The 144,179-nt window shown below is 39.0% G+C and overlaps 5 protein-coding genes across 6 annotated transcripts; 1 reads left to right on the forward strand and 4 right to left on the reverse strand.

Annotated features, from left to right (window-relative positions):
• The first annotated feature begins 1,130 nt into the window (after positions 1-1,130).
• DAPP1 (dual adaptor of phosphotyrosine and 3-phosphoinositides 1) lies at positions 1,131-35,924 on the forward strand. Its single transcript, XM_032224347.1, is given in 13 exon segments — positions 1,131-1,405; positions 7,143-7,264; positions 19,028-19,150; positions 21,308-21,405; positions 21,408-21,439; positions 21,553-21,568; positions 26,923-27,053; positions 28,365-28,398; positions 28,401-28,411; positions 30,094-30,156; positions 31,354-31,439; positions 32,919-33,005; positions 35,115-35,924. Coding segments are annotated over 13 exon segments (906 nt in total). The 5' UTR covers positions 1,131-1,312; the 3' UTR covers positions 35,125-35,924.
• A 1,646-nt stretch (positions 35,925-37,570) lies between these two features.
• Positions 37,571-46,767, reverse strand: LAMTOR3 (late endosomal/lysosomal adaptor, MAPK and MTOR activator 3). Of its 2 annotated transcripts, none has more exons than XM_032224266.1 (7): positions 46,652-46,767; positions 44,429-44,468; positions 43,952-43,986; positions 41,737-41,795; positions 40,679-40,812; positions 39,659-39,722; positions 37,571-39,086 (listed from the first exon to the last, which is right to left on the reverse strand). In XM_032224266.1, exons 2-7 carry the CDS (start codon positions 44,435-44,437, stop codon positions 39,013-39,015), a joined length of 375 nt encoding a protein of 124 aa, XP_032080157.1. In that variant the 5' UTR covers positions 44,438-44,468; positions 46,652-46,767; the 3' UTR covers positions 37,571-39,012. The 2 variants fall into 2 exon arrangements, with proteins under 2 accessions (XP_032080157.1, XP_032080158.1); XM_032224267.1 differs by having other exon boundaries at positions 46,688-46,743.
• A 3,153-nt stretch (positions 46,768-49,920) lies between these two features.
• On the reverse strand, positions 49,921-72,302 carry DNAJB14 (DnaJ heat shock protein family (Hsp40) member B14). The gene is made up of 8 exons (XM_032223810.1): positions 71,835-72,302; positions 63,949-64,117; positions 60,836-60,981; positions 60,084-60,266; positions 59,404-59,498; positions 58,362-58,471; positions 57,059-57,231; positions 49,921-55,558 (listed from the first exon to the last, which is right to left on the reverse strand). The coding sequence occupies exons 1-8, from the start codon at positions 71,965-71,967 to the stop codon at positions 55,434-55,436; spliced, it is 1,134 nt and encodes a 377-aa protein (XP_032079701.1). The 5' UTR covers positions 71,968-72,302; the 3' UTR covers positions 49,921-55,433.
• A 696-nt stretch (positions 72,303-72,998) lies between these two features.
• LOC116513041 (histone H2A.Z) lies at positions 72,999-76,955 on the reverse strand. The gene is made up of 5 exons (XM_032223811.1): positions 76,775-76,955; positions 76,172-76,249; positions 75,707-75,820; positions 74,480-74,609; positions 72,999-74,380 (listed from the first exon to the last, which is right to left on the reverse strand). The coding sequence occupies exons 1-5, from the start codon at positions 76,775-76,777 to the stop codon at positions 74,319-74,321; spliced, it is 387 nt and encodes a 128-aa protein (XP_032079702.1). The 5' UTR covers positions 76,778-76,955; the 3' UTR covers positions 72,999-74,318.
• Positions 76,956-115,618: 38,663 nt separating this feature from the next.
• On the reverse strand, positions 115,619-121,165 carry DDIT4L (DNA damage inducible transcript 4 like). The gene is made up of 3 exons (XM_032224571.1): positions 120,736-121,165; positions 120,006-120,138; positions 115,619-118,570 (listed from the first exon to the last, which is right to left on the reverse strand). Exons 2-3 carry the CDS (start codon positions 120,094-120,096, stop codon positions 118,086-118,088), a joined length of 576 nt encoding a protein of 191 aa, XP_032080462.1. The 5' UTR covers positions 120,097-120,138; positions 120,736-121,165; the 3' UTR covers positions 115,619-118,085.
• Positions 121,166-144,179: the final 23,014 nt, after the last annotated feature.

Here is a 144,179-nt window from a genome sequence, read left to right on the forward strand (position 1 = left end):
CAATTCATTGATGATACAAGATTATAATATCCTCTGCAAATGTTGATAATGGGCAAAGAAAATAACCATTCTAACAGATAATTCTGTGGTTACATTGATGTATATTGTGATTGCTGGGTAGAGTATGAATCTGCAATCCCACACACCCTTTTGGGTATTGTTTGCACAATGTTCCTTTCATGAAAAGACACAAGACCTTTATCCCTTCAGTACTTGTGCCATGTTTCTTATTCATAGCTGGGAACTTTGCTTCCTACACAACACAAAATCAATAGACAAAAAGGGACTCAATTATTTTTTGTTTCTTCTTCAAAGACATGAATGATTTAGTATGAATGAGAATGTTTTCCTCTTTACTGTTGGAATTTGTCTGAAATCTTCACTTCCAGAAGAGAATATACGTAGAAGAGACTAAAAGACAATATATATATATAGTTCAGAACCGAACAGAACTGAACTGTGAAATCCTTGATGCTTTCTGAGCCTGGCTGTTTGTTTGAGATGTTTCATTAACCGAAGTTAGGCAATATCATTATTGTGAGAGAATGTGGAGTTTGCTCTCTGTTTATATCCTGTAACTTGCTCTGCTAGTTTTGGTGGGGTGTGGTTTTCTTCTTGATCGGGATATGGTTTTTTTGTTTAATTGTTTATTTGATGTTAGTCCCTGTTTTTCTGAATGTTGGCTTCTGGAGGGGATGTGTTCTGGTCTTGTTTGTTCTTAGGTTTTGTTGTCTCTTCTTAATGGTGTGTAAATATGGCTTATTTTCATATGTCTATGGATGACCCGGTTTGTAAAAATGATAAACTTCCAAGAATTCTGTATGGTTTTGGATTTAGCTTGATCTAGGATGCCCACATTTTCCCAGGTGAAACTGTAGTTGCATGTGTCCATGTGTGGTGAGATTAAGGATTTTTATTTCTTATGTCTTCACAGCTAGAACATTGTGACAGGAGACTAGTAGACAACATCCGATGACCATAACTAGCAGTCAGAAGACACTATGTCACCTATGTTGCTAGTTTATTGCCTGATTTAATCCTTAGTCACCATTCTGGTTGCAGCAAAGTCAGACCTCATATTTATTACATTTAGTATTTATACAGAACTTTACTTAAAACCTTTATTTTGTCTTCAGCCAGACAAGATGCTAAAGCTTACTATATTTAGTTTAAAAGATTCAGTGCGAATGGAAAAGAGAAGAAATGGGAAACAAAAAAATGCGCTGAACTTTACACAAACGGTTGGAAGGAGGAACCACATCAGTGATAGGTTCCGGTTTACTACCAGTTCACTGGGCGTGTGTGCAATTGAATGAAAATTACTCTGAAAAAAAGGAAAAAAGCTGAGGACCGGCAATTCAAGCTGCTGCCCCAGATCAGCTGGGCTTCAGAAGCTGGAATAAAGGTAAGTATAAGCCAGGGGCGGGCAGGTGGGCCCACCTTTAAAGAAAAAGAGAGAACCAGTTCGCACTACAGTTCAGGAAAGCTGGTCCAACCAGTAGGAACCCACCACCGTACTACATGGACTAATACATTAACAAAGCTGTGATTCCAGCTCCTTCTGCTGCACTCCGTTTGCACTAGCACTTGCCTGTAATTGTTTCAATAATTTAAATGTATGCCAATTAGTGTAAATTAAAGTGACAATAAAGTTATTCTAAGTCTAATTATGTAAAAAAAAACCACACACCTATCAGTACCCTTTCTTTATTGCTGGGTGAGAGTTTAAAGTAAATATAATAGTAAATGCATTCAAATTCACCTCAACCAACTTGAATTAGCTGAGAGGGGCTGATTATTGGTAGGATCAGAAGGGACTCCAAAAAAGCAATTAAGCTTTAAATAATATAGGGAAGCTAAAGATAATCCCTCTGCAGTTGGTAATATTTGCATTTCAAGGTAATCCAGTCACATTGTGGAAGATTCCTCTCAAGCAGATATGGTAGCAGAGGAGGCTTTTCAAAGAATTTCTGGAGATTGCAGTAAAAAAGAAAACATATCAACCATATTGGGTTGCAAATCTAGGGGCAATTAGACCACAGCAAAGAATTTAAAACAGCAGCACCAAAAAACTTTTGGTTGACAATTAATGGTCAACTGTATTTTGCAACCTGCATTTGTGCAAAAGACAAATTTCAGCAGAAGTGATATACTATACAAACACCACCTAGTGGAACTTTCTACTGCACTTAGACAATGATCTTCTTGGTAGATGCCATCCTCCCTGATCTAAACTAGTTGTCATACCCTTTCTTTTGAACTTGGTTCTACTAGTTTTCATCTGCATATGCAGCAGCTGAAGGTTGATGTAGAATATTGATGCTTATGATGAATTAATCACCTCTTTAAAACGCTCTAGCCATATAGCACATTCACTGACCTGTACCAACCACTGTACCAACCTTTCTTGAAAGAGGCAGCTGGGCTAGGACTTGCAATGGAGTTTTTTTTTAATCTCACAGAATGCAACATTCAAACCGGTAAAGTTGGCCTATGGTCTGATAGTCCATCTGTAGTATGCAGCATTGACTGCATACTACGACATAATGCCTCCAACGACCAACAAGATCGCACAGGTTGGGCCTCCTCCGGGTGCCGTCAACCGGACAATGCCGGCTGGCGACTCCCCGGGGGAGGGCCTTCTCTGATGCTGCGCCGGCCCTGTGGAACGATCTTGCTGCAGAGATCCGGACCTTTACCACTCTCCCGGCCTTCGTAAAGCGTCAAGACCTGGCTGTTCCGCCAGGCCTGGGGCTGTTGATTGATATCCAGCCCCGCTTAGATGGAATGGGTGCTGTGAATTTTAATACTGTATTTTTTATTTTTATTTCTATTTTTTAAATTTAAATGTTTCTTGTCTGTTGTGAGCCGCCCAGCGTCCCCTGGGAGTGGGCGGCATACAAATCTAATAAACCTGAAACTTGAACTTGCTCTCTATGACCTCAGAATGCACATAAAGAAATCACCTCTTTGAATTCTCCTCTGCAAAATGGATTCCTAGATCTTGTTTTGGCAAAGATGCAGAAGTGGTATGTCATGAGGATGTTTTTACATCTTCCACTTTAGTTTACAACTTTGGGATTATCTTGTAATCTGCCAGAGGAGTACAAATCAAGTTCTATCTTGTACAGCTGTAGAAATCACCAAGGGTCACCTTGATGCTGCCAGTAGCTAGGTATCATTTTTATTGACATTATTATTTCATGGAACGAAAGACCATGGCTGAAGTCAGGTAACTGCTGCTGCCCAAAAACACATCCTTGTTAAACTGAAGTACACTCCACCTTTACATGGCAGGATTACTTCAGATTGAATGTATTGATTAGCGATTAGGAGGTAGTAAAGGGACAATTGGCCCTTTCTTTTTGAGATACTTCTCCTAAGAGGACTATGTAGATGTTCTACAACAGCAGACAGGAGCTCAGCACAAAGTGCTCATAGATTACACCCTAGAGCACTACTATATGAGCATCCCAGCACAGTCATAGTGTTCTTGCCATACCTTTAGCAGACTTTGTCAAATAACCAACTTGTTGTGTGGCAACTATTTTTATATCTTGCTCTCGAAATAGTCTGTTTTCTCTACTTCTTCCTTCCGGCTAATCTACATCAATAGTTTTCTCTGCTGAATCGGTCATGCAGTAACTTCTGTTCTCCCCTGGTTATGGGGGTGGGAGGAGGAGAGCCATAACCAAAATCTCAGAAAAGAGCCTGATTTCCCTGAGGAAGTCACTACTGCTCTTGTGATGAGGCAGGAGAATGTAGAACATAGGGAAATAAAATCCATTCTGATACTGAGACACTCTAGCCTGGCTTTAACTGCTTTGCTATTCATCTATTTTTCACTACCTATTTTGAAGCAGGGAAAAAGCTGCAGTGGGAAGGGCACTGATGAAGTGTTTTAGACAAGTGGCAGGACTTAGAATTAGTAGGTAGGTAAGGAAGGTTTGTATGGTTGTTTATTTTTTATTTTGAGGAGCTATAAGGCTCTTCATGGCTAGGAAGCTGTGTATCTATGGGGCCACCATCTCAGCTGAATTCAACCTGGGCTGTTGGAACATATAGGGAGGGTCTCCTTGTTGACTCAACACTTGGGGAGCTGAAGTTATCATGCCTTTTTGCTGATGCTGTGAAATGGGCTCCTTACTGACCTCATAATGGATCCCTTCTTAGTAGAGTTTAAAAAGTCATTAAAAACAAAGCTGTTTCCAAAAGCTTTTCAGTAGCATGCCTTTCGCGATTCTTATTTTTTTCTCTCTCCCACCTCATGCTTTTGTTCTTGCTTTGCAGTTTGGATTTTATGTTTCTGTAATTCTTTTCTTTGTGTTTCTGTCATGACATGGTTGAATGTCCCTAAACTCAGGCAAGCTCAAAAAACATAAATCAAAATACTACTCAGCACAACTGTCTTTTGTCTTCCCCCTTGCAAGAAACCTTGATAGGGAAATTTTCCTTCATTATGTGCTGCCCTATTTTGTCACTGTGGTTGGGGGCTAATGTGGTTTTCAGGTCAAAGATGGACTATCTTGCTAATGAGGCTCTGTTGGTTATTGTGTAGACCAGGAGTGTCAAACTCAAGGTGCAGATTTGGACTGCGGGGTGCTTAAATGTGACCTGTGGGGCTGCCATGGAAACAGCAAAGGACCAACCTGTGGGGCCACTGCCAGTGAAAATGCAGCTCCATTTTCACTGGCAGAGCGCTGCAGGAGGCCGTTGCAGCTGAAAATGGAGCTGGAGACAATGGATCCCCCAGCCCACCTGGGCCACCACAGGTGCCCCTGACATGAGTTATTTTGAACTGGCCATGCCCACCCTGACTCGCCCCACCCGAGGTCAAACACAACCCTGATGTGGTTCTCAATGAAATTGAGTTTGACACCCCTAGTGTAGATCATTCTGAACACAGATCATTGGTGTCTCTCTAGCCTCTACAATTCCTTTCTAAGCTGAATATTATTGAATGGAAGATAGGAAAAACTCTATCATCTGTTCTGCTGGAAACAGCCTTTGGTAGTATGCAGGGAAACAATAAGTTAGAGGTAAGATAAGTAAGCTGAGGCTTTGATTACCAATAAAAAGTGATTCAATATGTACATATTGAAAGGCACTGGCCATATTTAGTACTTCCTCTTTGGAAATCACCTACTTATAAGAAGTACCACTTTCACATCCATCTTAAGAGCCAACTTAATGGTGCAAAGGCAATGAGTAAACAGACCTCTTACAACAGGGAAAGTATTCTGATGGTGATCTGACATTTGTTTCCTTTGAACAAAAAGATGTAAAGGAACAGACTAGAAGAGAAGGGCCCAACTATATAAACTATAATAGACTCTATATAATTAGATTATATGAGCAGGATGAATTCATTCATATAGGACTCAAACTGGGATTGTTTGCATTAATGATTCTGTGTAGTGTAATAGACAGTTTGATTAGTTAGTGTCTTGATGATTCTATACAATGGATTTTTTAAATATAGCACTGATTTTACAAGACTCCCTTTTTTCTTTCTTTCTGAGCAATAATCCTCAAAATAAACTGAGTTTGAAACAGAAGTCAGCCTCTTGCTGCTGATTTTATTACAGTATGATATTTGCACACCAAAAAGTATCAGGTTGTAAAGCCTTCCCACTTAAAGGATCTGCGGAGTAGCAAAACCACTACCTATGGTCTGTTGGTCTGTTGTTTTGCAGACACTTTGACTATGTGGGATACAATTCATTGTTTGTATTTGTGTGTGTATTGAATGTAGGAGAAAGATTCCCACTGTGTCTACAGATAAACCATCAAAAGGGTGTTAGCACAACAGGAGATTAAAAGTTGGGCTCAAAACCCAAAGGGAAGTCTAAGCAAGGATATAAAACCAGAGAACAATAAATCTAGTGGGAAACTGTACTTAGAAAGACATGGCGTGCTTAGAAAATGCCAGGTCAGGGCAGCTGGTCTGTCTCATAGGAAGCATTATGCTAGAGAAAGCGTTCTCAAAGAAACCAGAGGCCTACATGATTCCTATAATATTAAACAGAAAACATATGAAAAAAGTAAATGAATAGGAGCAAAGTCAACTCCCAATTAAAATCACTTTACTTGTCTAGACTGATTCTTTGTCCTGGTGTCTATTTTAGTTTGCTGTTTGAATGGGCAAAGTCAGCAGAATCTAGTGCCATCTCTGAACCCAGCTAATATAGCATGCAAGCAACAGCCAACAGCTCAATAACCCTGATACAGTCTGACTGGTTATTTTGGTCTTCCAGAAGGGGAGAATGGTGTGTGTGTGTGTGTGTGTGTGTGTGTGTGTGTGTGTGTGGTGTGTAGAGAAGCAAATCTAACAAAACTTGTAACTTCATTTTAAGTTCATTTTTTCATTGTTCATTTTCAAGTTTGTAAGGATTTTTCTCTGTCCTTATTGCAATTGTGCATGTAAGGTAGTTAGGAAGAGTAAAACAGGAAGAAAGTTTAAATTAAGCTTTCCCCACTTCCGAGGATGCCAGAAAAAAAAAAAGAAAAGGAAGAAATCTTTCTGTTGTTTTATATTCAGATAAAAGTCCAAAGTAAAAACTTTGGAAAGTAGGAAAAATGTGGGGTGAGAGAACATAAAATTTATGATACAGACTTGCTATTACTCTACAGTAAAAGTACATCCTGATTTTTAAAAAAAATCTGGAATTATATTGTATCTTTTATGAATAGTCAATTATTGTTTTTTAAATAATAAAATCATAAACATAGGAAAGCCCATTTTGGTGTCCATAAACAGGTAAATAGTAGTATACAGTAGATGCTTTCCTTTACAATGTGGGCCGCGTAACCTTCCCAACTAACACTCGGGCTACCCTGCCTGTTATTATAACAGCGGTATGTGATGCAGCATAGAAGAAAAGATGAAACAGCCCTAGCTGCATTCTCCAGGCAGCTTCCCCTTTTCCCTGCACTGAGCTGGAGAGGCCAGCGAGAGCACTTTGTCAAAGACAGGGAGGGACTCTGTTTTCACTTCCTCATTCACCCTGTTCAAGCTCCAGAGAGAATTGTTCGTCTTACAGTGTGTCTGTACTGTTTATCACAAACAGCAAGAAGCTGAACCTGAAACAAAAGGATGTTGATCTCTTTGCCATCACTCTTATCTTTCCTTCTGTGGCCAGTGGTACTTTGAAAAGGAGCTGCAACAACTGTGGTGGATGGGCATAGTGGAGATAGAAGACAGAAGGAGGATGAACCACCGACACGTTCATGACCAAGCAGAAGAGGAGCTCCAGAACTTAGAGTAAGAACAGAAGTTATAATTACAGTACTTTGTGGGTCCTTCCATTCTTGGGAGGGCTCTGGGTAACTTATGAAAGCTGGCTGACATTATCAGGTTGACCTTTCCCGATAATCCCTCCCCTATCTTCTTCCTTTAGTCTGAACTTTGATCCAACATCCAATGTTGGGGTCTTGAAAGATAGTCAAGAAAATCAGTTTTCTCCTTTTCTTCTTCTTTAAACAGGGCAGATACTTAGAATCATAGAATCAACTGGTTTCGATATTAGAAAAACAAGTTCTAATCCTTAAAGAATGCAGAAGGGAGGGAGAAAAATGCTTTAGGAAATGACAGCAATTGCTGTGAGCAAGAGAAAAGGTCTGCTAGAGGAACATTTATTTAATTGGAAAAGTGTTTTGTTGATGTCATAAAACAAGATGCAACTCTCAGTTACTGAAACAGTGGTGGGTCACTGATGAATCAAGTGAGTTTCGGGTTTTTTTTTTTTTAAAGACCTGAGGGCATCAGTGGGCAAGTTAAACCACATTTATGGTCTATGAAGTTAATCCTAATTCTCTTCCTATCTATAGGCCTCTCCCCTTACTTTTTCAGGGAGCTGGGTTTTTACTTTAACACTTGACAATTTCCAACAACGTGTATACTACAGATGTTATGTATTTTCTGACAAAGGCTGGAGGGGAAACAAGTTGCCAATTTTCTACAGTTGTGGATTATTGAAGTTATTTAAACTTCAAATAAGAGGCTTGATGGTCACAAAGGCTTGGGGTTGCTTACTATTGGTGTAATGGAATACCTATAATGCTATTCTGTTTTCAAAAAGGTGTTCAAGCTGCAGCTTAAGGGAGAGAAAGTACTTCATAATAGCAAGACATCATTACATCCGTAGTGATGCCATAGTATACCTAATAGGGGCCCCTATCATGCACGAACCCACTGATCTCAAGGTTCTGTTTTTTTTCCTGAGTAGTATGATATTGTCATGGTATTGTTGAAAGAATTGTGGTTTCTCCTAAATAAGGGAAACCTCATAAAGCCTCGCAGCAACTGAGTAATATCTGCAAACTGTTCTTGAAAGTTAAACTCATACACTTTGCCATTAATTTGCCCCATCTCCATTATCCAAACGATGGTTTAAAGATGCAGAATAGAGCAATCTTTTCTAGATTTCCATTTATACTGTGTAAGCTAGAACTGCAGCCATCAGTTCTCCAAAGCAGTGTGCATGCTTCTATGCACTCATGTGTCTGAGGTTTTGCCAAAGTGGATGCCTATAAGCAAACCTAGTACACATCTGCTATATAACCAGATAGACAATTAATAGAGTGGGTTCACATTATATCTTGAAAGTAATAAGGAGTGCTAACATTTATGGATAGTATGTTTGTTAGAACGAACCAAGCAAGCTTCTACAGAACTGTGGATGAAATGTGGAGATCTGTGATTTTTTTTCATTAGGAAAAAGCTAGGAAAGAAGGAGGAGGGAAAAAATGAGTGATCTGAGGATGAATTTATGAGGCCCGCATGAATAGGGATTTAATATGAAATAAAGGAAGAATTATGGTTTTAAGCTATTATGTTTTCATAACAATGAATAGGATTCAGATCATACTCAGAAATCTGGGCACAAGCAAGGATGAACATTTAAAATCCAGGTGAGTATAGAATAGTTCCCAACGTGAGGTAAATATTTGGGATCTTGGATAAACAAAAACAAAAGTAGAGGAAAACATATTTACAATCACAACTGGGACCAGAATTTACACTGCTAAGCAAGGCAGTTGTTAAGCGAGTCTTGCTCAATTTTATGACTTTTTTGCCATGGTTGTTCAGTGAATCTGGCTTCCTCCATTGAGTTTGCTTGTCAGAAGCTGGCTGGGAAGGTCACAAATGCTGATCACATGACCTGGAATGCTACAACCATCATAAATACATTCCAATTGCCCAAGCAGCTGATTTTGATCACATGCTCATGGGATGCTGTGACGGTTGTAAGTATGAGGACCAGTTATAAGTCACTCTTCAGTGCCGTTGTAAACTTAAGACACTCATTAAAAGAAGATTAAAAATCAAGGTGTACATGTAATTTTACTATTAGCAGAAATAGAAGTTAATCTAGATACTATACTAAGTAAAAGTCAAATTGTGTTGGGCTAATTATTCTTGCAACAGTAATCCTAGAAGAGTGAAGTTTCCTCTTCAGACGCTCATTTTATTCCAAGTAAACATATGTCACTTCTGAGCAGATAATCTGACTAATCAAGTAATTAAGTACTTTCAAATTGCACGTAACACAAGTAAACAGTTTTGTCATGTGGAAAAAGTCATGGTCAGGCAATCTCTTTATAATATAAGCAATTTACCTCTTGCAAGACTAAACATAAGTTTTCCTTGGAAAGCTAATGGTCAGAATGGTAGCTTTATAAACTGTGGAAATACAATAAAAGCTTCCTACTTAGAATAGACACCTTAACAGCAACTCTCTATGTAGGTGGAAATTTCTTCTTTAGAAACTTAGGCTAGGTTTAACCTTAAATTTATTTCTTATATATTTTCATGGTACAATAAGTGGTTATGAACTTAAAGTCAAAATCTATATTAAAATTCAGATAGACATAAGAGTCATTTTGTCCCTGTTTGCTATGACTATTAATATATACTTATCTTTTGGAATTGTTCCATTTGGAATGTGTATTTTTATTATCTAATATGGGCCTAAGTAGTCAGTAGAAAACAAGTTTGGCCATTTTTTTTCAGTGTTCTTTTGAAATGATCTTAAGACAGTAAGCCCTTCCAGATAAGGACTTTATGGCAAAAGACCATCTCTAGAATTTCCTTGTCTCATTGGGTTCACAGTGGTAAAATCATGTTTGAATTGTTGAAATTGTGTGAAGCTGTGCTGTTCATTTTTTCATTTCTAGGAACTGGGCTTCTGGGTTGTAGTGGCCCTTTCACGGATCTTTCTTAGAGGGATGGTAAATTGAACTTTTTTGAAGCTTCCTCTCATCGAACCCATTCAGACTATTTTTCTGCTTGCAATCAGAAACATGCTTAGAACAAAATGCTTAGAACAAAATGATAGATAAATGTGTGAGTGTGCCTGGCCCAAATCACCTAATCAGCTTTTGGGGGTCAAATGCCAGTCCAACATACAGATTCTTGTTTAACATTTCTATTCTTTATTATGTGCCTTTGCAGTCTCTATATATGTGAGTACACTGGATTGGATCTCAGGTCTTTGTTATACATGAAGTGTCTTGGCTCCACCCACCTGCCACTTGCACAAAAATAATTATTTGTTTGCTGGAGGTCATCTGCTTTTGTGGAAGACATTAGCAAATGGCTAATGACCTGGTGAGATGTTTGTAGAGACTAGCCAATCTGAATAGTTCTTGTTTCGTGATTGTCTCATTTAGCAACTTCCTTCACAGTTACAACAGTAATGAAAAAATAAGCTTGCAAACAATTCTTGCATTTCTGACCTTTGCAGGTTTATAAAGCTAAGCAAATCCGAGATAAGATCAGAAACATAGTCACAATTTCATTAGCAATTGTGGTAGCTAACAAGGGCTCTCTGTAGTAGGAATACAATGTAGACTGTGGTTATCCAAACATTTAAAGAGGTTCTTTGAATAGCATGTTAGCACATGCACGACAATGCTATGGAAAGCATTGAAGCAGTTAATAAGTCTGACGGCTCATCACAAGTTCTCTGAGAGCCTTCCCAGATTGTCTGCTGGTGCAACTGAGCATGCATAAAGAACATTCCTGGTGAAGCTGTTGGGGAGCTGCAGTGGCTGGATATGCAGACAATCTGGAAAGACTTGAAAGCAAGCATGGCCAGACTGGGAGAAGAATGCTCTTGAATGTTTTCCACAAAGCAGAATAAATTCCATCTTCTTGCTTTCAATAAATTAAGTGTAGAATAGCAGAGATGTCTTGAGAAAGGCCTGGCTATTTTGCCTACTTACTTTCAGAGAAGAAATGAGATGTCAAATGAGGAATTTTCTAAGAAATGTCAGTAACTTTCCAGTAAAGCAGCAGTGACAATCAATCTTTCAGTTGTAACCCATGGCATTGGCCTTTTGAGGGCAGCTTGCCTTGCATTAAATAAACATATATAATCTTGAACAATAAAATATACAATATTTAAAATATACCTCAATCAACAATACAAAGTAGATGCCTGGGTAATTCTAAAGTGACCAAGGTCCAGATATAATTTAATATTAATTATTTAATGCTTTGAAGAAGAAACCAATCCTTTGCTCTCAATGAAATATGAATATAAATTTACTAATAAACGAAAGTGAATTTATTAATATAAATATTAATATAAAATTAATTAATTAATTAAAACTGGGAAATCTTTATCCTTACTGCTTTTATATATTTATTATTAAAGATAATTTATGTTTCCAGTTTTTAAACTAATTGTTGCTCTATGAGAGCCCTTATCTTCTTATTCCACAGCAGCTGAGCTAAGTCCATGGCCAAGGATTTTATTAACTTTTTTTTTTTTTAAAGTCCAATCATAGAGAATCATTCTGTCTTCATTGATACTCTTCAAAAAAGACAAATTAGGGGGACAAGACTTACTTGATCTGAGAAAAACGTACATGATTCTACTGAGGAGCTAATGGAAGTGACACAGATTCTCTGAATGTTTATAAAGTGATACTGAATTGATTGTCTTCACCCCCTATTTGTCCTTATCATTCAACATATATTGCCTCTCTCTAAGTAAGCCATACACACAAAGGTGGGTTTCACATAAGTTTACCACCGGTTCGCCATGCACGCTCGCTTCGTGAGCCCGTGCACCTTCTGTGCATACGCTTTGCTCATGCATGCAGGTTACACACCTGCGTGCAACTTAGAAAACGTGGCTAAATAGGATGCATAGAGCTGGGGTGGGTGGGCAGGTGGGCAGCCCACCCACAGGTTGCCACTACTGGTTCACCTGAACCAGTCTGAACCATGTGAATACCACCTTTGTATACACACTATCAGCAGTTACTGCACATGCCCTCATATGTACTAAATATTTGGCTGAAGTGCCTTTACAACAAGTCTGTTTCCTACATCAAGGCCATTGTCTATTCAATTTTTTAAAAAAACCAGACACTATTTCATGGCTTGCATGACAAGAGTGATTGAAATCAACGTATTCTAGTTGTCTGGTTAAACCTATATATTCACAGCCTAAAAAGCTCATGAGCAAATCATATCTGTCAAATGCAAAACTTGTTAGAAGATTAATGGCTTTTCCAATGAAGGGGTTGTAGAGCTCCAACAGGCATGCAACTTTATTCTGCAAGGGAAGCGGAACCAATGCAGACATGAGGTGAAAATGCCAGCTCAGTGGGATAAAACATATATTTTTACATACTGCATTAATGTGAAGTGGCAGGGAGACAGGCGTTAACTAATCCTGCTGGCAACTAAAGCAATAGGCAAATGGGCTAGGGACACCACAAAGCACAATTTTCACAAGTTAGTTTCAAAGCACTTGGAAAGAAAGTAATATTAAGAATGAGTCATGGGACATCTTAGTAATAGATTCAAAGACAGCTGTAATTAAAATGTGCAACCATTCCTCTTACCATAATTGCCAACTTTGCTTTCTCTCTTCATGATATCTATTAAGCTACACATCAGCATTTAAAGAGTGGTTTGGCTCTCTTTTCTCTCATATACAGAGCCGAGGTGGCGCAGTGGTTAAATGCAGCACTGCAGGCTACTTCAGCTGACTGCAGTTCTGCAGTTCGGCTGTTCAAATCCCACTAGGCTCAGGGTTGACTCAGCCTTCCATCCTTCCGAGGTGGGTAAATGAGGACCCAGATTGTTGTTGGGGGCAATATGCTGACTCTGTAAACCGCTTAGAGAGGGCTGAAAGCCCTATGAAGCGGTATATAAGTCTAACTGCTATTGCTATATAGCTTCCCTATGGAGGACTGTATCAAGATTTAGGCCATATCAGCTTGACCATCCATTTTTTTTCTGCTTTAAGCCCTGAATCTTGTCACAGAAAGCCATTCATCTATCTATTATAGTGCTCATTCTATGCACCTCTATGGCCTTTCCAGTTAAAGGATATCTCTGCTTGAGGCTATGGAAAGTCGATGCCCCATCGAGAATAAAAATATTCAGATCAGTTGGGAAAAAAGTCTGATCTACTGAGGCAACAACCTGTTTGTGGAGCAATTCTCTTTTTCTATGAGAAATACTGGGAAATAACGCTTGGTCAGCCTAGCGTAGAGATGTAAAATTGAGTGCCCTCAGAGTACTGATATCACATTTAGGGTTGATAGTTTACAAATTCCCCAATGGCTTCATAGATGGTAAATAGAACCAAGGAGTTAGCAGGAATCTCTGACTGGAACCGGCCCCGGAGAAAGGAGAAGCAGTGTAATTCCGTGCCTCCCACTCCTAATCCCCTGAGCCAATCCAGAAAATACCATGAGCAATAGTGGTCACTGAGAGATCAAGGAATGCCAGGATGGAAGCATTACCTCGATCGCACGCCTGTCAAAAATCATCGCAAATGCAGTCATTGCTGTTCTAGTCATGGCAAGACCTAGATCCTGACCGGAAGTGGTCCAGATAATGTTTTTTTCCCCTCAGAACTCTCTGGAACTGTAAGCCAATCACCTTCTCAACTCTGTTTTCAGAATAGGAAGTTTGGAGACTAGATCTAATTTGTCAAGTTCTACTGGGCCCAATAATGGACGCACCTTGGTGGAAGTGAAAACCATCTATTTTGAAGTAAGAGGAATCATCCCCGCTCACAAGAAGCATTCTCCATTGCCTGCCACTTCCAGGGGAACTCTCAGTCAGGAGGGGGCAAAGATTAAACACAGGAGGCCAAAAACACGATTCCAAGGATGTCTACTTCATCAGGGCCAACAGGTTTCAACTTCTCTCATCTAACTGGGCAAGACTGTGCCTTAGGAAACTCCACAGGACCTGTACAGCTAGAGTCCAACTCTGAAGGACTCTAAACAACTTTATTCAACAAATTTCTAGAATAATACAACGCCGAACAAATGTTTCCTAGGAGGGACCAGTTTATCCTAAACAGAGTCACTGGTAGGCTCTTTGCAGACACAATATGGCCAGAAAAATGAAATGCTTTTCTCCTTCAAAATTACATAACATGTTTCCCGCCTTCTCGTATTCAAACCCTATTAAACAATAAATTCAGAAATAACAAGTCATTTTATCAATTTTTGGCAAAATAAAGGAGTTCCACTCTTTTATAAAGTAGTTATTTTTGGCTCCCTAATCCAAGTCAATTTAGACATGTATGCAAGCTCTTTAAGCAGTCCATTTCTCCATTGCTAGTACTGTACACTCTTTGTCTTTCTCCAGTGACATTTTAGCCATCTCTTAGGTGGGCCCCTGTTGGATCCACAAGAGTCCACATAGGCACAATCCTATCCAAGGCCAAAATCATCCACTCATTCCAAGTGGCATCCAATGTCACATAGGATCCTTTAGTTACTGGAGTGCAGGGACCATTCGAATAAATGGTGCCTCCCTGCAGGGAAGTGGATACAGAGAACTCAAGTATCAGCACAGAGTGATCTGGTTTATTTCTTGTGTTTCATTTGTGTATATAGTTTTTACCATTAGGTTGTAAACTGGCCAAGTTTCTTTTAGCCAGGTGAATATACCAATGTTTTAATAATAAAATAAAATAAAATATCTCCTCACTCCAGATCATGTGTCACTGCCCTTGAAATAAAGATCAGATGTAATAGCAGATCTAATCTACTGCAGTCTAATGTAGGTCATTAATTTATGCACATCTGTGTACAAGTGAAACTGAAAATAATGTATTTGCATTTTGCAAGTAACTTTGCCTCGGTTACTTTCCCGTCCTACTGTATCTAATCATGCAAGTCTCGAGACCATTGTATTTATATTCCCACTAAAGACATCATGAAATGAACCTTGAAGTCCCGTCTTTTCCACTATATTAGATCAAGCATGTTATAGCATCCATTCATCAGATATCTGCTCTTCAAATGTTTCTTGTTCTGGCATTTACTTAGTGAGCTTACTTGGAACAACAGGTGTTTTTAAAGATGACCCTTTGGTCTTTTTTATGCATGCTGGATAGACAGAGTTTGGAGCAGCTTCTAATTTTAGTATTATACACATGAGCCGTGGTAGCTTGGCTTCCATAGGGTACTTGGTATAGGTTATTAAGGCTTATTATTAATTTTATTTATTTGTATACTGCATTTATTATTTTTACAGTAATTCACAGTGGCGAAGATATGATCCAATATACCATCCTTCTCTTATTTACCTTACAGCAATCATCCTTTGTGGTGGGTTGGGCTGTGAGAGAGTGACTCAAAGTTGGCTTTTGTGGCTAAAGCAGGACTAGTAGTCGAGTTCAACTTGAAGGAGACTTTACCCTACTAACATTAATGTTCCAAACAGCTTACAATTCTCCCCTCCCTCCCTCCCTCCCTCCCTCTTTCTTTCCTTTCTTTCTTTCTTTCTTCTTTTCTTTCTTTCTTTCTTTCTTTTTTCTCTTTTTTGCATGGGGGATAGTGTTATGTTTAATGGCCCAGTCCAAGTATTCAATTCCGCAGGAGAGAGACCTGATAAAGAATGTCTGTGCTGTGAGAGGCTCACTTCGACAGATGACTTTTTCTGCATTGCTTCTAGACATTCCCTTGGCATCTTTCTTCCGGTGTTCTCAGAATTTAGGAAACTTTGTAGACAGTTTGGGCAACAGCTGAGATTCTAATGCATCACTTTACTACTTTCACGTACTGAACAACAAAAAGAGTGACACCCCTTCATTTCATATACTCATTTTTAACCATAACTTCTCACGCAAACTGCCTAACTGGATCAAACTGACATGTATGAAATATATATACAAGTTGGTCTGGGATTTCCAGCATTTGTAATAATACATCTGCGTATACGTAGATTGCTTCATGTCTCTAAAAGAGGAAGCAGACCAGCAAGCAGACTTCCTGAAGAGAGGCTTCAGGAAATAGAGATTTAGAAAGTTACCGTGATAGTTTCCAACACTTAAGAGAACTTGAATAGGCTGGCCTTATACTTGGCAGAATGAGATGGTACTAGGCCCAAGCCGAAAAGCTGACACGGTGAAATTCAATGAGTCTAATTCTTTATTGCTTTACATGGACAGAATCTTTCCCAGACTAAAGCTGTAATTGCTTGCTATAACCTAATAAACATATCCTGAGGGATTTCTAGGCTGAACCTCTTCCCATCCTACCCATCCAGTTTGATTTCTTTTTGAAATCTGCTGTTTCCTCTTCGGGAAACCATGGTGCACATTTTATCCAGTGGTGGGTTGCGGATCCCGTTCAACCAGTACGGTTGGAACGGGGCCGATGGGTGTCCACATGGACGCGCACAGCACGTGCATGCATCTTAGCGCCTCCATGAACCTCTGTGATGTGCCAGATGCTCAGTGGAGCAACTTATCAGTAAGGAGCTTGGGCGGGCAGGTGGGCCCTCTGGAGCACTGTACTGGAACAGTATCCAATGCTCTGGGCAGGCTCCGGTACGCCCGTACCGGGGCCATACCGCCTGCAACCCACCACTGATTTCATCTCATCTGTTCACACGAAGGAGCTGTGATGAAGAGAGATGGTTGCATTTTTCCTGGCAGGGAAGAGAGTGTAGAGTGGCCTTCTCCATCTCAGAGTATCTTGATTGGAGGCTGTGATTATCTGCTCCAGTTTAGATAGCAATATTCAGTATATTGGTCTGATCCTGCAAAATATCTTCAGCACTTTACTATGGGCAAGATAAACCACCTATCAACCACTTCTTGAAAGACTACTGGGAGTAAGAATAACTTCATGGATTGAGATAATGAAGCATAATGAAGAAGTAAGACCCTATTAGTATTGTAGAAAGTTAGTACCTACCCTTTTTCCAGAAGAATGAAATATTCTAGGAAATATTAAATATTATACCTCTCTGGATGAGAAAAGGAGAAACAATGTTCTTGGAAAGCAGCCCCATCTTTGTTAATAGCTCCAGAAAGAATGGACCATCTTACTACAAAACAAAAGGCCTTCAGCTCCAGAGTGATAGGATTAACCCTCACTCAAGATCCAAAACAGCCATTAAGCCATAATAGGAATTGGTCTTTCAGAACACATGATGCTTCTTCATTACATCACCCAGCACAGTTCAACCAAGTTTGACTCAGGAAACCTACAAGGTTAGCTATGATCCCTATAGCAGCCAATAGCAAAATGTTTGGTCATAAGAAATGAAATCCAAAGGCTTCTGAACAGTATGAGTCAGGGACCTATTTTTTCTGACTTCTGCAGTTCCAGAAGACATTTCAAAAAACACTTTCCCAGTCATAATATATGCTATAAAACTGTCTTTACCATTAAAAAAATACCTTGGTCTCCATATTATTTTATGATAACATGTACCCAAGTCATTGGTGGGAGGGAATTTACCATGGCTGGCCTTTTTGAAAGTGCTACTTTATAGCATGTGAGGATTATCCCTGGCCTTGCACTTCAGAAATACATTTTATTAATAGTCATTTTTTAAAAAAAATCACATGGTGCCCATTGTATTGTATACTTTGCATATTTGGCTGTTTCTATAATACAACTTCATAAATTTACAAGTTGGAATCAGTAACTTTCTCTGATGATATGACCGATTTGTCTCTAGAAATTGGCTCTGGTGCTCCACCAACCTTGTTAGCCACTTCAAACCAAAGTCTGGCAAAATAGACATCTTCAGTCTCCGACTACTTCATTAAATAATGAAAACAGCATTATACCACTGCACCATAAGCCCCAGCACTTTGGGATGTGGGATTGATGAACGAAGAAGCCAGGATTTTGCTTCATCAGACTGACCCGTTTGATCCCTTCTGCAGATCTGACATGGGTCATAATGGATAGGGATCCTCATGGATATTTGTCAGATATGCAGTGATGGGGAACCTTTTCGGCACTGAGTGCTGAAAAGGGAGTGTGCGTGCTCGTCGGGGGTGCAACCCAGAAGAGGAGCTGTCCAGGGGGTATGTGCGCACCGGGAAATGAATTTCTGGTTTCTGGTGTGCGCATGCGCACTGGTTAGATAGTCTTCCAGTTACTGGCACACATGTGCACGTGGCGATCAGCTGGCCGGCGCACATGTCCACACCGGAAAACAGAAGACCAGCTCTTCCAGTTTCTGCCACTGCCGCATGCACAAAGGCCCGCTGACTGTGGCGCGTGCTTGCCCACCAGAAACCCGGAAGAGGAACGGGTGACACCACGTATGCCAGGTGACATGGCTCCGTGTGCCACTTCGGGCATGCGTGCCATAGGTTTGCCATCACAGCTCTAAGATCTTTGTTTTGCAGTGTGCCTTACATCTATGAGATTTTCATGACATTTTTGCTCTGTCACTTTTCATGAGATTCTAGGGAATTTACTAGAAGGAATTTTAATTATAAAGAGCCAAGAGATAAGAAACAAATCTGTTGACAACTCATTTAGTAAACAGTAGCTATATCCAAATGTCAACATACCTGAGAAGAAATGATTCAAAATGTTCTGAGACTTCCCACCGTAATGAATTCATGAATAAAGGAGAATTGGAAATTCCTGTTATTACTGTTTAAGTCATGCTACCGAAATCTGTGTAATTCTAACTTCCTTGAACATGCCCAACTGCATGGGACTTCACACTTGTTGCAATTGGCATGGGTTTAATGCAATACAAACTTTGATGTCTCATTAGGTGGTATCATGACAATCTCACACGCCATGCAGCCGAGGCTCTTCTTCTTTCCAATGGCAGTGATGGAAGCTATCTCCTAAGAAAAAGCAATGGCAGGACTACTCTTTTTTCGCTTTCTGTAAGGTATAGTATTATGAATGTTTCTTACATTATTCTCATGTGAGCCTGCTCATATTTTGACTTCAGTATCTGCTTTCTTTCCCACAACTGTCATATATTTAGCGGCTGGTACAAGAAGCAAAGTAATATTATAGCATACCCAATCCTCTTAACTCTATCATTGATCAATTTTCACAAGTTAGTTAGGAAATGCAATTCATCTGAACACCAGTGAAATAGCTACAACTCAGGAACATTTAACTTTGACTGAAATACTTTTTAAAAAAAAATCAGAAGTAGAATAATTTAAATACCCATAATTAATCCGCCTACTGCCAATCACCTCCACTCGACCAATTAGATCCCACAGATTAGGCCTCCTCCGAGTTCCATCAGCCAGTCAATGTCGACTGGCAACCACGCGGAGGAGAGCCTTCTCTGTGGCAGCTCCGACCCTATGGAACGAACTCCCCATGGAGATTCGTACCCTCACCACCCTCCAGACCTTCCGCATAGCCCTTAAAACCTGGCTGTCCCGACAGGCCTGGGCTAAAGACCTTAACCCTGCCCGAATAGTATGAATGTTGTGCTTTAATGATGTATTGTCTTATATGTAACTTGGTTTGTCCTCCCCTCCCCCTGAACTGTGAGCCGCCCTGAGTCCCCCCAGGGAAAAGGGCAGCATACAAATAAAGTATCTCATCTCATCTCATCTCAATCAGTTAATGTGTTAAGCATAGTGCAGATGGTCCTAAATCATTGAATGACCATTTGAGTTACACTGGTACGGAAAAAGGTGACTTGCATTTGATGCCTGTAGTCACATGATCAATATCTGGGTGCTTGGCAAATGGCATGTATTTACAACTGTTGCAATATCCCAAAATGGAGTGGTGTAGGGTTTCCTGCCTAAGCAGGGGTTTGGATTAGAAGACCTCCAAGGTTCCTTCCAACTCTGTTATTCAGTTTTTTGTAAGATCATGTGATTGCCATTTGCAATTTCCCAGGGGGCTGCCAATAGGCAAATTCAATGAGGCAAGCTGGGGTTGTTTAACAAAGGTGGCAAAAAGGTTATAAAAATGGAGTTATTTAACAACCACATTGCTTGAGATGGACATTCCAGACAATATCTTATATAACGTTGTGCTGAAATAAAACCAGAAATTCATGAACTACAGACCACTTGTGCCCCCTGGGACATTATTTTTGTAGGTTACAGATACTTGCTTGGATTTCAGCTTACATGAAAAACTTATATTCAACTTACGTTACAAATAATGACTGTTTGCTTAGATTGGTTTTGTAAAATGCTGAAGTCTCAAATACATGCAAACTAGAATGATCTTTTATTTATTATAATTTTGAGAATTTCAGTCTGAAAGTCATGTTTTTGAAGTGATAATACAATAGTTTTAGTGATATTATATGCTTACTTTTCCTATTAATGGATAAGAGATAATCACATTTTGTCTAGCTGGTGATAGTCAGGTGATAGTCAGAGGTACTGAATAAATGGTGTGGCACATAGGCAAATCTCTGATTGCCTTAACTTCTTCTATTTGAAATGCTGAGAACAAGATCTGAAAATACGATTTTATTCCTGCTCTTTTCATTTGGGCTACTGAAAGAGAGCGTCACAGCCATCAAGTTAACGTTCTCATAAGATCTGAAGCTGAGGAACTGGAAGAGGAAAAAGCTGCCTTATCTCAAAATCATCAAGAGCTTCATATTGCTCCTATAAGACAGTTGAGCACAAGTAAATCAGTTCAGTTCACCAGTGCTGATTAAGTTATGGGTACATAGAAGCATGGAATTGCTTTCAGTCTGGTTCTGAACTCATATATGGAAGCCTCCCAACTTCCAAAGCTCCTGGTAAGCCTGGCCAAGTGTAGTTCAACAGACAGTACTTGGAAGGCACCAGGCTACATCAAAGGAAAATAATAAGTGGAGTAATATAAGATGAAAGTTAACTTTCTCACAATGAAGCTTATGATCTTTTCTAAAGGGTGGGTGGTAAGGAGTACCATAGACTTAGACCATTGGGAACGGAGGAAAATGTGGATGAGTTCTTTATGAAGATAAGGGAGTTTCTTGTTGCTAACTTTCTTATTTAATAGTCTTCTGGAACCAGTACAAACTGTTTGTACAGTTAACCACTTCCTTTTCTTTTCTTTTTTTCAGAGCAAAAGATTCTGTAAAGCATTTTCATGTGGAATATACAGGGAATTCATACAAGTTTGGCTTCAATGAATTTTCAGACTTGAAAGACCTGATCATGCATTTGCGAATCAGCCTTTAATAGTAGCGAGACAGGTAATCCAATTTTTCTTTTTCTCTTTCTTTTGAAATATTGTATTATGAAAATTTAATGTAAAGATTTTACATTGTAGCTTTACTTTAAACCAAAGCTCTTTTTATATCCTCAGATCAATCACCCCCTTTGTAAGTTTTATAGGTTTTTGCTGCCTCCAACAAGTTCTTCATATTTAAATTAATGTTTAATAATTACTCTTTGCAGATGTTCAGGTATTGCAATATTGGTTTGTTGGTCTATATTGCACACTAGAAAACATTTCCTAATAGGATAAATGTTATGTACATTGTGGATTCATGATGTGAGGAGAGTAGAGCACAAGTTGGCACAGAAATTGCAATGCATTTAATTCAATGCTTTACAGAAAAGCTTTTTGATTTTAACCTTGGGGTGATACTTTTGTTTTTATGAATGTACTAAAATAGAAGTGTGTTATGTTTTAAGTATAATTTTGTCCTTTATTGTTGATTGTCTAGTGGCAAAGAATAGTATTGCTAGTGGAAAGAAAGATATAAGTTAGTTTAATTAAGAATAGTTCTAATACAATAGTTGGAGAAGTGATCAATAATACAGTTAATTAAGTTATTTTTTCCTTCAGTATTTCTGCTCTCCTGCAGTTCAAGGGTTTTTTTTTCCTGCTGCCTTTTAATAAAAGATAAAAGTTGCAGACACTGGCTGTTTCATAACCAGTAATTTTCCTATTAATAATTGTATGCTTGTTAAAATTACTGGCACTCTTGGTTTTGATGGACTGATCCACAAAAGTCATTCCTTTGCTGTTCTTCTTTTGAAATCCCAAAGGGGCTTTTTCAAGAGGCAACTGGACTTTCTGGTTTTTCTTTGAAGATGTTTCCCAACTTTGGGACAACCATGACCGGGGTTGACTGAGAATCTCCATAGACTTCTTTTGAAATCTTTGGATCTGTTCTCATAAAGCTAATAAAACCATCTTGATCCAAACATTTCAGTTTGGTTTGGCTAACAATTTTGTATCTAATACATTTGGGATAAATGCTGATTTTATCCTTACTAGTTTTATTACAGAAGTAAATACTTGAATACATCATTCTGGGTGGTTTAAGAAAGCATTTGAAAAGATAGAGAGGCAAGGAGCACTGAAATATACATTTAGTTTAAGGCCAGAAATGGTTTAATCTTGTTCAAGTGTCAAGTCTATTTCCTGATATGTTAAAACTCATTGACTGGCCCCAACTGACAGTGCCTAGAAACCTGAGCTCTGTTGTTACAGTCCCTGCTATTTAACACAAGATATGCTTCAGATTTTTGATGAGCAACTACTACTGGAGCAGGTCCAGGTGAAGAAGCGGCTCCCATTATCAACTCATTATGTTTCAAGTAAGGTCAATGGGCTGAACTTTTAAGAATACTAAGTACCTGGCCATTCTAGAAAGGAAAGGATGATAAAAGGAGCAATAAGCAATTCAGAGGGGTTTTTTATTCTGTTCTGTTTTTCGGCAGTATCACTTCAGTGAGGTTTTGTATTAAGAGAACTCTCCCTTTGCACATGGGAGGTCCTACTGTACTTTTCTTCAAATCTTTCAGATGCTTTGCTTTTCTATACTCAGGATCAGGCACTGTGACACTGGGTTCCATTTAAACACATTTGAGGATTCTCTGATTTATAGGGCAGATGCAAATCAATGGGAATGCTTTAAGATGACAAACATCCTGATCATTCCAGTTGTTTTTCTTGTCTTCTCGTTTTTAAGTTTTGCTGACCTGGAGCACCATTTTGACAAAATAGAGTGTATCTCCTTAGATTGTTCTTTGCTGCCCTTCACTAAGAGGACGAAACAACAGTACAACTAAACATCCATTTCTTTATACTTCCAAAATGCAGGTAGTCCTCAATGTACGGCTACTATTGAGCCCAAAATTTATGTCATTAAGCAAATAGCAACCTATTTGTTAAGCAAGTCTTGCCCCATTTTAAGACCTTTCTTGCCACAGTTGTTAAGTGAATCACTGCAGTTGTTAGTTAGTAGCATGGTTGTAAGTGAATATGGCTTCTCTGTTGACTTTGCTTGTCAGAAGGTCGCAAAAAGTGATCACATGACCCGAGGACACTGGAAATAGATATGAGTCAGGTGTCAACCATTTGAATTTTGATTATGTGATCATGGGGATACTGCAATGGTCATAAGTATGAAAAATGCTCATAGGTCACTTTGTTCAGTTGCTGTTGAAACTTTGAATGGTCACTAAACAAACTGTTGTAAGTCAGTATACCTGTACATAGTTTCCAAACATAGAATCAATCAGACCAGGGGCGAAATCAGAGGCTTGATACAGGTACTAATAAAGGAGAGAAGCAACTCAGAACTAAGGAGATATTTCCTGATAGTTAAAACAATTAATCAGTGGAACCAGAAGTTGCCTCCAGAAATTGTAAATGCTCCAACACTGGAAGTTTTTAAGAAGAGATTGGATAGCCATTTATCTGAAATGGTATAGGGTTTCCTGCCTAAGCAGGGGGTTGGACTAGAAGACCTCCAAGGTCCCTTCCAACTCTGTTATTCTGTTCTGTTCTATTTGGAAGGTAGTCCTTGATTTATAATCATTCGTTTAATGAAGAAAGATACAACAGCACTCAAAAAAGTGACTTACAACTGTTCCTCACAGTTACAACCATCACAGCATCCTCGTGATCATGTGATCAAAATTTGGGTGTTTGGCAGCCAGCGTGTTTTTATGATGGTTGCATCATCGTAGAATTAGGTGATAGCCAATTGCAACTTTCTTGCTGGTTTCTGACAAGCAAGTCAATGGGGAAGCCAGATTCACTTAATGACCACATGAGTCACTTAACTGCAGTCATTCGCTTAACAACCAATGGTAAGAAAGGCTGTAAAATTGAGCATAACAACTGCCTTGCTTAGGAACAAAATTCTGGTTTTATTTAAGGTCATAACTTGAGGACTAGCTTTAGATATCAACTTTGTTAAACCTAGGCAGATTTAACTTCCATTCATGTTGGAGTGGGAAACCACTTGCTATCCTATGAATAGTGATGCAAATTGGCTAGTTAAAGTAATAACATCCCACCATTTGCTGATTATGGTATCATCCATTGAATTTATTTATTCATGAACCATAGAAACAGCCTCACTCTTTTAGAAAGGTCATCTACTCTAGTCCTAACTAACAGAAATTGTTTCTCATGGCTTGCATCTTAGATATAGTATATGTTATTGCCTAGGAATCTCCTTCTTATAGTTTACTGATCATTCAATTTAAATATTTCTAATGCACCTTGTACATTATTGTGGTTTTCCTTCACCACTGTCTATCCTGCCATCTGTTATATCTGTTAACAGCGAAGAAATTCACACTATATAATAGTGAATTTGATCTTCAGTGTTGAATGATAGACTTGGCCTATGCTTTTACAGGTCCCAAATCAGATTCTGCTGGCTCTGTGAAACTCCTTTCATGTTCTAAAATGGAAAGTGCCACCAGCTGGGAGATATGTGTTAGACCTCATAATACCTATAAACTTGTTCCCTTTCCATGTTATTTTTCTATAGGAAGCAATGCATAGAAAAGGAAAGTTAACACCAGAAAAATCAATTAGCAAAACAGCCGAAACTCACAGAGTAGGTTTAATAATGTTGCAGGATCTAATCTGTGTCAGTCACTCAGTTCCCTGAGGATGGGCTCTGGCACGAATCCAAAAGTTCCAAAGATAAAACTTCTGGTTCTGGTGACTAGCCCCAATGGGATCCCATATCAATAGATTATATTTCTCTTTCCATAGGCCAAAGAACAATCTGGAATGAAACTCTTTCATGGTTACAGATAATGGATAATTTTATTTGAAATATCTATCAATGATTTCATTTAATTTTGAGGATTCTATTATAACCCTAACCTTTATAATATGAAGCAATATTTAAAAGCACTTTAAAAGTAACTTTTTATTAAAAAATAAGCAAAAACGTGACAAGCCCTTAATTTCACAACACATGGACAGTCTCAACCATAATTTCAACTGAAAGATTGTAAGCATCCCAGACCAAAATAATCAAAAATGATAGAGAATCCCTGCATGCTGAGAGAAATCAGTCATCAATAGATACATACAGATAAACCAGATTTACACACCATTCAAGAGACAATAAAAAGGTTAAAAAGGAAACAAGAAGACCAGACACATCCTCACCCAGATAAGCAGGAAGTAAGACCAGACAATCAAGCAGAAAACAGTACCCTAATCAAGGAACTTCTAAGGTGAACCGCCCCTTCCCGCCCCTGCCAAACATTGGCATAGCAAACTACTGTGTAAAAACAGGCAGCAAAGTCCACACTCACTAGTACTGCGGATGTCAGGTAACAAAATGTCTGCAAGCAAAGAACCAAGCTTAGAGAGCGTCAAGGACTCTATAATAAGCAAGGTCTCCTTTGAGTCAAATCCAGCTAGTGATTTCATGGAGATGCCATGTAGTTTTCTTGGCAACAATCTAGAAATGGCTGGTCACTACCTTTTTCTGGGTTGCTTGTTCAATTCCTAACTAGCTGACAACTGTAAGATTGGTAGTCTCTGCGTCAACTGGTAACTTGTTTAGGTTTTAGGATAAGGTAAGATATCTATGTACTGCACCTTGTTGGAGCTTTATTAATTATTTAGCTGGGAAGAAGGTCCATGCCAAAATACATCAAAGTGCAGGGATACTTCCCTGTGGGTTGACATACTTTGCAAAATGTACTTTTTAGATTGGTGAGGACTAAGCTCAAAATAGGGCTAAGGTGAATCTGAAGGAGATCTCAGTAAGTTTTTGGTGAATCCGAGATAAAGGGAGAAATGTAAAACAAAAATAGACAAATATGTTTTGATACTTTGTTAAGTTATCTAAGTGCTTAATTTTTATAGAACAGAATGTTAGATCTAGGTATATATAGTAAGTGATACGTTGTAATGGCTTTGTAAGAATATATATATATATATATGTATATATAGTGTGTGTGTGCATCCCATTACATATCAATTCATACAGACTATACAGACTATCAATTCATAGAACCATAGTCTGTAGAGATTCTCAGTCATCTAGGTTATGGTTGGACCTTATATGCTTTTTCAAAAAGCCTTCTTGGAATTGTTGAAAGGACTATGTTGTAGACTGGAGATAGAGGATGTCATATCCCTCTCCCTCTGTTGAGAGAGGGCTGTTCAATTGTGACATAGATGGCCTCTTTGACCCCTCTTTTAAACCAGCAGTCCTCAAGTTTCAAAATGTGAACTTTGCTGTCTTCAAAAGAGTGGCCTGTGCCTTTTAAATGCAGATGGACTGCAGACTCTTGTCCTGATGGGTTTGTTCTCCTATGTTCTGCCATGCGTTATGAACTTGGATGAGAAGCGATAGGAAAAAAATCAAGAAAGTCTAGTTGTCTCTTAAAAGCACCTTTGGGACATCACTCTGAATTCACTTTTATGGGCTACTTTGGGATTTCTTTCTTATAGGGACTTTGATTGTATTGAAGTATCCATATCCCAAGAAAGTAGAAGAGCCTTCCATTTATGAATCTGTGCGAGTCCACACGGCTATGCAGACAGGAAAAACAGAAATTGACCTCATTCCCAGTGCTCCGTCGGTGAGTTTCTATTTGGGCTATGAATTGGAGAAAAGAAAGTTTTCCATAGTTTACTATGAATTAGGATAAGGTTTTGATTAGAACTGAAGTGAATCCTTTAGAACAGGGCTGTCAAACTTGCGGCCCACGGGCCAGAGGCGTCACGTGCTAGCCGCACCCCTGCCCGGTTTATTGAAGGGGAAAAAAGTCCCAATACATCACATGACCCTATACTGTGATGGCGCAAGTTTGACAACACCTGCTTTAGAAAGAAAGCATCCAGGCTGGAAGTTCTTGGGATTGAAGACTTGACAAATCTAGAAGATATCTGTTTGGGAAAGATGGTCTTAGAGAAAATGTTCTTCCTCCACATGTGCATTTCAAGCAATTAAAGGTAAAGATTTCCCCTGCCAATCATGTCTGACTCTAGGTGGGGGTGCTCATCACTGTTTCTTAGCCAAGGGAGCCAACGTTGTCCGAAGGACACTTCCATGGTCATGTGGCCAGCAGACTATACACTGGTGGAATGCTGTTACCTTTCCACCAAGTAGTACCTATTTATGCTACTGCATTTACAGCTTTTGAACTGCTAGGTTGCAGGACCTGGGGCAAGTAATGGGAGCTTACTCTGTCATGGAGTGATTGAGTCTTGAACCTGGGCAGTCAGCTTTCCAGCTGACCAACTCAGCATCTTTAACCATTGAGCCCTTACACAGCTATTAATGTAACTTATAGCATAACATGAAGGCTGGGATCATACAATGGTCTAATTTAAACCTGGTTAACAAAGCATAGCCACTGTGTTATATCATATGTTATTCTCAATAGTATTCAATGGATGTTTAGTTCATACAAGATTCTAAGTTAATGGCTGGATTTCCTTCTGATGCCGTGAATGCAGATGACCCAATTCCATTTTGCCCTAACTGGGTGTTGTATATGAATGTTGATTGATTTGATAACCAAATGACTTGTGATGAACAAAGTATGTTCAGTTGTCTAGTGTTTAGGTTTCATCCCTTTACAATATGTATTTCATACATTATAGGTCAGCACCCACTTAATACATGTTGCCAGAGGGAATATTTCACCAAATTATTGGCAAAATAATTTTTGCATAATTGTACAGTGAGATGAACCTCTTGGGAAGTGGGAGCAGATAAGAGAAAGGAACAATTACAGCTGAAAACTACCAACCCTCTTTTGCTGTGTCAGCCACATCAAGACTCTGAAAAGGCTTGGGTTTAAGATGACCTACCTGCCTCCCTCCTTCCCCTCTTCCCATGACATCCTTTTCAACTATCCTAATAAATTTCCTGTGTTTCATTACAGCTAGGGACTAAAGAAGGTTATCTAACAAAGCAGGCAAAATAGTTAAGGTAAGCAATCGAAAAGTTGTTCTATTATTTTTTCCCCTTACACATTAAAAATCAAACATGCTAAGGAGCAGTGCTTGAAAACTGCATTGAGCATGTGTGAGCAAAATAGGATCTGGAATACATGTTTGTATAATATCCAACAATCGCTGTAGGGTTAAGAAATTTACTTTTCCTTGGCATAGCATCCTGTAGGCATGTTGGACTGTCACCCCTATAATCCCCTGCCAGTATGGTTATGATGGGAATTATAGTCCAACGTTCCTGGGGGATACTATCTTAACGAAAGCTTGTATGAAGTAGAGAGCCTTATGAAACTGCTTTTAGTGCTCATTTTGAAAAGGTAGCAAATGGTATATTTATTTAAAAATGCATTTTCTTCTTGTAGAACAGAGTGTACTTTTTGGATTTTCACCTCAAATGCTGAAAAACCAACAGTGTGCTGCCCTTCCCCACATTTAATGTGCATTATGTCTATGGATGTTTCTTGAGTTGTTTGAGTAGTATTTCTGCCAAAATCTGTTTGCTGTTTCACTTGTTCCTCTTTCAGTACCATTTTTGGAATTGTCTCTTCATTCCCGGTTCTCTCATAATTGTCCCTTTCTGAATCAGATGTGGCACTTAACTCTCCAGGCTGACATAACAGCATAAACCTTCGAAAACCTCTAAGGCAGTGTTTCTCAACCTTGGCAACTTTAAGTTGTGTGGACTGTCAGAATTCCCCAGACAGCATGCAGAATATACTGATATGGGCTTTATCAAGCCACAGCCACACATATTCATAGTAAGAGAAAGAAAAAGATTTTTATTTTGAATGGTTGAGTTATGTGATTAAAAACAGTTGTTTATGATAATTAGGACTTAATTTAGACCCAGCTTTCTATTAAATTTAGAGTTACAGCTATTCAATGTGATTGGCTGAATTGACTTTTGAATATTCTCAAATCAGATAAATAAGTAGCCAATCTCAGCCTCTTTACATGCTCTTATGACTTTAAGGCAAGACTACCCATAATTTTCTCTAATCTCCAATCTCACTTGAGTTGTGCATGGCCTCAAACTCACTTCTCCTTTTCATGTAGATTCATCTGTTGTCTTTTCCTGTTCACATCTCATGTCATGTAGAAGGTTGCAACACCCTCTCCTTTTCACTTACTAAATCTGCTTGTCTGGTCTTCCTTACTTCTAGAATCTTCTTCTGAGCCATCCTACCATTGCATTTTCTTTTTTTCTTTTTAAACCTCATCTCAAAGTAGCCTTCTCCAACCCGGTACCTTCCAAATTGTTTAGTGCCTTTCGCACCTACAACCATTGCAGCATCCCTAGGGTCATGTGATCAGAATTCAGATGCTGGGTAATTGATTCATTTTATGACGGTTGTAGTGTCCTGGGGTCATGTGATCACCTTTTGCAACCTTCTGACAAGCAAAGTCAACGGGGAAGCCAGATTTATATTCACTAATAACAACTTCAGGGATTCACTTAACAACTGGGCAAAGAAATGTAAATGGGGCAAAACTCACTGTTTCACTTAGCAACAGAAATTTTGGGCTCAATTGTAGTCATAAGTCGGGAACTACTTGTATCATGTTGAGGAAGGAAAGAAAGAGAAGAGGTTTTTTTCAGTACATGTTGCTTCTGTTGTGTTGAATTTCTTTAAATTTCCCTTCTCTTGATTCTTTTAGAACTGGAAAACTAGATGGTTTACACTGCATAGGAATGAGCTGAAATACTACAAAGATCAGACGGTGAGTTGTGTTTTACTCTGTTGCTTGTGAGAGTTAACGCAAACCAATCTATGGGGTACTAGAAATATCTTTGCTCCGTGTTTCCAAAATAGCTATTGCAAAACTGAGAGCCAAGCAACATGGACTTTGTATTCACTGCTATTTTTATTCTAGTTCAGTTATTGCGCTACACTTACATGCCACTTCTATTCTATCAATGACTGAGCTTCCTTTACAGTAGAGTAAGGAAATGCAGATTGCACATTCCCCCCTAACCTTCAAATGCTTCCCCTGAAATTTAGTGGCAAAAATTATTTTCTGTATTGTAATTATATATTTTGGACACCAAAATAGTCTCTTCAAGGTGTCAAGGTTTAATCATATTTGCTATGTACATCTCAACTCTGCAAAATAAAATGAGGTTCTCTGCCCCACTGCTATCACCACAACAGATGATGTGATACAGATCTGGTGGGCTTTGGAGGCTAATAACAATTTTAAAACATGGCCCAAAAATATGGGCTGCCCCTCCTTTATAGAAATGTACTCACAAGAGGCCTCAAGCCATAGAAGGATAAATTACATTCATTGCTACCTCAGTCTGTGCTGAGCTTAAGAAAAGGAGGACAGCAGGAAAAAACTCCTCCTCATTTTCCTGCTGATTGCCAGAAAGGCTACCCACACAAGCCTTCAGCATATCCCAAGACTGCAACGCTGAAGGCTTGGCAGGAATATACTGTTTTAGTGAAGACATGAAGCTGAGCTCAGCTGTTTTGTGGAAGATGAAGTGGTGCAGATAACTGTTCAGTGGAGGCCATGGAGGTATAAGAGAGAGAGTCAGCTCACCATCCCCACTCTTTTCGGTATGGGGAAAAATGGGGAAAAATAAAAGACCTCCCTGAAACTAAGACCTGGTGCCTATTTTGGTGGACCAAAAATATAAGACCAGGTTTTATTTTAGGGAAACACAGTATTAGAGGAGAAGGAAAATCCACCCATGTTGGATTTCTTTTTTAAAGGATCTTCTTTTACCTTCCAGTTGCACTAGATCTTTTCCAATGTATTAAATCAAACTCACTAGTGAGTGCAAAATAATCTTTGTTTGTAGAGTCTTGTTTACTGTTCTGTTCCTTACCTGATGTCTGTGATGGGGCGAGGTGGGTCACCATTTTAAATGATAAAACAGAACAATTGTTTCAAAAATAATATTTTTTCAAGTCCACAGAGCCAATCAGAGCACTTGATCTAACTGAATGCTCAGCAGTGCAGTTTGACTATTCCCAAGAAAAAGTGAATTGCTTTTGGTAAGTTGAGGCTGAAATACAACTTTGGGGTATCCTAGTGTGTCTCCTAGTGTTTCTTTTCTTTCTTTAAAAATTTCTCAGTGCTATTCTTGTAAACCTTTTCTTCTTTACCTCACTGCTTACCAAATTACTGTTATCGCTCATGGATTCAATTAAGACATTGTGCTTCTTTTCCTTGATTTGTCAGTTTGCCATCAGAACTAATTGCTTCCTGCTCTCCTTTTGTTCTTCTTTTCCTAAAAGCTTAGAAACGGGCTCTGCTCAAATTCCAGAATTCTAGTTTAATTAGGAAAGAGCAGGTTACCCATGCATGTTATTTGATTGTTTAGCTCCACTTGCACATACTGTATGTGTTGCATAAGACTGAAACAAAAAGCTGCATTTTTAGCCATTCTAACGAACAAGCTCAGTAGCTTCCATTATTTACCTGCTCCTACCTGGCTTTTGGCCACTGGTTTGGACCATACATGTCAGAGGTGGCATTCAGCAGGTTCTGAGCAGTTCTGGAGAACTAGTAGCAGAAATTTTACGTAGTTCGGAGAACCAGTAAACACCACCTCTATTCTCTGCCTCCCGAGTCCCAGCTGATCGGGAGGGAATGTGGATTTTACAGTATCCTTCCCCTGCCACACCTACCAAGCCAAGCCCACCAAGCCATGCCATGCCCACCAAGCCATACCCACAGAACCGGTAGTAAAAAAAATTGAATCCCACCACTGGCAAGTGTTTTAGCTCAGTGGAGTTACTCCCTTTGAATTCTGTAAATCTACTTTAATTATAATAAAATATGCATTTAGCTTACAGTGAATCCTCTTTTAGAGACCACAATTGTTACCAATAACATAGTTCTTTGGCAAAGCAGCCTTTAAGTAATACTGTATTAATGTTTATGATCTTGCTTCAGCTTTCCTTGCTGAAAATTGTTAAATGTGAGGATTGTTTGTAAAGTTATTTTTTCCATCACCAATATGACTGCAAATGGTTGTAAATGAGGCAGTCACTAAATAAGGATTACCTGTACTTTATTTTTTTTAAATAGCAACCCTACCTTCCACTGTTTCTCAGAAATAAAATCCGGACATGCTTGTATTAGTTTCCCCAAGTTGGAGCCCTTTCCCAAATATGTTGATTAGGCCTGATGAATGTCATACTCTGGAAAGCTGTGCATTTGGTACTATCTCTGATTCACAATGAATGGAGCACTTTGGATGCATCTTTACTGCTGATAAGTTTTTCTCTGTTTTGTTTTTTTAATAATTAATGCTATTATTTTATTTATCATAAGGATTTGGTCAAATCTCAAATATTTACCTCAATTATTTTCTATTTCTTTTAAGAAGAAAAGTAAGATTTTAAAAAAATAAATCAAATAATATTTTTAGCTTCAGTTTCTTTGGAAAAATTGAATATTAATATTGGAGATGACTATGGTTTCCTTATATTTGTGACACAGAATTTTTATAATTTTATATTTTACAGCTTAGTATTTCCAATGCGGACGTATTACCTGTTTGCAAAGACTGGAGTAGAAGCCGATGAGTGGATTAAAATATTGCAGTGGAACTGGTAAGAAATGTCTATCATAGAAGATTTGATTAGAATTAAATGGGTAGCAATATGGTGACACATAATAGTTCATGCTGACCATGCTGATCTCTCTAATTTAATCCCACAATGGTAGGCTTAGAAATATTTAAAAAGAAAAAAATTACAATACATATACTCATGGACATTTAAACATGCCCTACTCTGCTTCTTTGCTTATACAGGTGCTTATACAGGTGAGGTAAGTCCTTGACCTACAACCATTCAGTGACCATTCAGTTACAAGAAGACTGGAATTATCATTTGCCACCTTCCTAGAGAGCTTCTGACAACAAAGTCAATGAGGGAAGCCAGTTTTGCTTAATGACCACATGACTGCAGTGATTCACTTACAATGATAACAAAAAAAGTCATAAAATGGAGTGTGACTCACTTAACCACTGCCTTGCTTAGCAGCAGAAACTCTGGGCTCAATTGTCATCGCAAATCAAGGACTATCCGTATCGGTTCAAAGTTCAATCCTTCTTAACTCCAGATAACAAACAGATGTTAAGAGCAATTGCACTCTGTACAAACACCACCAAATTAGATCGCCCAAGAATGTGACTTGATATACGGTAGTTTCCTATGTTCTTTTTCCAAAAGGAAATGAAACTACTAATCACGAAGGTCCAATGCTTCCATGCATGTCACAGATCACACTCAACTTCACTTTTCTCCATAGTGTGTCTCTGCAGTCTTCTGGAGCTTAGCTGGTGCCCTCCCCTCCCCCTCCCCAAGTTGTTATTTGGACTTTTAAATGACCCTTTAATACTGCACAATGGTGCTCAATGTGGGAAGTCACGTGAATTAAGGCTTTATGACGCAGGGACAGGCTTTTAGTGAATGAGAAGACTAGTATAGGTGAGGAATTGATTTGAATTAAATGCTGAATGGAGAATCTCAGCTCTGGAAAAACTGAGTCATTTACCTTTCTGGTAGGAATGAGAAAATAGGCGTGAGGCTAAATTTGCAGTTTATTGAAAATGGTTTGTTTGAAATCTTTTGTTCTTTGAAATCAAGAGATATGGGATGATGATAGCACCAAGGCAGAATTGTTGCTTTACATTTTCCAAGTAAAACAGCCTAATAAAAAGCTCAGCCCACTTGCTTTAGTGACTACTTTTAAAAGAAAAAAGTGTGCATAGAATTCACCAAGTTTAATGATTCGGTCCGAGAAATAAAACAAAAAGTTGCAAAATGATTTGGGAGAATAATTTGAAATTTTCTTAAAATAAGCGAGTCACGTATAGTCATTTATATGATAGGACCCATTTTCTTTTTCAATTTCTGTTATGACAATGGCCTTCTTTTCGGTAATGCTGATATTTTGGTGTCTTATCAAACTATCCTCTTTCACCTTTGTTCAGTCAATCCTGCTTAAATATATATAAAGTTGAGAGGTCTTGTCCATTATGGCCCTCTTGTAGTGTTGTTTAGTTTTATTTATTTATTTAATATCCAGCCATAATAAGGGCTCCCAGTGGCTGACATTTATGACATATTGAATATTTGCGGCAACAATAAAAGTTGGTAATATAAACAAATATCAATATAGCAAATAGAAATGCAAAGCTGACTTCAATCCCCCGATGCCCTTCATAAGACTTACATTTTACACTTGTTTCTAGAAGGCCGGTGATAAGGGTGCTAAGCTTTTCTCCGAAGGGAGGCTATTCCCAATCATGGCCTCTGAGCAGCCAATTCAGCAACTGCAATAACAATATTGTGCTTATGGCAACCTTATACTAACATGAGACTCACTGCACTTTGAACAAATCGTACTTTCAAACAGGTCTTCTAGGTGGGCTATAGTTCTAATTATTGCTAGTTACCTTATACTACAAGGATGGGCAACTATATGACCAGTGGACTTCAATTCCCAGAATTCCTGAACCAGCCAGGAATATACTCCTATATACTACTTATTGTATATGATTTATACTATAGTGAACTAATTAGAGATGGGAGATGTAGCCTAGCAATATGCTGAGGATATCAGAAGCTCTTAAATTACATGGTATTTTAATTGACTTTTATTTACAAATTCATTTCAACAAATATTTTCTCCCCTTTACATTTTTTTTCTAGTCCCAGATAAGAAAAAAACGCCAACATGACTCAGGCCATAGTACTTTTGGCTAGAAATAAATACTAACTGTACAGAAACCAACATCGGTTCATATTCACACTCCTTCAGATTTGTTATTCAGCATGAAGTGCTGCACCAGATCTGTTCAGAGGTTTTTAAGCTCTGCAGGTGCCGACTTGCCGACAGCTTATTTCTAGAACATTCTTGAACACTCTGTTAAAGCAGAAGACGATTACCTTGGAAGATGGATATTCACCTATTCAACATTTCATTATTTTGGATACATCCAGTAGTTACTGGCATTCTGTATTTGCCTTTGCTGTCAGGTTTTCCCTAGTTCTTTTGTAAGCAGTTTTAGTCAAAGTACTTCTAGTTTCATAGAACTAGTTGCAAACCCACTCATCCTTGGCTGCCATTCCGTATGCTTCAAACCATTTACACTCTGGCCTATTAAAACACATTACCTGTGCAGTTTTTTTTAAAATAATAGTTTTGATTTCATAACAGTTCAAAATCATTTTCTCAGAACTTCGATAATTTTGACTTCCCTGATGAGCAATCATAGATAATCTACTGCTAGTGGGACATTTCTATGCGCAAGTAAGATATTTTTTTTAATATTGGGAATACAGGTAGCTCTTGATTTACAATGATTCCTTTAGTGACTGTTCCAAGTTAAAATGGCACAGGAAAACCTGACTCATGACTGGCTCTCACATCGTTGCATCCCAGTGGTCAAAATTTAGGCACTTGGCAACTGGCATGTAGTTATGACAGCTGCATTGTCCCAGGGTCATGTGATCACCATTTGTAACCTCCCCAGCTGGTTTCTGACAAGCAAAGTCAATGGGGGCAGCTGGATTTACTTAACAACCATATGATTCATTTAACAGCCACAATGGTTTGCTGCGGCAAAAAAGGTTGTAAAATGTGGCGCAACTCACTTAACAACTGTTTTGCGTTGCAACAGAAATGTTGGGCTCCATTGTGGTCATAAGTCAAAAACTACCTGTATATTGTGACAAATGAGATGGTACTTTAGAAGTCAGTTCTGGACTGGAAAAGCTTAGTACTGTGCTTCTAAAGGCTGTGTCCATGGCAGTCATTCATTATTTACTGCAAGGTCTCAAAATGCCACGATGGATATTCTCCATGCAGACAAATTGATGTAGCTGTTTTCCAAGACACAGAGAAATTGCACATGTCTCAAGACATGCGTAGATGGTAAGATGTAGCTTCAGCTACAGTTTAAATATATTTGCCTTATAGTAGAAACTGGTATATATCGGAAGCTTTATGCTGAATGCACATGTGTGTTCTGATCCTGGTTCAGCAATATGTTTTCTGCAAATATTCAACATACTTAAACATAAAGTCATGTGAGAGCAATGCCCCCTTTGCTAGACTGTAAGGAGCCTGCAGAATCAAACTATAAGTCTGCATAGCTTTTTATTACCTCCAGTTGTCAGCTAATGTCTTTGGAAGGATGAAATAAAATGTTCTTTAGTGTATGCATTTCACATATTGTGAAGTTCTATGCCACTAACTCAAACCTATCCATTTTTAGAGGCCAGACAGCTTGGGTTTAAAGCAGTGATGGCGAACCTATGACACGCGTGTCAGTGCTGACACGTGTAGCTATTTGGGGTGACACGCACAGGATTTCATGCAATTCATCCTCGGCTCCTGCACGGCCGCCGAGGATGAAAGAATCTGTGCTGGAGGAACGGGGGGGGAGGGGTGGGTGGGACGTGTGATCTCCCCCGCCCACACTCACTTACTGTATCGCCACCGCCCCTTTCTGAGCGCAGGGGCTGCTGGTAAGGCGTGCGTGCCGTGCGCACACACGTCATCAGCGCGGCGAGGGAGGACCCGCAGGAGAGGAGCGCGGGAACAGTGCGCGCCTCTCTCCAGTCAGGCCGGCACAGAGAGTCTACTCCTGGGACTGTCGGTTACGACCGCACCACAGCAGGGAACAGCGGAGTGCCAACGGGAACTGTGAGCGCCATTAGCAGCAACTATAAATTGCGCAAAATTATGTTTTTGTCGAAGTGACACACAACGCGAGTTATGCTCGATTTTTGCCGATTTTTGACACACCACGCCAAAAAGGTTGCCCATCACTGGTTTAAAGCAAAGTAGTGCAACAAGAATATAGTACAAAACAATACATATTAAGGAACAAATTGGCATTCATGTATAATTACTATTTAACTAATTTCCATTAACTACTATTTAGAATTAATACCGTTTAAGAATTCCAAAATATGTACAACCAACTATGGCTTTCACTTTTGTTAACATTTTATTGTATTTTTTAATCTTGTAAAACATGTTTTCTCATATGTTTTATTATTTAATGTTTTTATGTTTACCAATAGGAACATTTCAAAATGTTACACTGTTGTCAGAGTTTGTAAGAACAAGAGTGAATGAAGGCTCGTACAAATATGTATTGGGAACAATTGTATATTTTATATTTTTATTAAAAAATTTCTAATAAACCAGGAACAAAAAGAAAATACAATTTTACCTGTGCAGTGGATAAGACATTGGTGATAATACAAATACTTTCAAACTTTACATAACTAATCTTCCTTTCTCAATGAGGGCTCTGAGGCTAGGGTTAGGGTACTGCTCTTAATTTAAATGAGATTTCCACTACTGGATTTTGAAGGGGAAAAATACTCGTATACTCTCTTGGTTCAATGTTTCTCAAATGCGACAACTTCCAAATCAGAATATGTAAGAGTGAGAATGGATCTTGGACATCAGCTACTTGTTCTCAATCTTGGCAATCTCCAGGTGTGTACATTTCAAATTCTGGATTTCTCTACAATGGCCTTCTGGCTAGGGAATTCTGGGAGTTGAAGATTACACATCTGAAAGCTGCCATGATAGATAAACAATGCTCTGGTCTAGACTCCATTATATGCCTGATCTGTTCTTCACTTGAATATTTGTTAGAGTGCTGTTGTATATGTAGCTGCTAATGTCCTGTCAAAGTGGCTTTCTTCCATATATAGAATATTCCTTTTTATATATTAAGATTCTTATACTTTCCAACTTTCAAAAATTTTTCTCTTATTTAAAAAATACGACCAGTTTGACTGCCCTGCCTCCCCCCCCCCACTCCAAGGCAACAACACTATATAAATGAACATACTGATTAAAGACAGCAATAATGTTGCTTTGCAATATCTAACTCTGTGATAATGATCAGACTAAACACCTTGCCTGCTTCTTTTATTCAGATTTGCTTAGGAACATACAAAGCCAGATAAGTTAGCAAAGTATCATAATTACATGTATTCAAAACATCAGTTTTACAAAGAATACAGAAAGAGAATGCACTGATTAATTTAAACTCTGCAGAAACAGCTAGCATGTAGCTACTCGTTTACAAATAGCTACTCTGAAGTTTAAAATTCTGTTATCCAAACAAAGAACCATTGATTGCATACCAGTATTAACGTATCTTTTCCCCATAATGTTCTTCTTCTATAAGCATAAAGGAAGATTTGACTGCAAAATGTATGTTTGCACTAGTCTCCATTTACCTAGACAGAGACAACATATTGCTGGTAGAGTGAAAAAGTTGTGGATGGCATATTATACACAATTATTATACACAGTATTTTTTTTCTACTGTGAAATATGTGCTAGATTGAAGTTAACTCCATGGGAGTTGTTATGCTCACCAATAAACCCAGCAATCTAGGATATACAGGAAAAGCTACAGCCCATTTACCTTATATTTCAGTCCAGCACAGTTTTTAACATATAATAAGAGAAAGTGACATTTTCTTCAAGACATTCATTATACAGTGTGAAAATGACTGAATCTTTCCCTGTTTCATATTAAAGATTTGCTGTGCTCTGGATATAAATACTGAGTTAAGAGACTTCCACCACTTGCCATAGTTCTTCAAACAAAGGAGCCAGCTCTTTTTCCAGGCTTACAATCAGTCCTACATAAAGATAGGCAAAGAAGATGAGATGAACGTTTGTCTCTCAGGCAGGAATGAAAGAAAGCAAGGCAAGATTTAATTTCCATCTTAATCTATTGTTTTAGAAGGGCAATCTTACAACTTACACTATGCTGGCTCAGGAATTCGGGGAGGTTAAGTCCACAGGTTGTAAAGGGTTCATAGTTGCCCGCCCCTGCCCAAGATTTTATAGAGAGGCACTACTAAATCCATAACTGGCACAAGTGGGAGTTACTTCGCTTTCATAGTGTTAGGAAGAACTTATTACTTGGGTGAGGAAGGGTATCACTGCTAGAACAACGTATTTCCCTTTCTATTGGAGGAAAATTGAAATGTTTAGTTCTGCCGCCAATGTTGACCAAGGATAATATGTGAAAGCTTTGGTATAAGGCTTTCAACTTAGGTCTAGCTTTTACTCCTTATGACAGGAATGACTAACTTCACAATTATTTGCAAAAATTGGATGTGTCTTAAAAAATGGGCACAGACCGTATCCTTTAAATCTAAGTATGGAAATGCTGAATACACAGGACTTTTCAATTTTGAAAATATACCTGTATTGGCGTTGCTGCTGGCAATAAAACTCACTACCAAAGGAAGTTTATTGAACTGAACCACCTACAAGAAAAGAAATACAACTTCAAAATTCAATATTAAGTGTTTTTGTTATGGCCAGTTTACCTGTTTGGGTTGTATAGCCTGCTAGCTGGCAGATTAGCAATTAGCCATTCTCTATTCCTATCCTTAAAGTACTAATATGTTCTACATATATTCATAGGTACATACACACAGGTCACACCTAAATCTAAAAACAGGTAGTCCTTGACTTACAACAGTTCACTTCGTGACCATTTGAAGTTACAACGGCACTGAAAAAAGTGACCTATGACCATTTTTCATACTTATGGGCGTTGCAGCATCCCTATGGTTACGTGATTTACATTCAGATGCTTAACAACTGACTCACATTTATGATGGCTGCAATGTCTCAGGGTCACGTGATCACATTTTGCAACCTTCTGACAAGCAAAGTCAACGGGAAATCAGATTCACTCAACAACTGTCCTACTAATTTAGTAACTGTAGTCATTCACTTAACATATGTGGCAAGAAAAGTTGTACAATGGGGCAAAAGTCAATAAATTTCTCACTTAGCAACATAAATTTTTGGCTCAATTGTTATTAAGTTGAGGACTACCTGTATATGAAACCTCACAATACCCTATTTCAAAAACAACATTCTTGTTTCTTTTTACATTGCATACATCTTTTATACTGGTTGGGTTAATACATTGCGATAAGCTGCATACCTGAACATATAATACTTTGCTAAACAAACTACTGAATCCAGATTCAACTAGCACACAAAACCACAAACCCAGGTTGACTTAATCCCTTAGCAAGTTAAGTTCATGCATCATGCCAATTAAACTCCCAAATTTTTAAAATGATAGGCGCTGATAGATTTTGAACAGGCTTTTCTGTGGCACCTGAACTGATCCAGTTCAAAACCTTTTTTGCAGCATTTTTATACTTATTTACCTGCTGGCAACCTTTGTTGGCTAATTTCTTACCTGGTAAGTGTTGTAATAACAGATTATGCTTTTGTTTTTGGAAAGCCCAAGTTTGCTGCCCTGATCTGTAGCAAGCGCAAATGTTGACAAGAAACCGGGCCGAAGAGCATGCTCAGGGGCATTATCATTGGCAACTAGAAAAAGAAGTTATGTTGTAATTTTCATAGAATAAACAGGAATGCAAAACATCATCTTCTTGGACAGCAGTATAAATTCCAGACAAGATCTAGCGAGTTTTAAAAGCAGTACTGGCAGTCAAAAAGCATAATTCGGTTATCTCTAACTTGGGCACTCTCTGCGTACGCAAATTCAGCCTGACCTATTAAAAAATGGCCCATTCATTTGGAGAAAATTTGGGAAACAGGATTGGCTCTTCCCTTAATATGGTACACCTATGACCACAGCAAGGAAGAGCAAGGAATACTCTTGCATCAGTATGTTTCAAAAACCGACCCACTGCAGCCCTCTGTGAAATGCTTTTAATTAAAATCCTAAATATATAGTCAACCAGTATATTTTAAACTTACAAATCAAAAGTAATTGGGAGATCTGACAAACCTCTTTCTCTTTTTAGAAGAGGTTTAGTTGTTAAGTTTGATGTACAGCTTAGCTTTTAGTACAAGTTGCTTTCACTCATCCCTCGTAGAACACGAGATGATGAGCCCACATTGTCACTCAAACTCAAACCACCCACAAAAAAAGTTGGCATATGATTTCCTCAAAGTCACAGTTTCCATAAATCACATTAAGGAAGTGCATTATGGCTGATGAACCGGCATTACGTTTCCTGCTGCCCAACAACTATGCTAAAGGCCAACGAGAATGGAGTAACCAAATTATGATTAATGCAGATTCATGCTTGCTAGATTATATAATACTGAAAAAAATCCGGCTGAAGCTACACACTGAAACGTAGATTTAAGATGAAACATCTTCCTTTTGTCATCTCAGTTTTGATTGGAATGTTGCTCTTCTGCAGGCAGTTCAATACTGAAGATGCAATAATCGATTTGCAAAGGGACAATCCACCAATTTATCCCTCTTTGATTATTCCTTACCCTTAATTACTGGTACACCATCTCTGTCTGATACTACAATAGCATGAAGTCCTTCAACACTAAAAAGAAATAAGAGATTGCTTAGAAAGACAGTAAGCCATTTGAGTTTGTTGCCTCCTTGGTTTTTACTTTTAATTAGTTAATAAACATAGCAATTTAAAACTTGTTAATACGTTTATAAAATAATTTGATCTGTTCCCCCCCAAATTTTTTTTGGGTTCCTTATGTTGTAGCTAAGGTGATTCCCCATTTTATCATCACAAAAATTAACCTGGAGGTAAGTTAGGCCAAGTGTGTGTGACTGGCAAATCTAATCTAATCTAATCAGATTTTTGGGTATATGAAAATTTGAATCTTATTTTCCTGGTCGCAGCACAATATCTGAAACTCTTGATATAACCTCACATCGAATAGCTTCCGACAATCATATAGTTTTCTCAACGGTAAACATTATTTTGTAAACATTATTTGAGGATTTTTATTCCTAAAAAATAAGGGACGCAGTGGCTCAGTGGCTAAGACACTGAGCTTGTCGATCAGAAAGGTCAGCAGTTCAGCAATTTTAATCCCTAATGCCGTGTAATGGAGTGAGTTTCCGTTACTAGTCCCAGCTTCTGCCAACCTAGCAGTTTGAAAGCATGTAAAAATGCAAGTAGAAAAATAGAGACCACCTTTGGGGGGACGTTAGTAGCGTTCCGTGCATCTTTGGCGTTTAGTCATGCTGGCCACATGACCACGGAGACGTCTTTGGACAGCGCTGGCTCTTTGGCTTTGAAACGGAGATGAGCACCGCCCCCTATAGTCTGGAATGACTAGCACATACGTGCGAGGGGAACCTTTACCTTTTATTCCTAAAATATGGTCTGAGGGTGCTTGCTTAATGCTTATTATAAGTTTAACTCTGAAATTAAACAGATTTTAGGTCTCTGTGATAGCCTGGGAAAGCCATAAATTCTAACCAGAATGCAAGAGAAGAGAATTGAAATACACTATCTTCATTCTGTTTATCAACACTTTTGAGGCCATATAATATTTACAAGTTATGTTTACTAAACAGTTAATGGCAACTAAAGAATTCCATACAGGTAGTCCTTGACTTGTAACCACAATTGGGAGCAGATTTTCCATTGCTAAGCAAGGTGGTTATTAAGTGAGTCTCACCCTATTTTACAACCTGTTTTTTGCAACAGATGTTAAATGAATCACTGCAACTGTTAAGCAAATGTGGTTTCTCTACTGAATTTGCTTTTTGGAAACTCCATTTTCTCCACTCGGAAATGGGTGATACGTATTTCTGCTCTTTTCCTCCTTCTATACTATACATTGTCATAGTATCAGCAAAGGCTGTGATGGAAAGGGATGGGTTGGGGGGGGGGGGAACCCTTTTACATATTGAGCCCATCAGATTTCAGTTTGTAATTTGGGGCTGTCAAAAAAGAAATTTTAACTTGTCAGTGTGCGTGTGTGTGTGTGTGTGTTTTGTAATCTTTAGTCCGTCTACAATTCCAATAAAGTCTCCCATCATGCAAATATTTGCATAGTCCAAATCAATTATTTTCCTGTGTAGTTTTCTATAAAACTCATCTTGTTTATCATTGGGGACATAGATTGCTGTTAAAAGTATTTTCTTATTGTTGTCCATAATTTCCACCATCAAAATTCTTCCCTCGTCATCTGTATAAATTTGTTCCGCTGGGATTGTATCTTTAATATAAAAAAAATCACTCCTCTTTTCTTACAGCTTGCCAATGAAGTAAATATTTTCCCCAGTTTTGGCTGTACCAATAGATGTTCATATTGCTTTTGAATATGCACTTCTTGCAGACAAATTATATCACACAAAAAACAACAAAGTTAAATAGAAAACCACTTCCAAAAGCTTTTTTAAAATGATTGATGAAGTAGACCTAAAAGATGATACTTCTTATACGATATTTATTTCAAGTGGGACCAACTTAAGTCTTTGGCCAGGAATTGCCCTGGAGTTACATATTTGACCAAAGGATTAGAAGGAGCAGCCAGTTGCACCTGCATCTGGATATTTCATATATTAGAGGACTCATTGGTAAAACTGATGTCATCCTGCCATGACATTCAAATGGCATCAGAATGGAAAGAATTGCAAAAGCATTAAGAGTTTTCTGAAATTACTCAGAGCATTTTTACACTGATAAGTTTACCTGCTTATATGGTATAAAAATAATAAGCATTTTACCTTGGTAGTTTTTTATACAGGAACCTTTTCAAATCCTAGAGTGAAACAAAGCAAGCAGTATTTTTAGCCACTTATATTACTTAATAAGAGATCATACTCCTTAAATTTTGAATTAAACTAGATTTTGGAGAAACAATGCTTTGTTGTCACTAGAAAGGATGATATTTGTTTAGGAATTGGCCGTGACTCTTAAATACTGCTAGGATCATAAGTTTAATCATTATAGGCAAACAAGTAAACAATACACAACCTTCTCATCCTGAGCTTCTTGGCCACATTGGCCAAGTGAATTTGTACCACTGAGCTGCCATATGGGCAGATTGTTCCTCATATCTGAACCAATTACTCATGAATTTTCAATATAGTTTATAGACTAGAATAAGTGAAATAAATATTCCATAAACATTAGTAGAAATTGTTCAGTATGTAACTTGTTGCAAAACAGTTTCCAATCATTGTAAGGATGTTCATACTTACATCTGCCATGATACTCAAAAAAGTATGACTTGCCAGCCCACTGAAAAGTCAAAATGATATATGTTTAGAAAAGATAATCTGTTCGCCTTTAAGGAGATATCAGACTCTTTGCTGTTTCTATTGCAAGCAAAACATAGCCACTGGGGCTGCACAATGATCTGGATTCAAAGGTAAAAAATGGCCCATTAAATTGTTTTGCCTAAGTTTATCTTTGTCAGGCTTGTAAACAATTACCTTTTGTTCATTTTTTTCAATTTTTAAATATGCCATTAGTCGTGTTAATTTATAAAAATGCGTGGGCATGCATGTTTTAATTATTAATACTACCTTAATTCAAACACACCTTTTTCTGGGATCCACTGTACAAGTTCATGTAGAGGCATAATAAAATTAAATACAAATACTAATATATTTAAGTATGATTCTTTATGAAGCTAATAGACAGGATTATATTTGTATACTTGGTGCCTATATTTCATCCCAGACTGGAGACAGCTAAAACAAACCAAACAATTTTCTTTCTAGGCAGAAGAAACTGAATGATGTAAACGGAGACTACAAAATAAATATTCTTTATTGTATATGTCAATATCCAGAAGGCTACTACAAGTGTGCAATTTAACAGGGGAGTCAATTTAATGCGTTATCAATCTATTCCAGAAGAAGGGTTGCAGTGTAATTGTATTTGTTCTTTTATCTTTGTGTCAAATGTATTTGACCAAATATATATAATCTATAAATGTAAAAGTCTTGCACTTGGGACCTTCTCTCCCTCTGTCTGCACAATCTTTTTTCAAATTCCATTTCCACCCTATCTCTCCCTTATAGCACATTGTATCTTCAAATACTTTGGTTTCTAATTTGAGTGGGTGATTTTTCCACAACATTCAAGAAAATATGAATTGTCAACAGATGCAAATTACATGCCCTCACAGAGTCCAACTTATTTTTTCCCCTTTGAATTTGGAGTTCTATACAGCCCTGACATCTATCGCTCTAGAAAATGCTGGGGAAAGCTGCACTGAGTCAATCTGCGCTTCTCAAATTTGGTATCAATTACCTTAACCAGGCCATTGGTACCTTTTACCTCTTAGGTGGAAAGTTTTGCTTTCTTAGGCTTCAAAATAGATAAATGACCTGAACACTAGAAAAGAAAAGATAATCCCTAACAGCAAATATATATAATGGCAAATATCAACCCAATTACAAAGCACAGATAAACTTCAGTGACCGTGTCCACAGTGATCATGATAAAAAATAACTTTTCCAGTGATGATGTACAGCTGTGAAAAAAATATTTTTGAATTCTGGATTTGGAAAAGTCAAACCTACCATGAATTCAAAGGCCAGCTAATTTTGAAATAAATAAAAGAGTGACTGCATAGGTGGTTATCACTTGGCCTATTTTCTCTAGGCTCTACATTGGATCTTTGCCAAAAGATCTATGAGTGATACCTTAGCTCAGAAAAAGATCAGTGTTAGGCCTCGTTAGTGTTTGGATGAGAGAGCAACCAAACTTGATTGCAGAAAATACGACTTGTTGAGAGTTGTCAATGCCTGGAATGCACTATCTGACTCTGTGGTTTCTTCCCCAAACCCCCAAAACTATTACCTTAGACAGTCTGCTATTGACCTCACCCCATTCCTAAGAGGTCTTTAAGGGGCATGCATAAGTGCACCAGTGTGCCTACCACCCCTGTCCTAATATTCCCTTGCATTCGTATTCATTCCATGTATTTATAATCGTATTTATACTTATATCTGTTATCTAATGCATGCTTGAAAAAATACATAAAATAAATAAAATAAAATAAATAATTCCAGGTTTGCCCATTGCCTGATAAGCAGGAAAAAAAAATCTAAAAGCAATCCCAATCAGTTCCGTATCACTGCAAAGGTAAACTGCATGGATGTAAGGGGGGGGGGGGGGCGAAGAAAAGGGAAGTAAAAAAGCAACCACAAATAAGGCACAGAATGAAAAGACGGAATATCTTAGGGAGGAGCAACGAAGTTTTCGAGGCGATGAAGAGGCCGGGCATTTATTGGCTCCGATCCCGAAGCCCCTTAACTACCCCTGTCCTCCCGGGAAATACGGAAAAGGAGGTTCTCATCCCCCTAAATAAGGAGAGGATCAGGCGTTCTAATAACGAAGTTAAGCACGTGAGAAGGACAACACGCCCCGCCGCCTTCAGACTAACGGCAACCGCTTACTCCTATACCAACCTCCACTCTCTTCCGGCATTTAACGCTTTCACCCACCGGCCTGACTCTGCGCCCGAGTCGCTTTCCGGGGTCCCCGCCGTCACGTGATTCTCGGCTACGCACGTCTCTCACGTGACTCGTCACATCCGGCCACGCCCGCGAGGCTGATAGATATACTAAAAAGGGGCGGGGTCTTGGGACAGCGCGAGGAGACGCGTTCCGCCTCCCACGTGATTCCTTGTCAGCGGCATCCTCGGACGCTGCTTAGAGATACTAAAAAAAGGGCGGGAGGGTAAGAGAATTCGAGGGACGATTTGCCACAGACTCGCCGCGGCTAACTCCCGCGAGACGATACGTTGTGGGACAATTTAACGATTCTATTTAATTACTTAAAATAAATATTTTTTTGCCATTCGCAATTCATTCTGTCCCTCCTTTTGCATCCTTTCTTGAATTGAACTGAATTCTTTATTGGCCAAGTGTGATTGGACACACAAGGATTTTGACCCTGTTGTGCCCTTCTGACAAGCAAAATAATGGGGAAGCCAGATTCACTTAACCGATCCTCTCAATAATTTAACAATTGCAGTGATTCACTTTACAAATGTGGCAAGAAAAGTTGTAAAATGGGGCAAAACTCACTTAGCAACATGCATTCTGGGCTTGTCATAAGTCAAGGACGACCTGAATTTCCATTTTAAGGCAGCATGGTGGGCAGAAATGCTACTTGGTTTGGAGGAATATTTTTCCTAAGTCATTTTTAACTTGGAACCCCCTTTTGTTGTGTAGGAAGTTAGCAACCCCCTTTCCTAGAAAAATGAAATAGCCTAGGAAATATTGAAGAGGCAGAATATTTTATTTCCCTGGATATGAAAAGGGAGAAACATGTTTTAAAAACAAAGTAGTCCCCCCCCCCCCAACTTGTCAAGGAGCCATTAAAGCCTCAGCTAGTGTACTTTACATAATAAAGGAAGGATTAGCCTTCCAGAGAAACTCACCACATGGCATCTGGAAACTCAAAACTTGGCCCCATGGGAGTCTGACAACCAATCACCACATTTCTTACACAGGAACAGGAAACAGAGAGGTGGGGCCAAACAGTGTATAAAGCCAGGAACTTTCAGCCCTTTCCTCTCCTCTTCTTCACCCAACATTGAAACATGTGATCACCTTTTCTGTTCAGGACTCAAGCCATGTGGTCCTGTCCACCATTAAACCATCTTTCCAAGCAGTCTCCAGTGTCTTTTTCCCCACTTGGAGCTGAACCTAAAAGGACATTTCTTCCAACAGTTGTGAGAAACAAGGCTTTCTTCACTACCCTCACCACCGTCCAGACCTTCCGCACAGCCCTCAAGACCTGGCTATCCCGTCAGGCCTGGGGATAAGATCACAATCTGTCCCCACCCGAATGAAAATTGAATGTTGTGTACTATTTTACTCTTTTGTATTGTTTTATGTTTATTGTTTATACCCCCCCTCCCTATTTTATGTAAGCTGCCCTGAGTCCCCGCGGAGAAAAGGGCGGCCTATAAATATTAATAAAATATCTAAATATCTAAATATAATGAATTGCATAGGTATTCAATAAAGATGTCAAAATAAGTATAAATTTGCAAAAGCCATCTGAAATTGGGAGAAAAAAGGGAAGCCAGCATTCTGTAATTTGAGATGTTTCAGAAGAGACCAGGACTCCTTTGCAAAATGAGCCAAAGGCCTCTAAATAGGACAGGCTGCTTGAAAGCATTTTGCTATGAAGAGAATCCTATCTCCACATAATTATATTGAATATAAATGAAAACAAACATAATAATTAGATAATCTGATTTCCCCCCACTCATTTTGTATTTGCACAAAGGTTCCAGGTTCAGTTCCAAATGTTTTATTTGCACAGAAACAGGAATCATACTCTGGAGGTGAGATTTGGATATGCTGTTTCTTATTGGCTCAAGTTTCTATTTTCTATTGGCTCTTTATATTCACTCCTAGAAAAAGCCAAAGCCAAGATTTGCAAAATAAAATAAAATAAATGCCATTGGGTTCAGACTTGAGCACTATAGGCAATTTACAAGAATGGGTTCCTTCTTGAAAATCTTTTCAACCTGCAAACTATCAATTCATTCTAGTTTGTTCAACACACTGTACAGCCTTCTTTTTGGCCCACTTTAATGTTCTACCTTTGATAGTATTGGATGGGAATTTTACAATACAATAGCAGAGTTGGAAGGGACCTTGGAGGTCTTCTAGTCCAACTTCCTGCCTAGGCAGGAAACCATATACCGTTTCAGACAAATGGCTATCCAACATCTTCTTAAAGACTTCCAGTATTGGGGCAGTCATAACTTCTGGAGGGAAGCTGTTCCACTGATTAATTGTTCTGGCAGGAAATTTCTCAATTCTAGGTTGCTTCTCTCCTTGATTAGTTTCCACCCATTGCTTCTTGTTCTACCCTCAGGTGCCTTGAAGAATAGTTTGACTCCCTCTTCTTTGATTTCATTAAATTTTCATAAAATTTAATGAAATCCGTAGACCATAGTGAATCTGAGACGTTACTCCATGTATTTCTTCATTGCCCTTTTAAAAACTTACTTGATGATATACCTTTACTCTACCTCCTATTAGAGATCAAGCTTTCAATGAATGAGTGGTTTGTCTCCTTTCAGGCTAGAAACCTGCTATTACGAACAGTTAGCCAGTAGTAATCCTGTCATGCAAAAAGTCATTTTATTATTTTGTCCAAATTTTACTTTTTGTTATATTTTGTTCTTTGTTTGTCCTCTGCGCAGACCAAGTAAGGTTACAGAAATATATTCACACTCAATCATTTTTTCTCTTCTTCCTTTTAAATTTAAGGATGGGAGAATCTTTGGAATATATCATGGAAACCAAGACTACTGGCTGCACAGGAGAGAAGTACAATAGGTATTCTGTTGATTAAATTTTCTTCTGTAAATGCAATAAACTGTCTTTATAGTATAGCAGGACTAACTCAAATATAAACTGAGAATACTTTAAAAGTATCTGATTCTTTAATCCCATTAGATAAAAGGAATCTGATTAGAAGAATAAGACTTGTTTGCCCAACAGATTAAACTGTATTTGACAAACACACTTATATTGACATAGTATGCCAAAACAAACCATATTAACTTGATGGGTTAAGATTTACAGTTTTGGTTTAAACGTTATGACTTGTAAATTCTGATTTAGGATTTAAGAGAATTTTACAGAGTCTCTGTGCTGTTGCTTCCATGTACTGTGCTTTGTTCGGCTGAATAATTAGATACAATCTATTCACACTGAAAATAGTTTATTTTGATATAAGTCTGATATTAGGTACATTACAAATTAAAATTTTATTTTCTTTATTCCTAACCATAAATGTACAGATAAATAACATCTCTTTTGAAAGATGCCATTCTAATTTTTAAAGGATTTTTGTTACTGGGCATCTCTTGACAGATTTTTAAAGCTTGATTTTAAAACATTATCAGGTCTTCCAAGAATTAACACTGAAGTCCATTTAGATTTTTAAAGCAGACAAAACAGGTCAAATAAATTCTAAATGTATTTACTTGAAAATAAATGTATTTATACTCACAAAGCACCCCTGCCAACTGAAACTTGCATATTTAATCAAGTTTTATAAAACCTTATGAACAAACTGCAGATTGTCAGATTGTTATGTGAAAGGTTAGCAAACAGTTAAGAAATGTCTTGTTAGTAAGACATCTCTATTATTTCATTTTATTCAAATGGAAAAATAAGTATAGCTTTTAGAAAAAAGCAAATCTACACAGGTTTAATTAATAGTAGATTCTGTAAGTACTACAAGAGGGTGAAATCCAAAGTTTCATGAGCAAAGGTTTGCTCATATGATCAAACTGTTTTCTTCCTGTGTTACATGAATATCTTCTTCAAAAAGTTTTGTCTAGAGCAGATTTTGAGAAATTTAGGAGGAAAAGATAATTGACTTGCTCTTAGTTCTGATTGTTCTTCATCCAGAATGTCCTCCCATACACAAACATACAGATATTTGAACATAGCTGAAAAACCTGAACTAGCACTAGAATTGGCTAATTACATGTTATGAAGCCACAGATAGAGGTTCTTATTGCAAACTATCATTATGAGCATAGGAAATATTTACTGATGAATTTGCACACAACCTTTGCACAACAATCCACCATTAAGGCAGTTTCTCTTTTTCTCTTTTCTTTTTGCAAGTGATCAATATTTTTTTGCTCATATCTCCTTATATACATCATATGGGTGCAAAGACATAAGCCAATACAGTTTCATTGCAGTGAAGGTTCAGACCTCACCTCTCAGGTAATCATATGTATCCTAACTGAAAGTGGGCAAGATTATCAAAGAAAGAAAAAGAATGGCAACTTCCAGGCAATTTTTGTTTGTCATGACATCCAAATCCCTACTACTTGTGCTATTCTCTGCACATATTTAGTCATACAATATTATACAATCACAAGTTGGAGGTATGATGCTAGGAAATACAGCAATACACAGATGCATACATACCTAGTCATTTATAAGAGCAGCAGTTCTCAAACCAAAAGACTGGTACAGTGAAAAGAAATAAAACATATATGCTAACAAAAATAAATAAATATAAATATGCAACCTTAACATAATCCTTAACGTAAGGCATATTTTAAAATCAAAATTCTAACAAAGCTGGAATATGATCTAGAGACGTGCAGTTATTCTGCAAATCAGAAAAGCTGTTGTAATATTAGTAATACATGGGTTACGGATAATCTAAACCTTTGGGGCCCTAATTTATTAGGCACTTAGAATGGCCTATATTAATTCCCATGGGATTGATTTGGAAAAGCCCATCCAGAAATCTCAGCTGTTGATTTATGTTCACAAAAAGTAATCATCCATGTTTTAGCACATGCTTAAACTTTCATGTAAGGTTGCTATTAATATAATTTTTATTCCTGTAAATGATTCTTGTACTGCAAGATCTGCCTATAATATCAAATATGATTGTCCCTCAATTCCATCAATTGCTCCATTTATTTTGCTGGATTGTTTCTTGACGTATTAGAAGAGAGATTTTAATATTTGTTTTAAATTATTTTGAAATAAGAATAATTTGTATTTTTTAATAGCGGAAGTCAAGTTTGGTTCTGCTAAAGATTATGGCTAGCTGAATGATAACATTGTCTGGTGCAGATTGTAATACATCCAACTGATATTCTAAAGAAAGAAAAAACAGCTTGCAACTGTTCTTTTTTAATACATCAAAGCAACTTAAAAGAAACCAGTAATCCTTCCATTCATGAAATATTTAGGTCAAAGGAATAAAAAAATGCCTTAACTAACTCTAAAGTCACCTGTAGTATGGAAAACAGAACTGGACAAATTTGCAAGAGAACTATAAACATATCTTCAAACTTTTTGTTCATTCAAAAGAAGTTCATCTTTGGCTGGTATGGTGAAAGACTTTTTAAAATTATTTTTCCTTTGTTCTTTAACTAATCTAAACCACTTTGTTTCTTCCAAAACTAAAAAAAAACATGATTTGGTAATAAAATGAAATTAGGGTGTTCATGGAAATGATTTTTGTACCTAGTAAAATTCTGTTATCAAATTTATAGTCCTTGTGGCTATTTTCAAGTAAAATTAAAAGGTATAAGGCAATTAGGTCACAGCCCAATTAAATTGGTGCATTAAAGAACAGACTTTTTAAAATAATGAAGGTAAAACTTTTAGTCATATCAGCATAAATCCTGATTAAAATTATAGTTGAAAGCTATGTTTAAAGTGAAATACTATCCAGGTTTTCAGTTATTACTAATGCTATTAATATGCTTTCCACTTATTAATCCTAGAGGAAGATACCTCTAAGAAAATAAATGTTCTTGAAAATTGAAGCTTAATTATATATCAATTTCAAGAATAGCAACTATTACCTCAATTCTAGAAACATAAAGTATAATGCAAATAATCAACATAATTTTCTACATCCTTAACCCTGACCAGAGGGATAAATTAATGCAATTCATAAGTATAAGCATTCTAGTATATCATCTGCATGTAAACTAATAGGGCTAATTAGTCTTGTTATGAATTAGTAGTTCACCCTTGGAGATCCAAATCTCATATATTATTTCAGAAGAAGTTCCATTAATTTCAACGCTTTGCTTTAACACTTTAGGCTTGGATTTTAGAGGCATACCGGTAATTTGAAAAAGCAGGCTCTTACTAGCAATTTCCCAAATACCTGCTCTTAAGAGATTAAGTTGAAGTATTATATTGTGAGCTGCAGGTGAAAAGAATAAATATAAAGTGAGTCACTTTCAAATACAACTTCCTAGTGAAAGTGCATCTTTAGATCCAAGCCCATAGATTCATTATGGAAATCTAGAAAATTAGTTACCAAATATTTTTGATGACCACAGAAGTGTCTTATATACATTCAGCTGACTGGTTAAACTGCAGGTTTTGAAAGCTTTCTCTATCAATCAACCCCTACCCCCAGGTTTCTGAAGTTTGAGCTTCAGTTTATCCCAGTTCAGGCTGTGGTTGCCTGGCCAGAGACTTATACAAATATAAAATGCTCCTAGAGCACCCTGACATTCTCAATAGCTGCATATGCCCAGAGAGAGCTGCATTATTAAGTTCTCAATCATCAATCTCTGTGCAGAATCTGTTAAATCCCAGTACCATGAACACATTTAATTTTGGATTACTTGAAGACTTGTCCAAGTTTGCTTCATGATTTTTGAACATGTTATTTCAATATCAGTGAAATTCGAATAAAAATAATCATGTGTGGAAGTTATAAAACTGTATATACACTTGTAATTATGAATTTATAGAAAATATTGAATTCATTATAACATATTTACTTGGAATTAAGTGAAGGAGCATTTCTCCTTCCTCGTTCTATGAGGAACAGACAGAGACCAAGGGAGGTGTGTTCATATAGAACTTAAGGTTATATTGATAGCTGTAATTGCAGCACAAAATAAAAAATAATAATTTTGCAACTCTAAAGCCTGAGTGATCTTCAAAATAAGCTGAATTCATTAATGATATAGATAACTAAAATTACAGGGAATCTGTATTGTTTATTCCTCTATAAAACTGAAGACATAACTAAAATAGTTTGACAGAATCTTACATATACTATTTGTCCAACAATTTGCAGATGAATGAAAATAGATTACAGTAGGCTTGCTTTTTTCAGCGAAGTTTGTAACTGAATTTCATTTTTAAACTAATTCAGAACAACCAAGAAACTTGCTATCTAAAAATGTTCTGATGGGAGTGTTCCAGAATGCTTTTTTTTTAACCCAAAACTCATTTCACATTTTTCTCTTTTTACAAAAATGTTGAAGTACTATTAAAATAGCAATTCTGAAGTAATGTGGCTTTATAATTATCTGTTTAAAAGAAAAGCCACTCACATATCGGTTAGGCTTTTGTTCCATAGCAGTAATGAAACTATTCATGTGACCTTATGAGTCAGTACTAGGAAATTTAAGCGCCACCTATGAAAAATTACAAGTTTTCAAAGCTAAATGTTATAGGCAGAAGACCACAATGAAAGTTGTTTCACTGAAATAAGTCTAAAGTACTATCTTTCAGTTAAAAATGGCATCTTTATATTACAATGATGTGCTGATTCATGTGAAAGCTACTTTCTAATCTATCCCACATTGGCTGCCCTTAGAACAAAGTATACAAATCAATAAAAAATAAATATTTTTCCACATTAGTTATATGGTAGCTTAGAAACATATAAATTTAGTTCTTTCTTATCTTCAGTTCTTCCAAAATCACATTAAATTTAAACTGGAAAAAGTGATTATAGCAATATGTCATAAATGATCTTTAGAAGCAGATCTAAAGAAGCAGATCTTTAGAAGCAGATCTTTCGTTAGTGCTACCCTTCATATACATATGGCCTGAAGTTGCTACATTATGACTTTAACTAATATCCTTAAACAAGACCATGGCTTCTATTAATATTGATGACAATTCAGAAATAAGATGAACCAACTAACCACAAAACAAAGGCACAAGGCTGAACTTTAAGAACAATTTTCTTAACTGACAGCAAAATAGAAATTGGAGCTCCAAAATTATTGAATGATTAAAAAAAATAAAAGTAAAATAAAAATCAAACTAAGGAGGAGTCTGAAAAGCAGCATTTGCTTAACTGAATTCTTTTGGAACACCAACATATTCTATTAGGAACTCAAGTACATTCAATATACAACATTTCTCTTTTCCAGCAGAGATCTTAATTTTGTTAATGAGAAAATAAATGAAAAAAAGAAACCTAAAACCTCCATTTTCTTCTTTAGTTCCACATACCTGACATCTGAATTAATGTAGTCATATTATTTATTCCACCTATTAAGATTGACACTTTTAATATTCTAAATGCCTTCAGATGTCCATAACATTTTTATATACATATAAGTAATTGTCTCACATATATTTACATGGCAAGTATTTTAATAAGAGAACAACTTCATCTACATTTCTAGTGGAGCAGCTTGTCCAAAATGCTTTCTTTCTTGTGGAAAAGTTCACAGAGGTTTTGGGAGTAAAATATAAAGGACAATTCAATAATGTAAACAATCTTTGTCCTATGTTTCAGACTACCTAAAGAGGCTATTAAATGATATTGAAACTTCAGGGTAAGGTTTTTGGAAATAGCTACGGAGTGAATTTTTTACATCTTTCCTTTTCAGTTGTCATGATGAAACAGTATTTTTCTTAGAAAGCATGTACTTCAAGCAATATTGGTCAAAACTTTAGCTCATCCTCCTCGATAGAGGCTGGTTAATCGTTCTAGCTCTTTGCAGTTGTCCATGGAAATAGCTTCTGCTTTCTTTCGTAGGCGATCATCCCGATAAACTTTTGCTGCATAGAGTAAATCGGTTTCTTTAAAAATAAATGAAAAAAAATATGTCAGAAAATCAAATTTAAACAGCTTCTCCCTCAGTCTAGGTTCTTCCACATATTGCTAAATAACAAAAGGGTATCTTCTACTTCATAATCTATCATCTATTTTTTAATGTGAAATATTTTTATATCTGTTTTCATTAAAAATAGAAACGGAGGAAGGAAACATTATCATTCCATTAAATATAGCTTGTACAGAATTTGACAGAGAAAAAGATGCCCATTCAAATTATGGATAATGGAAACATTGCTTTGATCTTCATTTTCTACATATTGCTTTAAAGATCTTTCACTACTTTTCTAATAAGGCGTAAATTTACATATATATTTCTGTAGATCTATCAGAATCAGTTATTCAACTGAATACAAAAATTATCCATTTGCTTGGGTGGTACTTCAGTTTATACCTCGATCAACTCAAGCATGTTAAGAACCAAAAAAATAGGGTTAGGTGTTATATGAAACCTCTGGTTGACCTTATTCAATAGTTTTATGTAATTATTAAAATGTGAATTTTAATATGTAAGATAGAATTCTGCAAACAAAATATAAATAAATGCAGGGAAATCGGTAGATGTTTTCGCTGGCAAAGGCACCGCAGGGTGGTCCTTTTCTGTTTCCAGGGTGGCCCCACGGGCCAGTTCTAAGCATCCTCCGGGCCGGATCTGGCCCATGGGCCTCGAGTTTGACATTCCTGGTATACAAAGACAGAAAATAGAATTGCCAAACCAAAAGTGGCTAGTAAGGTTTCGCCAAGCATCTTGACTATACTTTTCAATCTAGAAAAATGTCATTCATCAAACAAAATACCAAATGTGATTCTGTACAACTCCTTTTCTTCATCAGCAATCACTATGTTCTTCAAATGGTGACAAATGCTAGTAAAAAATAGCACCGAACACATACAATGACCAAAATGTTAAATACTATGCTGCTTGGAAGAAGTTAATAGATGACTGCAAGGATGCAATAGCAGTGAGGAAAAATGCTTCTTGGCTACCAATGCTGCTATGTTACAATGCTTCAGAGGAACTTGTATGACCTTCTCAAGTGTTTTTACTCCATTACTCCACACTCTAGTGCTTTCAAAGAACCAAATTAATAAAATTAATAGAAGGCAGTTCTACACAAATTAACAATATACATAAAAGCTACCAATAGTAGTCCAACATTTTTATCCTATTTAAAAAAATTGGACGGGGGAGGTAAATCAAGAGAATCATAAAGTGATCATGACTGAGGTAAAATAGAACTGGAAATTTTGTAAATGATACATGGAAGTTATGTAACCTCTAGTTTTATATAAAATGCTAAAAAGGTAGTGATGGAAGAATTCTGCTGGTGTAATCTCTGAGAATTCTGGACAATTTGGAGGATTTTTTTCCTTCCACACTTCAGCCAACATTGCTCAGGAAATTCCCCACTCCCTCTTTATAGCTGTATTTGAGAAAGTGTTCAATGTCAGTTGTTAAAACTTACTTTGTTGTCTTTCCTTCCAACAGTTATTTCGAATATTTGAAACATAGTCTTCTTCTACACTCTTTTCCACCTTTTGCAAATTTGGACCTTTATATTCATTTTTAAAGTCCTTGTTGACATAATAAACAACACCCAGATTTTCTGTCTGCATCTGGATAGTCTGCCCTGAACTCCTGTAAAGAGATTCCATATCAATTGTCAGCACGGGTGCATATTTCGAAATCTGCACTTAGTAAAGAAAAGCAAGACAACTTTCAAATCTGTAATGCAAGTTATTCATTTATTATTTAATTTCCAAGAAAATAATTATTGCTGCAAATTCAGTAATATTGCCTTAGTTATTTACTGCCTCAATAATTATGAGGCCAGAGGCACTATCCTAGCATGCTACTGGAATTTAGCTTTTAATACAGCCACATTTGCCAATTTCCACTATATACATTACATTAATCAAGTAGTTCATATCAGAAATAGCTACAAAAACATTGTTTAAAACAATCCAAATGAACAAGTTTGTTATTTCTCGCAAATGCAAACTTGCTCTCATTCCCATCACCCAGAATTCCAGTTAAATGGAAATTTGATTTTAACACGAGTGGTATGTAATCTTGGAGGTGCTCCTTTACCTTTTAAACTCTGTTTTAATGGTTTTTTTAAAAATCATGTCTTTTCATATCATTTTATAGCTTTTACCTATAAACTGCCCAGAGTCAGATATTAAATTTGATAAATAATGAAATAATAGAATGTCTTTTGTAACTTTTCCATTTCTAATTTAAATCCTCCATGACATTTAATTAGATAGCATTATCTATCTCTACCATGGTGCTGAGGAGACCTGGATTTTCAATTAGTCATATCAGGTTTTTAGATCAATATCTACAAAAATGTACAAAAGGAAAAGATTGCATTCTTCCTTGTTACAAATAGGATTGTTACTGATTTGATACAAGAGAGAGAAAGATGTTGCTCTAAACAATGTAGAATCAAAAGAATGAATTTAAAATAGCAATTTTACAGACAATTTGCTCTTTTGCAAAAAATGGGCAAAGACCCTTGTTTACTTTTAAGTATTTATGAATATATTTTGTAGATCACAATCCATTTCAGGTTCATCAAATATAGTACCAAAAAATAAATATCCTATATATACCCAGTTGTTATTTTAAGGATAGTGCCCAAGAGGGAATGGAAGGGAAGAATGGTAAAAGATGATGCAAGAAATAAATGAGAATTATTTATAGACAGTGACTTTTAACAAAGTAGGAATGATAAAGATAATTATAAAAGTATTGTTACTTACGATCTTGGATATAAGGAATAAGGAGGATTAGATACCATTAACTGGCTAAGTAAAGAAACGAGGATCAGCACAATAATTGGCATCAACTGAATGAACATGGAGAACCCCCCCTGAAAAACAAGAAGGAATCAATGAAAAGAATTGCAGGATATTTAGTTTTTTTTTAAAAAAGTGAAAGGAAACTATCTAGTCCATAAAAGTGAAACAGAAAATGTGTACCTGTAGCAGATTCCTATAAATGTATTTCCTAAAACCTTCTGAAATATGTGCATCTTAATAAATCTTGTGATATTAATATTCTATTTTTAAGTTTAATATTGTTTAATTGTAACTTACAAATATTTAAAATCTATTACCTTGTGTTAAAATAGGCTTCCTCAAAATGTGTTCTAATTTCAACAATCCATGGTTTGCCAAGTAGACATATATAAAATGTTTTGAGTTCTAACAATTCCAAATTCAAAGCACCATCAGACCATTTTGCAGGTCTTCTAAACCTGAAATGTTATGTTTCCTTGGCATAATGGAATTTTGAAATCAGAACATTTGTTACGCCCATAATTAATGTGATCCAGGACTGAGAAAACAGTACAAAATAACAATATACAAAATCAATCTTGAAACTGATTCAATATTGTGTTCCCGTATCACTAAACAGCCACAATCCAGAATTATACAGTTTTTATCACGCAGCAATATATTAAGGTGATTAGATAAAATCTTTTAAAAATTGTTAAAGGAAGGAGTGTAGTTCTGCAATAGAAATGTCCTTTTCAAACCCCTGTATTAAATAGAACTCCTTCCTTCCTCCCAATGGCCTGTGGTACTTAAGGGCAACCCACGTAAGCTTTATGCCTCAGAAACCACACATATGAATCCAAAATTTAGATTAGACTATATTAGCATTATTAGCATTTCAATTTTAATTGTTTATTTGCACATTCATTTATTAAATGTTATTTTTAAAAAAGTTTAGAAAATTCAACATACAGAAAGGTATCCCAGATTAGACTGAGGAAATAGTTAGTCAGGAGAAACTTACATCACCCCTTTCCTCTTCTCTTTCGTGTCCGCTATGACGATGCTGATTATGGTGACTAAATCCAGACCGTCCATTAGAAAAAGAATGTACACTTCCTATAAACAAAAGCAGACAGAATTGATGAGAACTTAAATATAAAATCAATGAATTAGAAACCTTTCATTTGAATCTAGTAATGATAACCTGCAGAACCCCCTCCAAAAACATCTGTCAAACCTGTTTGATGCTATTTAGAGGTATAAGAAAATTATAGCATAAATCTTAAAATAGATTTAGTGCAGCATAAAAAGAAATTAAAAAAAAATACTTAAGCTATCTTCTGTTCCTGTATTGCAAAGAAAACCCTGAATATGCTGCCATCAAACTGTATGACATTTCCTCATCCATTCTGCATGCAATCATGCACACTGCAATAAGCTTGTAAAAAATGTTAATTATCCATCTGTATGGTTGATCAAAAAGTTGCCCATCCTTGCGTGAGGCAATTCAAAAGAGTTCTATTTTTGTCCTAGAGCAGTTTTATAATTTATAATCTGTTAATGCACATAGTATTTAATTAATTTGCTACAATCTACAAATGAAAGCTATTTTAGGATAGAGATTAAGTCAATTTTATAGATAGCAAAAAAAAAAAAAAGAAAGAAAAAAGTCTGAATGTTATTTTTGTCAGCAAAACAAACCTGTTGGAAAGGCTCCTCCAAAGAACATGTTGAAGAGGTCCTCTGGGGTGATATCTGCTTCACATCCCCTGTGGAAGTTAAATCTACCATTGCCTGGCTGATTGCAGGGATCTTCGCTGCCTGTGAGATCGTACTGTTTGCGTTTTTCTGGATTACTTAACACAGCATATGCATTTCCAATTTCTGAAGATAGAATTTAAAGGGAAAAAAGGAAGAAAAATTCTGAAATGAATACAATTATGACTTACCAGCAAGTCAAAGTCAATAGGTTTATATCAAAGCAAAAATTCAATATACACTCAGATAGCATGATTTGGAATATTCTTTTCCATACATCACAAGTCATGCTGTTGAAAATGAAATGTGATCACCATTCCTGTTATCTGTTTTAAAAATCTGCACAGCCTGAAATGCTTAGTTTTGTAATGTATACAAACAATCTTGAGATGATGGAAGACCTATTTTGTAACAATTTTATATTGCTTAAACGTACTCAACTCTTTTTATTTATTTATTTGAATTTTTCCCATAGTAAAATTGACAGGTCAATTGCTTCATCTATCTTGGGCAAACAGAAGAATGAAATTGGACTGAACTTTTATCCTCACACAGATTTTTTTTAAAAAAATTAGAATACATTTCTGGATATATCCTTCTTTAAAAAGATGTATAAGTAACATAATCAGTAGGGCAGCGGCAATAGTAAGTTCTGCCTTGGAGCATTATCTTATAAAAGAATAATGAAATATTACTTTTAAAAGCTTCCGTTGCTCCTGGTGCATGATTTTTGTCAGGATGAAACTTCAGAGCAAGTTTTCTATAAGCTTTCTTCAAGTCTTCTTCACCTGAATCTTTTGACACTCCAAGGACCTCATAGTAATTCTTACATTTTTTTATGCTGCAGAATAACAAGAAGTAATTCTTCAGAGACCAAATTTTAATGCACATTAAATCTCAAAACACGTGAGTAGGTTATTGTTTAATTTTCAAGCTTATATAACAGCAATGGCGAACCTTTTTTGGCTTGCGTGCCATAAGCGGGGGGAGCGCAGGGGAGTCGTGTGCAGTCGTGCCACACCTATAATGCAATGTGCAACCCCCCAGTGCGCATGCACACATGATAGTCACGATTCTCCCATTTTTTGCATGCTTTTTTTGCCCCCCCCCCCCCCCCCCCCCGCTCCAGAGGCTTTATAGGAGCCTGGGGAGGGTGAAAACAGCCTCCCCCGCTCCCCTGGAGGCTTCAGGAGCTTCCCTGAAGCCTCCAGAGTGCAAAAAAATGACCCTATGTTTGGGAACAGACTTCCGGTTTGCTCATAGGGCCGGTTAAAGCCCTCCGGAGCCTTCAGGGGCCTTCTAAAGGCTCTGCAGGACTAAAAACGGCCTAACGGACAAACTGGAAGTGACTTACTTGTAGGGTTGTTTTTTGTCCTTCGGAGGCTTCAGGAAAGCCTCCGGAAGGCCTCTGAAGGGCTTAAACCAGCCCTATGAGCAAATTGGAAGTCTGTTCCTGAACTTCCGGTTTGCCCATAGGGAAGGTTTTTTGCGCTCCGGAAGCTCCTGAAGCCTCTGGAGGGTCTCTGGGGGGGAGACTGTTTTTGCCCTCCCCAGGTTCCTATAAAGCCTCTGGAACCTGGGAAGGGAGAAAAATGGCCTCAAAAAAAGAGGCTGACAGAGCAACGCCTCGCGTGCCCTGACAAATGGCTCCGCGTGCCACAGGTTCATCATCCCTATTATATAACTTTCCTACTCTTTCTACAGCTCATATTTTTATCTTAGACTTAATGCTTATTTTACCAGGTTTGCTGTGGCACATATCTATAGCACCATGATTTCAACCAAATTCTCATACCTAAGATGTAAATGGCTCACAAGTGATTAACAAAACAAAAAACAAAAAAACCACCGTTTTTCAGAGGTTCAGATTTATTTATATATAATGATTGGGAAACAATTACCTTTTTTCCCCAAAGACTTGAAAATATTTAAACCCTTACATAAAAGTATGTTTTAATATATTTAATTTATTTTCTTGATAGAGTAAAGCATCTACAAAATAATAGGCACATCCAGATTCAGTCACTTGACAAAGTTACATGAGTTGTACTTTTAATATTATTCAATATTATCAATACTATTAGTATTATCTTCATTATTAATTAAAGTATTATCAGGCGAGTGATGCAGCAAGTAAGAAAGATGTTTCAAACATTAGAGACTATAAAATAAAGAACACCCAAGGGATAGATAGTGTGACTACTTTTCCAGAATGGACCAGAGAAATGAAGTCAATCCAGAAGGAAAGGTTTCATATCTTCCCCCTCAGTGAAAGAGCACTTTATCTTATTGTAATATAATATAACAAGACTTTGCTTTAGTCATAAAAATCAATAGATTAGGGAATTAGTTGAAGTCAGTGAGCAAATTATTACTATTTAGTTGTGAAGATGCTTTTAGAAAACCAAGCTAAATTTTTAGAAGCCTGCAAATGAAACTTAGCTCCTATGACATTATCAGGAGATTTCTTTTGCATAACTAAAATGAGCAGCCCTTTGCGCTCTCCTTATTCTTCGTGCCTAACTGCTTAATACTTATGCAATCAGCAAAGAGCTATTGCATCTTTCTCAGCTCCCACTTGAGTCAAATGGTCACTGAGCAACACTCAGTTGAAGAGCCACAACAATCTGAAAGGGAGCACTGTCTCTTGTGTATACGACACAGAAGACAGAGAAGAAAACAAGCCTACGTTGGGTGCCTACCGACACATTATTAGAAAGGAGGAGAGCAAAATCGACTAAACTCGGGCACATGGAACTGATTAGCCGCCCTATTTTCTCTTACGTTTCTTATTACTACTATTCAGAGACTGACCATAACATGTTCCACGTATTGTTGAAATACTTCTAAAAATATTTTCCTCTTGAAAACAAGACAAACCAATGTTGATGTGGCAATAAACAGTGTTAGATTGCAATTGATAAATGTAAAGTAAAATTCCCACTCAGTTACGAAACTCACTGGATAACTTCATTCTGCTTACAACCATGTTAGTCAGGGTTGCTCTAACATTAAAATCATCCTTGTAAGAAATATAATTTCTATAAAGTTGAGAAAAGATCAGAACAAACAAGGTAGTGTACAATGAAACAATTTAAAGCACACTTTTGAATGCCCTTCATCATCAACTTCCTTACCACCTATAGTTTAATTGCATTCTTCTTATGATATATCTTTTTTGCTTTTACTTTAAAATGTTATCCCATACATGCCTAATTTCTTTTGAATGCAGAAATAATCCAAAGGACAGATGTGATGAACAAGATTAAAAAAGAGCTTACTTAAAAGTATAATGAATTCATCCTAATTTCGTTTCAAATAAAGCTTTATTAGGGCAATTATAAACAGATAAAAGCTCAAAAACTATATTAAAAAAAAATGAAATGATTAAAATACATACAACCACAGTTACAAAATAGGTATGTTCAAAATAAAACCTTCAATGTAAGAAACCATTAAACTTATTGATATATGCATTATAAATGCACAATTTGTTCATAACACAAACAAAAACTTTAGCTGTGATCAGTAAACTATTTCAAATTGTATCAGGCTTCATCTGATATTACCAAGACACTTTTTCATTAGTTTGTCAAATCCTATGAGACCATTCAAAAGATTGCAGCATTTGGGTGATAAAAGTATTCCCCCCAAAGCCCTGACTTAAAAACAGCATAGTATCTTGACTATATCAACCAACTAAAAACACAGCGACACGGCTGCAATTGGGTACTTTTTAAATTACTGATAGGCATTGTTTTTTTTTAATTTAATTTTTAAATTAATGAAGTTATAGAGCAATCAATACCTTTGAACTCCCTCAATTTGCTCCTTGGTGTAAGTCTTTCCAATTTCACCTGATCCACTGTTGTCCTTCATGCTATTAGTTTTACTTTTATCATTCTTACTTGCTGGTTTTCGACAGTGAGTACCACTTCCAGCTGCACTCCCATTCTTCATAATTGCCTCCAATAACACTAAAGAGAAAAAAAGTGCAAATGAAACATTCAAATATTTCCATCTCTAACAGAAGATACGAAAGTCAAATGTTTGTATAGAAATGCACACACATACACACAGTGCTGTACGTTATTTATAAATAAATTGAGAATGAAGGGTTTCCTGCTCCAATCTTCAGTAACATAGGGATAGACATTTTTAAAAAATCTGACTTTTATCTAATTATAGTACTTGCTTTTGCTAGCACAAGTCTATATTTGTTTACTCAAAAGTAATTATCACTGGGTACAATGAGTCTATCCCCTGAGTAAGCATGCATAGATTTGCAGGCTTATCTTTCTTGAAACAAACAACAAAGAATATTAGCCTCTTCTCTTCCGATAAATGTAGGTACTGTCAATCATCTAGCAAACATTTGTAACATTTAATACTTAAATGGTTGCACAGTCATTTCATACAGTCTAAATCACTGTAAGAGGTATATGATAATTTTATTAGCGAAAAATAAAAAATGGCATAGTAAATATAAAATAAATTATGTAAAAGCAGCCCATATTCATCAAGCTAGAAAGTCTGAGAAAGGGCATGTTGGGGAAGTTTTTCACATATAAGTGTATAGTTAAAACATTTAAAGTAATTGTCATGTTACTACAAGTTGAAATTAGGATGGTAATAAAAGAAAACCAAGGCTAACTATAAAAATATGTGTATATAACAATTGGAGTTAATTATAATTTATTATCTTAACATTAACAGACTTGTGTAAATGTATGATTACATGAATGCATATATGAATGAAATTTGAGATAATGAAGTTATTTAATTTAATCACATATCCATGGTGTAGCCAATGCAGTTATAGAATTTTTAAATTTAATGAACTAAATGAAATATTCTCATTTCTATGCTTGCTATCGAGGTGTTAACACGATACAACTCTGAAAATGAAGTACTATCTACGCAAGGATCTGAACTAATGAAATATGTGGCAATTGTAATGTCATAGTCTTAACAGTTCCAATTTAAAATATATTAATTGTAAACTGTTTCTTGTAGTAAAAAAAATTAAGATACAATCTATGCTATACCCTCAATGCCATACAATTAACAGCTTATCAAATATGTTTAGCACCCTTTTGAATTTCTCTTTTTCTGAACCTAAGGCAGCCCATATATTTTTATCCATGCCTTCACCCAGTATGCAATTATTCGTTTGCTTATTTATTTGATTTCGATATACCACACAGTTTATGCCAGAGCTCAAAATGGCAAAGTCTTTTTCTTCTCACAGGTAGTCCTCACTTGGGTCTAGCCTAGTGGTTAAGGTATAAGGCTAAAAATCAAGAGACCATGAGTTCTAATCCTGCCTTAGACATGAAAGCTGCTGGGTGACTTTGGGCCAGTCAGTCTCTCTCAGCCCATAATGTCAAGCTTGGACAACAAGATGATTGATCAATTTCCCACACAACCAGTAGATCAACAATTAGCTGATTAAAAAAAATGCAAGAAAAACACTACAAAGGGAAAAGCTAATCTTCATTTACGGACCTCAATTGGGATCAGCAACTCCAATGCTAAGTGATGTGGTTGTTAAGTGAAAGTTCACATGACCAACTTACAACTATGGTGGCTCTTAAGTAAATCACTGTGGTTGTTAATGGGAATGTCATGTGACTATGACTTGCGACTTACTGCTGGCTTCTGCACTGACTTTGCTTGTTGCTAGTTGCCAAGCACTCCAATCATGTCTATGAGAACATGGGGATGCTGCGACAGTTTCAAGTACAAGGACTGGTCATAAACCCTACTTTTTCAACATTACTGTAGCTTCAAACAGATTCTGAAGAAACAGCTGGAAAACAAGGATTACCTGCGAGGTGGACTGAGCTAAGAGAGAGTGACTGCTCCAAAGGCATCCAGTGAGCTTCTGTGGTAAGATGGTGGTTAGAGCTTGGTCTTTTGCTCCTACCTGGTTCAACGCCACCCCCACTAGACTGAATAAAATTTAGCATATACTATACATGATGATTTAAACCAAATTTCACTTTAGCTAGTCCATATTTTAAACTTACAGGACTTCCAATGATGTAAGAATAGACAGAAAAAAAACTCCATTTATAATCCATTTATAATAAGTGGAAAAAAACCTCACCATTTTAAATAAATCACTACTTTAAGTAGCAGCTTGAGATAAAAATATTAGCTGGTTTTAATCATGATACCTTGAAACTCCTTACATGCTAATTTCTATCAATATAATTACTACTAAAAATATAGCAGGGCAGCTTACAATCTTTAAGGGAAGAAGCATTGTTGATATCTCCAATGGTAACTCATGCTATTGTAATATGTTTGTCGAACAGCTAGAAAGTAAAAGTCAAATTAACAGGATTGAAATAATTACTTTAAACTCAAATATTTTTCAGAGCTCCAAATAATGATCGGAGAATAAAAAAACAGTATCTGGAATATACCCAATAATTTTTTCTTAATAAATCATATTCACTTTTCTCCCTTTCCCTTTGCCAAGTAAAGACCATGTAAACTATAATCAAAGAATAATACATTTTCAAGCAATATATTCAAAACTAGAATGAAAATGTTAATAATTTTTTTTACTCCTATGATGTGTTTCAACAATTATATGCATGTTTAATTGTCAACTGGTGAATTTGTTTGACTGTGAAATTGCAAATTAAATCATTTGTTTGGATGTTGTATTATAGGACTAAAGTAAGGTTTAGCTGAAGTTATAACATTTTCTTAAAGTTTATATTGACCTATATTTCAAGGTTGGCCCTCAAGATGAAACTGAGTACAAAAAAGAATAGATAACTCATCCTTCCACAGGAAGAACATTAAAAAAAAGTGAGAAATGTGAATCAAATGAGCTTGAAAATATCATTGAGATTAAGGCCAATTGTGATACAAAAAGAATTTGTGAAATCCCATTAGCCTTTAAAACAAGTCATTCAGAAATGCAACTAGGTCACAGCTGTATATAAACCCCAAGAAATACATAGATAACATTGCAAACCAGCTGTTTAAACAAGAAATCATTAACTGAAATTGCCAACTATTCAAGGCTTCCTGCCATCATGTTTTTCCTCACCTAGAGTTCTTCAGCATCAACCATTTTAATCTGATCCTAATATATTTGTAAACATAAAACCTGTGTGGATTTATTTCAAAGCTAAAACAGCATGTTATGTTACATTCAGCTCAGCACTATTATTTGCAGAATGTCATTGTATAATTCAGACAGAAAGGTGTAAATATATCTAATGGTAATTGGATTACTCTCTGAAACAACCCTATGATCATTTACAACTAGTTTTAAAGGGTCCAATTTCAGTTTACTGCAAATTGCACTATGGTTGTTGCTTAGGGCCACCAGCGTTAGCAACATTGTGAAAAATGAATAGCCCCTCATGAATCAAAAACTTATAGGTTAAGCTAAAACAGGTTATTTCAAAAGATAAATTAGTCATCCACAATACCCCTGAACAAATTTGTTCATCTGAAAATTCAAATGTAACCTCTTCAGGAATTTTTAACTATAAGGCTTTATTTTAACTACGGCATCAAATGAGTGTATTTTACATCAGGCATCTTACTTAAATGGGTCCTTTAAACAAGGTTTGTCTTACCCTTGAATCTGTAGCATGCTAATATTAGGCATGCCTATGAAGTGAACTGGTTTAATTTAGAGACAGGTAATGTTAAAAAGGCTTTTCTGCTTAGTTTCTGATAATCAGTTGTTATTTTGAGGATATCTTGAAAAAAACATAATACATAGACATTTAATTATGAGTTCACCTAAAAAAAATCTGAGGTAAGGCTGCTTTTGCTTTTTAAACATTATCAGCAAAAGTCCTTGTAAAGCTGCAAGTATGTTGCACTCCACAAGTCACAGAAGAATTTAAAGATAAATCATTGATATTACTGTATAAATTTAATAATATGATCTTTGAATGATGGTGGAAAAAGACATGACTGCTTTTAAGGATTGCAGGCCTCTAAAGGACTGTGAAGCATCTCCTTAGGAATCAATTCTGAAGTACTGTACAACTCTAAAAAATGATAATTTAGAGCAGCGGTGTTGTTCCACATAACGGCAGCAGCAGTGGCAGCAACCGAAGAACATGGTTTCACATGCACAACAGTTTTTCCACGCATGTACAAATGAAGTTTCTCAAGCTCGTCCGCTGTTTGCGCTGCTTGGTTCCCAAGAGGCCACGGACCGGGATTGGTTCACTGCCTGAAGGTTGGGGACTCCTGATTTAGAGTTCTATGACAAGAGATTTTCTTGGATTCATGGCTCCTGTTTAAAGAGCAGGTGACAACTCTGGTTAGAAGGCCTTTTCCCAGCTACTTGTGTATCTGTTCCTAGACTGGGATGCTCTTATCATGGTCACTATGTCCTGGTCATTTCCCAAATTGAACCACTGCAATGCAGCTAAATGACTTACCACTATGCTTCGAAAATTAAATTCAAAGAGTTAGTTGCTACCTATAAAGTTCTTTGACATGGGAATGGCTCTGGGTTTCATCTATTAGATAGTATCAGTGGGAACTGGGAAGAGAGCCTTTTCAGTCTTGTCACCTGGCCTCTGGAATATCATTCCCCTGGAGATTATATTTGCCCTGATCCTACAGGCCTTTCATAAGACCTTGAAAGAAATTTTGCTACCCAGCCTGGGGCCTTATTAAATAATGTGGTTGAGCCTATAATATATCATAGTTTTGTTGTATTGGATGGATTTTTATCTCAGTTGCTGTATATAGTATTTATTTGTTGTGATGTTTTATCTTGATTAATTCATAGTTACCCACCCAGATCCATGCATTTACAATGGGTGGTTACATACAGTAAACTGAATAAACAAATATGTTTTCATATATTGTAGTTCTGCACTTTATCTATTCAGCCAATATCCTACAGCATATTTATATTACAAATCATGCTATTCTCCAAAACATTTCTAGAAATAGTTCGAAACTGACTTGAAGAATAAAAAGCCAATAGGAAAAGGTCATCAGATAGGAAATTAGAAATAAATCAGTAACAAACCAAGAACATAGAAAACAGGATGCAGCATCAGCAAAGAAAACTGGGAAATTGCAATTCTACAACCACACTGAAGAATGTGGCACCGAACGTATTCATTATCTTAAATATTTAAGTTACTATTTTAAAAGAATAAAGTTTCCAGCATTAGGGCTACCAAAGATGTGCTTCAAGCACATGGAAATCTGTTTCACTGCTTTTTATTTCCCCCCAATAACTAGTTAAGGTGAAATATTGAAAAATACACATGTACATAAAACCTAGGCTATCTTGCTGTAAAGTGTAGATCTCTGACTTACCATTTTTCTCACATTCATGGAAACTTTGAATGCCTAAATTTCACTATCCTTTACCATTCCCCTCTACCAAACACATAAAAAACTTGAACCTTCTTAACCAATTTTAATGCTATCCTAAACGCAGTTTTCTCTTACTGTATCTAGAGGAATCATGGCTACAATTCTAAGATTTTGTCAACAAAACCATATTGGCCAAGGGAGTGGAAGAGCAGAGGATAGTGAGTTATATAAAAGTTAAAACCAAAAAGGGCTACTATAAGGCTGTAGGACTAGTCATCCTGATTGGAGGGTAGAAAAGTTGCAAAAACACTTAAGTATTTTACACATAAACATAGTTCACTGAAACTGACGAGTTTGCATATTTACATCAGTGGTTATGCTCACATAAAATAACTATCCAGTAAATTTAACCCATTAAATTGTTTGCTGTAGTGGTTAAAATACTAGAGTAAGAAGCATGGGAATGTGAATTTTAGTCCTTTCTTAGGCCAACTGGGTGACTATGGACCAGATAACAGGAGGTAGGAGCAATTATATAGACTCGCTCAGTTGTATAAAATAAAGGTGTAATATAAATCTAAAAATAAATATGGTTTACTAGGTTACCCAAATTTTGTGGGCTCATAAAACATAACATGCCCCTAATTAACTAACAAACTGTCTTTGTTAGGTTACCAGCATTGATTTCACCTTTGTTAATGTAGCATTCCTTGCTATAATATTGATATTATCAATATCAACTATCCAAGGTAGTTTTGGCACATTTTTACCAATGTGCCACCACTGCAACCAAAGCAAAGTTTAACCTCAAAGTATGCTCACACTACTTTAGGCAAGCTATGATCTCTAAACTGAAGATTATTTTATAAGAATAAGCTTTGGGCCTGCATTCTACTAATTATAAGATAAACACAAGAATACAATACATTTAGGATATAAATTTATGAAGAACAGTAAATGGGTAGACAGGAAGATGATGACTTTAAAAGGGGGTGTTGAACTGGTATCTGGCCACAGTACAAGGATAAATTGTTTACATTGAAAGTTATGGAAATGTATACTGAAGGATATTAATAAAAACTAGATTTAATTACATCTCCCTTTATTTTTCTCATGGCTTTACTTTATTTTATTTGCTACAACTTTTTCATAACTTTCCTTACCTGAAAAGGGAATACCATAATGAGCATGTATATAAATTATGAAATATCATATAACAGAATTTCTTCACAAAAGAATATCTAGTTAAAATGTGAATTTACTATGCAGTCTAAGATGAACAGCTGCTTCAGCCTCCCTCTCCCTTTGGGATAGAAATTGTTTGAATCCAGCTTCAAAAATGTTCTTTGGAGCACGTGGGATCATAAATAAAATACCTACGTATAACTCTTTAAAGCAATTATGAAATCCTGGGAAAAGATGCAGCTGCTTTAAAGAGCTTCAAGCAGACCCTGTGCTCTAAAGAACTTTCTGGAATAAAATCTGCTGCTATGCAAATCCTGTTAGAGAGTGATCTCGCAAGGTCAGTCTAGCCATTATTAAAATAATTTATTGAATGTATTAATATTATCAGGAAGTTTCCTCAAAAAAGATGCACTTGCTACCCTCAATGACCCACACACTTCTCAGAATAAACAGTAAATAAGCAGACCAACATGTAATGTTCTGTATATGCATTCTGAAGGCCAATGGTAACAAGGCTGGGGTTATATACCTCATTAATAGAATAGAATAGAATAGAATTCTTTATTGGCTGATTGGACACACAAGGTCTTTGGTGCATATACTCTCAGTGTACATAAAGAAAAATAAAATAGAATACATTCATCAAGAATCATAAGATACAAGACTTAGTGATAGTCATAGGTTACTAATAAGCCATCAAATTATACCAGGAAATAATAAAACAACATAAAATTTAAAGATACAGGCAAAGATAAGTGGAAAGATATAGGTACTAGAAAGATAGGTACTAGGAAGGAAGAGAATAAAGCAATAATATGGTCTGATTTTGGCTTACAGTATAGCATGAACAAGCCAAAATGTTGCTTTTAGGAAACTATGGTTTACTTTAAAGCTTAGGGGGTTGAATGTGGGTTAGTCAACATACCACAGCTTATCTAAGAACTTTGTTTAAGAGCCCCGATACTGATGAAAGCCCCCACCAGAAGCTGCGCCCCCCCTCATCTGGGGTAAAGACCTCCAACCCCTATCCCGCCAAGCCGGAGAAGGAGCGCTCCAGGCCTCGGGACCATCCTTCACCGAGACTGACGTGTCTCAAGCGGCGGGGATGCTCTGCAAGGAAAGGGCGCCGGGATGGCTCCTGCCGGGTCCCCACTGGCCTAAGGGCGACCCGTGCCTTACCCTTGGCGGTCTCCGTCGGATAGAGCTTCTGGGCCTTATTGAGGAAGCGCAGCGCCCGTTCACGGTTGCCGGTTTCCAGGGCCTCTCGCGCGATTCCGATGCATTTTTCCGCCTCGTCCCGGTTCCCTTCCATGGGCTTTTCTTTCCGCCGCCTCCGCCCGCCGCAGCGCAAAGAAAAGGGGCCTGACGGGGCCAGAGCGGCGGGGCCAGCCGGACGGGCGCCGAGGGAACCGGGCGCCGGGGCTGACTCGGCGGCGGCGACGACTTTGCTCGCACGGCCTTAAGCTCGCTTTAGGCCGCTGCCGCCGGCGCTCGTCCGGTACATCGTCCTCCCTTCGCCAGGCGCCGGTGGCCCCCCACAAACGTCGCGGCCTGAGACCCCGAAGCGCCTGGGCCGCTACAAACAGCAGAGCCGCTACTGCTCCTCTCGCTTCCGGGAAGCTCTGCAGCCGGTAGCGGAGCTGCCTTTGCGCACGCGCCGGGACGGCCTGGATTAAAATGCCGGTTCTGCGCGCTGCTCGGTCGGTTTCATGGAGGCGGCAGCAGCGCGCGGGCGGCCACGTAGTTACAGCCAGCCTTCCTCCTTTGGCCAGGCGTCCGGAGTTTTAACCTAAACCCGCTTTTAAAAGGTTTCAACGGTTCAATTTCTATTCGGTCAGTTTCTTGCTAAATTCTTAGTAGACTAACAGACTTGTCATTTTACAATTCATTTTGCTCTTGAGGTATTTGCCTTGAATTTGGTTTTACTAGCAGTATTAAGACGGTGCCACTACCCAAACTTTATTTTTCACCTGGCTATTACGGTAAGTATCCCCAAAACTATTCCAGATGATTGAAACCAGATCAGGGATACTGGGGAGCAACCTCAAGCAGCTTATCATTCATGTTTTAGGACTCATAACCCATTTATTAAATTGGTAAATAGTGCTTTTATTAAATTAGTAAATATTAAGGGCCATTAGACCAGCTCCCATCATCCAAAACAAAATTAATATGGCAAATACATCCTTTACTATTTTTTGGCAAGGCAGTTTTGGCATTAACAAGCCATGTCTAACACTACAAGACCTATGACTCACTGCATGCAACTCAGTGCTTTCCCACATTACAGTACTGTATGCTGAAATCAAAGCTGTCTGCTTTATCAAGTAAGCATCACAAAAGTATTTTTCAGTAACTTTATTTGTACATGCCCACTAGAACAGGTAATACCTGTTTATTTTTCCAACTCATTAATTGGGGGTCAATACAACCATATGGTTAAAAATCTTTCAGCAACAACTTAATCTAAACTAATTGATGTTCTATAGAAATACTTAAGGTTTATGACGTTTTAATTTAATAAACTTAGAATGTACATTTTTCTTTAAACAAATTAACAATCTATTATGACATACACAGTTGACAAGGCAGAAATACAGTAAATTCAAGTAATATAGTCCTCTTCCCAGGAAACATAGGTCACAAAATGTCAGTTTTATGAAATTATACATTCTAAGGCATGTATTTTTAGGTGAGTGAGGAAAGGGAGAGGACAGTCTTATATGAGCATATTAAGTTCAATTGGAGATTTCAATTTTAGTATACTGGGAACTGGATGGAATTATCTAAGCAATGCTTATTTCAACTGGTAGCTGAAGCAATGCAGCTGCAAGTACTGAAGATTATTAGAAGGCACGGCATGAACAGTACCGAAGGTCAAATGTGGCATACAAGTCACAATGCTTAGCTTTACACATTAAACTAAAACCATACAAGTTATATGGCTTAATGTGATTCCTTTGGCAGTGATTGGAAGTTTTGCAAGGGTTTTAATCTATGCATGCTAGCATAGTGCATGCACATTAGCACTCAGTAAGATCAGCAGCTTCCATGAAATGGGGACCAAATAGTTAAACAATATAAATACATAGCTTACTGTAAAGTACTTTTCAAGAACTTGACCTAACTAATCATACACATTTCCAGCAACTTAAAAATGATTCAAATGCCTTAAAGCAATCCATTCATTTAACTCCTTCACCAGACTTAAGGTTCTGTACAAAGACATAGACAATGCTGATATTTCTCTTTTGGAACTTTTTGATCTTAAATACGAGAGTGATATCGAAGCTTTAGAATTCAAATTTTTATAATTTCATTTAATTAGCAATGTTGATGTCCAAATCTGTTTTAAATTTTCATAGTATAATTGAATAAATGTACTCAATGCATTAAAAATTACAGAGTAGCAACAATGTCAAGAATCCCATTAAAATCCAACATATCTAAAACAGTCAAGAACCACTACAGACAATAGCTTCTCTGAAGCCATGTAACACTTAAATAAGATTCAGACTTCAATGCAGAATTTTGGTTAGAAAGCTTGATGGGCTCCATCTTCAAGATTAAAGAAAGGCAAAATTGTATTTCACAGATGAAGTCCAGTGGAAATCCACTAAAAATGGACAACATAGCTTTTTGAAAGTTCTAATAAGTAATTCTTTAAACTGTTTTTTGTTGACCTTTCTTTCCAATGAGAGATTTATGAATATGTGGAATTACACCTGAAAGAAAAAAAAGGAAAGATTTATTCAAGTGAGGCGACAGAATCACTAAAATATTACCAACTAGAGATGCCACAAAATAGTAAAATTAGCACATACCTCCACCAGCAATTGTTGCTTTGATTAATGAATCCAGTTCTTCATCACCTCTTATTGCAAGCTGCAAATGACGAGGAGTAATTCGCTTTACCTTCAAATCTTTAGATGCATTCCCTGCCAGCTCAAGAACCTATAGAGATGAAAACAAGACAAATTGTTAATTGCAAAGCAGCCCATTTAAAATGCCAAACAGTCATGCCTTCATTGAGGATACAATGACCTACGAAGAGGTAAGGAAGCTGGTCCCCACAAATGATGTCTTGACAGTCTATCCTGGAACATACCAAAAATGCTGGAAAGGAACTTGGAGAATGGCACACTCCCCCTTGAGCTATGGTAATGCAATAGGTCCACAGCATAGCATCATGAATGTGCATAACATCCTATTGAACAGTGATTTTCAGGTAGTATATGCCACATTGAAAAATATGTTGAGTGTTTTGTTCTATGTGTGTACATAAACACAAACTAACTCTGGCTGCTTTGCTTTGGACAGCAGTGATTTATAGTAGTAAAGAATTGAAAAGGCTGATGTCAGTGACTGCAGAAGGAAACAGAATTTCAGGAACAGAAAAGTCAGAGAATATGTTGAAGTGGGAGCTGTTGACACTAGGGCTGCCATCTTGTATTTTTTAAACTAAAGTTTTGAATAGCCAAAACATTTGAAGCTTTTGTTCTGCAAACTGTGGCTGATCCTGAACAATCTGGCAGAAACCCAAAATGTGAGGTCCAAAAGTAACAGCCAACATCATACAACTATACATATATAGATCGTAATCTCCAGTGCTTGCTGTGTCTATTTCAATTTGTAAATTGGTAGACAAACTACATCTGGATTTTAACAGCCAACATCCTCAGTTGCTGTTTATGCTCAGTTACTGTTCATACTTGAGTTCACATACCATAGTGTTTTTCAGTCCCCTTTTGTACTTCAATTTGGGATTTTTGTTTTGTTTTTCCCACTGAATTTCTTCCTTTACCTCAACATATATTAGCTATGCTAAGAGAAAAATGCTTAGGGATCTTTGAAACAATATTTGTTTTTATTTGCATCAATTTATATTGCTTGTATGCTTCTCTGGGATAACTATAGCTTGTCTTTTGGAACAGAAAAAAACATTAAGAAATCTAATAAATACAGCTACTGTACTTGAGATATAGGATGTTGTAGTATTTTATCTTTTAAGTCCTATAATGTAAATTCTTTTATCCCAACCAAGCTCTCACCTCAGCTGTGAGGTACTCCAAGATTGCAGCACTATAAACAGCAGCTGTAGCCCCCACACGTCCATGACTTGTTGTCCTTGATTTCAGGTGCCGATGAATACGACCAACAGGAAACTGTACACACAGGAAAAAAAAAAGCTCAACATCTAAATATAGTATTTACCACTGTTCATCTTTCAAATGTACCTAAATACTTGTTTCAAATCTACGTAGTTGTTTTTTTTAAAAAAAACAGCAACTAGTGATGCTCTAAAAGGATTAATAAATATTTTAACTTCTTCCCTTTTCCGAAGAGGCAAAACATATTGATTCTGTAAGACAGATGACCTAAACCAGAGGTCTTCAAACTTGGCAACTTTAAGTCATGTGGACTTCAACTCCCAGAATTCTCCAGCCAGCATAGCTGGAGAATCTGGGAGTTGAAGTCCACAAGGCTTAAAGTTGCCAAGTTTGGGGATCACCCACCTGTAAGCCGGCTCTCTGTGATCGGGATACAGTCTTGGTTTTCGTCTTTCCGGAGTCCTTCCCAGCTTTTCCTCCAGCCTGGAGAAGGGGAAAAAAAGGGGGAAAAAAATCACTTACATAAACGTTAGCCCCTAACACACACCACATATTCTTTCCCTTAGGAAAGAGTCCCTTTCTAGCATCCACCATCCTTGCAAAGGCCCAAGATAGGAATCACGCGGCTGTTCTTCGGAATTCAAACCGAGCCTGGGAAGCGCGGGAAATGAGACATGCGCGTTGAGCGGAATCACGCCGGGCATCCCCCCGCCCGCCACGGAAATAGCCGCCGCGCACGCGCACACCGCCCTCCCTAGCCCGGCCATGGGCGCATGCGCCTCAAGAACTCTAAAACGCCCGACCACCGCAGTAGGGTGAGCCGTGTGTGTGTGCGGGTGTGACTCTTTGCTTCGCCCCCCTCAATTCTTTCAAGTCTGAATTCTGTTGGGAGTACCCATACGTTACAAACGGCTTCATCAACGGCTGTCTCGCTTCTGAGAAAAATCCGCCAGCTCAGCCGGGCGCCCCCCCCCCCTTTCCCAATTCTTCTTTTTAGCCACATCTTACCATTTTCAGTGAGGTGATTCCGCTAGCGGGAGGAGAAACGAAGAGGATCGTCTAGGCCAATCGAATACGGCTACTTTTTCGGTTATTTCGATTGCCGCCCCTGCTATTTAGCGACAGCTCCAGTTCAAAACTGCACCCTCTCCCGCCTTCTATGAGCCCTTTATATCCGTCTGTAACGTCTCAACATCCGGGAACCCTGCTCTCAAGGCCAGCCAATCGCCACAAATGGGGCGGTTCTTCCTGCGCTCTCCGTCGACCAATAGGAAGTGTGACGGAAAAAAGTCGGAGGGGGGGGAGGAAGAACCCAGGGACTGTTAACTGTTCGGAGAAACTCGTGCGGAATCGCCGCTTGTAAGGCTCCGCCTCTTTTCTCAGACCCTCGCTGCTCGGTCTCTTATGTAGAGAGGATAAGCAGCCTGGCAAGGTGGGTTGGTTTTATGCAGGTCTAGAAGAACAGAATTGGAAGCCTGCTCAAACAGGAGACCCTGTGCCATTCCAGGCAAAGACGGCTGTCCCGTCTTTTCTTTGGAAACCTCCAAATGATGGGGCACCCACAACTTCTGGAGGCAAGCCGTTCCAGTGGTCAGTAGTGCTCACTGTGCAGGAAACTTATTAGTTCTAGTAGTTAGATCGCTCCTTGATAAGTTTACATGCTTCTTGTCCTCTTTTTACTCCCTTTCTTTTCTCTCCTTTTTGGTTTGGCTCTGCAACCAAACAAGACAGACACAGACCTTAACGGATAATTAGATCTGAAAAAAAAAACCCAATTACTACGAACCTGCCTTCCGTTGAGGACCTATATACTGCACACGTCAAAAAGAGGGCTGTGAAAATATCTAGAGACACCTCACATCCTGGACATAAATTGTGTCAACTTCTACCTTCAAAACGATGCTATAGAGCATTGCACACTAGAACAACTAGACATAAGGAAAGCCCCCCCCCCCATGTCATCACTCTGCTAAACAACTAATTCCCACAACCCTATCATATTACTGTATTACTATTCTTCTCTTCCTTCCTAGTACCTATGTCTTCCCACTTATGACTATAACCATGTTGCTTGTATCTTTAAAATTTATATTTTGTTTCCTAGTATAATGTGATTGCTTATTAGCAACCTATGACTATCACTAAATCTTGTATCTTATGATTCTTGATGAATATTCTATTTTATTTTTCTTTTATGTACACTGAGAGCATATGCACCAAAGACAAATTCCTTGTGTGTCCAATCACACTTGGCCAATAAAGAATTTATTCTATTCTGTTCTATTTTTGTGAAAGTCCTCCTTTGCCATCAAAGAATGTGACACAATTTTAAATACCAATATCTGATGGGGATGTAAAAACCGAATTTTGTGAGCATCAAATTACATTTGTAAAAATAACAAAACGTGAGAAATTCAATCTTTAAAAAAGCAAACTTTAAAAAAGCAAATCATACTGAAAATACAGCCAGTTCTTTTAAAATACTTTTTAGCAACCTTTCAGTTTTTAATCAATGCTGTAAACATTGACTGTAAGGATCCCCCCCCCATTAAAATATTCTTTATTCTTAATATTAAAAAGAGGCAGGAGAAATGGCGAAAAATTTTACAGGCAAAAACAGCCCCAGTCTTTCTGCCATAGGAAAACAGTTTCAAAGTTCGAAGAGGCTGACCTTTAGGAATGGAAATTTTATATCCATTCAAAAAGACTGGGCCAATCTATTCATAAGCAAAACACCTTCAGCCGCAGCTACAGCTTTCAGTGGGAGCTGTTGGGATTAAGATTTACATCCCCCCACCCAAATTCTAAGGATAGGACATGACCTTTAGGACATAGTAGGATTAACCCAGCACCATTGAAATAGTAAAAGAGACAAGGCTCACTGGATTGCACAACCTACTGCAGCATATTAAAAAAAAAACAGAACTCAAGATCCATCCACTCACTCAGCCATTTTGTCAGCCACCCCAGAAACATGCTGCTGTTACTGAGGTTTCTGGAAAACAAGTAAACAGAGATCTTGTTTTCTTGTGGCTGGCCTCCATTGATTTTTTTTCTCCTGGCTTGGCATTGGACTGGATTTTCTCCCCCCCCCATTCCTTTGAAGTTTGCATGCCTTAGAAGGCTAAATTAAAATAGGGTTGGGTCATGTATGAATCAGCATGTCCTGGGAAACCCATCCTATATGCTTATAGGATATTGGTGAACAACAGGGAGAGATGTGCATGCTAGTCCAGGTTTTAGCTTTTTCCCTCAGAAGATAAATTACATCTGGAGCTGAGTTTGCATGACATACACTAGCCAGTAGCCATTTTGTGTTTGCACAAATCCAATCTATGTACATTAATTAATTGCTGTATGCTAAGTGTAGTGCTTTGAAAATAGATTGAAGATAATTAGTTGAGAGTCTCTCTTAAAAAATATATTGGGCATTCAAGTAACTAGTTATAGTCATTAAGTTTAGCTTGTCTTTCTCTTGAAAATGAAACTTTATTATGCTTCTTGTTTGTGTTGAAAGAACTGTCCTTCTGGGTTCGGCTCCAAGTGGGGAGAAAGACACTGGAAACATGGAGGCTGCTTGGAAAGATGGGTTAATGGTGGACAGGACCACATAGCTTGAGTCCTCAACAGAAAAGATGATCACATGCTTCAATGTTGGGTGAGGAAGAAGAGAAGGGCCGAAGAAAGAGAGGGCAAGGAAGGGACTTGCTGGGCTTTTTATAACCTATTCATCCCCACCTCTCTTTCCTGTTCCTGTGTTAGAAATGTATTCTGATTGATTGTCAGACTCTGATGGAGCCACAGGAGTAACTCTCTAGGCTGTGTTTTAAATCCAGGTTTGGTTAAGTTCTCAGATGCCATGTGGTGAGTGGGTAAAGGCTAATCATGCCTTAATCCCATCACCCTGGAGCTGAAGGGGAGAACTCTTTATTGTGTAAAGGGACTGGCTTGGGCATCTGAATGGCCCATTGACAAAGTGGGAGCAAGAAGCTGTAGGGAGCTACTCTGTCTTTAAAACATGTTTCTCCCTTTTCACATCCAGGGAAATGTAATATTCTGCCTTTTCAATATTTCCTAAGATATTTCATTTTTCTGGGAGAGGGCTGGGTGATAACATTCTACATTTGTTAGTACCATCCTTCGGGAATTCATAATATATATTGCACTCCCTGTTTCCATTTTTTGCCACAAGAACAAAACCGTGAAGTATCTTTAGCTGACAGAGTATGCCAAAGTCATCCAGCGTACTTCCATGACAAATGATAGACATGAACCTCGGGGTCTTCCCTACACTTAGACTAGTGCCTTAATCACTACATAACACTATGTCTTAGCACTGCTTTGGGTAAGGAAGGTTATGCCTCAATTGTAGATTAATACACTTTGTGTCTAGAAAGATTCGTGTACAGCATCTGACATTTTCAGATAGAATCCAAAATGTCTCCTAGACAGCTATGGCCAGTCGGAGCATATATATTTAACAGTCTATTTTATTCAGCCTAATATCTGCTGGGCCTCATTTCTTATTCTAGCCATTTACACTCAGTCTAGCTTGAAGACACTTGATTGAGAAGATTGGTTTTCGCACATGGCAATTTCCCACCATCTCTTTAAACTTATAAGCAAATAAATTTAAATAATAAGTACAGGTAGGTTTATAAGGAAATATATCATTGTCTCAGCAGATGCAGCATCTGGCTGACTTTGGGCCTGGAATCTATGCAGAGTCAAACATGGCAGGAGACCAATAGAAAATATCAGGGCTGTAAGATACCCCAAAGAAGAACAATGAGAAAAACAGGCCCAACCAACCAAGCGAAAGTTTGGAAACAAATTTCTGGTTGCCTGTTTTTTGCCCTCCCAGGCTCCGGAGGCTTTCCTGAGGCCTGGGGAGGGTGAAAACAGACTCCCGTGGCTGGCCGCATGCACGCCGGAGTTGAGGACTGCAAATATGGCTCCCCTTGCCACCTGTGGCATGCATGCCATAGGTTTGCCATCACGGGTATATGGGAATAACTAATACTTAGATTTCACTTTTAATTTGGTGTAGCAATGCAATTAGAACCATTGTATATTGCACATACATGCTCATTGGAACTTTAATGGAATGGCTATTATTCTAATTCAAGCCAAAGGAAAGCTTGCTTTTATCTTGATGGAAAACTTTATATACATTTCTTTAAAATAGTTCACATATTTTTTCATTGATATCTAAATAGTTATTTAATTTATTGCCTGGTATTTACTAAGAAATCAGAGTAAAGCTGAAAAATGTCTCACATAAACTTTTTTGCTTTAATAAATGATGATAAGTTAGAAGCTTGCTGAAAGCAAAATTATCTCCTTTGTTGGACGGGTCAGTTTGATTATTATCCCCATCGTTTTGCATTTATCTCAAGCAAGTATCCTCTGACAAATTTCCCCAAATCCAGAAAGTTTTATTTCCCAGGGATAAAAAGGGATGGGAATCTTGCTTGCTGGAAAGAGGGAAGTGATGAAACTGGTGTTTCTTTTGTGGCTACCTTGATGAACGGTATATTTTATTTTTCTTGCTGGCTATAAATCAGAGCCAGAAGCGTTGCTAAGAAAAGAGCAGGGATTGGTTATGAAGTCTGAATGGGAGCTACAGGAGGAGGATGAGACAAGCGGTGCTTCACTGGAGTAAAAAGCTGGCTAATAATAAGCATGCAAGAGCAAGGAGGAACATGAAATCAGCACCGGTACAGCGGAAGCAGGCAACGGGGAGCCACGCAGGTCCTCGAGGGATCAATGAAGTTAATCTTCCCCAGAGAGTTAAGAAACCTTCACCTTCTAAGTGGAGCAAATGGGAGGTGAGTGACCTTTGTTGGGATTTGAGGTTGTGGGGGATATTATAGGGGAATCTTTCTCCAAAGCCACCACATTTTTTATTATTTTATTATTCACTGGATTCCATTTAGAGAAATGGAATGGGGACAAAACAGCCTATTGCCTGAGCTTTTAAGTTTTAAAAAATGTCTCATATTAATAAAGCATTTGTTTTTAAGAATACTGAAGTTTTGGCACATAATTTGGGACACTATATTTAAAGAGTGGTCATTTTTATTGTAATGTGGGCTTCGGAATTAGAAGAAATCCAGGGCTCTGTTGGTTCCTAAGATGGTTGTATTTGGCCCTGAAGCGCACGAAATGTTCAAGACAGAATTAGTGAACCTGATAAAACTGTATCCCCCATTTGGCATTTTTTTTATATTCCTTGCCAAACCTTCCATTTTCAGCCATCCCCCCTCTCCCCCCCGGAAGTCAGCATTCATAACATGATAAGGACTTTATACTCCATTCATATTTGCAATTTTGACTAGTATTTTCTTTCATAATTGTCTGCTCTAGTCTTATTTGCCTTATCCATCTGTCTACCTGGTGAATAGCTTGACAGACTTTCAATTAGAAAAGAACACATTTATAACTCTGTGTGCTGTAAATATTGGGTCAGATTGCCAATTATTAGCTAGCATCCATAATGGTCCTTGTGAGACACATTTCTCAAACCTGTCTCTACATGGGTTTGGATTAAAGTTCTTATCACCCAAGACAACAACCTGGTATTTGTGTTGGCGGAGGATAGAAGTCAGAGTCCAGCACACCCAGAGAATACAAAATGGAGAGATGTGATGTAGCTAAACCAGACCAAAGTCCTAGTACCTATTGCTCATAAGTGTAAGATATTGTTTTATACCAAATCAGTCCATTGGTTTCTTTAACCCCCTCTGTAGAACCAAGCTCTCCACTAGTTTGTCAGATTAAGTTCAAATAATTCAATTTTAAAAAGCATTCACAAAAATCTTACGAGCTCTTGAGCTTTTTTCACGAAGTTTCAAAGGATTTCAAGAATGAAGATTGAAAATCTTGCAATTTGGGAAGCTTACAAGATGTTGGATATATTTTTGGAGTGGGGGTGAGGCTAGGCTATTGGAGAAGATTAATTGATGGTGCCCAGGTCAGAAAAAGAAGCTGACTTTTGAACTCCATATTGACTAGGATTAATATTCTAGGATTTTCCAGCAAGAAGCTTTCTCAGTCTTCTTTAGAGATGCCAAAGCTTTGATGCAGAAAGATCAATGCTCCACCATAGAACATGAGTTTTGCATGCAGACAATCATAGGTCCATGGGACTCTGTCCCTTTTCTATTGAATGCTTCGGACCATCTTATTCTAGGTCATTCTGACAATGCTCTACCATAATGCTCCTAAACCAGAGGTGGTATTCAGCCTGTTCTCTCAGGCTTAAGGCTTGGGTAGCTGGAGCTCTTTGTAGGTATATGAATATTATTGCCTAGATTTACCATCTTGTACATTGTTCGTATTTAGATTGTATACAGTTGTTTATTTTTATTTTGTGAACCATCCAGATTCAATTGGAATCAGGCAGTGTCCGTGTCAAGCAAGCAAGCAAACGAACAGAAAATATATTTCAAGCTATCCCTAGATTGAATGCATGTAAATATCTCAAACAACTTTCTGGAGGGATCCAAAAGTCGCAGAAGAAACATTACAACTTATTTTAAAGCATAGAAAAACTCTATTCGACGTGACATCTGTTCGCTAGGACAGTGTTTTCTGTTATAAGAGCTCATTTGCTGATAACCAGACATGCGGTGATTAAAAAAACACAACTTGTCAGACTTAAAAAGACAGCTGAATTTTATTTGGCCAGAGGCTGTCAAGTAGGTATTTGAACCATTGTGGAAGGTGGAGATTTTCTAGCTGTGATACTGTTTGGCTTCAAATAAATTGTCAGCTGCTGCCTGCTAATATGTGATAAACTAATCTTATCAACAACCTGTGCAAAAGAAGTGTGAATGGCCCATTCTTTTATTACATGGAGAAAACAGATCACAATTACTCTGCCTAAAACAAAACTATCCATCTATTCCTCCATTTGTCTTCCCATGCAGGAATACTTAAAAAAACAAAAAACAAAAAAACAAAAAAAAAAACCCACTGTTTCATAAAAGAAGAAATAAAACCAAACAGATCTACAATAGTATTCAAAATTCTGTTCTGCATTTGAGAAACTGATTTCTTCGGAGATCTTCCAACCAGAATCCTTTCAGCTTCTATACAATTCACTTTAAACAAATCTTTATCTAGCATGTCCACTATAAGGAGCAATTTCTTGGAGTATCCAATGAGAGGCAGAATATATATATATATATATATATATATATATATATATATATATATATATATATATATATATATATATATATATATATATATATATACACACTAGTCTCCCTTTATTTATTTATCAGCACAAATACTACAAAATGTAACAAAATAGGTAATATTTTACAGATACAAGTATAACTTTAAAGGACACTACAATATTAAGATCAGTATATCTCTTTTTAATCTGTAAAAAAAGAGGTTCCTCAGATTATATACTACAGGCTGGACAGTCTCAGTAACGATGCAATTGGCTTCTAAGTGTAAAGGTTCCCCTCGCACATAAGTGCTAGTCAGCCCGACTCTAGGGGGCAATGCTCATCTCCATTTCAAAGCTGAAGAGCCAGCGCTGTCCAAAGATGTCTCCGTGGTCATGTGGCCAGCATGACTAAACGTCGAAGGCACACGGAATGCTGTTACCTTCCCACCAAAAGTGGTCCCTTTTTTTCTACTTTCATTTTTACATGCTTTTGAACTGCTAGGTTGGCAGAAGCTGGGACAAGCAATGGGAGCTCACTCCGTTATGAGGTGCTAGGGATTCGAACCACCGAACTACCAACCTTTCTGATTGACAAGCTCAGCATTTTAATCACTGAGCCACCGCATCCCTCTCAATTGATTTCTAAAACATGGTATATATTTATATTCTTTTCCTTCCCTTGCAAAATGCCCACATCAATTCCTGTCACTGCAAAAGTGTAATTGGGGCAATTGTAGGCTATTCCTGCTTCTTAATCTCTCTTGGTTATCCTCATCGTGGCCTATCTAAATCCATCCAGCATCATTTCTCCTGCTCTTCAACTCTCTGGCCTCCTCCACCAGCCAATTAGTGGGTGATTTCCTCCCAAAGAAAATTGCCTGCCTTTCTCCGCATTGACCAATAAATGTCAATATTTATTTCTGAGTTTTTTGAACACCCCAATGTGCCCTCTCTCCTTATTAGCTGCAGGGAATGGGATTTTAGCTGCTTTCCTCCTTTCTGCGTCATGCTTTAAAGCTTTGTTTCTTGCTGCTTTTGTATTTTTATGTTTCCCATTTCTAGGCTATTTCCTTGAATTTTTGCTCGTAACTGTTCTTCAGGCTAAACCTACCGTACTTGTTATTTTCCATGCATTTTAATATGTTTTTTTCACAGCTTTTAATATGTTTCCTAACTCTGAATTTCATTTTTCCCACTGTACTCTGTGGGAACAGTTCTGGTTTAAAGCTGTTTAATAATATGTTTCTTCATCCTTTCTTTAATTTAAGCCGCTATTCACTTTATTTCCTTTGATTTCTTCCAATTAGAAATTTCTGCAACTTCCTTGCCCAATTTGCACCTGAGTTCAGCTCTTTTGTCTATTTTTCAACTGTTCTGTAACCATATTGGCAGCATTAAGATCTCAAACCAGCATAGGGAGCCTATAATGCATGAGTCTGGATCTTCTCAGCCCCAGCAAGTTGGCCAAAAATCAGAGATAAAATAAAAAAAGCTGAAATTCATTGTTATGAAGGCATTTATCCCCGATTCAAAAAAATCACTGCAGTTGCTGTCTTGTACAGTAATAAAATCAGGAAGCCTAATTTTGCTCTGTTTACACGCAAGGAAATAGTAGTTTTGGGTAAATCATACATTTTATTTTGTATCAAAAGGTACGTTCTATTGCTAGACGGGAACCAGGAGTAAAATCCACTTACTTTTGCTACCGGTTTGGTAGTGATGTGAGCAGGCTCCCACTCTCATTCACACACACGCTTGCTTCGCTTGCTCATGCCAGCCCTGCGCACGCACAGGACTTCTGTGCATGCGCAAAGCATGCCTGCAAAGATAAGCGAACAGTGAGGGATTAGAATCCGCTGTACCACACGATTTAGATTAGCTAGAAAACAGTAAATACTACTTTTGTAGCTAATCTAAATCGTGTGTCACAACTGATCGCAGGAAAAAACGGTAGCATTTTTTTTTTACTACTGGTTTGGGTGAATGGGTAACATTTTTAGTACCGGTTCGGACAAACTGGTCCTAACTGGTAGCACTTCATCCCTGACTGGAACCTTGGATAAATATTATGAAGCAGTTTTACTTTGGGCCTAGAGATACAGTTGCTCAGGAACACATTCTCAGTTCCTCAGGAACTGTTGAGAGGAACTTTATGGTGGCAATTTATGCCTTACTTAAAAAAAGAAAAAGAAAATGAGAACCAGTTTGATATAGTAGTCAAAGCAGCACGGTAGAAACTGGGAGATATTGAGTTCTAATCCTGTCTTGAATAAGATAATGGCAAACTACTTCCAAAAACCTTCCAAAGAAATCTTCAGGGACTTATCCAGGCAGCTACCAGGAATCAGTTCTGTTTCAAAAGTACATACCAGTGGTGGGATTCAAATTTTTTTACTACCGGTTCTATGGGCGTGGTTTGGTGGGTGTGGCATGGCTTGGTGGGCATGGCTTGGTGGGCGTGGCAGGGGAAGGTTACTGCAAAGTCCCTATTCCCTCCCGATCACCTGGGACTCGGGAGGCAGAGAATAGATGGGGGCAGGGCAGTCAGAGGTGGTGTTTACCGGTTCTCCGAACTACTCAAAATTTCCACTACCGGTTCTCCAGAACTGGTCAGGACCTGCTGAATACCACCTTTGGTACACATACACACACACACATGCACATGCGTGCGCGCACACACACAGATTTTTCATGAACTTTGAATATCCGTGGGGACATATTTAGAAATGCTGTATTTTCACTGGAAATGCAATGCATCTCACCTTAGTTTAGAAGCAACATGTGAATGGTGATCTGGGTACAACTTCAAGTCCATGAGATGGATTACTCTCTCCAGATAAGTAGTCCATTGGCCTCTTCCCATGCTTTTGTGATATATATATATGCTTTTCCAGAAAAAGGAGGAAGAGAAGTGAGAATATATGATAAGAATGAGAACAAAAAAAATCTATAGAGAGGCTACTTCAATTTATTTTATTTTATTTTTTTACAGCTGATGGCTATTGGTGGCTCCATTTTCCTACTGCTTTATATCGTGCTGTGTTATGAAAATTTCCATTTCCATGTGGCTCATATGTATGCTCATCTTGGATATCCCAATGCCCAGCACATTGTGGGACAGAGATATTTGAAAGGTAATATCTGACTTGAGGAGTGACCAATCCTTAACCCAGGTTTTTTCAACCTTTGGATTTGTGAAAATGGGATTTATGAAAGATCTTTGTTTCTTTATATAGAATCTTGGCATGACCGAAATGTAAATTATTTTCACATCTAAATACATTCTGGAAAATTGGAATTTCAAATTCATTAATTATCCTAAAAATCCTGGTTTTCATGTATATTTATAATTGATGTATGTTGACTGTTTTCATATATTATGCTGAAACATAAATATTGAAAAGGAGACATGATTGTGAGGCTTATGGACCAGTAGGTGTATCTGAATTTCTCCTATATGTATTATAGCTAGCTAGCTAGCTATCTATCTAGATAGATAAATAAATAGATAGATAGATGATATATATATATATATATATATATATATATATATATATATATATATATATATATATATATATATATATATATATATATATATATATATTTATTCGCGGGTGTTAGTATGTAGGTCTCTAGTTGTAGAACTACTCCTGGAAACACCAAACCTGAAGTAGTCTGAAGCCGCCTGAAGATGACGAATGAGACTTCGTCGAAACGTCGCCAAGACATCTCCAATTCTACGCGGGAGAAAACCCGAACAACTAGAGACCTACATATATATATATATATATATAGATAGATAGATAGATAGATAGATAGATAGATAGATAGATAGATAGCTATAGCTATAGCTATAGCTATAGCTATAGCTATAGCTATAGCTATAGCTATAGCTATAGCTATAGCTAGCTAGCTAGATAGATAGATAGATAGATAGATAGATAGATAGATAGATAGATAGATGGTGAATAGCAATTTAAGACATCTGTCATAATATTATTGGCTGTCTTAAAGATTTAAGAGAATCATGGTTCCTGAAACTCATGGCAAATGTGCAATTAGACGGGATTTATAAATTTTCCAAACACAGCATTATGTGAGAGATGAATACCGGTATGTACTTTCTATCATATATGGGGAAATTTAAGACAAAGACCAAGTGAAACTCATTAGATGTCACGGTTTCAAACCAAGCCAGCAAAACAAGAGGCCACACTGTGAGTAGAACGGGTCTCTTTACTGGAGTCTCAGCTTGGCACGTGGTGAACAATAGAGTGAAAGGGTTTGTAGCCAGCATTACTGGCTTCTGCTAGCCAGCTGGCTATATGGACTCAGCACGCTCTTCCCTCCTATTCCTGGCTCCAGTGCATACTTTTTTGGTCCGGCTTCAGCAAGCACTCTTTGAGCCTGGTTGCTGTCTGGTTGGCTCCAGCGAGTACTCTTCAGGCCTGGATGGCTTCTGAATTGACCACAGCTGGCTCCTCTCCCAGCATGAGTCCCATCACCCGACACCCATCTGTTGCCCCATGCATCCCCCCTCCCCCTACATGTGTGTGGCAACTCCGAAACAGCGCATTGTGGCCACTTTGAATGGTGTGCTGTCTCGGATGTTGACATTGCATTCATTTGGCTTACAGGGCTTCAGACAAGATTCTTCTCCTTTTCATAGCCTCCGTTTCCTTCCCTTGAGCTAAGAGCCACTGCTTCAAGTTGCTTCAAGTTACAATTCTTCTTTAAATGGAGGTACCAAAAACTCAATCTGGAACATTTTGCACGTGGAGACAAAACTATGGCCTTTAGAATAATTGTGCATGTTGTTTCATGAACCAGAAGATTTTAACATAGTTTAAGGATATCAGAGATGTTGCAGTTCTGATATCCAAAGTATATCCTGAGTATCACGAGAGAAAGCTGGAATGGAGTCTTACAGCATAAAGTTACCAAAATAACTTGCTCTACAGAAATCACTGGCAAGCTGAGTGCTGTATTATCATTGACAACTACCATAGGACAAACTGTCTTTTTTTCTTGCAGAAATGGATGTCAACATTTGGCATCTTGAATTTCACCAATCACTTTATCAAAGAACCTGGCTCCTATCTTACAGCAGTAAAACCTGCATACTTTCCAAGAATGCATAGCCTGCAAGCCTGTATTGTATCTAGACAACCTCTGACTCCTACATTTAGCACACATGTTGTGTTAGTGTTAGCGGTCCGAGTAATGCACCCATTGAAAGCAGAACTTCGAGGCAGATAGATTCCTCAAAGAACATATTTATTGGATACATCATATCAGCACAGACAGTAAAAACCAACTCTAAAACTTCCCACGGTTTTCACCTAATAGAGTAAAACTCCTCCCTTCCCCATTTCATCAGTCACATTGTCCAATGAATATAAGTTGGCAGGCTCCTCTCCTCCTTCACCAGCTACCTGTTACAATGACCTTGGTCCCCACAGGAAAACTTTGACTGTACTCTGAGATAGCTACTTCCCTCCTCCCTTCCCCTCTCAGGCTTCATGGCAACTGTGAGGCAGCACAAGATGGCTTCAGCCCCATTTGCTTCAGAATTGACAATTAGTTGAGACCTGCTAGTTCATAAACAGGAGCAAGAAACAGCAGCAGCAGCAACCGCAACAACAGATTATTCTATTGTTTCTGACTTTATCTCATTGCTAGGTGTTGGCGTAGAAAAGAATGAAGAGAAAGCCATGCAATGGTTTAGGTAAGTGAATTAAGGTAAATTGGATTTGCAATCTAATTTTGCATTTCCCCCCCTCAATGTTTACACCTAACTCTCCTGTATGTTTAATAGAACAAATCCTGAAGAATAGACACATGGTTCCAAAGTGCTTTGCACCCACAATTCTCGTTCAATTTTGACAGCACTTAGGGATAGACACCTGGAGGGAGAATGGGGAAGGTCTGCAATTTAACATTTATTCCATCACCATTTGAGAGCAGTTTAGAACTATTTTAACTGTACCATTGAATAGCTCCAGTAGGAAGATGAGTTGCAAAGGAAGACATAACCCCTTTCCTTTCACAGTCTTGTATAGACAATATAATTTTAGTGCAGCAATAACACTCTGGCAGATGTGTTCCTCCTTTTGTCTTGAAAAGTGTGAGGGTCTGCAATATAGAGGTTGGATCGACATTCTCATTTTATTGGCAGAACATCTTTTAACATTCTTCAGGTATCTGTTTCCCCTGAGCCGGATCTGTGAAATTCTTTTTGTGCTGACTATCACATCTTCCCTTTGAAAATGGGGGAAATCTACCGCAAAATGTGGAGATGGGGCCAGGAACAAAGTAAAATATGATTGGGTTTACTATAAATGTACACCAAGTCAACTTAAATTTAAGGAATTAAATGCAGCTAAGATTACTGCTCCACGTGTATTTAATAATGTTGTCCTCTTAAATATTATGATGGATTTGTTGGATTGTTTTAAGAATGTATGCTAGGCTTTTGGAGAGGAGATACAAATGGCCCTGGACTATACACTGTGCAACTCTGCATTATGGATTAAAAACTGCATGCAAGACTCTAGGACTACAATATTGCCTCTATTACAGTGGTGGGTTGCAGGTGGTACGCCCCGGTACGAGAGTACCGGTGCCTGCCCGGAGCACCGGGCACCGTTCCGGTATGGTGCTCCGGAGGGCCCACCCTCCCGCCCGTTGTCCTTACCTGTATTTGAACTCTTCAGTGCTTACGCGCACGGTGGTGTGTATGGCGCCTGCGCGACGCTCCGCCGAGCAGCTGGAGCGTCACGGAGGCTCGCTGAGGTGTTGCTGGAGGGTAGGACACATGCGTGTGCTGCACGTGTTCATGTGGTGGACGTCGGGCCCGTTGCACCATACCGGTTGCAACGGGATCCAGAACCCATCACTGTTCTATTACTGTTCTCAATTTTTCTTGACTATCCAGAGATGACAAGTCAATGAGTACGAGCATGAAGAGATGTAACAAGAAATCCCACTTCTTAGAAATAGGGGTTTAGATTGCCTCTCTGCCTCCTCTTTTTCAGACAGGCAGCTGAGAAAGGCCACCCCCATTCCTCTTTTAATTTGGCTGTTGGCAAACTGAAGAATATGACAACTGGGCTTGAAGACAGGTATGTCTACTGCTTCCTGCTCTGGTGGGAGTTCTCTTCTCAGAATTCTCAGAAATCTGAATCTTCTCAGATTCTCTTATTTTTAGGAGTATAAGACGCTCCAGAGTATAAGACGCACATTAGTTTTTGGGGAGGAAAATAATAATAAGAAAAAAATTCTGCCTCTGCCTACCAGAATCCATGGTGTTCAGCTGACACATGGTAACAAGGTCAGCCAATGAATAGGCATAGCAACTAAGTCAGCCAATGAGGGCTATTTGGACTCTGAAATTTGCTGTGTGAGCAACAAGGAGACAGAAAGGAGCCTGGCTTAGCCGAGAACTGAAAGTGAAACTACTTGTGTTTTGCTTGTATTTACTGCTACCTCGGAAAACCTGCTTTTGGCATTGTATTGGATATTATTATTTTGAATCCTACTGAATCAGTTACTTGTGTGTGCTTTCTGAATGTGATTGCTGCTGAAAACTCAGACCAGCCAGGTCTGCTTCAGCACTTATTACAGCCTGATTCAGCACAGGTGATTGGCGGGTGGATCGCACTGCCCGAATACCCCCAATCAGCTGTTCCAAGCTGCAGGGATTTCCACAGACCATCGCTGTCTCCATGCCTCACGCTTTTGGTCTCTGGTGGGGGTGGGAGTACATTCAATGTATAAGACACACCCAAATTTTCATCCTCTTTTTTAGGGGAAGAGGTGTGTCTTATACTCCAAAAAATACGGTTACAGCCAAATTGATATAGCATCAAAAATAAGAACGGGAAACCTGTTTTCCTCCCAACGGAGGAGGGAATTTCTAGAATGGAATCTGTGCCAAGAGTACACAAGTCTGAAGCAAATACAGAATACAGGTAGTCCTCAACTTACGACCACAATTGAGCCCCAAATTTAAGTTGGTAAGTGAGAGAAATTCATTCAGTGAATTTTGCCCCATTTTACAACTTTTCTTGCCACGGTGGCACAGTGGTTAAAGTGCAGTACTGCAGGCTACTTCTGCTGACTGCCGGCTGCCTGCAATTTGGCAGTTCAAATCTCAACAGGCTTAAGGTTAACTCAGCCTTCCATCCTTCCGAGATGGATAAAATGAGGACACCCAATTGTTGGGCGCAATATGTTGACTTAAAACCGCTTAGAGAGGGCTGCAAAGCACTGTAAAGCAACATATAAGTCTAAGTGCTATTGCTATTTGTTAAGTGAATTGTAGCAGTTATTAAATTAGTAACCTGGTTGTTAAGTGAATCTTGTTCCCCAACATGCTGCAAGTGCATTTTTGTGAATGCCGAGTTTTCTAAGAACCAGAGGTTTTTGCCTTCTTCCATCATACCTATGTCACAGTGATACTCACTGCTTTTTGCCAGAAATCTATTAATTCCTTACAAAGAATATTAAAACAGATAATGGACCGAAGGTTGCCCAATTCCCTTGTAGAGCGGCGAGTTTGGGAGGTCTATTCGGCATGGAAAGCTCAGAACAGTTTGATACTTCTAGAATAGCAAGCCTCAGTTTGACATGTGTTTATACAACATTCAATGCATAAATAAATCTCATGTATAAGAGAGATATTGGGGAAAAAAAACATATATAGCTTTGGATGACTCAGACTACCACAGTACTCCTTTTCTCTGAATGTCAAGTGATACTTCTCAAAATATAGTAATTCAGTAGATAATGGAGACCCAAGAAAGAGACAGTTCTTTAAGAGAATAGAGATGGGTTCTAGTATTAGAAATAATAAAGAAGCTACATCAGGACAGAATTGCTCATTCTCTGCTGCTCTCTATACAACTAATCTAATCTCTTCCAGGGATGTAGAAAAACTTCTAAATGTCGCGGCTGGTCAAGGAGTCCAAGAAGCTCAAAATCTTCTGGACAACATCAGGAATAGGCAGCTACCTTGAAGACAAGAATCATTTCGGGACATGGTTTCAAGTGCATTTGCTTGTTCTTGTTCCCCCATTATATTGCTTGCTTGTGGAAATTTTTATTTGATATGACTTGGCACAGTTTATTATAGGGTACAAGAAGAAACAAAATTAATAAATGTCCAGCTGTATCTCCATTTATGTTATTTAACGTGCTAAACATTGGTATTAAAATAAGACCAATGAAGTAGTTTAGAACTGAAGACTGAGGTTTGAACAGTGCAGTTTATTAAGCTTTTCAATAATTGAATGTGCCAGAAGTAAACATGATATATCTTTACCATGCAATCCATAATGGACATTGCCTGTATTTAGCATCCACCATTGGTTAACCATCACACTATCACAATGCACAGCACAGGAGACACCAATTACATTGAGCAGAAGCAACCTTTATGTTTGTAATACAGTATCTCCATTTTTATGTTTCCAAGAGAGTAATAATGTTGTACAACAGGCAAAACTCCTGGTCCTAAATGTGAATACAACACTGCATATCAGACATTAATACAATCGAACGAGTCCAGAGATATTTCACGAGAAGAGTCCTCCACTCCTCTGCTCCCAACAGAATACCTTATAACACCAGGCTTGAAATTTTGGGCTTAGACAACTTAGAACTACACCGCCTTCTATCTGACCTGAGCGTAGTACACAAAATTATCTGCTACAATGTCCTACCTGTCAATGACTACTTCAGCTTCAACCGCAACAATGCACGAGCACACAATAGATACAAACTTAAAGTAAACCACTCCAAACACGATTGCAGAAAATATAACTTCAGTCAATGCCTGGAATGCGCTACCTGACTCTGGTTTCATCCAGAGGTGGGTTCCTACTGGTTTGGACCGGTTTGGCCGAGTAGATAGTAACCCTAACCCTAACCGGTTCTATCCTCAGGGCTGCCATCTTGATTTTCTGTTCTGCCCATGCGCAGAACAATCTTCATTGAAAAAATGTAATTTCCCCCCCTTTTAATGTTGCGTGCATGCGCAGATCTTTTTAGGGACAAATGCGCACGTGTGCAGAGCCGAACCAGTAGTAATGCCAGCAGGAACCCACTCCTGGTTTCATCCTGAAACCCCCATAACTGTAACCTTAAACTGTCTATTGTTGACCTTACCCCATTCCTAAGAGGTCTGTAAGGAGCGTGCATAAGCGCACCAACATACCTACTGTCCCTGTCCTACTGTCCCCACTTATTCGTATCTAATTCCTGTATTCATAATCATCTGTATACTTATATCTGTTATCTTATACATGCTTGACAACATAAAAAAATAAATAAAAACAGTCAGATTTGAAAGCTAAAGGAGAATTTAGTGCGATGGAGAAGATAGAAGTGGAGGCTGCCCTCTTTCCTTCCTCTATGCAACCAGGGTCAAGTCCAGTTCTGCTTGTTGCTAATCCTATCATACTCAAATTGATGCTCCCTGCTCCAAACAAGGCCCACTGCAACCTCATTACGTCAGATAACAGATTTTTCCTCCCATCTCATATTAAGCCCTAATAAGGGATTTTATACATAATACCAAGGTGAGAATCCCCAATATTCCATTCTGAACTAGGGATAAATATCTGATTATCTCAGTGTTGCATCTCTCCCTCATCTCTCCAATGGACTTCCCAGCTATGCTGTGCCCCTGAAAGAGCCATTTTACCCAATAACAGAAATAACCCTGGATAAAGTGATGATAACCGGCCTAGCTTCTTCCAACCTTGCTAGCAAATCAAGACCTATCATCTTGAAGCCCTCAACTTCTAGAAAAAGCTTTGATTTCCCAAGCTTTGGGGATCCATTTTCCTGTGAAATGGAAACCCAATGATCTCTGCCATAAACATGCTTCTTCTCGGTGTTTTGCTTTGTGCTTCTAAATATTCCATGACACTGGAGGCAAAAAGTAGGCTCACAGGATTGATCCTATGAGATCATATGCTAGATTACAGCTCTAAAGAACAGCTTTTTCCTCAAGATTAAAAAAACAGACTAAGTTACATTGGAATTTGAGGTAATTCCTTTTTGACTAGCCTACGTTATTTGGATGCCCAACCGTAGGGCCATTTTAGAAGCCATAAAAATATCCAAGTGAGAAGGAGTTTTGTTTATGTGTAGGAAAATGTAAGTAATTTAGTGTTTGACTGTTGGCCTTGCGGGACAAGCCAGATAGAAAGCACAACCAGATGTGTTAATTCTACTTAATTGTAAAGCTACACTGATAAAAATCTTTCAAGTGTGAAGATAACATTCACCATGTGCCTCTTTTACTTCTTGAGAGTTTAGGGAGGGTCCCTTCTGAGCTTGCCCCATCCATTATCCCAGCTGTAGGCAATGCTGTCTCTTTGTTGATCATTCCAGTGTCTCTTGGCCTGGTCTCCCAAGGTCACTCCAACATACCATTACAGGGTATTACAAAATCCCTATAGTTTATTTAATTGTGACAGTAAATGAAGTGGAATTGAAGCTCCTGAAATAATTTGTTCAGGTTCATATAAGATACAGGTAGTCCTTGCTGAATGACCATTCATTGAAGCTATGATGATGGTGAACAAAGGGTAGTTATGATTGGCCCTTGAAGTTACCGCTGTTGCAGCACCTCTACAGTCACATGATCAAAATTTGAAAGCTTGACAATCTGTCCCCAATAATATGACCGCAGCCTGCTCTTAATTCCCCCTGCCTGCCTGTATCTTCTGTTCTCCATGTCCCCAGGAGCCGTGGTAGTACAGTTTAAATTACAGGCTAACTCTGCTGACTGCCAAGGTTCAAGGTTCAAGGTTTATTACACTTGTATGCCGCCCTATTCCCGGAGAGACTCAGGGCTCATCTCTGTTCTAGCAGGACTACCAGATTCTGTAACAGCTTTGTTCTCTATGCCATCCATCTGGCAAACTTGCAAGATTTGTTTCTCTCGCCATATACATGTGCACATCTGAACTAGATTGTGTTGTTTCTCTGTGTCATAATATGTGTGGATATATGCATAATTTTGTATGTACATCTGTATTCATTTATTTATTTATTTATATGTAGTGTATATTGGCAATGGAGACCCTTTGAGAACAGTATGCAACGAAATTTCATTTTAAGGTATGCTGCTTAGTATACATTCAAAGTGACAATAAAGTTATTTTAAGTCTAAGTCTTCTAATATGTCTATAGATAGATATCAGAGTCCTGCTTGATTAGACCAAAGGCCAATGTACTCTGTATTCCTGGTGACCAGAATTTGAGAGAAGAAGAGAGGAAAAGGATTGTTTTGCTCTTGAGAAAATATGACCTCCTTTTATGGTAAAACTGTCAGAAACAAACAAGCTAACAAAGAAAATTAGCACAAATTAAAAACCAAAAAAAGAAAAACAATTTTATGTCACTAGGTTACTGTTGTGGCCCACCAGTGGCCAGTGGAGCTGGCAGCATATTTGGACAGTGAGGAGGTTGGGGAAGAATATGGGCCAGTCCTGGAGTCTGGGGAAGGCTCAGACGAGGGCTCTGTGTTGGAAGCACAGATGGGTCCAGGACTGTATGACAGTTATCAGCTGCCTTCGGAGTCAGACATCAGTGAGGCAGACAAACAGCTGGAACCTGTTCCCAGTGTGCGCATCCACAGAGCTGCCAGATGAAGGGAACAGCTGAGGAACAAGGGTTGACTTGGGAGTAAGGCCACAGGTGGACGGTGAATGGCCCCTCCCATAGGGAATAAAAGAGGAGCGAAAGGGGAGGGGCGTTTGCAGGAGACAATTAATTCATTCCTGAATTCTTGCCAAGTATTGCGGGGGTCTGAAAGATAGCAATAGCAATAGCAGTTAGACTTATATACCGCTTCATAGGGCTTTCAGCCCTCTCTAAGCGGTTTGCAGAGTCAGTATATCGCCCCCACAATCTGGGTCCTCATTTCACCCACCTCGGAAGGATGGAAGGCTGAGTCAACCTTGAGCCGTTGAGATTTGAACTGCTGAACTGCAGATAGCAGTCAGCTGAAGTGGCCTGCAGTACTGCACCCTAACCACTGTGCCACCTCAGCTAACCACTGGCCACTCTCCAAGCCTGAAAAAGGTTGGTAATTGTGAACTATCTTGAAAAACTGGGAAAGGAAAGACTTTGCTAGAGAGAAATTCACTATAAATTAAATAAAAGAGGTTTATCAGGACGTGGACTCAGCTTCATGCTGCTGGGGAAACCTATGTCAGAACAGTTACACTGTTAGAAAACACACTGTTACACTTAAAAGAAGGAACTGTAAATTCTTGCTTTTAACCTAGTGATCCGTTGGCAATTATTTGAGCCTAAGAGAAGTATTCACTACTACTGATTAAGGCCATGACATTTCATTTAATGGACACTAGGGGGCGCCAGCACACTGTCTGAACAATTGAATTCTTGTTCTAGGACAGAACTGGATGTACACATGCAATGCAATACAGCCTTTACATTTTGGTTCTACTGAAAGAAAAGATACAATTAACATAAATTAATGCTCATCCAATACTTCCGATACAGACTGTTCTCCCAGAAAAAAAATTGTAGAAAGTTTTTTTTAGGCTGATATATTTTATCAATGCGATTGTTTGACATGGGTGGATATTTTAATTTTTCAAAATTCAACAGACTAACATTATGTTATAATCATTAGATTTCAATGGATGTGGTTGGCACTTACCTACTTGTACCTTGTTGCAGTGGTAACCTTGACTATTTAGCAATAATCACATGTTTTGTTGTTGTTAGTTACGAAGTTGTGTCTGACCCAACGTGACCCCATAGACAATGTTCCTCCAGGCCTTCCTGTCGTCTACCACCCTCTGGAGTCCATTTAAGCTCACGCCTACTCCTTCAGTGACTCCATCTAGCCACCTCATTCTCTGTCGTCCCCTTCTTCTTTTGCCCTCAATCTTTCCCAGAATTAGGCTCTTCTCCAGAGAGTCCTTCCTTCTCAATAGGTGGCCAAAGTATTTGAGTTTCGTCTTCAGGATCTGGCCTTCTAAAGAGCAGTCAGGGTTGATCTCCTCTAGGACTGACCAGTTTGATTGCCCTGCAGTCCAAGGGACTCGCAGGAGTCTTCTCCAGCACCAGAGTTCAAAGGCCTCCATTCTTTGATGCTCAGCTTTTCTTATGGTCCAACTTTCACAGCCATACATTGCAACTGGGAAAACCATAGCCTTGACTATACACACTTTTGTTGGCAGGGTGATGTCTCTGCTTTTTAATATGCTGTCTAGATTTGCTATGGTTTTCCTTCCCAGGAGCAAGCGTCTTTTAATTTCTTGGCTGCAGTCCCCATCTGCGGTGATCTTGGAGCCCCCCCCAAATAAAACCTGTCACTACCTCCATGTTTATCACATGTTTAAAATATCTCAAAAATATAGAATTGCTTTCACTGTATTTCCATAGAGTTTATTTTCTTTTAATGAACTCATTTCTCTTACAAACTGGCCAGGGAATTCTGGGAGTTGCAGTCCAGACATCTTAAAATGGTCAAGGCTGAGAATTACTTTTCCTATGCACAGGGATTTAAGCCCTTTTCCACTCTCTATTAAAGTGCTACCTACCTTTCCTTCAGCTGGCACAAGAAACGTGGGTATAACATTTTCTGTCTCCAGTGTCTGCCCTGCTCTTTTTATTTCTTTTCTGAGTTCCTGTGAAAAATGATGTCCTGATTTGTGAGTGTACCACTCATTATAGGTAAAGTGACTGATGTTCTCCTTGGGATTTATTGCTCTTTCAGCTTTAGCCAACAGGAAAAAAAAATCTACCAATCTGGGCACTGTAGCAAGAGTGACTTTGACTTCAGCAGTCAGCAACCTGTGTGCCCATCTTTCCCACACATTAAAGCAAAACAAAAGGTGAAATAATGATATGAAGAGACATCAAGGCAAAAACAGTCCCAAAGAGGAAAAGGACGGCCACGATTACAGAACTTAATTAGGTCCAAAGTGGGCAGAAGTGGAACTGAGTATCTTTTTGGCTAGTTCCAACTGACAAATACAGAAAGGCTATTAAATAAGCAGCAATGCATCCTTACTTTGTCTCCAGATGAAATAGGGGTGGTTTTATTTATTCTCAACTTGAAGAGAAATTGCGGTATAACAGAATAACAGAGTTGGAAGGGACCTGGGGGGGGGGTGTCTTCTCATCAAGGGGTCCCGATTAGGGGTGGGAGCCTACCGATTTAACAACCGGTTAACTGATCACGCGCTTTGTGTGCTGCGTCCGCGTGCACAGTTTAGAGAAGACTTACCTTCTGGATTACTGCTTGGGAAGGAAAACAACTGAGGCGTGTAAATCCTCTTAGTTGCACGAGTCAGCTGAGAAGATAAAGGTAAGTGAAGTGCAGGGGTGGGAGGGCAGGTGGGCCCACTTACTAGTGAGAGTGAACCGCTGATCTTCAGAGCTACCAGTTCGCCCGAATCAACCTGAAGTGGTAGAATCCCACCCCTGGTCCCGATTCCTGGTATGGACTGGGACTGACCCGCGACATGCCAGAAACCGGTCCGCACAAACAAGCGAAGCTCCATCCGTGGGATGCAGGCAGCATGCGAATCCCCGCCCCAGAGATGGGCTCCTACCGGTTCATCCCAGTAGATAGTAACTCGGGTGGACACGCACGCGAAACGGTTCTATCCTTGGTGCCACCATCTTGATTTTCTGTTCTGCACATGCACAGAACAATCTTCATTGAAAAAATGTATTTCCCCCCTTTTCTAATGTTGTGCACATGTGCAGACCTTTTTAGGTGCAAATGTGCATGCATACGGAGCACATTTTTTGTGTGTGCCGAATTGGTAGTAATGCCAGCAGGACCGGATGGATTACACCCCAGCATTCTGAAGGAACTGGCAGATGAGATCTCAGAACTGCTGAACGATATCTTTCAGAGATCCTGGAGCACCGGGAACTGCCAGACGACTGGAAAAGAGCTGATGTGGTTCCCATCTTCAAAAAATGGAAAATAATAGATCCAGGAAACTACAGACCTATCAGCCTGATCTCAATACCAGGAAAGATTCTGGAAAAGATAATCAAGCAATGAATTAGCAAACACTTAGAAGAAAAAAAACTAATAGCCAAAAGCCAACATGGCTTTGTCAAAAACAGATCATGCCAGACTAATCTTATTGCATTCTTTGACAAAGTGACAAAATTAGTGGACCAGAGGAATGCTGTTGATATAATTTATTTGGACTTCAGTAAGGCATTTGATAAGGTAGACTATAACCTACTACTAGATAAAGTAGAAGAATGTGGGTTGGACAGCATCACCACCAGATGGATTCGTAACTGGCTGACCAACCGCACCCAACGTGTAATCCTCAATGGAACTGCATCTACATGCAGTGGAGTACCCCACGGCTCTGTTTTAGGCCCAGTACTCTTCAACATCTTCATCAATGATTTGGATGAGGGAATAAATGGGGAACTCATCAAATTTGCAGATGACACCAAGCTGGCAGGAATAGCCAAGACTCCAGAAGACAGGCTTAAGATACAGAAGGATCTTGACAAAATCTATCTAACTATCTAACAAAATGAAATTCAATGGTGAAAAAAGTAAGGTGACAAGTCCTTCACTCACTGAAGCCTTTAGTTTAATCAGTTAATAACCATCGCAGAAGGAAAAAAACACTCACATATTATCTGTGATCGCTTTATGAACATTAGGCCCATGCCGCTTAATAGTTTCTTTATTTATTGTAATTTGTCAAACAGAAACGAAAACAGAAATAATATAAAAATGCAATGACAGGGACGATAGACACGTTACTGCACTTACGCATACTCCCTCTATGGACCTCTTAGGTATGAAGTGAGGTCCACGGAAGTCAATTTGTGACTAAAACTCTGAAAATATGTAGCTGAGGCAACTGAATCAGGTAGAGCATTCCAGACTTTGACAACTCTATTACAAAAATTGTATTTTTTACAGTCAAGTTTAGAATGATTTACATTGAGTTTAAAATGGTTGTTCGCATGCGTATTATTGCGATTAAAACAGAAGTCATTTGCAGATAAAACATTGCTACGTACAATTTTATATGCGATACCTAAGTCTGACCACAAGCGAAGCAGTTCTGTTATCCAAGCCAAGAATTTCGAGCCTAGTAGTATAGACTTGAAGACCTAATTCTATTCTGTACAGGAGAGTGCAAAGCCTTTCTCATAAAATACTTCTGAACCCGCTCGATTGTACTCATGTCAGATATATGGTAAGGATTCCAAACAGTTGAACAGTACTCTAAGGTGTTTTTCACCCTCCCCAGGCTCCAAAGGCTTTCTAGAAACCTGGGGAGGGTGAAAACCGTCTCCTCCACCCCCTGGTGACCCTCCGGAGGCTGGAAACGGCCCATTTTCTGACTTCTGGTGGGCCTAGTAGGTCTGTATTTCACCCTCCCCAGTCGCCAGAGGCTTTCTAGGAGCCTAGGGAGGATGAAAACGGCAAATAAGGAAGCCTCTGGAAGGCAAAAAAACAGCCAAAAATGAAAGCCGAAAATCAGCTGGCCAGCGCGCATATGCACCCTGGAGCTGACAGGGCAACGCCTCACCTGCCCTCAGAAATGGCTGTGCATGCCACCTGTGGCACATGTGCCATAGGTTCGCCATTACGGGTCTAGCGTAAGTTTTATAAGCTCTAGTTAGCAATAGAATTTTTCCAAGAAAGAAGCTTCATAGAATTAAGTTTACAACTCTTAGTGCTTTTAAATAAGTTTTAATTCAGTTTTAGTTACGTTTTGTTCAAGCCGAAATGCATCATAATAGACTTCTGTTGAGATAATTAGTGACTTTTCCTGTTCTCCTACTTTAGGTTCCTGAACCATGTCCCATTCATAGCCCAAGCTTATATAGAAGTCTACTCAGAAATAACCTCTGTTGCATTCACTGGGGCTTTATTCCTAGGAAAGTTACATTAGATTTGTAGCCTCCATCTCATCATGACAGCATCTTGGCTTTCAAAAAAATATAATGATATCTAAGTCTAAGTCTGGAGAAATCCTATTTTAATTAGATTAATCTCCTGGGTTTTCTGCTTAGGTCAGTTAAAATGAGTTCAATAACGCTGGAGGAATAGACTCATGGCTCTTTCAGGATTTGGTGATTGCTTTTCCTGTCCTTGCAGGGTTACTGAGTAGAACAATTATAAGCGCATTGTGTTGGATTTGCCCCAGAGAGTTAAGCAATACAGAAGCCAATTCTTGGCTGAATTACTAGTACCAATCAGCAATGGATGCCATTAACTTAAGTAGAAATTGGAAATAAATTGGAAATAAATATGAATCCAAAATACTTCAGAGGAAGATATAATCTTCTTCATTTAAACCTAACTGTGCCACAAACAATAAGCAGTCATTTCTTTGTTCTGCTCTTTGTAGCATTGCCTTCCTCTGATCCCCAGTCCATGTCTGAAGAGTCTCAGGCTACCCTTAGCCCATACCAGCGTTAGAGTAATATTTTGTCCCTTCTTTTAACATGCATTAAGTTTTGCCATTGCATGATGCAAAGTATGGTACACTTCACCAAGCACTCTACCTGGTAAAATCTCTTGACTTCTAGTGGGTGGTATCCAGTGGTGGGTTTCAAAAATTGTTCGAACCTACTCTGTGGGTGTGGCCTCCTTTGTGGGAGTGGCTTGCCGCCCATGTGACCGGATGGGAGTGGCTTGCCGCCCATGTGACCGGATATGAAGATGCCGACGACACTTGTCAGAACCACCTTAAATTACCTCACACACAGCACTGGCATGCATAAGAATATGATGGAAACTTGTTTTTTAAAAGGCATCTTTGGTTTGCGTTAAAACAACTTCAACACACGCAATGTTCTGATTGCACCACAAATGCTGTAGTCATCCTTACCTTTCACAGAGGCACTGAGTTTTATAAATATGAGCTTGATAGTGTAGAATAATCATATCCAAGGACCAGTGGTGGGTTTCAAAAAAATTTGGAACCTCTTCTGTAGGTGTGGCCTGCTTTCCACTGGTAGAACCTCTTCTAACCGGTTTGGTAGATTTGACGAACCGGTTCTACCGAATAGGTGCGAACTGGTAGGAACCCACCTCTGGTGGTATCAGCTCAGAATCTCTTGCCAAAAGATATCGGCTTATCCAGGGGTGGGCTGCTACAGGTTCGCCTGGGTTCTGGAGAACCCTTAGCTAATGTTATGGCCGGTTCGGAGAACCTCCAAATACCACCCCTGAATGGTCCCGCCCACCCCACCTCACCCCTCCCACCCCTCCCCTCCCAGGAGTCTCCCAGTAGCCTCCCAGAGGCTCTGGAGCCTCTGGAAGGGCAAAAACAGCCTCCCCAGGCTCAGGAGATGTGTGGAGACTCCTGGGAGGGCCAGGGCAGGGTCAGCCAGAAGTGGGATTTGGGGGTTCTCCGAACTGCACAGAATCTTAGCTAGAGGTTCTCCTGAACCCCTGCAAACCCCCAGCAGCCCACTCCTGGTGTTCTTTCAAGATAGCACTATTCCAGAAGGCCTATTTTGGAATGGGAGTATTTCAGAATAGAACTGAAACCAAGTTTAATTTCTTTTGATATCAGCTCCTAGTTGGACTTCTTTGAATTGCAAATAAAACTAATTTGACAGATGACTAAATCTGCCATTCCATCTGTCAAAAACTAGCTCCCCTTCACTCTATCTCCACTCCATGTTAGTGGGGAAAATCCACTAATTGTTTTTCTTAATGTGATTTTTACACTGTAAATAAAGAAAGCACTATTTGGTGCCATTGTATCTGCGATAAGATGAGAATCACCAAAAGGCAGACAATAAAATTTATGCAGGAATACATTCTGGTAGTTTAAGGACTAGAATTTAATAGATAGAATTACTAGATAGATAGATAGATAGATAGATAGATAGATAGATAGATAGATAGATAGATAGATAGATAGATAGATAGAATAGGACGCGGTGGTTCAGTGGCTAAGGCGCTGAGCTTGTCGATCAGGAACATCAGCAATTCAGTGATACATATCCCTAGTGCCGTGTAACGGAGTGAACTCCCATTGTCTCAGCTTCTGCCAACCTAGCAGTTCAAAAGCACATAAAAATACAAGTAGAAAAATATGGACAATTTTGGTGGGAAGGTAACAGCGTCCCGTGCACCTTTGGCATTTAGTCATGCCAGTCACATGACCATGGAGACGTCTTCGGACAGCACTAGCTCTTTGGCTTTGAAACAGAGATGAGCACTACCCACTAGAGTTGGGAACGACTAGCACATATGTGCGAGGGGAACCTTTACCTTTACCTTTAGATAGAATTTTAACATTGCCATGAGAAAGAGTCCATGGGGATTTTATTCTTTAATCATTACATCACTTCCCTTTACATCTTGCAGCTTATATTTTCTAGCATCTCCAAAAAAAGAATCTCCCTGGAAATGAGAGAGCAGTCCTTGAAAAGAGAACTTAGCACAGCATCTTAAAGACCATCTCAGAAGACAAATGCATAATTGGTAATATGATTCTAAGGGACACAAGTGTTCATCACACCAAGACTCTAATTCTAACCCTTGTACTTAGAAAAACGAATCCCTGCAATTGTTATGTGAAAAACAGTTTCCTGTTTTTAACAAACAGCAGCTTCCCACCTCTGTCTTTTGTGGCCTTCTTAATATTATGGAAACTTTTCATAATCCAGTGTTAAGATATATATCAACTGTTCATCCTCTCTGTATATATTTACAGGGGGAAAATAATCTTGTCCTTGTCCTTGATCTATTCGTTTTAGCTTAGTACAGTATACAATGTCCTGGGAGCATATGCTGCCCTTCCAAAAGATATATTTGTTTCATTTGTGTGTTCCAATACAAGGTTGTCTGGGAGGATCTGACCACAAAAGACTACAGTGCTGAACCTCTTCAGCAGTAAGTGGCCCCAAAATGTTTACACTTTAAATAAGGAAAGCACTATTTGATGCCATTGTTATCTGAGGTAAGATGAGAATCACCAAAAGAGAGACAATTAGTATCTTTGGACACTGTATAACACAACATAACATTGTACTGCCTTTCTTGACTCCAGACACTTATGACAGGGAATGTCTATGGAAATTCTCTTATCACCGGTTTTATTGTATTGTATGTAGTGTATAGTTGTCGGTTGAAGTTCTCATTCTGGTCCTCTGTTGGAGCGGGAAAAGTCTCTCTCCTGATTGGTTGTTCGGCTGATCAATTTCCTATAAAGGAGCACTGTCAGCCAGGGAGTTTTCGTTGCCTCACAGGCACTATTGAATAAAGAGCTGTTAGAAATAAGTCTGGTCTTGCCTCCATTCACCACCCAGAACTTAAGAGTCACATCATGGTGCTTTCGAAAAGGCAAGTGGACTTTCTTGATTCTTTCTTTGAGATGTTTTCAAGAAAAGAACCAAGAAAAACCAGTTAACTTTTGAAAAGCACCTTTGGGTCATGACTAGGAAGATGAACAGAGTTCATTCATCTGGATTCTTCCTACCACTATACTGTGAAGTTTCCAAAAGATGCCCTAAGTAAATTACGAGCCTCGAGACAAAGTTCAAAAGAAATCCAGTCATTTATTAATAATCCAGTCATTTCGGCATTTTCTTCTATTGTGGAGCCAAATCTGATTTCCGTTTAATGGCATCTGAACTTTACCCTTGTGTCTCCCCTCCCCTCAGTCTGTGTCATAAATCACATCCACCAACAAGGTGCTGCAGCAGGCTGTGAACTTTCGTGCCTCACATGCCTGCTGTAGAAATCTGAGATCCAACTCTGGTTGAAGGTACGCATGGAATTCTCCCTCCCTTCCATGTCAACTTGATAATAGTCATGGAAATGCTTTACAAATTGACATATCTGGAATTTAGAGCCTATGTTGTAGGCTCTTATATAAAATAGCAATAGCATTTAGACTTATATGCCACTTCACAGTTCTTTATAGCACTAAGTGGTTTACAGAGTCAGCATATTGCCCCCAACAGTCTGGGTCCTCATTTTACCAACCTTGGAAGGCTGAGCCAATCTTGAGCCTGGTGAGATTCAAAATGCCAAATTGCAATCAGCTGGCAGTCAGCAGAAGTAGCCTGCAGTACTGCACTCTAACCACTGTACGGTCATGGCTCTTGGCTAGCAATGGAGGCTGTACACAAAATGTCTTCCATGATCAGTGGGGCAAAACTAGCAAGTTTCCCCCAAAGGAAACTTTTGTCTTCTGGGATGCTTCCCACTATTACAGCTTTTGATCTGGGCTGATGGTGGTCAGGACACATTCCCAGCTAAACCTTGGGCTGAATCCACATATAGATCATCCCGAGCAATATTACTTGATTTTGTTGTGCTTCACAAACAACTCTGCTGAAAATTAAGAACTGCATGTCATATACAATTATTTTTTTCTATCTCTTACTATTTTGGGAGCAATTGTGGGTCAATCTTCCAGGTCCAGTCTTTGTAGCTGTAGGTACTGTAGGTTGGAAAAACATCTGAAAGGTCAAATTACCCAGCTGCTTAATGTTAACAATACTGGATTAGATAGGAGATAGTTAGATGCTCTGATATAAGATAAGTCAGTTTTCTGTACCACTCATGCCAATTAACATTATGCTTCTCAGAGCTAGTATTTGCTGAATCAAAGCACCATCAGCTTAGCACAGGGGTTTCAAACTCAAGGCCCGCGGGCCAGATCCGGCCCACAGGGTGCTTAGATCTGGCCCGCAGGACCACCCTAGAAACAGCCTGTGGTGCCTCTGCTAGTTAAAACGGAGCTCCATTTTCACTTGCAGAAGGTTGCAAGAGGCTGTCAAAAATGGAGCTCGGGAGCCCGTTTTTGCTGGCAGAGCTCACGGGCCACCACAGACGCCCCCGACATGAATGACATCAACCTGGCCACACCCACTCCGGCCATGCCCACTCCGCCCGCCCCCCCAGGTCAAACACAACCCTTCATTGCGGCCCTCAATGAAATCGAGTTTGGCACCCAAATTGTTTCCAAAGTTTGGGAAGGCTGCATTCATTGGCAGCTGCACGGAGGATACCGTTGGAAGAAATGTCATCTGGGTTCAGTTCCAAGTGGGGAAAAAGACACTGGAAACATGGAGGCTGCTTGGAAAGATGGTTTAATGGTGGACAAGACCACATGGCTTGAGCTCCTGAACAGAAAAGGGGTGGGGTTTGTCACATGCTTCCAGATGTTGGGTAAAGAAGAAAAGAAAGAGAAGAAGGGGCTTGCTGGGTTTTTATGCTCTGTTTGGCCCCACCTCTCTATTTCCTGTTTCTGTGTAAGAAATGTATTCTGATTGGTTGTCAGGCTCCCATTGGGCCATGCAGGGCCAACTCTCTTGGCTGTGTTTTGAGTCCAAGTTTGATTGAATTTCCAGGTGCCATGTGGTGAGTTTCTGTAGAAGGCTAATCCTACCTTTATTATGTAAAGCAGACTAACTCAGGCTTTAATGGCTCATTGACAAAAGGGGGGGGGGCAGGAAGCTGCAGGGAGCTACTCTGTCTTTAAAAACATGTTTCTCCCTTTTCACATCCAGGGAAATATAATGTTCTGCCTTCTTAATATTTCCCAGGATATTTCAGTTTTCTAGCAGAGGGCTGGGTTTTAACTTCCTACACTACTAAACCTTAAGGGAAAAGGTCTGTATCCAGAGCAGCCTATAACCTCCTCTTACTCCAGAGAGAGATTGGGGTCTTGGGTCCTGAATCTGGCTGCCAGCCCTGTTGAAATGATGTCTTGTTATTTAAAAAAAGGAACATTTTGCTCACCGTGGCTCTCAAGCCGACGCCGAGTGCATAACATTTCAGAAACCCATTTTGGAGAGGCCTCTATTTGTCTGAATTTCATATAAAGCAAGGCTTCCAAATCTGTCTTCCAAGGTTGTTTTGGGGGCTACAGAAGCTTTGCACACAGAAAGTGTTTTAGATGCTTTGATGTCTCAAAACAAGCAGCTGCAGTGAAAACATTTCTAGGAATGACTGTTTCCTTTAGACCGTATATCTTTAGCTTGTGCTTATAAATCCCGTGATTCCAGAAACTCTGCCACCATTCAGGGCATTGCACACAGCATCTTTTCAGTGAATTCGTTTCCCTTGGCTAAAAGAGACTTATTCTTTTTTCGAGGAGGACATAGGCCCATAAATGTTACATTCTAAAATGTTTGTATACTGGCAAACCCTTGATTATGACTTATAATTACAACCTTAGGTAATTAATTGTGAAAATTGCTTTAAGGCCACAATCTCAATATCAAAGGCAGATGCAAACACTTGCAATTATGAGTTAAATTCCCAGTGTATATTCAATTTACTAGAATTTGCCCATTGTAGACAGGAGAGCTGTGTTGGCAGATAGGATTTCCTACTAATGGAGGTGACACATATGTATTTTAAATTTGCCCTTTTCAAAATGTACAGCTAATGATTTGCCGTAAGCTTTACCTTCAAGAAAACCCATGTTAGTTGGCCAGTGGAGCAGTACTACAAAAACCATATTGCAAGTATTACAAAGACCATATTGTGTGGCCCTCAATACCCAGCTGAACCATGGAAAGTTTCCCTGCTTGCCCTCCTGCATTATGTTACTGTTGTACTCTTTATGGTTTGAGGCTGCTGGGTTCTACTGCCCATATCTGTTGTACAATAATATTGGAGGGAACGAAGTGAATCTATTTGTGAATCTGTAAGCATTTCAAACTTTATCTTGGGGGTTTTACAGGATGGTGCTACTGAAAAGGTACAGTTTTACCTCTTGTGAAAGAAGGGAATGTGCAAGCAACATCTTCTCTGAAAAGTCACAGGTACATTGGCACCTCTGTATGGATGACAGATAAGTGTTGCAATTAGCCTAGTTCTAATTAGTATTTCAGGATGATGAAGGCTTGTCTAGTATTTTTTGTTAAGGTGATGACGATTTAATAGCTGACCAACTGCTGTAAGGCTGTAAACTGAGATGGGTGACATGAGGATGAATCAGCAGGGTTACTGCCACTTTAAGAAGCTGTATATATAAGGGAGGTCATGTGAGAGTCTCTCTCTCTCTCTCTCTCTCTCTCTCTCTCTCTCTCTCTCTCTCTCTCTCTCTCTCTCCCTCCCTCTCTCCCCCCCTCTCTCTCTGTCTCTCCTTGTGTTCTATCTCCCTTGTAGTTGATTGCTTGTTTGGTATTTGCCTAACATGTGTATGTATCAGAGGTGGGTTTCTGCCCGTTTGCCCTGGATCGGTGAACCAGTAGTGGTGGGAGGCTCCGCCCACCTGCCCAGATGCTTCTATGCACGCGCAGAAGCGTTGCACAAGTGCACACACGAGCGAACCGGTAGTAAAATAAATTGAAACCCACCACTGGTATTTATGTATATATATCTTGTATATAAACCACTGTTTGAAAGACAAAACCTCTGTGTACTGTATTTTTCTCCTAGGTTGTCTCAAAATAGTAGTCACACTGTGCACACTCTGACATTTTTCTACTATTTTGTTTCTATTTTGTGTGTTTGGGCAGCATGAAGAGGACCTTCTCCTTGCATTTCCTACTCCTGTTCCTTCTGCATCTTGAAGTATTCTTGCAAGGCAACATCATACAATTATTTTTTGTTACAGCAACAGAGAATGGAACACCCCCCCTATTTTATACCTTTTTTTCTGAGCTACCAGAGTGTGCTCAAGGCACTTCTGCACAGTCACATTTCCCCCCTTTATAATCATGCTACCATGCAAATGCCCTCATGGTTGGCTGCCAAAGATCATGAGTTGACCAATCACCTTTTTCAGGTGCCAATAGCGGTGTGCAAAATTTAACAAAGCCTGATAAATACCCTCATTCTTTGTCATGGCTCACTACAGGTAGTCCTCAACTTATAACTATAACTTTTCTTTGCTAAGCAAGACAGTTGTTAAGCAAGTTTTGTCCCATTACTTCTCTTGCCACAGTTGAATTAATTGTTGTAAACTGATCATTTAGTAACACGATTGTTCATTGAATCTGGCTTCCTCATTGACTTTGCTTGTCAGAAGGTTGCAAAAGTGAATCAAATGACCTTAACACAGTGCAACCATCCTAAATTCATGCCAGCTGCCAAGCTTATTGGCACATGAACATAGGGATGTAGCAATGGTTGTGTGAAAAATGGTCTAAGTCCCTTTTTTAGTGCTGTTGTAACTTCAAACGGTCACTAAATTATTGTAAGTTGAGGACTACCCGTATACAGTGATACCTTGGTACTCAACACTTTGAAACTCATTGCATATGGTACTCAGTGCATTTTGATGTGATAATTTTGTCCCAGTACTTATTGTTTGTTTGGTACTTGATGCACAAGCTACAGTTTGTTGGTGTCATCTGCCTTGTGACCCACTAGATAAAGGGTAAAGGTTCCCCTCACAATATGTGCTAGTTGTTCCTGACTCTAGGGGGCAGTGCTCATCTCCGTTTCAAAGCCGAAGAGCCAGCGCTGTCTGAAGATGTCTCCATGGTCATATGGCCAGCATGACTAAACACTGAAGGAACACAGAACGCTTTTATCTCCCACCAAAGGCAGTTCTTATTTTTCTACTTGCATTTTTACATGCTTTAGAACTGCTAGGTTGGCAGAAGCTGGGACAAGTAACCAGAGCTCACTCAATTATGCAGCGCTAGGGATTCAAACTGCCAACCTTTCTGATCGACAAGCTCAGCATCTTAGCCACTGAGCCACCGCGCCCCTATGTGACTCACTACATTATTCCTTATGGGAAAAAATTGTTTAGTACTCATTTTTTTTGGTGCTCATTGCACCTCCTGGAATCAATTAACAATGAGTATTGAAGTACCACTGTATTAATTTTTTTAAGAAAGGGAAGAAAACCCAGCCAGTGTGTCATCACCTTTTGGACTGACTGAAAACAATGTGCCAAATCATTCTTGACACCTCAACTTCTGGAGGGAAGAGGGAATCCCACACACCAGGAGACAGGAAAAAGCAAGAGTGTTTTCTGATGGGAAACCAACTAATCCACAGCTGCAAAGGAAATACTATAAAACAATCTTTGTAGCTAAATGAGGAAGTTAATGAAGTCAGCAGAATTGCAGAGACCCTGTCATGTGCTGAAAACAGGCGTGTGGTGCAAGACTCGGGTTGTTGCAATCCTTTTATGTGAGGAGCAATGGTGGGTTTCTGCCAGTTCGCACCGGATCGGGAGAACTGGATGGTGAAATTTACCGATCCGGTGAGAGGAGGTTCCACCGGTGGACCCGGAAGTAAGTTCCCGAACGCCTGCCCCGTCCGTCTCCCCGTGCTCAGAAAAGCGTTGTCCGGGGAGGTCCCTTACTGTTGGGCAGGTGTCCTAGAACCTGCCTACCAGCAAAGGATTTAAACGGAATCGCTTTTCTGAGCACGGGGAGACAGACAGTAATTTGCACCGTCCATCTCCCTGTGCTCAGAAAAGCGCTGGGGAATAAAGCATATTGGCAGGGGAATTCTGGGAACTGAAGTTCACGCATCTTAAAATGCCTAATGTTGAGAAACACTGGAATAGAGCTTGGAAGATGAAGCTGGTGACTCAAAAGAAACTTGCTTCTTTCCTTTGCGCCTTCTCATTCTATACCAGTGGTGGGATTAAATTGTTTTTACTACTGGTTCTGTAGGCCTGGCTTGGTGGGCATGGCTTGGTGGGTGTAACAGGAGAAGGATACTGTAAAATCTGCATTCCCTCCCCACTCCAGGGGAAGGTTACTGCAAAATCCCCATTTCCTCCTGATCAACTGGGACTTGGGAGACAGAGAATAGATGGGGGCGGGGCCAGTCAGAGGTGGTATTTACCGGTTCTCCGAACTACTCAAAATTTCCACTACCGGTTCTCCAGAACTGGTCAGAACCTGCTGAATACCACCTCTGTCCCATACCAAGTTTTGCAGTCATAAAACCTATAATGCCATCCGGGTAGGATGAAATTGCAATATCTGTAAACATCTCACTGCTTTCTACGGGAGGATCACTTGCAGGCTGGAATCTCTCATTGGTCCAGCGAGTTGGAAAAGTACTTAATTTGGAGTGGATTCTGACCTGGCTAAATAATAGGCTGGTCAGATTTGTTTTGTTACTTGCTGACTTCAGCAAAAGAGCAAAATTGGCACAGAAATCCTGCAAGTAAGTAAGTAAACAAACAATAAATTGGAAAACTAATGAAAAACAACCACGGCCCATATCGTGAGTCTTCTAAAGTTGCCAATTATGCTCACAAAGCCAGCATTCACAAAGAGTCTGCAGTACATGAATTACTTGGAAAGTTCTTTTAATAATCAGCCAGAAAAAGGCCACCCAGTAGACACAAGAGTTTTGTTCTCAAGCACAACCACATCCCTAGAGGCTTGGAGAGCATTCAGCCTCATTAGAACCAATGGCAGAGCAATTAGCAGCAATATTCATTTGGATGAGGCAGTCTGGATCTTAAATCTGGTAGTATTCAAAGGAGGAATGCACATGTTGTTGTTGTTGTTGTTGTTGTTGTTGTTGTCGTCATCATTATCATCATCATCATCATCATCCCAGGTCAATAGTCTTCATTGGGAAAAACCCCTTTGCCTATCCTTCTCATTCTTTCTGCATTTATTGACAAAAAAAAGTTTTCCAACATTCCTTTATTTATTGCTCTGTATTTTTCATTCTTTTAATAGGAGGCAACATGGCAGCTAATGATGAAATATGAAAGAATGCAACATAATTGACAAAATAATACAGGCAGTAAAAGTTCAGCATGGACAAGAAGATATGTATCTCTGTAATAGGCAGTGGCTCAGTGACTAAGCTTGTCGATTAGAAAGGTTGGCAGTTTGGTGGTTCGAATCCCTAGTGCTGCGTAATGGAGTGAGCTCCCGTTACTTGTCCCACTTTCTGCCAACCTAGCAGTTCAAAAGCATGTACAAATGCAAGTAGAAAAATGAGAATCACCTTTGGTGGGAAGGTAACAGCATTCTGTGCACCTCTGGCGTTTAGTCGTGCCGGCCACATGACCACGGAGAAGTCTTCGGAAAGCGCTAGCTCTTCAGATTTGAAACGGATGAGCACCGTCCCCTAGAGTCGGAAATGACTAGCACATATGTGCAAGGGGAACCTTTACCTTAATATGCACACATCCAGGCACACAAACACACTGATACAGAGCACAATCCAGAACTCTGCTTCAGTCCTTCCGGGTTGCACAGCTAATAAGAATTCTACCTGGTTCTGGATATATTTTCAATAAAAAGAGAGGAGCCATTGTAACAATTAATCATACACCAGTTGTTGAATCTCACCCTCTCAGCACTCTGCAGCACTGAATGATAGATGGAAATGTTTACTACGTTCCCCTTTGGACTCCACAGAGATACAGAGTGGATTTTTTTTGCCAGCTTTCTAGAAGGATTTGGCTTAATCCCAAAGTACACAAAGGGAAAAAAAGGGAGGAAAAATGCCCGAACTTCCTTTATGTAGTGCTAGTTTTTTTACTGCCTTCTCACGCCAATTAATTTTTTGGAAGCAAAGACATTAATGCCAAACCAAGATTTATTAAACATCATTTTGGAAGTTCAGGGCATTCAAAAGGAGTGCTGAGGAATTATAAATAGATCCCCCAAACTTAACATGTAGTTTTCCCTCCAACAAATTCCTGCACTTCATTCTAGTGCTCGAGGAATGAGTGCTGTCAGTTCTGCAGCCAAAATGGAATCACCTATTCAAAGAATTCCAAGAAGATGGTGTCAACGTGGTTGAATGTTGTTTTGGACAAAGATGGACAAAATGAGTGTGTGTATGTGTGTGCGTGTAGAAAGAGAAGTTGAAAACAGAATGGGACGCTCTAAAATGCAACTTTTTTTTTCTAGTTTCCATTTGTACAGGTCCTTTATCCCTGCAGTTGAAAAATGATGTACGACGATATATGAATGTAGTTCTGTTAACTTTACTACATGCAGTTGAAGGGAAAGATTTGCACTGAATACAAAACAAAGGCCCTGTTTCAGTGGGGAAAAAAACAGCATGTGCTGATCCTTCTAAATAGATGTATGATGGGGAAAATGTTATTGTCATCAAAAATTGGGAGTGAGAAAGTAGCGTAAGTACAAAAAACCAAGTATTCACCCTTACCTGCCCACACACAAATACACAAGTGATATTGGCTGATTACAGTATTTTTCAGACTATAAGACGCACCGGTGTATAAGATGCACCAAGATTTCGAAGAGGTAAGTAAGAAAAACATTTTTGTCTTCCCTGGCCCCCAGGAGCACTCTGCAGGCTTCAGCAGGGCTGGGGTAAGGCAAAAATGCCCCTGCTTTTCATCAAAACAGGGTGTTTTTCCCTTCCCCCAGCCCTGCTAAAGCCTGCAGAGTGCTTCTGGGGGGTGGGGGAAGGCAAAAACACCCCCGTTTTGGTGAAAAATGGTCCATTTTTTGCATATTTTTCACAAAAATGGGATGTGGGCCGGGGCTTCGGGAGGCCAAAAATGGCTGTATTCGGTGTATAAGACGCACCAACATTTCCATACTCTTTTAGGGGGGAACAGATGCATCTTATACTCCGAAAAATACGGTATATATTGTCCTCAATCATAAACCATTGTAGCTCTCATTGTAGATTCTCACAATATTCTAAGCTGAAACCAAACCAAATATGAAAGCAAATATATATGTCTCTGGATAATGTTACAAGATCCACTCTGGGTTGGTCACCGGGACCAGGGGTTTCCTGGTTTATCAGAATAAACCTTTGGTCCCGGTGACCAACCCAGATTGGCTCTTATAAATAAAACATATTATGGCTTGGAATGAGACCTGACATAGTTAAGATGTCACAAAACCCACAGTAAACTTAATTCAGCATCTTCTCCCAACTCTACTGTCTTTCATCTTTCATTATGTCCTTCTCCTGGGAAGTCTGTTTTCAATAAAATATAAAATCATCAAAGCATTGAAGGTTAAGTTCATCTGTGTGTGAAGATTTTTAGAAAAACAAATTCTGCAGAAAACCCTGCTCTTCTTTTGCGACCTAAACACAACAAGGGAAGGTTCCTATTGCTCCCCAGATAAAATAGTGAATAGGAAATATACTAGGAATTCCAATGCTTATTTTAGAAAAAAAAATAAGATAGTCTAAGTGAGCCACAGGTAAACATTTCCTAGGCTTAAACATATCCTGGGAATTGTGTTCCTATCATAGTGATGCCCCAAATCACTAATACTTAAATTGAATTTTTGTGGGGGGTTTAGAATTTATCCCCAACTTTACTTTCAAATGTTGCTAATCCAGAGAAATTTCAAGGGATGATAGTAATTTTTAATTCAAGTGGTGTTTTTTTTTCCAAATCATAATTCACAGGTTGACATGTGGACTCAACCCAATTTATGAGAATAGCTGCATGTTTGAAGTAACATTGTATTTTAAAGTCATTCTATATTTCTGTTCTTCAAAGAATTTTTCTATACTTTTTCATTAGGGTATTTGTGGCCACCATAGTTGAACATTGTATTACTAACAGGATTAGATACTAATGGATGAGTGACTCACTATTTATTTATCTGAAAATCATCTCATATGAAATCTATAACATTCCAAAGAAAAGTAGTGCTGGCTTTATACACTGGTTTTATGACAAATACCAGATAAAATATCTTTATGCTTTCAATGATAACCCGAGCACTGGGAATTAAAATATATATTTTTATTTAGAGATGGACTTACATAAGTATCACATTTAAGAACACTGCTATGACAGAAGTAAGGAAAAAAAAAACATTTCCTAACTCCACAATGATAAGGGAGCCTGCTGCATCAGTGCAATTCAGAACATATGTACAAACTCACAAAGCAATGATAACAACATTAGAAAATTTAAAACGCTGGGCTTCTAATGTTAACAAAAGCAATTTTTTTTTTGCTGCCACAGCTGTCATTTTAATTATTCCTTGCCTCTGTTTGTCTCCTGAGTTTGCTAAGGAAAGTATCCTAAGCTTGATGAATCCAGATGCAAGAACCCATGCTGTAGATGGGCTATGACACAGAATATGTAACACTAGTTTATAAAGATCTAAGGCCAGGACAACATAGTCTCAGTTGACCGGCAAACAGAAGTGCACAACTTTCAAGTTTAAAGTCAGCTATATATAATTCATAGTCTTCTGCATTTTAAGAGATTTTCCCAAAACACCTGCATTAGACTACATATGTTTTTATCATTCACATATTAAATTCAACAAAGCAAAAATAACCCTTACATACTTTACATATCAGTTTATCGTAATTTAAAGAGTTTATTAAAACTGATTTAAAGAAAAGAGTGTTTCACAAGAATAGTTGGATTCATCTATCTTTTCCACTTCCCAGCATACAAGGCAAGACGCAAGATCTACTACACAAAAATGAAACAAAAATCCAGTGGCGTTTTCATCTTCCTTCCCTCATTTCCTTCTGCTTGTACAATTTAGAGTCTGGTCCCCACTGAGACATTGAGATATTCTGGGGAAAAAAGACACTTTTTGTTTCTTTTAGAAGGGACATGTAATGTTATTTATTTGTTGCAACCCATGAAAGCTTAATGCTATAAAATATATTATCCTAATTCCTAGGAAGCAAGGATCTCATCTTTCCCAATGTTTACAGATTTTCCTAAAAGGTCAATAGTAGGTATTACATTTCTTTATTTATTGCCACGAAGAAATGTTAGCTGAGGATCTAGAGCAACCTTTCTCCAAGATAGTTCTCTCCAGAAATGAGGCTGTAGTTCTCATAATACATAGTCATTAGGCCAAAAAAGCTTGAAATTCTGGTCTCCTGTCTATCTAAATGGCACCAGTTTGAGAAGAATTAGGATTCCCAGCTTTGCAATGTCGTATCAAAAAGAGACAAGATCTGGGACTTGTTCCCAATCCTGCTGAAGTGAGAATTCATCTATATTTGTGTATGAATATGCTAAGAATTATAGTGTGCGCTTCTTGGATTATGAATATCTGCAGTGTATATGTGTGTCTAGAAGAAAGCTGGAGACCCAAACCTTTCTTATCTTATCTTTATCTTTATCTTTTCCATAACTGAACCAAAAATCACTGAAGGAAAGGAGGGCATTTCATTGATTCTTTGCGGGAATCAGTTCAATAAGAGCCTCAAAGTTTACAGTGAAGCAATGGCTTCTGACATTGTCTATGACTATCAACTGGACATGTAGATTTTAGATTATTGCTCTTCACTTACAATTGGCAAAAAACCCCCATAGACTGCTTTCACCTTCCAAATTGGGCATTCTAACAAAAATAAAGCATGACAACAATACGCATTCTAATAAATTGACTACAAAGCAACACAAACCGTTCAAGGCCAAATGTACGTAAAATGTTTTGTAGACTTCAACACTATTGTACTTATAAAACTGAGTGTAGAATTCTAATGCAATGGTTATTTGGGTAAGCTAGCTCCCTGCAAATCTTTTAGCACAGAAGGCAAGTCAATCATGGCAGATAACTTTCTTCAAGATGGCACTCCTTACAAATGTTGGGACTTAAAATTTCCAGCCTTTGGTCATGCTGGATGGGCGTGCCAATAGTTGTAGAGGCAATACATCAAGAAGATACCAGGTTGCAGGAAGCCATGTAAGGCTTTTGAATGTTATAGAGGAATTATGACAAATGTTGTTAGTTAAGAGGATGGCCTTGAAGAAAAAGCATCAATAGCTTCAAAATCTCTCATAATTATCTTATGTCTTGTCTCTTTTGTTTGATGCTACCAATGCAGCAATGAACAGTATTTTGGAAGCATCATTCCCACCTCTTTGATATATTTAGTTCTAGAGACTAGTTTGTTTCTTGAAAGCTTATGAGAAATTTTCCCCAATCTGGATTAAAAACAGTGTGAATCCAGGAAACTCATGTTAAAAACAAATATCAAAGAATGCCAAACCATGTAGTTCAACTGCTAGCAATAAATAGCAATCAGTGTGTCTATTGGGCTTGCCATATCTTTGCTAACCAAGGAATGTTTCAAGTATCAAGGAGCTGCACTCCTTATTTTACATAGCACCAGATAGTTCTGAAACCATCAATGGTTTATTGTGCAAATATCCCTTCTACTTCTAAGGGCTGTAAGCTCAGCTCTCTTTTCCAGGACACTTTCTAGTACACTTTTCAGCATTCTTCAACCACAGTCCCAATCAAGGAGTATAATTTTTTCTTAATTAGACGAAACCCAGGGCTCAAGATCAGAGTCTGTTTATAGCTAGAAGTGAAACAAACTCTGGGGAATAAACTCCTGAAGCTAGGCCATGAACAATTGTCTTGCTTGAACACCAGTGTCAGCTCAAAAGTAGGAATGACGCTGGGCTCACAAATAATCTTATCCAGCTTTTTACATACATTTCCAGTTTCCAAGTTGACATGAATAATGCAGCCCCGCAAACCACAAGGCTCCGTAGAAGAGAGACGCAAGACATCTTGAGCTATCCTCCGTGTTAATTTCTCAGGGACTAAGACCCTAGAGCAATGCAGTCTAGTCTGTTTTGATTTAGAGAGGCAGTTCTCCAGCATTCTAATTAGATTCTGACACGTTCGTTCCTCAAACACCATCTCATTAAAGTTGGGTTCAGGCGCTACAAAATCCCAATAGTCAAAGTCTGCAAAGAAAAAAGTGAAAATTAGAAGAGATTCTCCCTATCAAAAAACTAGCCACGCACCACTTCTAGCATCCAGCTATTATATTTAAGTTCATCGCAAGTATCATACGCACAAATGTACCATCACAAACAGCTGTGGGTCATCAGACTAAAGCCAGAATGCCACTAGATAGGACAGACAGCTTGCCAGATGGAACAGAAAATGCAGAAAAACACACACACAGCACAATAGACTCATAAAAAAAAATAGGAGATCCAACTATGTTTTTCTAAAGATTACAATTTTGGCAGGCTGTCAAGACCAGAGCCAAGTTGTTCCATGCTGCATGCCAAAAAAGAATCAACTTGTTTACTTTGCTAAATTAAGAGAGTCCTGGACATAGATGCATCCCTCAATTGAAATTGATAAGAGAAATGAAGCAGTTTTCACACTTTGTTCACACTTTAGAGAAACATCAGTGAGCTCATGTCTTAATGGTTAATTCTAAGCAAACATCTTTAGGTCTTGCTACATACCCTTCAAGCTTCAGTTTTGCAGAAAATAGTAATGCATTCAATTTACTTATACTTCATTAATTAGATATTATACAAATTATCTTTATTGCTGCCATTTTTTTAAAAAAAGATGATATTCCCATATAAAACAAATATGGTGTCATTATTTATAAAGGAATTATATTTAAATACCTAGGTTCTGATCCTCCAGCTGGCTTGCATGCCAGTGAAGCATCACATCTATAATTGCACAGTTTCTAATTAAGACTAAAAGTTCTGGAGTACATCAATATGCTTCTGAAATGCTAAGACTTAACATTGAATGAGCTATTTCTTCTTTCAGCAGAACCTGAAAAAGATTTATATTTGTAGCCTAATGCTAGTTTGGGCTGTTTATTCTCCATCATTTTTTTATGACGCAAACTATTTATCATATTGACAAAGTGTGCTGAGACTTCTAAATTCAGTAGAAAGCATAAAAATTACACCTCAACCCCTTAATTCATGAATCAAGCACAATTTTCAGTATTAGGCTATTTTAAGTCAAGCTTCACTGTGTGCTTTTGTTTTTCTGTCTACAAAAGATAGGTATCTACAAATACTGCACTAGAGAAAATATTCAAAACTCTCTTTCCTAAATATAGTATTAGGATACACCTCATGTTTTCACACAATACACTGTATGCAGCAATCCTGGGCGAAGGGCATACTTGGTGCTTGCATGACACCAAGAGATATGACTTCCAAAAGTACTGCATGAGCCCAGATGAAAATTTAACACTGTGTTTTATTAAAAGGCACTATCTGTCAATGAAATTTGACAGTCTTCAGAGGCTAAACATGGCCTCATGGTATCAGATGGGGCACTTCTAATTTACTGAAATCTGGATTGCTTCCTGTTCAGACCTAGCCCCCACCCCAGTCAAACTATCTTACTTACCGGAGAAGGATGCCTGCTGAAATCTCTGCTGTATCAGTTCAGAATTTTTATTATTTAAGTTGTTGGTTGCAACCATTTTGAAGAAGTGCATTCACCATCAGCAAGTCCCGTGTGCACCTTACAATTCTGGCTACTGTGTGAGGAAGCAAACCCAATTGACTTGAGAGATTGTTAGAAGATAAGGCAGGTGAACACAATGAAAGGGGCAGCAGAAAAATAAGGCCCAGAGGCCTAAATCAACCCTGCAATGTTCTTGGCAAGGATACAGACGTGCCCAATTCTAAAATGTTTTTTTTTTCCAACTCCCCAATTTAGCCAAAAAGCTGTGAAATTACCTGGCTGTCTCTCTGTTCCCCTCCCCAAGGGAAAAACCAAACCAACCAACCAACCAACCAGAGGAAATACCAATTTATCTAGAGTCAACTAGGGGTCATCTACTGGCTGACACCTGCTCAGCCACAGACATCTACCAGGAGTAAACGCCACCAGTTTTTATAAGGGCTACTCCTGGGTAAATGAATTGTTACACCCCATGAATCCCACTTCCAGGGCATTGCTGTTTTTAAATCCATCCAGAAACCCATTCTAAAATTACATTAGAACAAACAACATTCTTAAAAAACGTCTTGCTTAAATGCAATGTATATATATATATATAAAAGGAAATGGAAAAAATGGTTATTCGAATTAGCTTTTGTTTATTAACACAATCTCCAGCACAAGCTCTTACCTGCGGAAAAAGTAAAGGAGGGAAACTTTGTTAGAGCAGGGACTCCCGTGTCATCAGAAAACACTTACTGAAAGAAAGAAAAAAAGAAAGAAAGGAAAAAGAGAGAGAGAGAAATTATAGACACAAACTTCTAGATACCAATGAGCCTCCTCTCCTTTTTTAAATGCCTGCTTAGACATTTATAGACCCTAACCCGCTCACTCTCCCTCCGCCACGGCCCCGCCCCGCCCTATTCGTCCGGGTCCTGCTGGCCAACCCCTTCCCCGATTTGGCAGCCGAACTCTCTTCTCATTGGTCGCTGCTCTTTTAGGGCGGGCGGTGGCCAGCAGAGCAAGGGGTTTGAATCGGAAAGAGGAGAAGCCCGTGGGGAGGGGGAGAGGGGGCGGAGGGGACAAGCGGGTGACTTTGGTTGGTTGGATAATGGGAACGGCAGAAGAACCAGAGGTTGAGGGGGGCCGGGGGAGGCATTCAAAGTCACCTGATTCACTGCTGCCCGGAGCTTTTTGACCCGTTCGGAGCCGCTTCTTTGCTCCCTTTTTCGCTCGGCGCGCCCTTGAAATGGCTGGGGAAAGTTTAGGTGGGCGGCACCAGGGCTTCTAGATTCACAGGGTCCAGTTCCCTTAGTGGTAAACTTCTGGGGTCAGTAAGGGAGAGGGGTGAGTCCTCCGGTGGTTGCTTCCTTCTTCTTGTTCTTCTTCTTCCTTCTTCTTTCTTCTTCCTTCTTCTTTCTTCTTCCTTCTTCTTCCTTCTTCTTCTTCTTTCTTCCTCTTCCTCTTCCTCTTCTTCCTTCTTCTTCTTCCTTCTTCTTCTTCCTTCTTCTTCTTCTTCTTCCTCCTCTTCCTCTTCCTCCTCATCTTCATTCCTTTCTCCTCATCTTCATTCCCTTCTCCTCCTCATCTTCATCTTCCTTTCTTCTTCTTCCTCCTCCTCTTTTTATCTCCTTCCTCCTCCTCATCTTCATCTCCTCCTCTTCCTTCTTTTCCTCCTCATCTTCCTCCTCCTCTTTTTCATCTCCTTCCTCCTCATCTTCATCTCCTTCTTCTCCTCATCTTCCCCCTTTTCTTCATCTCCTCCCCCTCCTCCTCCTAATCTTCTTCTTCTCATCTTCCTCCTCCTCCTCCTCTTCTTCATCATCATCCTCTTCTTCTTTTCCTTCTCCTCTTTAATGGCAGCTGAACACAAAGAATAAATTAGGTGACAGAAGAGAATATCTGCAGCTCAGGGTTGAACTGTGGAGTCCTTGGTGTTCTCTGGGCTTGGTTGATTGTTTGCAGACGTTACCAACTCTGGTAACCAAACGTCTGCAAGCAAACAATCAAGGCCAGAGAGCACCAAGGACTCCATAGAAGAAAAGAGATTATAAGGCAAAGTGCTGCTAATTTGACATGTGGTTAATGCAGCTGAGCCAGAATGAGTTTTCAAGGGGCACCATTTCGGGTTTTGAGCTGGAGGAAAAGTCGAGAGACATTTTGAACAATGCCAATGGCAAAAGGATGTTCAACCTGACATACATTCTGCATTTCAGAAGTGATCCAACCTCTCCCCCCCCCAGACATTTCAACATTTGCCACCAGATTTACTCTAATCATAACGAAAAGTGGCAGCAAAGCACAACTTCAGTCTTATATGTGCTTAGAGTAGTGTTAAGTCCTACTAGTAGTGTGCTTAAAACGAGACTTGAGGATTAAAGGGGAAAACTGATCCAGTGGCTTCTCCCAGATCTGAAATAGCTGTGCTGTGTGAGCAGAAAGTCTGCAGAATCATGCTGCTGGGTCAAATGTCCTGGAGAAGTTGTGTTTTAGCCCATCTGGACTGCTGGTTGAGAAAAAAAAATTATGTTAGAGAAATCTCTTAATTTTTTCTGGTTTATTTATAAGCCGACTTATTTATTTTCTCTAATCAACTTGTACTGCTGCTTATCTCAAACAGTGACTTTGGGTCACTACCGTAATATGACATTAAAAATCAGATTCAGCTCTTTAGAATAATAAACATGCATAAAGACAAAAGAGGACAACAGTCATCTGCAAATGGCCTCTCTTCTCCTGGGCTCAATTAGCCTCTCAAACCCCATACCTAGGGCAAGAGTGATGTTTTACAGCGTTACAAAACTCTAAAAGCCAGGTGTTTGGAAGAGAATCCCCCCCCCACTTTTTGAGATAGATCAGACTAGGAACCCAAAGTTAGGAGGCTAACACCACTTACAATATTAAAAATCTTTAATCTTCCCCATTCCCTCCCTTTTTTTTCTAGAGAACTAAGTCTGAGATGTTTTCTCAAATTATATATCTGCCTCAGACTCAAATGACTTTTATCTGACCGTTATCTTGGTTACCATGAAGGCCTTTATAGGTAACAACCAGCATCTTGAATTACACCTGGAAGCACACTGGCAATCAGTGCTGTACAGTTTGCAGAGCAAAAGTGCAACACAGGTGTAATCAGGGTGTCCAGATCAGAACATGGATCATGTAGAGTGCATTTCAGTAATCCATTGGAGCTAGCCAAGGCCTTGAAAAGGGTCTCTGGTTTCAAAAGATGCACAAAATGAAGGTATGCAAACGTTCTCCTAATTGCCATCAGCTCCTTTTCTTCTCCACCACTAGCGTTAAAATCTCATGTCCGAAACGTTTTTCCTGTTGTTGATGTAATTGCTAGATGTATTGTTTTTGTTGTGATTATAAACTGGGTATATACATTTGCAAAGGCACCTGTCAATCATTGATTGACATCCCTAACCATTTTAGTGGAGGGAGAGGAGGAAATAATTGGAGGTAATCCATTGGTGTGGGGGCTTTTTTGCACATGGAAAAGGAACAAGAGCTGCTGCCTGCCCATCATTCCTATGATAAACAATAACGTGTTGTTTAGTGTTGGGTCAATATAAAGAACACGGAATAACAAAGCTGGAAGGGATCTTGTTTTCTAATCCAACCTTCCGCCCAAGCAGGACAGCCTATACCACTGTGGACCTCTAGAGATTGAGCTCTAGAGCACTGGAGTTTCTGAAGGTTAGCTGTTCCATTGATTAATTATACTCATTGTCAGGAAATTTCTCCTTAGTTCTAGGTTGGAGTCTCTCTGATAAATTCACATGTTGCATTGACATGTTGCATTAATCTTGCATTGACAGACTAATCTCAACCATTTAAGTTGTACTATATAGATGTAACCTGTGAGTTCAGCAAATATTCAAATCTGAATTGATTTTGGAAAACAGTGACTAGGTTAATTGTTCTTATGGTAGATTCAATTGACCATGGTGAAGTATGAGTCCAATCAAAGACATTATACTATTTTCTAGATGCCTGCATTTCCCATAATCCCCTGTCAATTTCCAGGTAAATAATTTTCAGTTAAACATTGCCTATGTAGCTGGGAATCTGGGAGTTTTAGTGCAAATATTTGGAAAGAACCAGATTGGGGAAGAAAGAACACCATGATTGATTCAATTAGTTCTTACTATCTTTGATTCCAGAAGGAGGAGGAATACATGGAATATAATCCAGTGGGATTCCCACTCCATGGGCTACCAGCCCTCATGGAGTAAAGAAAAGGTCCCACTGTATGTCTTACAAAGAGAACCAAGTATTGTGTCATTCTCTGTGTTCTTTAGAACACATTTTTGCATACATTTCTCTAGGTATTGGCAAAGAAATTCTTTTTCAATTTATTTTATTTTATTTTGATTCAAACATTATCTTCCATTAAACAGTGTACCATCTGGTTACAAATATTTTGTGCAAATATTTTATACACTTCCACTTTTTATATTTATTCTTTAACGATTGATAAAATATTTCCCATAAGTTATAATAATCAAATTGTTCCTCCTCTTTAATTTCAAATGTTAACCTATTCATTTCTGCACGTTCTATTTTCCTAATCACATTCTCATCCATAGTGATCTATTAATTTTTCCAATTGTACAAATACAATCCTAGCTGCAGTTATTATGTGAATTATCAAATATACATTTTTACAAAGAAAATTTGAAAAGATGCTATAAGGAATGATTTATAAGGGAGGGTCCTTAACTTTGACAGGGAGAGGCAGATACGGCGGGGACTTTAGGGCTGGCCATTACCGGGGAAGGAGGGTTCGCTACATCACAGAGATCCCTCCTTCCGGCCCTTTGAGTCCCACTCCAAGACCAGATGGCGCGAGCAGTCAGGACCCTGGTCTCAGGCTGTTGTCGCTAAATGCCAGGTCTGTTGTTCAGAAAGCTCCCCTCGTCCGGGACTTAATTGTCGACGAGAGGGCAGACCTGGCATGTATTACTGAAACCTGGCTGGGCACAGAAGGAGGAGTCCCCCTTGTAGAGCTGTGCCCAGAGGGATTTCAGGTGCTTCATCAGCCGAGAGCCCAGGGAAGGGGTGGCGGTGTGGCTATTGTAATCCGGGAGTCTCTGTTACCTCGTAGGGTCCCTGCTCCGGAGCTTGTCGGGTGTGAGTCCCTGCTGATAAAGTTGGACCTCAAGGGTCAAGTGGGTTTGCTGCTAACGTACCTGCCTCCCAACTGCGTTGCAGCATCCCTCCCCTCGCTCCTCGAGTCAGTAGCCGAGCTGGCAGTTGAGTTCCCCAGGCTTATAGTTCTGGGGGATTTCAATTTGCCATCGCTCGGTGAACGCTCTGATGGGGCGCAGGAGTTCATGGCTTCCATGACAGCCATGGGCTTGACCCAAGTAATTCGGGGCCCAACCCATGCAGCGGGTCACATGCTCGACCTCGTATTCCTCTCGGAGCAGTGGATGTGTGATCTTGGTCTGAGGGGTAATGAGATCATACCCCTGTCGTGGTCAGACCACTGCCTACTGAGGCTTGACTTCCGGAGGCCAAACCCCCACCGTAGGGAGGAGGAACCGACCAGGTGGTTCCGCCCCAGGCGACTTATGGACCCGTTGAGGTTCCAGACGGAGCTTGGGGTTATTCCTGATACTCTCGCCCACAGTTCGGCGGAGACTCTGGCCGCCGCCTGGTATTCGGCGGCGTCGGAGTCTCTTGACCGGATTGCGCCACTACGGCCCCTCCGGGTCAGTGGATCCCGGAGGCCTCCTTGGTTTACCGAGGAGCTCCGGGAGAAGAAACGCCGGAGGAGATGCCTAGAGCACCTGTGGAGGTCCGATAAGTCCGAGTCGAACCGAGCACTTTTAACTACCTGCACCAAGGACTATGTCCGAGCACTAAGAACTGCAAAAAGATCATACATCTCTGCCTTGGTTGCGTCCGCCGAGTCACGCCCAGCCGCCCTGTTTAGGATAACCCGCTCCCTCCTCAATAGGAGGGATGCGGGAGACCCCTTGCAGGGTAGAGCTGAGGACTATGCTCAATTCTTGGCGGACAAAGTAGCTCGGCTTCGATCGGACTTGGACTCCACCGCAGTAGATCCAGCCGAGACACAGGAGGACCACTTGCCACACCATCTCTGGGTTGAGTTCCAGGATGTTGCCTCTGGGGATGTGGACAAGGCCATTCGAGCTGTAAGTGCCTCCACTTGTATTCTGGACCCGTGTCCCTCCTGGCTGGTTGCCAACAGCAGGGAGGTGACACATGGCTGGATCCAGGCGGTTGTGACCGCCTCCCTTCGGGAGGGGCACTTCCCCGCTGTACTTAAAACGGCGGTGGTGAGACCCCTCCTGAAGAAACCATCTTTAGATCCAGCCATTCTAAACAACTTTCGTCCTGTCTCCAACCTCCCCTTTATCGGGAAGGTTGTTGAGAAGGTGGTGGCCTTCCAGCTTCAACGGGCCTTGGAGGAAGCTAGTTATCTTGACCCCTTCCAGTCCGGCTTCAGACCTGGTTACAGCACAGAAACCGCTTTGGTCGCATTGACCGATGATCTCTGGAGGGCCAGAGATGGAGGCTATGCGTCCATCCTGGTTCTCCTTGCCCTCTCAGCGGCTTTCGATACCATCGACCATGGTATCCTTCTGCGACGTCTGCGGGAGGTGGGAGTGGGAGGCACTGTTTTACGGTGGTTCTCCTCCTACCTCTCGGACAGGTCGCAGTCGGTGTTGGTCGGGGGGCAGAGATCGTCCCTGAGGCCCCTAACATGTGGGGTGCCGCAGGGTTCGGTCTTATCCCCCCTACTATTTAACATATACATGAAACCACTGGGTGAGATCATTCGGAGGCACGGGATAAAATACCACCAATATGCGGACGATACGCAACTGTATCTGTCCGCCCCGTGCCAACTCAATGAAGCGGTGGACGTGATGAACCAGGGTCTGGAGGCCGTTAGGAACTGGATGAGTGCTAGCAAACTGGTACTCAACCCGGACAAGACCGAGTGGCTGTTGTGCTTCCCTCCCAATAATTTGGCTAATACACCAACGCTTAGGCTGGGGGGTCAAATTTTATACCCCTCAGATAGGGTCCGCAACTTAGGAGTCCTCCTGGACCCACAGCTGACTTTTGACCACCAGCTGTCAGCTGTGACCAGGGGGGCATTTGCCCAGGTTCGCCTGGTCCGCCAGTTGCGGCCCTACCTAGACCGGGAGGCCCTCACAACAGTCACTCGAGCCCTTGTGATCTCTAGGCTGGAATACTGCAATGGGCTCTACATGGGGTTGCCCTTGAAGTGCATCCGGCGGCTACAGCTAGTCCAGAATGCAGCCGCGCGAGTGATAGTGGGCGCACCGCGGTTCGCCCACGTCACACCCGTCCTCCGCGAGCTGCACTGGCTACCTGTTGGTCTCCGGGTGCGCTTCAGGGTACTGATGACCATCTTTAAAGCACTCCATGGTAGTGGATCTGGGTACTTGAGAGACCGCCTTCTGCCGATTACCTCCCTAAATCGACCAATTAGATCGCACAGACTGGGCCTCCTCCGAATTCCATCTGCCAGTCAATGCCGACTGGCAACCACACGGAGGAGAGCCTTTTCTGTTGCAGCTCCGACCCTGTGGAACGACCTCCCCGTTGAGATCCGTACCCTCACCACTATCCAGACCTTCCGCGCAGCCCTCAAGATCTGGCTCTCCCAGCAGGCCTGGGGATAGGTTCCCAATTTACCCGCCCGAGTGTTTGATTGCTGAATGAAAGTTGTGTTTTTACTATTTTTTCTTTGTTCACATACTGTTCTGTTTTTGACACTGCACCCCCCTCCCTTGTGGTTGTAAGCCGCCCTGAGTCCCCTCAGGGAAAAGGGCGGCATATAAATCCCAATAAAACTCTAAACTCTAAACTCTAAACTTTAAGAAACGTAAGCAAATGTTTTAAAGCCTTCCCACCTGACTTGCTCTCTTTCTTTGCTACATTTAAAAGCCCCTGAGAAGTGTGAAGATAAAATGCCACCCAGTTTTGCAAATAAACACTTTCCCCACAATGCTGGCCATGGTTGCAAGTTACTGTGACAACTGTATTGGGAGAAAGTGTATGTAAGAGGAGATGCTCCAGGAACAGAACACTTACACCTTGGAAGCAGGGATTTTAGCAATGGCTGGCTCACATCCAACAGCCAGGACAAGGCAATACTTCCACTCATGACAAAACAGTCTGTCCACAAAATTCAGAAATAGATCAACATGCTTCAAAACACAGTCAACAACATGGTGTCAGTTACACTGAAAGGTGATCTTGAAATGCAAAATACTATTGCAGAAGGGCTCAGATTCAGAAAAGTCATCAACAGAGATTTTGTGATTCCCCCTTTATTTTAATTTTGTATTTCAGACTACCAGTTTAAATCCTAAATCCTTGCAAGATATTTCATATTTTCTGTGCAAAAACCAGAGTTTAAACCCTTAAATTTAGGTTACACAATACAGTTCTTATGTTCACATAAAACATTATGCTTCAATAAAACATCTTATGATTTAAGCTAATGTCTTAATTCAAGCAAACATGCTAATAGCTAGAGTCCTATAACATGCTGAATGATAGATCATCTAATCCAATTCAGTCTAGTCAAAGATGTTTTGGCCAGCATATCAGCCAGTGTTTTTTAAAAACTTGTACATATGGAAGAAGTAATTATCGCAAATTCAATAAAGCTTAGCTCCAGGCATTTGTACCTGTTTAATACAATAATGAGATTTCTCTAGTTGTTTATGAATCACCGTTTATAACATCATTCACTCCTTTGTAACTCTGGATTTCCTTTTGCATGTATGTCCAAATGCATATAAACTTTAATTTAGCATAAGTCATCTTCCAGTTTTTATGTGGGACTGTCCTTGAAGGCCATCTGGAAGCTGTAGCTCAAAGTTATGGACATGTCTTGGTTTGCCCATATGGCACCTCTACTCTAACATCTACACTGGATATCAGTCTGTTTCGAAGTACAAGCCAAGGTGCTGGTTGTGTTACCTTCATGACTCAAACCTGAGTATTTTTTGCTCACTCCAAGTCAGGAAGAACAGACTTTTTTGAGTTTATACAGTATATTAGACTAGAATTACAGAGTTGGAAGGGACTTGGAGGTCTTATAATCCAGCCCCCTGCTCAGGTAAGAAACCCTACACCATTTCAGACAAATGGTTATCTTCTTAAAAACTCCCAGTGTTGTGGCATTTACAATTTCTGGAGGCAAGCCGTTCCACTGATTAATTGTTCTAACTGTCAGGAAATTTCTCCTCAGTTCTAAGTTGCTTCTCTCCTTGATTAGTTTCCACCCATTGCTTCTTGTCCTACCCTCAGGTGCTTTGGAGAATAGTTTGACTCTCTCTTCTTTGTGGCAACCCTTGATATATTGGAACACTGCTATCATGTCTCCCCAAGTCCTTCTTTTCATCAGACTAGATATACCCAGTTCCTGCAACCGTTCTTCATATGTTTTACCCTCCAGTCCCCTAATCATCTTTGTTGCTCTTCTCTTCACTTTTTCTAGAGTCTCAACATCTTTTTTACACTGTGGTGACCAATACTGGATGCAGTATTCCAAGTGGGGCCTTACCAAGGCATTATAAAGTGGTATTAACACTTCACGTGATCTTGATTCTACCTCTCTGTTTATGCAGCCTAGAACTGTGTTGGCTTTTTTGGCAGCTGCTGCACGCTGCTGGCTCATATTGAAATGGTTGTCCACTAGGACATGAAGGCATGCCTTTTGCCTTTTAATAGTGCTGGATTGTTGAAGGCTGACTTGTGTGTAGTCACCAGGTAAATATCCAAACTGATCTAATTAAGAATCATCAAATCCAGTCTAAATATCTGAGTGACTGTGATGAACCATCATAATTCTAAGTGCAAAGTTCATGGCATAAACTGGTTGTGGTGATCCCAGTAGGTATTGGCACACGGGTTGTTATACCAAAAAAATCTTGGAAAGCACTTAGAAAATCTGCTCATTGATAAACTGTCCATCTGTCAATTACAAACGGCTGCACGGCTTGGATCCATATACATTGGTCAATGCATTACAACATCCTGGGCTCATGGGAAGAACTTGATACCGTGTTTCCCCAAATATAAGACGGGGTCTTATTTTCTTTTGACCTCTGAAATAAGCACTTGGCCTTATTTTGGGGGAGGTCTTATTATTTTTGAGGTGGAAGAAGTGGTAAGCGTGGTCATCTCATGTCTGCTGCTGTGTTGCAATATTTTCATGAAGGTCTTATTTTTTTGGGAGGGCTTATTTTAGCAGATGTGCTCAAAAGCCCGATTGGGCTTATTATCCAGGGAGGTCTTATTTTGGGGGAAACAGGGTACATGCAAAGGCCAATACTAGCTAGGGAATTGGAATCTATGATTTCACATAGTTGTGTATATAAAAACAATACCTTTGATATTATTAAACAACACCTGCCTATCCCAGATTTTTGGGAAAGCCTCAGTAGGTGGACCAAAAATGCCAAATCTAGTCTAAATGTCTGTCTGATTATCTGATGAACCATAACAATGGCTTGCAGTGAGCAGAACTGAAAACATCTGCTCCCTGGGAGATTGCCCAGTAATCCTCGTAATCAAATCCTTTTTTCTTGACAAGCTGATGTGCTATTATAATTGTTTAGTTCAATAGCAAGTACTAAAAGAAGGTTTGGTGTTGGGAGACGTTTCTCCCCTTAGCAATAGCACTTAGACTTACATACTGCTTCATAGTGCTTTACAACCCTCTCTAAGTGGTTTACAGAGTCAGCCTATTGCCCCCAACAATCTGGGTCCTCATTTTACCAACCTTGGAAGGATGGAAGGCTGAGTCAGCCTTGAGCCTGGTGAGATTCGATCTGCCAAACTGCAGGCAGCCGGCATTCAGTAGAAATCGGCTGCAGTATTGCCCTTTAACCCCTGCGCCACCACAGCCCTTCAAAATATCTTGTTGACTGATCCTTTCAGTGGTTTTTTCAGAGTTCCTAACTGAAACAACTCCAAGAGAATGGAAATGATATTGTGGATTCTTAGCCTGACGGGTTAACATTTACTGTACCTATCAAATATTTCTGCACAAACAATGACAATCTATGTCACTGGCCTTTCAATCTATGCCACTGTCTTTATTATGATTAGCTGGATTGGCATGGGATTCTTATGGAAAGTATGTGCTTCTAGTGAAAACTCATATATGTGTGTGTGTGTACGTATACGTGTGTATGTGTGTATGTGTGTATGTGTGTATGTGTGTGTGTGTGTATGTGTGTATGTGTGTATGTGTGTATGCGTGTATGTGTGTATGCGTATATGTATATGTATATGTATATAATGCTAGATAATGCTGTATAATGCTGTATAACCAGTACTTCTACTCTATTGTGTGACAGATCACAATTGTGGGACTAACTGAAAGTCAAAATTTTGAAAGAAATTGGTAAGTTCAGTATATCCAGAGAAGAGTTGGTTAACCAATCCAATTTTAGGATTTAAAGGGTTGGATATATTTAGTCTGCAGAAAAAACAGATTTGTAGTTATTACAGGAAGGATATAACCGATTTACTAGCTGTTACAGCAACTAAGAACTAAAGAATGGTAATGTTAAAGCTGTTGACTTTGGAAAGAGTTGTGTAGCAGTAAAACCAATAGGTGTACTTTTGTGTTGGACTAAGTCTTGATGTGTTCTGTTTAGTTCTGCCTTAGCACAAACGCAGGACTCTTCCTTGTTATTTAAAGTTTAGGGTTTAGCACAATATATGAACTCAGAATTGTTGTTCTCTTGTTGCCAGAATAACAGAGTTGGAAGGAACCTTGGGGGTCTTCTAATCCAGCCCCCTGCTTGGGCAGGAAACCATTTACCATTTCAAACTAAATGGTTGTCCAATATCTTCTGAAAAGTCTCCAGTGTTGTAACACTCACAATTTCTGGAGGCAAATCGTTCCACTGATTAATTGTTCTAACTGTCAGGAAATTTCTCTTTAGTTCTAGGTTGAATCTCTCCTTGATTGGTTTCCATCTACTATGTCTTGCCCTAAGGTCAGGGGTGGGTTCTGGCAGAGACTACTGCTGGTTTGCTCAGGGACGTGCCATACGTGCACGCTTGATGCGAACGGCACGCGCATGCGTAGTACAACTAAATTGCTCTGCGCATGCGCAGAAGCAAAAAACAAGATGGCAGCTCCTACGACACTGCCTGGAGAACCGGTTTGGGAGCCTGGCAGTCGTGGGTCACTGCAGGTTCCAGCGACCCAGGCCGCCAAGCTACTACCGGTTCAGCCAACCCAGTCCGAACCAGTAGGAACCCACTACTGCTTAAGGTCCTTTAGAGAATAGGTTGACCCCTTTCCTCACAAGATCTTACAAGACCATTTGAAAAAAATATGTTAGATGAACACAGTTTATCTAGCTTGGGGCATACAAACAGATGTACAGTTTGCAAATCATGGATGGTCATACTCTATTCTGTGTTAGTTCAACCCCTTTTGTATGTACTGCATCCAAATTTGGAAACCAAAAATTGGAACATCTTCAGAAAAGACTACAATTATGCTTAAGAACGGGAAAATAAAGAGCTACGAAGACATATTAAGAGAACCGGTATATTTAGTTTTGAGAAGCGGGGGATATGACAGCACTATTCAGATGCCTGAGGGAGTTCTTGAAACAGAGGACTAAAAAGCCACTCTCTGTCATCCCACTGTGTAGGATCTGGAAAAATGGATTTAAATGACTGGGAGGGAAATTCTGGTTAAATTTAAAGAAAACTTTCCTACAATAAGACCAGTTTGACAGTGAGACCAATTACCCAGATACAAACTGAGCTCCTCTTCACTGTCTGTTTTGAAGCAGAAGCTAGCTAGCGAGCTATTTGTTATAAAAGGTTTAATTTGGATCTGACATTAAGCAGAGTGTAAGATTCAATGACAAAAAAGAACCCTTTCTCCAACATTAAAACAACCTTCTCTGCGTGAAATGACAACTGTGAAGCATTAATACCACTTTATAATGCCTTGGTAAGATCACACTTGGAATACTGTACCTGGTTTTGGTCACCACGATGTAAAAAAGATGTTGAGACTCTAGAAACAGTGCAGAGAAGAGCAACAAAGATGATTAGAGAACTGGAGGCTAAAACATATGAAGAATGGTTGCAGGAACTGGGTCTGTCTGGTTTAATGAAAAGAAGGACCAGGGGAGACATGATAGCAGTGTTCCAATATCTCAGGGGTTGCCACCAAGAAGAGGGAGTCAGGCTTTTCTCCAAAGCACCTGAGGGTAGGATGAGAAGCAATCGGTGGAAACTAATCAAGGAGAGAAGCAACTTAGAACTAAGGAGAAATTTCCTGACAGTTAATTAATGACAGTTAATTAATTGTTCCTGACAGAACAATTAATCAGGGGAACAACTTGCCTCTAGAAGTTGTGAATGCTCCAACACTGGAAGTTTTTAAGAAGATGCTGGATAACTATTTGTCTGAAATGGTATAGGGTTTCCTGCCTGAGCAGGAGGTTGGACTAGAAGACCTTCAAGATCCCTTCCAACTCAACTCAACTCTTCTCTTCTCTTCCCTTCCCTTCCCTTCCCTTCCCTTCCCTTCCCTTTCCTTCTCCTTTCCTCTCCTCCGCTCCCCTCCCCTCCATTTCCTTTTTGTGACAAGCTTACCTATGTTTAACAATTGTTACTGAATTAGGGCAATTTTTACTTTCCTGTGTCACTGATGCATACAGTAATTACTACGTGCACAAAACACTAAACTATGTCCAGCTAATTTCAGACTGGCCTTGTAATATGAACGCAGCAATGACATTGTTATACTAGTGCACCTTCGCTTCCCAAATGTTAGACTGAATGAAAACTCATGTAGATTGTGTCCTCCAAGGATTCATCTGATGATACTTCCACAGTCCTACAAATTCAATGACCACCAATGCTTTTTGTGAAGCAGATTCCATAGTTCAACCTTCATTTATCAAGATTGCCGGAGTTTTTCTGCCTCGCACCTGTCATTACTCAGTTTCATCAAATGACCCCATCTTCCAACACTACAACTGAGTGGAAAGGTTTTCTATTTAGTCCCTGTACCTACATTTCATGTGCTCCTATACCCTGGGCATAGGTATTTTCTTTATTATGCCTGTGTTTTGCTGCTACATTTAATCCCTTCAAGTCAGTGGTGGGTTGCAGGCGGTACCCCCTGGTACGGGCATACCGGAGCCTGCCCAGAGCACTGGATACCATACCAGTATGGTGTTCCGGAGGGCTCACCTGCCCGCTCAAGCTCCTTACTGGTCTTTTAAGTCTTCAGTGCTTACCCGCACGTGCACAGCATGTCCATGTGGATGCCGCCGGGCGCGTTCCAACCATACCACTTGGAACAGGATCTAGAAGCCACCACTGCTTCAAGTGGTTAGAAGCTAATATTGCTGAACTGAATTTGGGGAAAATAAAAAAAAAACAGGAGAGACACTGTCAGGTCCCATTGATTTCTATAGGGACCTTTTGGGGGTAGTGGGGAGGATTTGGGACTACTGCTTACATGGGATTTTCTTTGTTCCTTTTCTTCGCTTTGATGTACATTTGGGATGTTAGGAGGGGGGGGGAAAGAATGTGCCTTGGGCCATTTGTTTTGTCTCACCACTGGAGGAGTTAGATCATGGTGCCTGTGAACTGCCTGTTATCAACGTCTCAACCTGATGTTCTCACAACATCTTCACACCTTGGCTCAAAGATGTGCTGAACATGGGAAGGGGCTTTGAAAGGAGCAGTTTAACCCAGAGGTGGGTTGCACTCGGTTCAGTCCGGGTGGGGTAACTGCTAATAGCGGTGGCGGGAGGCTCCACTCACCCGCCCGGATGCTTCTTTTTACCGGTAGTAAAAAAAATTGGCAACCTACCACTGGTTTAACTTAATGTTCCAGCACATGAAATTCAGATTCTGCCTACACTCTCTCTGCTATGATGTGCCAGTGCCTGGAGGCTGTTAGGGTCTGGATGGGGGTTAACAAGCTTGTACTCAATCCAGACAAGACCGAGTGGCTGTTGTGTTTTCCTCCCAAAAACTTGATCAATATTCCGTCACTCAGGCTACCCCCCTCAGACAGGGCTCGCAACTTGGGGGTCCTCCTGGATCCACAGCTGACTTTAGAACACCATTTGTCGGCTGTGACCAGGGGGGCATTTGCCCAGGTTTGCCTGGTGCACCAGTTGTGTCCCTACCTGGACCGGGAGGCACTCGCAACAGTCACTCACGCCCTTGTGACCTCAAGACTGGACTACTGCAATGCGCTCTACATGGGGCAGCCCTTGAAGAGTATTTGGAGACTTCAACTCATCCAGAACGCAGCCGCGCGAGCGATTGTGGGTGCACCTCGGTACACCCACGTTACACCTATCCTCCGCGAGCTGCACTGGTTACCGATCAGTCTCCGGATACGCTTCAAGGTGCTAGTCGTAACTTATAAAGCCCTTCATGGTATTGGATCTGGGTACTTGAAAGACCGCCTGCTGCCAATTACCTCCCACAGACCCACTAGATCTCACAGGGTTGGCTTCCTCCAGGTGCCATCTACCAGCCAATGCCACCTGGCTATTACCCGGGGAAGGGCCTTCTCTGTGGCAGCTCCGGCCCTCTGGAATGAACTCCCTGCAGGGTTTCGGACCCTCACCTCTCTCCAGGCCTTCCGAAAAGCCATCAAAACCTGGCTTTGCCGGCAGACCTGGGGGTGATGAGTTCCCTCCCCTCTCGACATGTATGATTGTGCGACTGTTGTCTACTTTTATTATTTGTATTTTGTCTTTTATGTTCCCCTTTTTTTCCCCCTTGAATTGTTCGCCGCCCTGAGTCCTCCCGGAGAAGGGCGGCATACAAATAATAAAATTGAATTGAATTGAATTGAATTGCTGTCACTGACTTCCAATAAAATTTCCTTTTGAAATGCCGTTCATTTCAAGAGTTCTGTTTCTTGAGAAGCCTGGTGAGGCAGGCCCTTACAGACACTTGGTTAACAGAATGTCAATGCAACAGAGTGGTCAATGCCTTGAATGCACTACCTGACTCTGTTGTTACATCCTCAAACCCCCATAACTTTAACTTTAAACTGTCTACTGTTGACCTCACCCTATTTCTAAGAGGTCAGTAGCTTAAGCGCACCAGCATGCCTAACATCCCTGTCCTACTGTCTCCATTTATTTGTACCCATTTCCTGTTTTCTTATTCATGTTTATTCTTATTCCTGCTATCTTGTACACGAGTGACAGACTAAACAAACAAACAAACATGGGAACAAAAGACCACATGATCCTATCCTAAAAAATGTTGGTTTTCTTCACCTAATTAAACCAATTATCTGTGTCCTGTCAATACTGGCCGATCCCAGCCCTAAAAATTATTCGTAACCCTGCCTCCCCGAAAGTGGAGATCACACCTTCCATCTGCACCTCTCAAGTCCTCTCCTGATTCAACTACCCTATCATTACAACCTCAAGCCCAAAGTAATCATTTTAAACAGTTTAGTCCCTTCCAACTCTCTTATTTTGTTATTCCTCTTCAAGCTTAAAAAACAAACTAAATCTTTCATCGTGCAAATTTTGCAGTTGCCTTCGGCCATCTCAATTGTATCCCCCCCCTATATCTTCCCTGTAATATCCTTTTGTTTAACATGCAGAGAATAGAAAAATGCCCACATATTTTTATAAATATATAATGATGTTTGTAGCTTTATATTAGATTCCTTTTCAACAGGGAATGCATCATTTTAATAGCAAGAACGCACTACATCGATGTTTTGCGGGGTTGTTTTTGTATAATTTTTATTAAGAATTTTAAAGAAAAAATAAATACAAGAAATGATATAAAGTAAAATGAAAAGAGAAAGAACCACGAAAAAGCTAAAAGGGTAAAAAGAACAAATAGAAAGAAATAGAAGTTGTTTCTGATTTCCTTTATGGCAAGTATGATTACAAATACAAAATTATCTCTTACTCTATAATTACAAAAACAAGTTTTTCTTTTTTCTATCATCTATTTTTAATCATCAAAACTAAGTCATAACTTCATATTTTTTTTCTCAGAAAAAGGCTATTAGCAGCTTCCAGTCAGTAACAGACAGAGACAAAAGTGTAGCTTTTTCTCTAATTAAAAAAGTCAATTTAGATATCTTTGCTAATTCCATCAGCTTCACCAACCATTCCTTCTTTGCGGGTAAGATCAAATCTATCCACTATTGTGCATATAACAATCTTGCTACAATTGAGATATTTAAAAATAAGGTTCTACGACTTTTTCCAGATGTTTGCCCATTACTTCCAAAAGAAAAGCCTCCAATTTCAATTGTATGTTAACCTTTAAAATCTTCTCAATGAGTACATGTGTTTGTATGCAAAATTTGTTTTTACATTTTTTGTTTTAAGCTCTGTACCACAGCTACACTTTTTTGAGACTGACCCACATCTATTGTTTCAGGTTTTAAGCATCTTCTTAACAAACAATGTAGTAGATGAAATATGAATTCAATGTTCTTTTGATTTATATTTTTTAATATTGCTATTGTTGTCCCCAATTTGGGTCAGAGCCTGGTGCCGAAGCCAATGATGGACGCCAGACACAAGGTGCAGGTTTTCTGATTGCTTTTTATTGGAGTACTCCAAGGAAAAAGAGCTCCTGGCCAAAAGGCCAAGAACCAAGGATTAAGAAAGCTTTATACATTTTCACTAAAGGAGAAGGCGGGACAAGGTGAAATAATAAGAAATCTCATCTAATAAACATTTTAGTAATAATCCTATATAATTTGTTCTATTGGTCTCTAGCTGTCCCTATTCCTAAGCCTTGCCTAATGAATGCCCTAGGAGTAATCTAATACACATTTCATTTGCTGCTGGCCACCTCTATTCCTAACTTTTAGCTGTGGTCTGCAAGTTGTCTAATTCTTGTTACTTTTATCAACTTTCTAACTACCCATAATTGCTACAAGCTTTACACATGCATATTTCCTGTTGATAAGCATTTTTTGTTCTTGCAAAACATACCCTCCCCAATTACAGTCTTCCTGATTTACTTTCAAGTATGTGCCATGACCTTGCTTTAGCAGTAGAGCCCATTACTATGATGTAGGAAAAAACACTAGAGGTTTTGTCTCAGATGCCACGATTCTGTATTAGCTGGCATAAGGCCTGAAAACATGTTCATGATTTTTTTCCTCATTTTGGTCTCATTGACGTTTCAAATTAAGAAACACTCAATTATTTCTTGTTGCCCTTCTGGTTAGAAAATATGTGTCTGATCACAACCTGAGCTGTGTTTTGATTCTGAACTTAGCACAGTGATTCTATACTGTGAAATAACAGCACCATCCTGTGATGTGTGTTCCCTTAGAAATTCATTTTGGAACATGTAACTACAAAAACCTAACTTAGCAATCTCAAAAAGAAGTTGTTTATATATTATGGGGCAGCTGCCATACCTTGACCCTGACATGATCTTAATGGCAAATATCAACATTTCAAGTAAGAGCAGGTTAACCTGACATCCAAAAGAAAAGCCTCCAATTTCAATTGTGTATTAACCTTTAAAATCTTCTCAATGTGTATATGTGTTTGTATGCAAAAAGTTGTTTTTTTCATGCATTAATGATTGAGCAAATTAAGGGCAAACAGTTTGTTGGTAATTCTCCATGTTGAGTAGTGTCCCAACCATTTGAAAAGTGATTGGCTGTCCAATGCTTCCTTTTTTTAAAAAAAAACATAATATAAATGACATAAATCAAAATAACATAATTTAAAAGTCAATAAAACAATGGCTTGATCAGGGTTGAAGCTACCACATGTACGGTGGAAGAAGAGTGACTCTCCCCATCCCTTTAGTGAACAGAATTGAATTGAAATATTTATTACAGTCAAAGATCAATATAAATATTTAAAAATATTCAAAAGATATCTAGTTAAAAGTTCTAGAATAAAATAATGACAGATAACAAATAAAAGCTAGGTTAAAAATAGAACTTGGCATTCTATCTATCAGTTGCATATAAACAAGAGTGCAGCCTAAGCTATAATAATATTAGTCCTTAGCCATTAGGACAATTTATATAAAATGTTTTATAGGTGGCATCTTCCACCAGCAAGAATGACAAAGATGTTTAAAAACATGTCCGCCAAATGTTGGAAATGTAATCAAATACCACATATTATCATATGTGGCGGACATGTCCAAAGGCAAAAAAATATTGGACAAAAGTACATAAATGGTTAGAAAAAATGGTAAAGCAACATATTGATTTAAAACCTGACATATTCTTGTTTTGGGTATTTTACCAGAAGAATACAATAAAGCAAATGTCTATTTAATTTTACATGTGTTAACAGCGGCGAGAATTGTTTTTGCACAACAATGGAAAAATGATGAGATCCCTACAGATGAAAGTGTAATAAAAATTTAGAATGTGCAGAGATGGATAGATTAACACTTAAAATAAAGGAGAAGGAAGAAACAGAATACTTTTTAACATGGGATTCATTTTACCAATGGTTAGTTAACAGAAAAAGAAGTTAGAAACTTAAAAGCTTAAGAGAATGATTAATAATTACTATTATTACTTTTGAAAACTAACTGTATTCAGACAACACATTGTTCATGTTATTAGTTTTTATGTTTACTAAAGAAAAAATGTATAAATAAAACATATAAAAAACAATAATATTAGTCCTTAAACTGTGAATATCTATAGTCATTAGATATCAAAATACAGGATGATAATCAGTGGTGAGTTGCTCCCCGTTCTGACCAGTTTGGCTAAACTGGTAGTAGTGGCAGTGTAAAGCCCTGCCTACCTGCCCGGGCACTTCTGTGCATGCAACCTGTTGAATCCTTTTGAACCCATAAACACACATACTTGTACATTCACTCCATTAATGGGTATTTCTATATTTAAAATATGGCACCGTGTACAAAAATATAACTACTGTATACAAAGACTGTATTTAAGGCTGCAATGCCCATGCTTTCATTGGATAAATCTGGCCATATGTGCTCATATATAACTTTCCTAGCTTATTTTTAACATATGTTAAAACCTTGACTAGGTTGCTTAATATGTTCCTGGAGAAGCTGAAAAATAGCTTCATTTTCCTCCAAACACAGTTCCCGCATTTATACACACCAAATTTAGATTGTGGTTCAATTAAAAAAAACAACTGATTTTTGAATTCTGGAATGGACAACTTAATATTGAACAGAATACTTATTTGATTAATGGCATTCTCTGGAAGATCTCAACAACAACAACAACAACAACAACAACAACAATAATAATAATAACAACAACAACAACTCCGCCATTGCCAGTCCCAAGCCCGGATGAGAAAGGAGGAGGGTTGGGGTCAGGTTGGCATCTGGTCCCGTAAAAAAAAACACTCGCCAACCCATTCAATATAGTGAAAAAAACAAATAAGAATTCCATACCGCATCGGTTGTCGCGCGGGTTAACAAGGGCCATGGCGGATGTTGGGGTCCCTGGACATCCGTCGACAAGTGGGCTACAAGTGGACCAGCCAACAAAACGACAAAAATATAGTGCAGATGAAAACCGTGCCATAAGGGCCTGTTACTACAACTCAGAGCCAGAAAAAAGAGGCTATTTAAAGCGAATGTATGAATTATGGAAACAACAATATCCAGATTCAAATGTTAGTGAACAACGACTAGCAGATCAAAGGCGATTTATTATACGGAATAAAGTGTTTAGTGAAGTTGAACATGAGGAAATTCAGGCAAATTGCAAAACCCAAAAAACAATATCACAAGCGGAAATAACTGATATTCAAGACACAACTAAATACATTATAGTAGAACTCCCAGAAGAAGCTCTTGGGGAGGAAATAACATCACCACCACTAGAACCAGTTATCACTGAACCAACTGATGAACTAACTCAAAAACAAAAAGAATTGAAGGATAAGATCATGGAGCATTTTCTGCTTAATGAGGAAAGGCAACGTTTACCATCACTAAAAATTGTGCCTAAGAAAATTTTGGCCCCTATCATGAAAATGGTTAATGCAGTGTTTTCAACAATTGAACCGGGATCCATCTTGGAAACAAACCAGTTAATGTACAGCGCAGCTGTAATAGTCACTAATGAACTAGGCATTGAAATTAAAGTACCTAGTCACACAACAGAAAAAGCATCAAAGCCAAAGTGGAAAATCCATTTAGAACAAAAAATCAAAAAATTAAGGGCAGATGCTAGTAACTTAAAGAACATGCATGAGCAACGGCTCAAAAACAACAAAATCATAGATCGGCTAATCAGAAGATATAGATTGGATACAAGAAACATCAATGAAGCTGTAGAGATTGTAAAACAGCAGATAACAGCAACAGCTAGAAAAATTGAAAGATATGAGGCATGAATCATCCAATATAAACAAAATCAGCAATTTCGATCAGACCAACGGCGTTTTTATCAAAGTCTTAATGTGAATGGTGACACCAAAAGTGAAAAACCAGAAAAACAGGCCACAGTTGAATTCTGGAAAGAATTGTGGGAAAATGCAAAGGACTACAACAAGGAAGCAAAGTGGATGCATGACTTTGAGAAAAGCATTGGCAACAAACAAATGCAAGTATTAGAAATAACAACTGAGATGGTCAAAAATCGAGTTAAAAAGGTAAAGAATTGGACATCACCTGGAAAGGACCAATTACATGGTTTCTGGCTCAAATATCTGACCAGTTTACATGCAATATTGGCCAGGCAACTGAATGAAATTTTACAAAAGGGCCAAATTGATGAATGGTTGACAACTGGAAAAACATACTTGATTCAGAAAGATGCAACTAAAGGAACAACACCTGAAAACTACAGACCAATAACATGCTTGCCAACAACCTTCAAATTACTCACAGGCATTATTGCAGATAACATGATGGATTATTTGGAAACAAACAATATCTTGCCAGTAGAGCAAAAAGGCAACAAAAGAAGGAGCAGGGGCACAAAAGATCAGCTTCTAATTGATAAAATGATACTAGAAAATTGTAAGAACTGAAAAACGAACTTGAATATGGTCTGGATTGATTACAAAAAGGCATTTGACTCACTGCCACATAGTTGGATCATAAAATGCTTAGAAACAACTGGCATTAGCAAAAATATTACATCCTTTACTGAAAAGGCGATGAAACAATGGAGAACTGAGTTGGCAGTAGGGAATGAGATCTACAGAATGATTAATATCAAGCAAGGAATTTTCCAGGGTGATTCACTTTCACCTCTTCTCTTCATCATCGCAATGATCCCACTATCAGTAATCTTAAAAAAAAAAAATGAAATTAGGCTACCAAACAGCCAAAGAAGCTGAAAAAAATTCGCATTTACTATATATGGATGATTTGAAACTCTATGGAAAGTCAGAAATAGAAATCCAATCATTGACAAACACAGCCAAGTATTCAGCACCGATATTTCAATGCAGTTTGGCATGGAAAAATGTGCCACTGTATCCATAAAAAGGGCCAAAATCACTCCATGTGAGGGAATTGAAATGCCCAATGGCCAACTAATTAAATGCAACGAAAATGAAGCCTACAAATACTTAGGCATTCTGCAGTTGGATAACATCAAGCATGGAGAAGTAAAAACTATTGTCAGGCGAGAGTACACCAACAGAGTTAGGAAAATTTTGAAATCTAAATTGAATGGTGGAAATACAATCAAGGCCATAAATACCTGGGCAATACCAGTTATAAGATACACAGCTGGTATAGTTAACTGGACACAAGCTGATTTGGACATTTTGGACTGAAAAACCACTGCTTGGATCTGCACGCATATTACGAAAATACGTTACTAGTCGGGTGGGGCCCGACTAGTAACCAATGCCAAATCCGGCGAAACAACTGGCCGCTGTGATACAATTGTATAATAATAATAATAATAATGAAAAAGAACTAGAAAAAATAATGAAATATCGCGATCTGGCCACCGAAACTACATGGCTATGAATGAAGCATATAATAGTGATACCCATTGTCATCAGGGCACTTGGCACCATGTCTAAGAATTTTATAAGATACATCAACAAATTGCAGCTTCCTGCAATAACACCAGCGGAACTGCAAAAAACTGCGCTACTCAGAACATCTTTTATTTTAAGAAGGTACTTAGTTGATGCTTAGGACGCTGGCAGCAAACTGTATCAACCATTAGCACCAGTCACTGGTATTTGTAATGCATTTTTGAATGTTCAGTTGGCTGAGTTTCATGTTTAATGAATAAAGTATTTAATAACAACAACAACAACAACAACAACAACAACAACAATGTTTTAGTATGATAACTAATATGGGTAGTCTCTGACTTACAACAGTTCATTTAGTGACTGTTCAAAGTTACAACGGCACTGAAAAAAGTAACATGGCCATTTTTCATCCTTTTGACTATTACAACATTCTCCATGGTTGTGTGAAGAAAATTCAGATACTTGGCAACTGACTTGCATTTATGATGATTGCAAGGTCCCAGGGTAATGTGATAATCTTTTATGACCTTCCAACAAGCGAAGTCGATGAGGAAGACATATTCACTTAACTTAGTTGTTACTAACTTAACAACTGCACTGGTTCACTTAGCAGCTGTGGGAAGAAAGGTCGTAAAATGGGGCTAAACTCAATTAACAACTGCCTCACTTAGCAACAGAATTTTTGGGCTCAATTGTGGTTGTAAGTTGAGGACTGCCTGTAAATCAAGCTGGGTAGCAGCAAACAGTCAAATATTAGTAGTATTGGATTCAAAATAAATGTTTCTAAGGTTGAGATACCAATCCCTCCCCCACCCAAAAAAATCTTATCCAGGTGGAATATATAACTGTTTCTCTTTCCTATCTGAAGCTCTGAAGAAGCTGGATCTCAGCAGAATGCTGAACTTTAATAACATTCAGTATACACGAAGTCAACTTTTCACTGTAGCCAAGAATGCATTGCTGATTATTCTGTCTCCTTTGCTATAGCTCCACTTAAAAAGCCCATACCAGTCGTTTTTAACAAAATAGGGAGGAAATCAATCATACAAATATTTCTCCTTATCTCTTTGCTTTCGAAACAAATATTTAAAGGATTGGAGAGATGGGTGGAAAAGGA

The sequence above is a fragment of the Thamnophis elegans genome, chromosome 9, assembly GCF_009769535.1.
Source record: "Thamnophis elegans isolate rThaEle1 chromosome 9, rThaEle1.pri, whole genome shotgun sequence".
In the NCBI taxonomy this organism is placed as follows: Eukaryota; Metazoa; Chordata; class Lepidosauria; order Squamata; family Colubridae; genus Thamnophis; species Thamnophis elegans.

Bases quoted from the DNA above. Each gene is read 5' to 3' on its own strand.
- LAMTOR3 (XM_032224266.1), bottom strand. The intron at 41,796-43,951 runs GTAAAATGCTTA...ATTTCTTTTTAG, and splicing joins CTGTATAAAAAACTACCAAG to TGTTGAAGGACTTCATGCTA. The intron at 39,723-40,678 runs GTAAGAAATTAG...CTTTTCTTGTAG, and splicing joins GTTATTACAACACTTACCAG to GTGGTTCAGTTCAATAAACT.
- DNAJB14 (XM_032223810.1), bottom strand. From the start codon at position 71,967: ATGGAAGGGAACCGGGACGAGGCGGAAAAATGCATCGGAATCGCGCGA. The intron at 60,982-63,948 runs GTATTGATTGCT...GTTATTCTGCAG, and splicing joins CAAATTGAGGGAGTTCAAAG to CATAAAAAAATGTAAGAATT. The intron at 58,472-59,403 runs GTAAGTTTCTCC...CTTGTTTTTCAG, and splicing joins GAGAAGAGGAAAGGGGTGAT to GGGGGGTTCTCCATGTTCAT.
- LOC116513041 (XM_032223811.1), bottom strand. The intron at 75,821-76,171 runs GTGGGTGATCCC...CTGTGTGTACAG, and splicing joins CACAGAGAGCCGGCTTACAG to TTTCCTGTTGGTCGTATTCA. The intron at 74,381-74,479 runs GTATGTGCTAAT...TTTTTCTTTCAG, and splicing joins AGCAACAATTGCTGGTGGAG to GTGTAATTCCACATATTCAT.
- DDIT4L (XM_032224571.1), bottom strand. From the start codon at position 120,096: ATGCACTTCTTCAAAATGGTTGCAACCAACAACTTAAATAATAAAAAT. The intron at 118,571-120,005 runs GTAAGTAAGATA...TTTTCTTTGCAG, and splicing joins TCAGCAGGCATCCTTCTCCG to ACTTTGACTATTGGGATTTT.